General features: G+C 31.6%; 2 protein-coding genes across 2 annotated transcripts; one reads left to right on the forward strand and one right to left on the reverse strand.

The window, feature by feature from the left end:
- Positions 1 to 13,785: 13,785 nt before the first annotated feature.
- Positions 13,786 to 50,897, reverse strand: LOC124369428 (alkaline phosphatase, tissue-nonspecific isozyme-like). Its single transcript, XM_046827434.1, has 5 exons — positions 50,685 to 50,897; positions 41,821 to 41,995; positions 40,850 to 41,028; positions 24,483 to 24,687; positions 13,786 to 13,877 (listed from the first exon to the last, which is right to left on the reverse strand). The coding sequence occupies exons 1-5, from the start codon at positions 50,811 to 50,813 to the stop codon at positions 13,786 to 13,788; spliced, it is 780 nt and encodes a 259-aa protein (XP_046683390.1). The 5' UTR covers positions 50,814 to 50,897.
- Positions 50,898 to 69,582: 18,685 nt separating this feature from the next.
- LOC124369430 (alkaline phosphatase, tissue-nonspecific isozyme-like) lies at positions 69,583 to 88,261 on the forward strand. Its single transcript, XM_046827435.1, has 7 exons — positions 69,583 to 69,615; positions 70,159 to 70,363; positions 75,929 to 76,069; positions 77,223 to 77,417; positions 78,184 to 78,456; positions 82,327 to 82,394; positions 86,091 to 88,261. The coding sequence occupies exons 1-7, from the start codon at positions 69,583 to 69,585 to the stop codon at positions 86,256 to 86,258; spliced, it is 1,083 nt and encodes a 360-aa protein (XP_046683391.1). The 3' UTR covers positions 86,259 to 88,261.
- The last annotated feature ends 55,918 nt before the right edge of the window (positions 88,262 to 144,179 follow it).

Raw genomic sequence — 144,179 nt, forward strand, 5'->3', positions numbered from 1 at the left:
TGTAAACACCTAACACATGCTTAATACAGATCCACTTACATTAACTAACAGCTACGATTGTATTAATTATTGATAGTATATTGTTGAGTTTCTAAATTTTATTAATGTTATAGCATTGGTCAACTATTTATTTATCGTTGCTGTTACTGTATTGTTATTATTCCTTGTTATTTATTGTTGTTTTTGTTATTCATATTTATAGTATATCACTCTGTTATTGCCTATGTTGTTCAAGTTAGAGCTTACATAAGACTGTGTATATTGATTATGATTTGTCATCTTGATTGCTAAGTACTTGATTTGTTGAATTACTTTTGTAAAAATGGTGGAACCGTTGAAATAAATAAATAAATAAGAAAGGGTATTATTGTGTTTCAGATGATTATTTTTAATATTACGGACAGAAAGTAGATGTTGAACACAATAGCCTACCGTGGTTTGTTTCTGCCGTGAAGATCATTATTTACTATTGGCCTCTGGCCAGTTTTATGTGGTAGGTCGGTAAGTGCAGAGTTATTATGAGCTGTATTCTATAGTTAGTTATAATTTGTGTTTTTTAATTATTAAGTACATGTTTTAGAATTAGTCTACATGGGGTTAACATACAACATGGTTGTTTTGATTCCAGACGTATGCGTGTCACAATGCTCTGGTATGATTTATTTATTGTAATTTTGATTGTAGTTAGGTGTTAGGTTAGTTATTCACCTGAAAAGAGATTAGACTGCAGGTGTTCCAACGTAGTGTTACTGATTTTTGGTATCACTGGACGATGGCAAATGTCCGGAAAATCCCGTTTTCTTCACAAAACACAATAGGGCAGGCAATTTTTTCCAAACCAAATATTTAGCTACGATCAGGAATTTTAATTCAAGTTAGTACCTCTTATTATGAAACTGATAAACTATAAATTACTGTTTTCACTTTTTTCAAATTCGTGTATTAAAAAGGAGTTTAGTTTTAGTAATATTTAGCTTTTCTCTTTCCAAATAATGTATTACCTAGCGAAAAAGTTAGAATTTCCTTAATATTAATGTAACAACTTAATTGGAATGTATAAGTGTAACTAATTTCAGTAGAAATAAGATTCATAGTCTTACGTACAAATTGAATGGTGTATAACTAAAAATCTTGAATCAAGTGAAAGTTAAAAAAATATATTGTTTGGTACAAATTTTAGAAAGAAGAGAGCATATTGAACTACTAGAATGTGTTTCAAACAATTCATTTCCACTGGACACAAATAAGTTCGTTATTATTATATTTTTAGATGATGGATTCTCTACTCTAGTATACCTAGTAACTCAACAATCCACTTAGACCATCATAGTTATGACCTAATGAATATCCATTCCAATTTTAATTCAGTCTTTACATCCAATAGATTTTCTAGATCCTCCGCTCTCTTTGATAGCGCTCAATAACCACGCTAGTCTTACATAGATTTGATATACAGGGTGACAATTAAGTCTGGAACCTCAATTTTAATTTTTGAACCACAATAGAAAGAAATACAAAAGTTCACACGTGCTTACTGGTGATAGTAACGCACACATCTGCCCAATTACCGACCGGATAATCCCTTTGGGGGACGGTCCACAAGGAGTCAGACAAAATTCTTAAATAGCAGCATAGGTCAAGTTTGGTATCAAATTAAAGGTTTTACTTAGCAGAGTACAATGCCGCAAACCGGACTCCAAAAGGTGGATTCATTCAGTAGTTATAGCTATTTGAATTTTAAAACAATTGAACAATGTAAATTATTAAGTATTACAAAGTAAACACCAATTTTTAAGTACCTGTGATCAAAGTAAGTGTTCAAAATGTTCCCCTCCCATCGTCTGGCAGTAGTTATGCCAGACGATGGGAGGGGAACATTTTGAACACTTTGATCACAGGTACTTAAAAATTGGTGTTTACTTGTAATACTTAATAATTTACATTGTTCAATTGTTTTAAAATTCAAATAGCTATAACTACTGAATGAATCCACCTTTTGAAGTCCGGTTTGTGGCATTGTACTTTGCTAAGTAAAACCTTTAATTTGATACCAAACTTGACCTATGCTGCTATTTAAGAATTTTGTCTGACTCCTTGTGGACCGTCCCCCAAAGGGATTATCCGGTCGGTAATTGGGCAGATGTGTGCGTTACTATCACCAGTAAGCACGTGTGAACTTTGGTATTTCTTTCTATTGTGGTTCAAAAATTAAAAAAGAGGTTCCAGTCTTAATTGTCACCCTGTATAACATCTAAAGGACAACTAGAGCTAAACTTGAGTAGCCGCGAGACATCAAGATCACGAAGTTGAAAACGCATTCCTTTCGGATCGTACTCAATCACTTTGAAAGGATTCAATAACCGTTCTAAACTGTGCCTCAAATATTGTCCATGCGAATATTTCTTTCTAAAATCTGTATTAATAAACTTCCCTCAGAGGTGTGTTCAAAATTGTCCATTTTCTAGGGCTTCACCTCACTCAATTTAAGAAATAATGAAGTTGTTAAATTAGTTATAATGTATTCACCCATACGATTATCTTTCGAGTTGTTTTGATTTTGGAATTTTCAAAAACTGTTCTTTAAAGGGACGAAATACTTAATGTGACGTATTATTTGACCCCGATAATGTACGTGCAAAGACTTGTCACAGCGCATCCTTTAAGATGAAGCACACCAGCTGAGTATTAAATAATGACTTGGAGATCTTACCACCTTAGCTCTGATATATATCAATATCCTGTGTTGACTATTTTAACGATGCATTTATCATTAAAATACGGCTAAAACCTGAAAATAACCATATCACATCCAGACTTTTCCATTCATCGCTAGCACCATAGCTAACGCGTATTTCACAGACTTTACCACAAGCTTTCTATGTAATTGTCTATAGAACATTACTGTGTGATTTATAGATAAACAACACTAGATTATTTGTTTGTTTAGAATAAAACAATAATTTGTGTAATTAAAACGTGTTTTTATACCAAACTACATACACTAATTTTCAGATAAAACAGATAGAAGTGAATGTGTTATTTGTTTTAATATTGTATAAATAAACCTACTGGATAAAATGATCTTAATTAACACTCTGTAAACTGTCAAATTTACATAAAAGTGTCTTTCAAGACAGAAAACAACTCATGCTTGTGCACAGTAAATCTGACTATTCAGGCTTTCTCCTCCAGCCCATATTTTTTCGGTATTATAATGCAAGTTTCATCATTAAGTTAAATTTTAAAATAGCTAATGTTCATTAATGTTATCATTATGGTTTAACACTATACTTACAAAATTCGTAAAAGATATATAGTTTATTGCAATTAATTTATAATACACTCTTTGTGGAGAATCGAATATATTTGTCCGGTATTTTTGAAGTGCTATATGAACGAGTTTAAAATAAAAAACTAGCATTCGTTTCATAATTGATGTCATGTGTAATAAAAATTAAGGTAAATATACCTTTTGCAAACCACAACATGTCTATTACTTCTTCACAATATTTGTACACGGTGTACATATTGACAATGATAAAAATGATTACTATTGTCAAAATGCTGACCATGGAAAAATTTCTGAGGCCAATATTACACTAATATAGTTGTATGACATAGTTCTACTATCATATGGATCTGTGTCTCGTTAGGACAACATAATAATGACCATAGACAAATAATAACTAATTAACCATAGTTTAAGATTGGTAGTTACACAGTAATATTTTATACCGACGACATATTATAATATATTATCGAATACTTTGGTAATAATAAATGTTATATGAAATAAGTCACATACTAAAAGGAGAGCAATCAACTAAGGTAAATAAATGTCACTTAATATAGTATACATATTGGTACAATCTGACAGGAATTATTGTACAGAATATGGATATATCTATAGCACAATTGTTTTAACATTTTTTAGAAAATGTTTTGAGCTGGATAGGTATATCCTATGCCAAGGCAGCCCTTTATAGAGTTACAGAGGTGAGTAGTGCATGCCCTTTTCAAGAAGTGGCTATCTATGGATTGGGCAGAAAATGTTACTCTAATGGCGGGTATCGTACGGGTGATTAAAGATATTTCTGCAATAATATGGGAATTATTTGTAGAGAAAGTTAAAATTTTAATTATTTAGATACTTGGAAGAGTGAGGAGATTGAGTTGCAGAAAAATGGCTCACAATGAGCAGGATGACCAGATCCTGATAAGACTCTAACAATCCTCTTTTAGAGTCTAAATACTCTTAAAATTCACTAGAATAACCTCATAATCATAGTACATTTATAAAATTTATTTTTGTGTGTTATTTTTTTACCAAATACAGGCATAATACTCGCAAAACGGACGTAATTGAAGAAAGCTTTTTATTATAAACTTGCTAAACTATGGAATTATGGTTAGAAAATAGTTATTTTAGTTTTCCTTTGTTGTGAAAAGAAGACCATTTGAAAAGATATGTATTAAAGCCAACATATGAATGATTAATGATTATACTTTGTAAACATTACTACAAGAAGATAAGAGCCAGGGAGGGGCATCCACGGCCGGGCGGGCCGGAAAGTATTGACTTTTGACTATTGGCTATACTATACAGTTTTGACCTGGCATATTTTAGGATAAACCATGTAAACTTTTTGATTTTGGGTTTAGCTAACCATTTACAGCACGTTAAAACATTTAGACAGAAAAAGCATTATTTTGTATAAAAATTTCAGTCAATGCTATAGTGCCAACTGACCAAACTTTCAGGCTGTTAATTTAGTACATTAGAAACAACTACTGTACAATAGTACACAAATGGGGTCAGAGTTATAAGTTGGTCAAACACAAATAGCTAGTTTAATAAACGCCTAAAGACTCATTTTAGGGCAAATGTTTTAAAAAATTCAAGGGGATGACCCGCAGTCCCCAAAGTCACCTGGGGGGTATTCCATACCTCCCCCCCCGTCAATAGGGCTCTACCAGTCAATAGAGCTCCGCAAAGTCTGAATCCGCCACTGAACAGAGCAGCTGTATCATCTTCATAACAAACAATGTCTGAATTCACATTGAAAAGGAGGTTACCCGTATATAAAAATTAAGTAGCCCAAGTATGGGTCTCAACCAACTCCCTTGAAATTTTCCTTTATTTCTTAAATAAACTGCCTGCCTCCTTTCAGAGAGGCATGTAGAACAAAGTGTCAGAGTTCCACCGTTCAAGCCATATCTTTCAAGTTTACACAAAAGAACGAAATGTTTAACACAATCGAAAACCTTGTGATAAATCACACAGTATATCGCACCGACACTCTGCAACCCATCAAAATCTCCAAAAAAGTCTTCCATGATAATAGACAGCGCTAGAAGTTAAATGTCCCGTTCAAGAAAACAGAGTCAAAGAATTGTTAATTTCTTAACGGAATGATCATTTAAAACACTTTAGAAAATAAATAAAGCAGAACAATTAGTCTGTATCTGGAGATCCAATTTTTTTGGTCTTTTTTGTTTGGGTACGAAAAATAACTTTAAGTTTTCTGGTAAACGTCTTCAAATACAATCCTTTTATTATGAGTACCAAAGAAAAAGCTATGAGATTTGTACACTTCTTAAACTTCATCAGAAGTAATACATCACTTCACCGTACTACATCAGTACTATGTCGTCCTCTTGACTTTGAGTTTTTTAGTTTTGAAATTGAGTCTGAAAAACTTAAATCCTCAGTTACTGTAGTTAGCTTAATCAAATAAGCAAAAGGTTTATTTTGTTATTGAAGAGCTGGGATACTCTTAATATAGTCAGGAGCTGCATGAAAAGAAGCCAGTTGTGATATTTTTGTTTCCAAATGAACACTCGTCAAACTTTCTTTGAACATAGTTACGTTATGTTTTTATATTACAGTAAATAACATTTCAACACAGCTACTGTTTTTTTTTTAACTGATGAAGTGGATCGTGAAGTGGATAAGGAAAATATACCAATTACAAAAACGTTCTGTGTTCACAATTAAAGAAATAAAGGCATGAGTTTTGTTGGCAGCTTTCGACTTAAAGTGAAGTTTTACACAATGCACCTGTACAAAATAAAGTGCAGGAAAGATATGTTTTAAGTAAGCCTTACAAGATTGGTCAACGCGGCACATCAGTAACACTAGAATACAAACATATTCGTATACTAATAGTATCTCCTGCTTGACGTTACTATTTTTACGTCACCGACATTGTGCATTAACAGGATACATGTTACCAACATTAATCAGTGAACGTGGTACACATTACTGATAGTGTTTAGTGCCAAGATCATTAATACCGACTGACGGTGGAATGTTCGGTCCACTGTCAGTATTCATACAACACGCCCCGTCACGTAGTGTGAATACTGTCACTATACCACTGTCCGGCCTGTGGAAATTGTTTACCATTTTTGTTATTTAATCTATATTGCTATAATTTTGTATTATGTAAATTCGGTCTTTATAAGGCAATATAGCCAATGCGACAGTACTTCATGTACAAGCAATTAAAGTAATATTTAGCGCAATGAGAAAGGTAATAAAGCGGAAATGTTATTCTTTATATACTTAGACGTAAGTATACACCTTTCTCATAATTCCCAAAACACTAGTTTAGCTTTATATTATAAATATATGTAGTACGAAATAAAATACTCAACTATGAGTGTTATATACTACTTTATAAAGTACACTAGTCTTTGCAAGAACATAGAAGTGTCAAATGGCTAGGCATAATATTATTTTTTTTTGTCTAATAAGCTATCACAAAGTAGCCTACTAGTTTACTTCATTCAAACAGTACTCGCATAGTAATAAACATAGTTAATTTAGTTTTTTTTTTATAATTTTTATCGTGTGTAAAAGTTTTAATATTCACCAAGGTCTCAAACACATCGGTTAACTTTAACATAGATAGTTCAATAAAAAAATAAAAATATTTTATTTTTATTTTAAGTCTCAACATTTCTCCAAAGAGCCCAATTTTCAACATATTCAAACGGGTTTAGAGGACACGGTCTAAAATCATTTTAAAATTGTAGTTTTTGTTCTGGGATTCAAGCAATGTCTGTGGTAAAAAAGCTATTTCTAACCACTACGGCCAGGAAGCTATCATTGGTGGAGAAAAGTTAGAAAGGGAACTCAAAATTAAGCAAACAGCCAGAGACGTATGGCCACAAAACATTGCTCACCTCAGCACTTCCTTTTCTAAAGAGAGATGGAATTTTCTAAATTCATCTCAGCCCATGGAGAAGCACTTCAAAACGTTTAATGATAAACAAAATGTTTACATTAACACCTGCTGTCCTACAAAACCAATCAGTGATTGCAAAAATAAATTCCAAAACAATTAGATCACAACAGGTTTCTGGTATCTAGAGAAAAACTAAACATTTTCTCGGCAATTTACAGAATCAATTCAAATACAAATTTATAGAAAAGTTATCCAAGCTGCAAAAGTTTATTATTTCACCAAATCAATTCTCTCTTCCAAAATCATTAAACTACGTAAAGCATCATTAACAATAAAACAAAAGTTAACAAACAAATCAAAATTAAGATTGGTGATACGCTTGTGGATGATGGAACTTATATTGCTAAATAGTTTAACCAGTTCTAAGCAATCGTTGCTGGTCGGCAGATTTCTCGGCCATCCGTTCCTCAAGTATGCCCCACGACAGGACCCGGCAGCATCAATGGTCTTGACGTCAGGTGTTGAAAATGTGATGATCTGAAACGAATTATTCAGGAGCTCCCTGGCAAAAATACAACGATTTAAATTTTATGCCAATATGGCCCAAAAAGCTGCTTCAAGCGCTAATTGAGTCAATTTAAGTAATTAATAAATACTTAAATCCAAACAGAAGTTTTCTCTCTCTCCTGAAAGTTGTAAAAGTCATTCCGATTTTCAAAAAGACGACCTATTGTCAATCAACAGTTACCGACGTGTCTCATTTTGCCCGTCATTGTAAAATAGTAAAAATAGTAAAATCTTTGAAAAACCTTTTGTTATAAGAGTGCTTTACTTTTTGGACAGACAAATAAGCTCACAAATAAATAGTTAGGGTTCAGAAAGGGCAAATCAAGATCTGACACAGAAGTTATTCTTGGTATTATTGTAGAGGTGGTGGAAAATAGGAATCCCACAATGAGTGTGTTTCTAGAATTGTCCAAAGCATTTGACTGCGTTAACCACAAGACACTGCTCGACAAACTTGAGGCGTGCCCCTTGAATGGCTTAGCTCATTTTTAAACCACAGATCTTAAGTTGTGAAAATTTCAAATCAATTGTCCAAACCAGTAAAACTGACTTACGGTGTCCCTCTGGGATCCATAATCAGTCCTGTGCTTTTCTTGCTTTATGTCAATGACGTAGGATCATCACTTCTGTACGGGAAAATTGTACAGTATGCTGATGATTCGACTCTCTGTTTCAGCGAAAGATCAAGCGAAGTTTTAGAACAGCCGGCTTTTGTTAACATCAAAAATGTGTCCAATACTTCAACAGTCTCAATCTCATAGCAAACCGATCAAAGTCCAATGTTTTGAATTTTTATTTTCGTGCTTTTTTGAGAAGACTCCACACAAGAAGAAGTCTGCTCTTCTAAATTAATTAGAATACACCTTGGTCGAGGTTTGACTTGGAATGAGCACATTTATCCCGTTTGCGGCAAACCTTCCTCACGAATCTCTGAACTCTTAAGCAAAATACTGCCCGAGTCAGGTACTGATAATGGCGTATTACGGTTTGATTTATCCCGATCTGTCCTACGGTTTGGTGCTCATCGTAAAAGTCAATTTTAGAGAGTCTTGCAGGCTAGCTTTCAAGGAATTGTAGCTGTTGACTCTGCCTTGTCTCTAAATTTTGTAAATAACTTTGTTTTGTATGTTCAAATGCGCCTTTTTCAGAGGCCAAGACATACACATGCACGAGATACGATGCAGAGATAACTACCGGTCGGGACGACACACAACGGTAGTTTATGAACACTTGCCCTCGCAGGCAGGTGTTAATTTTCTCAACAGACTGCCCAACTCATAAAAAACCCTAACGCCGAAGGCGTTAAAACTTGACTTCAACACATTTTGGTGTCACAGGCATTTTATAATGCTGACGAGTTTTTGGAATTAGATTGGAAGACCGCCCAATTGAAATGACCGACTCCACTGTTTATAAAGTGGGTTACATTGGCAAGTAATTAAAGAAGTGTGTTTGTAAAACTGTATGTCTGAATGAAAATTATGCGGTTTCAATGTGTATGATTTTAGAATATAATAAATTGACGTTTACTATTCGATTACAAAATATTGATATGATTACTATTATATTGGAAGGAGAAAGAAACTATCAAGTTTAATTAATTACAATACAATCAGGTGCAATGATTATTCTCTTATTAAGTCTGGTTTTAGTAAACGAATGGTAGTTTAATACATATTTTAAACATATTCCTATGGGTTTTAATACATATATCACCTTAAATAACGCAAAACGAAAATATATATCAAAGCATTTTGTTACCCAACTCAAAAACAGTGCGGATCAAATGCTTTTGTAATATTAACAATGTATAATATTACGAAAGCATACTTTTAATTTTTTTAATTAATAGACTTTATTCCTTTTTTGAAACTGCAGCTGTTATAATGGTTCTAAATGATATTGTAAGCACTGAATCTTTTTTAATGATTATTGTTTACCGCTGCATCCTGAAACTTAGAGTATTTTATCAGAATGCCCGGAAGTACCAACAACGGAAATAAATCCTCGTCCATTAAAAGCCATTCAATCGGAAAGTTCTCCCTCCGTAGCTTCGGAACAGCGGAATATATCGGAGATTTATTGGACGCTGCTGGGAGGCAAAATATCGCAATGGTAATCACGTCACTTCCGTATCATTCGCGCATTTATTTTAGCCGAGGTGTTGTTGACCCATCATCAGACCAACCAAATAATAGACACAATTATTCCAGTATCGTGTACATCGAATCATTTAAATAATAGTCTTTACCATCTGTTAATTTCACAATTTATGTTATTGTTTTAAGCTGTGCGAATATTCTTAAAGAATTTATCTCTAGCAAAGTAGAAGCCTCTGAATATACTAAAGTGCTATAGAAATCATTCCTTGAACTCTAGGTAGATATATGTTTATAATCTGAACTAATTGGGATGAATTTAGAGATACAGTATCGTAATTTCGTATTTCCCATTATAAGTTTTCAAGGAAAAGCAAAAGTCGACCACACAGTTTCGAGATCTACAATCTGATCTCTTCTTCAGGTAAATAACTACCCTAACACATAATTACAAACTAGGCTAAAATAAACAAATCATACCAGAGCGTTGGGACACGCCTAAGTCAGGAATCACAACCACCATGTTGTGTGCCAACTTCACTAACTCCACTAAACTAACTTTTGTTTCACTGAACGATGGAAAATGTCTGGAAAATCCTGTTTCCTACACAATGCTTCCATCGTCAAAAATAAACTTCAAACAAAGAATTGACTACATAGAAAGGTATAATGATAGAAAAATTGTTAGAATTGAGCTGGAAACCAGTTACATATTTGCATGTAAATGAACAGTGTTTAGAATTTTAAAATTAGTCTTCTATTATTTAAATGACGTGCTTTCTCTTGTTGTCTTCTACCTGTACGCAGATTACAACTTATTCGAAAATATTAACTGGTATATGTGGAGAAGACGTGGGCTAGCTTACCAAAACAAATCATTTTACCGGAATTTCTAAAAATCATTAGCATTTAAATCATAATCTACATAACAATAATTAGAGAAAGCTAAGAAAATAATAAAATATTAGGAGAATATTCAACACTGTTGAAGTATAGCGTAGTCAGATACCACTACTATATCTGCAGTTAATACAGAAGTTATATTGCTTGGATTAAACGTTATGATAGAGGATAGGAAACGGTAAGTGAAAGTTTACCCAATGTTAATTGAACTAAAACACAGACAGCTCTATAGTATTAATAATTGATCACAAAGTGTATAAACGCCTGCGTTAAATAGTCTCTCATTACACTGGGAGATAACTCGTCATAGTGGCTTACTCTGTATTTTGATTAGAATTTTGAACTAAATAATATCTTCTTCTATTCCTTTCCAATGACTTAGTTGGTGAACTAAATTAACGATTTGAGAAAGAATGACTAAAGACATCTAAGGCCTTAATAAATCAAAGAAAATGAACACCAGTCAGACATGGTTGCACGATATTAGACAGTTTGTACAAAGTCTCATGTGGATTCGGGTGAAATTAAGACTTAAATGATTTAGTTTACGTTTTTAGATATAGTTTATGGGCTTCAAAATGTCCTTGATGTTATTTTACAGACCATATAAATTAAAAAATTCCAGTACTCATTACATTCTACTAACTCCTTATGAGTTGTTCCTTTGAAAACAAAATGAGTCACATGAATTTATCGTCCAACGCTCAACGTTATATTATAACGGTACAATCTTGTGTAATTCTTCAAGAACGACGCCTTATTTCTTGTGTCTTATTAGAATTATGAAATGTATATATCGAATTTTACCATCATCAGCAGTAAAAGAAACAGAAGGATAGCGTTAATAATCAGATTTAAGTAGGCTATGATTCATTATTTGGTTAAAACACCAAATCCGGGTATTTACTTCACTGGTTTATAGCATTTAAAAATCTTATAACATTATTTTAATATCAAACGAATTACAAACAAATAATGTTATCTTAAATGCGGGTTTCCTTAAGAGATTGAACATATTATTGAATGAAAGCGTAATAGTGTTTAATGGTTTATAGTAGACTTATTTAGATCAATAGTGTTTTATCATTTTCTTAAAGGTAATTCTGCTTCCAAACTCTGTAAATAGTAATGCAATTGTCTTTGGTAGAAAATATTCACTATAATCGATGCTGAGTAAAATTAATAATAAGATAGGGAAGTCTTCATCGCATTCGGGGGAGAGGGGAAATAATAAGTTCCGTAGGAAGTGGCTTTGGCAGCTAGTCATATATTAAAACTAATTCTTTACGAGTCATTATATTTCGTTCATTTATTGAGTACAATAACAAAATTATTTTCATAATGTAACATACTAAATTATACAGCAATTTATTGAGCTGTTTAAAACTCGTGTTCTGTTTTTTACGATTTATGTTTGCTTTATTAAACAAACTGTAGCTAATCAATAATCTTTAATAGTATAGTAGATTAGCTTGTTTATAAAATACACCAGTTTTTCGTATTGGGTGAGCACTAGCGAACTCTATCACTGGCGGAGGTGAGTAAGTTGAATTTCTGTGTTGTCTGCCTATCTGTTTGTCTGTACGATATCTCCAGAAGTAATCTATAGACGAAATTTTGCAGAAAGCTTAATTTCCTTATATGCAACGTAGCGTTCGATGATGGTGCATTCCCCTCCAGGGGATTTGGCTGATTTTTACATTGGTCTTAACCATGATGCGATGATAAAATCGTAGAATAAGTAATCAATAAATAACATTTCTAAACAAACTGATTATAATAATTTAACATTCTAACATGTGCAATAGTGACAAATAGATTGGAAAATTTAGTACGCCCTCAACCGAGCCTGATACGAGGCGTGGGATACTCTTACTTTGTATATTATATGATAACAACAATAAATTATACAACTCAAGGGATTTACTGAAACCCCCCCCCCACCCCCCCCCCCCCCCACCCCCCCCCCCCCCCACCCCCCCCCCCCCCCACCCCCCCCCCCCCCCACCCCCCCCCCCCCCCACCCCCCCCCATTTCCGTCTTTCACCGATTTGGCCTGGCTTCACCTTGGCGCTCGCCTATGTCCAGTCTATTCCTTTCCTTGGTCTGTGGTCACGATGATAAGTAGAATATGTCAGTATGATCAGTTGAGGGGAATATATTACATGATGTTAAAAGATCATTTCAGTTTTAACAATTTTATAAACTATAGTAGTTTTGATACTTAGCGTAAACGACAGTAATCATAATAGCAAATTGTAGAATGTCGCCTTTTTATTTTTTATTTTTTACCATATAAGATTAATATAACCTAGTCCTGGATTAGTTAAACCAGATGAAGTATTTCTTGAATATCATATGAAACAATTTATAACCAAGGTAGAAACGTTATTAAAGTATTAATGTAAGTATAGAGAACATTAATACAAAATTATTTAAGCTATTTGATTGTTTACTTTAAGTATTTACACTTACAGCAGTAACAATAAAAGGCAATACAATAAATGTACGCATATTTTGTACAATTTAATGTTCTCATTATGCATCTAATCTTCATGCCCTGCAAAGAGTACATAATGGGTTACATATTTTGGCTTCGGATCGGCCTTTCTTAATGAAAAGTGATAGTCATTGCAATGGAAAACGAGTATATATACTAGCCTCCAGAAGAAAGTGTTTGATGTGTTTCATCTTGTATAGGCTTATTGACGGAGTGATTGGTTGTGCACAGCGTCTTCGGAGGGTTCTGTTTCATGGTGCCTGTGGAGACTAGACCGAGAAAGATGGACAAGGCAGTTGGATAGACAGACAACTTCCCAATTTTAATAAGAACCTGCCGTGTCCTTAGTAATAGCCAACCACTAGAGGCCCAAGAACCTCACTTATGGAACTTGTCCCATAGTGACTTCAGAATCTCTTTTGACATCCTTATTAACACTCGATTCTTGGAATAGGCTGTAATTTATAAAATTAGAGGCATATTGTATTTGGTATATTATATCTCGAAATCACGCGGCCTTTCGTCACTCTAATGTTACTGGGTCTACCTTAGCTTCAATGCCTTGTACCTTGCTAGCACCCAGCAGCCTACGAGCATACATACGTAAACTGGCAACTGTGGCAAATGCAACGTAAGAGTAAATTGTTCAACTATACATCACCTAAAGTAACTGCAGGGGGGGGAGATGAATATGACAAATTATAATAGTTCACAATACATTGTAACGTAATTCGCTTTGACAGATGCTCTATGCGAATTAGTTAGTAAAATTACCACGAATATTTATTGCCCAATTTGTAGCTAGTACTAATAAATAAAACCTTTACCTACTATCATTGATAGCATGTTCAGTTTAATATAGTCCATATTCGGCGTTATAAACTTTTGGAAGTCTACTGATATTGTTGATCGAATAATTAACGTTTCGCAAATGGAATAAACTTATTAAATATTATTTAAACTTGTTAAATAAAAAATTCTACCATCATAGTTTCTAAAAGCTATTAAATATATCTAATGAAATTCAGTTGTGATTTCTTGCTTGCTCTCAAACTTAGTATAAATTGTATTTTTTATTAAAAATGTATTTGCATTTTTGTATTTTTTTTATTTTATTTTTTCAAATACATAGTATATTAATTTAGTAAAATATACCAATACAATAATTTATAAAATGCTATAATTTATTTCCAGATCAAGTTTTTTCAAATGGTTATCCTATATAATGTATTTACTTATTTTAAACCCCTTCTACTTTAGCTAAGATATGATTTATAATTATTATGCATGGGTAAGCACGTTATGTATCCGTACACGATCCTTTGGCTTGAAAATATATAGTTTATGATATAATTTTTGAATATTTAATCCAGTGTCTATTTATTGTGCGTGAAGTAAAGTGGTATTTCTGTGGGATTTTAAAACAGGATATAACAAGAGTTGGATCGCCAAATATTGTTATACATTTAAAACATCGACACCGCTGTAATACAAAATCAAAGCTTGACAAGTTGCTATACGCGTAACTGTGATTGAACTGTAATAGTCGTGCCATACATAAATGTATGGCAGAAAACAAAATACATTTAATCCTTATTTGCTTTTGTTTACATCAAAACTTATAGTTTTGCACATGTTATGAGATTTAAAAATGCAATTAATCTGCAATCTGGGATGTCACCGTACAATGAAGAGCATTTTTTTAAATTCTTTAATGTTGTTATTCGAAGTCCATAAGTTTCTTCTTATGTGAGCGTAAATAATAGCCTAAAATAAAATTCCATTCAATTTTGAAAACGATTATAATTACCATTAGAGGTGTTATTGCTACGAATAGTCTATATATTTTAAATGCATGTATTTTAAGATCATTACATTAGCCCTGTATGTTTAAACATGCGAGATTTGGTTATGGTTAGATTAAGCTATTCTTTTATTAAAAGATGGCAATATTCATGATTATATTTATTTCAGAATACTCTATAACGTATGGTAACAATAGCAATAACCTTCAGGCAGCGTTTATACACTATGGTTGTTTCAAGCCGTGGTAGATTGCACTAAGGCATATATTCAAATGTTCGCCGAGGGAAAAGTGCTTTGTTTATGTCTTTACAACTGACTCGGTGAAAAGAAAATTAAATTTCCCTATATATAAATTATGGAGTATTACTTTAACCAGGTATATAGAACGTATGCAATTTATTTTATAAATACCGTACCTGTTTCGTGAAAAATGAAACTGATAACTGTGATACTATTTGTTGAAGATTACATACAACAATTGAAATGTATACTAGAATATCTCTATACTAGGTAAAGGAAACAGGATTTTTCCGGACATTTGCCATCGTTCAGTGAAACAAGAAATTATTAACACTACGTTTCGAGATCTGCAATCTGATCTCTTCTTCAGGTAAAGAAATAACTTAATACATAATTACAATCTACGTTAAAATAAAACAAATCATACTAAAGCGTTGTGGCACGCCTGTCTGGAATTACAACCACCGTGTTGTTTTTCAACTTCACTAACTCTAAAAACATGCACTTATAACGTTTAATCGGGTCAGGGATAGTTTAAAATACTATTTAGCCCTAAGAAACCGGATAGAAAAGTCGATAGGGGTAAAATCCAGGGTTCGAAAGAGAAAGGTAGTTTCCAAGTTCATCTCAGACCAGAATTAATGTAAAACCAAAAGCCAAAGCAAATACAGCACCGATGATCAACGGATCTACAGGCTTTGATCATCGCCGACTTGAAAACGAAAGGAAATAAAGGTAGGGCCTCAGCATTTGCTTTAGGATGACTGTTATCCTACCTAAACTTTCCCCTAACACTAGTTCAACTCAAGCTCTAAAATAAGGAAACGCTGGTGCCAACGAACGCCAAGCAAACCAGCGGCCTCGAAAAGATACGATAAACTAAAAGAAAACTAAATTCAAACCCCCCGTTGATAGTAATAAAATTTAGTCCTATTCGTACTAATTTTAATTTCTTGCTATATTTTATATCTAAAATAATATTCTATTAGCAGCTAAAGTACGTAATCTCATATAACTTATAGTATCGATAGTGACTACGCAAGTGCAGGCAAGAAACGTGTTTTGGCAGGTAAAATAAGTATCTACTACGGCTAAGACTTACTTGCACCTTATCACTTCGTATGTGGGGGCGGTGAACTAACACTCGATGACGACTCCGACTCGACGACTCCGACCGAGAGACTCCGAACGAGAGAGCGAGTCAGCCAAGCACAGCATACTTACTGTAGTACCTGAGCCGTTCGCTGTAAGGCGCTTCAGCCCTTGAATCGAACTCCGGCGGATTTAATCCTGAAACTCCGTGTCTTACCCGGACGAGCCGGACCCCGCCAGCTGACATCTCCTGCGTTGAGTTTGCGTAATTGTAATTGGAAGAAATAAAGATCTTAACATGTCATTAAAAACTGAAATTATTATCCTCTCAAAAAATTTAAATACGCCTTATTTTAAGCCCCTGTAAAAAAAATGACATGTTACACACTTAATAAAAAAACTATACACAACACTAATCATTTAAACTGAACAGGTCACAATACGTCTGCATTCGTCTACCTCTCAGTCGTAGGTGGTTAGTAATATGGTGGTTGTGTTTCCTGACTTAGGCGTGCCACAACGCAACCTAGTTTATGTATTAATTATGTATTAAGTTATTTCTTTACCTGAAGAAGAGATCAGGTTGCAGATCTCGAAACGTAGTGTTACTGATTTCTTGTTTCACTGAACGATGGCAAATGTCCGGATAAATCCTGTTTCCTTCACAATCCTTCCATCGTCAAAAAATAACCTTCAAACAAAGAATATATATATATATATATATATATATATATATATATATATATATATATATATAATGAAAATAATTGAAAAATTATAGTATATTACAATAATGTTATATGCGGCATCTTGGAGTACGAAAGATAGTATCTGGAGTTTTTTGCTGAAATGAATGTACCTCATCCACTTTTCAAGACCGTCATCAATATCTTCCAGGCATGCGATACATAGATTGTGCGTATTACGAACTACCTTTATAGATTTTAAGATTTCAATTATATTTGGATATTTTAAAAGAAGTAATTTATTTCTAGTTCCTCTAGTTCGTTGAGTTCCTGAACTACATTTTTTTCAAGAAGTAGCCAAACTGTCCTGGATATTTAATTCAGAGAAGATTTGAAAAGATATTTCATTCACTTATGTTCACTAAAATAAACTACCTTGTATTGTAGACTCTTGGAGCAATTGGAAAAATTCTTAAAATATTACTAAATGTTAATTAAAACACTACTTTTTTCCAAATTGTTTATTTTCTGGACGAGGCCTTTCGAACCAAAGGTTTCATCTTCAGGCACCTCCACGAATAAATATTTACACATTCTTTGTTACAATTAATAAATAACATATGGTGTAAAAATGTAAATAAAAACATTTTGGAAATATTTCAGCCAGTATGAAAAATTAGATTTAACTAGAGTTCAATTTTTGAATAAATTGAGAAGAAAGAAAATTGGAATTTTTCATTGTTCATTAGTTTTTCTTTATTTCTGTTTATGTATAGTGTTTCCCAAGCATTTAAGTTCATTGGTTTTGTTATTTCTTTTATTAAATTTAGATTTTTAATTGATGTTCTGTGTCCTGATTCAATGCAGTGCTTGGCTACAGCAGATTTGTCAAACTCTGCCATATTTTGTGTGTGATAAATGCTCTTTAAATCGTGTTTTTATTGTTCTTTTGTTTGTCCAATATACATTTTGTCACAGTCATCGCATCCAATTTCATAAATTCCCTATTTACTATCATTTGAAATTTTGTCCTTAGGGTTTCCTAAAATTTGGGTTAGTTTCCATCAGTTTGCGTGTAGTAAGATTCTCTATATTGAAATGTGCTCTGATTCATGGCACGGCTATGGGAAATCCTCTCTCATGTTTTATTGCCAATATTTTTTATGAACTATTTTGAAACTACAGCCAAATCTAAAGTTCCTGTTACACGTTTGGCTTAAAGACCACATGTATTTCTCTATCTTAAATTCCATCAAGTTCCTAGAGGGAGAAAAGAATCCTACTTAGAAACCCAGTATACAGCATGGCAAAAATGCGGGCAGGGGAGGGGTTTTGAAGATGGCTTCAGGAAAGACATACAAAAGAATATTGACTAAAATTACCATCGTTATCAAATCCATGAATTTCTTTTAGCATGGGATAATAAATATTTAGATATGAGTTGACCCTAAAACGTTATAACAATGGTTACAAATTAATTGATACTTGGGTGCCATAGCTTTATATTACATTAAAAATAAACAAGTAGTCATCGTTCAAATAGAGAAATAATATGAACGCGAGCACTTGATTGTATTTCTAAGAAAGAAGAATTAAACTACCTATTAGAAGGTAACCATAGTTTTCTCTAGATTTGCGAAATTGACATGTTTGTTTCTAAACATTCGAAAATACACGTTGAATTTAAATGCCTACAGAACATCGAAAAACGCCGCTGGATACTGAGTGTTTATATCGTATTTGATGCTTTGTAAATTATATCTTCATATACGAATAATTCATAAACAGAAATAAAATGAGTATTTGAATTCTTTAATATACTAATTGAAACCATAGTGTTCACGACTAAACTCTACTACCAACTGTACTATTGTAAAACGTCATGAAACCTTCCGGTTCGTGAATTGAAACAATTTGGGTTAATACAATAACATGAATGTCAGTTGAACAATATTATTCGGTGATGTCTTGTTCTATAAATACCAATTTTAACTTCTTAATACAACTTGTGATACTGTAGTTCACTTTAAGTAGCGAACACGTGTCTAGTTTATACTATTTGTGAACGTTTGTTATCTGGATCAGCCTTTATTGCATCAACAAAAGAATTGTACTCGTAAAAGTTGTAGCGCCATTTCTGGTTCTAATTAACTATATACATAACGTAACAGCCGAAATCTGCCTTGTCATCCCGATCAAGAAAACACACATCTTGGATCAAACTGGTCCCGGAAACTTACTTCGGTCAAAAAGCGTATATTTCCAGTCCTTGTCATATATTTCAGATCTAAGATATTTCCAGTACCATAGTAGAGTTTGCGTTGTCGTTTTTGTCGAAGAAAAAAGTATATAGTTATGTAGGACCACCGAGAAGCCTACTATGGTTTAAAAAGTGCCTAGTTCAGATCGTTTAAATTCATTTACTATGTCACATTTCAGCTTGCAGTATTTCCTCGATCAAATTATAGATACGTTCGATTATGCAGTTCTCGGAAATCTACATTGGTCATAATCGTCTACTATCGGCTTCTGTAGTCTATTTTCAGTTTCAAAATATTTCCAGGGACATAGTTGTTTGTTTTGTTGTCATGATGAAGAAAATATACATATACGTAGGACCGATTACGGCCAAGGGGAAGTAGTACCTAGTTCCTACGTACTTCAAAGCCACTGTTAACATGCCATATCACAATGTCAAGGAAGCCCACCAGCTTATAATAAATTATGTGAAAACATTCATAACTTTGTTCATAACGGTTGGTTACATTATAGTGTTTAAATTATATTTAAAATGCATTACATGATTTAAATTCGTCACTGTCGCAATCTGGAGTAAAATTTATATATTATTTGTTCTATTTACTATATGCATTACACTATTGATCAAGCACTTTTTAATTAATATTTAATCAATTTTTAATATAAACAGATGTTTCAGCAATTTCTCGAACTATAGCTGAAGGTGTTAACAGCAGTTTAGTGCCAGTTTAATTTGAAATTATTAAACGTAAAAACTAAAATTTTTTCTGAATTCCAAAATATTCCAGGTAACTTTTCCTAACTTTTTCTTCATACGCATCCTTCCACAGATTTCAATGAGCATTTTACCAAAAGAATTAACCGAATTGGTCCAGCCGTTCTGGAGATTTGCGCGTTAACAACACATTTTGCGATTCATTTTTATTTATAAGATATAATGAAAACAAGTGAACAGCTCAAACTAAACATACATGCAAGAAGTGAAACATATATTTGTCCTGAGCAATCCTCATGCATATGGAAACTGTTCAGAGAACAATTGATAGATGTTACTTTGGAATGGAAAATTCGTCGTTACTGCAGGATTTGTAAACACAATCCCTCGTTCGTTCTTCATATATTTTAGTTTATTTTTATTCTCATTACTAGAAAAGTTAGGAAAAAGAAGGACGAATTGCATTTGGTTAAGAAAAGAGTTTCTATATTTAATTTTTCAATTCCACAATGTCATATTATCATCATTTAAATCGTGTTTGAATTATTATATAAGATATTTTTCTCCTTTTAAAATTTACGATTGAGGATAGATAATTTGATAAGATAAAAGGATTTCGAACTTTTAGCATCGTTTTATATATATATATGTGTGTGTGTGTGTGTGTGTGTGTGTTTCTCTCTTGGATATAATTAGTTTATTACTAGTTAGTATTATTCAAAACACTTGAATATATTTTCTTGTGTTATGATTAGCAAAAAACATATTTACAAATGGATTTTTTTTCATAAATATATATAAAATATATTATATATATATGTATATATATATATATATATATATATATATATATATATATATGTATGTATATATTAATGTTTATATCATTCTTACACTCAATAATTTCAAAAAGCAATGCAAATCTATCTGCAAACTGCAATCTTACATCTAAACTAATAGAAAAATATTTACTTTCAGGATAGATTTCAATAGGAGTACTACTGAAGACAAAAATATTATTTCGATTTAGTGATATATGGCGATTTTCCAAAAGCTTTACATTATATTAATGTATGAATAATAACAACTGTAAATGTTTATTTATTTCAAAAAAATGTATCTTTAACTACTGAAAAAAGATATAATATTGCAAACTATAAAGGCGATGATAACATAGTCTTAGGACAACTATTCTGCTACAGTTTTTATTTCTTTGTTCATATTTCTCTAAAATATTTCAAAATTTTTGCATACAAAACATGATCAGATTTAAGAACAACGCATTTGAAAATAAAGACCGTGCCCAACTATACCACGATAATAGCAATAGTTAATAATAATATAAGACCAATCTAAAAAAAACAACTATTAGTAATGTTTTTATTAGAATATTCTTTAATTTTACAAGCCGATATTTTTTGTAAGATTCATTCCAAAAACACCATGTATTTACTACTACCTTAAGGAACACGGATCCCTTCCTTTCACTCTTCTAAACCCATCCACTTTAGAAGAAAACAACACAGTAAGTAAACAGCGATTGGAACACGTTGGAGTAAGGTAGACACAAGGGAGATTAAATACTTTTGTAAGGGATTTGTACGAGGCATGTGTCCATGAACAAATCCAGTAACCCCCTCACCCGGCTTTATTACAATTTAATGAGTTCACCCTTGGCAGTAAGAATTCTGTTTGAAATAACATGAACATTAAAGTTGTATATTTCTTGTAAAATCAACGACATGCCCACCACCGAGAAATATCATACCTCCATAAATTAGATCATCAACTTACATTTTTTAACTATCACACTATATAGCATATTATAACATTATATATATATATATATATATATATATATATATATATATATATATATATATATCAAACTTTATTTATTAAAAATTACCATGTACAGTACGTCCACGTACTGAGTTTTGGGGAAGTAATCCAGTGTTGATAATAATGTTGGGAAATCAATCAAATTCGGAAATTGGGAAGAAAAGTATTCTTAGTATATGCTCTTGTGATTGAATTCTGTTAAAACCTTACATTATATCAAATCCTTAATTTCTATTTACTTTTATGATGTGAAATTCTGGAAATATTTTGATTCTATACAAGAGAAAGGAAGTTCAATAAAACATAGTCCAAAATCAGTTTTAGAAACATTGTTATACATCCTGTAAATACGATTGATACAAGAAACACGACGTTTAAAACAGCCTATGTTTACAATGAAATTGGTCAAAAGCCGACCCCAAAAACCAAAATATTATCATTGCAACAGGGTTGAAAATAATTTCCCTGGATAATTTTTTTACTCAAAAATGTGGGGTTATGTTGGAACATTGAATTTCAATTCGTATATAGTTTCATTTATTGATATAATATTACTGGACCCGTGATTTTGTCAGCTGGGTACGTTGATGTGGTGGTAATATGTTTACATTTAAAATTTATACTAGTAACTGTCTTATGGTATAAACATTATATAATGCATTAAATATAACAGCAAGAACATAGACAATTAAGTACACAAAATTAAAAAGTCTATAATCAGTTATAGAACATCTGCATTTTTAATCTGCTAGAGCTGTGGACTAACATTTGAAACCTCATCCTTCCTTCCCCACTCTAAAGTTCCCTGTTCTAGCGATCTTCAAGATCAAAGAAAATCTGTCAAAAATGCATGTTTATAGCCATTGTACACGTACATGCAATTTCTTCCAAACTGTTCTAACACTTAGGCTTTAAGTTCTACCAGAGATATTTATTTTAATGACAAATACAAATCATAACTCAGCGCCTTCAAACAGTGTTTGGCTATTTAATATACGTAACTGACTCTTAATTGCAGTTTATAATGTGCAGGCGCTTTAAAAACTTTAATCTTTTGCAGCGCCACCTGGTGGCTAGTTACGTCAAAGGGGAAAGCATATAATCCTTCTCCGTGCAAAAATACAAATACATACAAATTGTCATAACGATCGGTCAAATATTTTTACGATTCTATAAAGGACATACAGACAAAGATTCATATACATATACTGAATATATATATATATATATGTATATATATATATGTATATGTGTGTGTGTATGTATATATATATATATATGTATTATATATACTATTAGTTAATAACACTGTTTAAAAGTACACTCTGACGGACAAAACGCAATAAAATATAGGACTTGCAATCTGTTTTAAAAATACTCTAAGATCAATCTTGTAACAAATAGTTTAAAACGCTTTGAAATAATGTCTTATTAATTAGCTGATAGAAATGCGGCTTCAATTTATAAAAGAACTCACTTCATTTCTATAAAAAAAGCCACTTAACGTTCTTATTCATTTGTCGAGGCACCGTTGGATTTGATTTACATCATTAACACGGTGCGTTTATTTCAACGTGTTGATTAATGTTTGTCAAATATTTGATTTATGTCCACTCTGTTTTTAAACTCTTAAATATAGTCATCATGTTCTTTCTAATGTTGTTGGAATTTAGTACCAAACGTTTCAAACACTGCAGGCATTATTTAAAAAGGAATTTTTTATGTTACTTAATAAATACTATGTAAATAGTGCAAGAAATTGAATACTATTATTGATTTCAGTATATACTAACGTAATTAATATAAATCTTAATGATTATTATGATTATTAGAATACTATATGGTAGGTATATATGGATAGATACAGATATGAAAACTTGAAATAAATAAATATAAATTTATCATTTATTCGAAAAAATCTTAATTAGTTAAGAAAGCACTAGCAAGAGAAAACAAGGAACTAAATAAAAAATATCTGTTCTTCGAAACAATTTTTTTAACATTTTTAGAATAAATATCTATTTCGATTTTCAAGGCTCATAATATCAAAATTCATCATACCGAAAATGAAATAACAATGAATACTAAAAAACTAGGATGGAAATAAAATTATGAAATTACGGTTATTTTTCAAATAAATAAAGTGTTAAATGGATATTATTCAATTTTTTCGTTGTACGTTAAAATATACAATTTTGACTGTAGAGTTAAAATTTAAATAACCTATATATTTAAATAAAAGATAATAACATTTATTATTTAAGCAGTTTTGAAATATACCTCTTAGAATCTGCCAACCAATGAATTATCACAGTATTGTTCATTTATAAATTGTAAGAATATATCCTAAGATCACTCTTTGTCTATACACTAAAATCACTTTGTCAAAAAAGCTGATTATCAAATGAACAGTAAAATTATATTACTTTGATATTATAGATGAGTAAATAAGTTAAATGGTTCTATGGAAACACTGAAATATGTAAAACATCTGTTACTTGTTTACTATTAACATTCAATGGAATATTTTTAACGTGAGAATGGTTACAGTATCTTTATAGCAAATGATAAGCGTGTTACCTAGGAGATGATCGATGTCACTAGAAATATTATCCAGCTGCTGCTTGTTCCAGACGAACTCAGCCTTCACCCCTCTTTTCTTCTTATCTCTGAGCCAGTCTTCTACCAGGTTTCGACCGTCCAAACGTCTGCCTTCGTCCGTTACTTGCTCCAAGTCCCTCGTAACTTTAGGTAGCCAATGACGCCGACCACCTCCCAGGATAACCTGTTGGATAACCCAAAGAGCAATTACATTTTTAACCAAGTGATTTAACAATCGCAAATCTTACATTGTGCCATATTTCAGCAATAAGAATTTAATTTAAGGTCAAAACTAAAATCGTGAGGGAATTCACTATATAATTAATGTGTGTAAGCGATTAATAAAGTTTAAAATATTCTCCTCTAAGCAAAGCGTATTGTTTCTAGGTATGTGTATATTGTTTATTGTAATAGTTTAATAAACACTGAACTATTGAGAATTGCCTAAAAATTAGTAAGCTAAAATAAAATAAAATTCTAGAATTATCGTCGTGGGGGTATTCCAGGCTACTTGTACCTTAACTTTCTAACTCCTAATTCTGTACAGCCTGAGACAGTTGTTAATTATCGATAGCTGATATCTGCAGCACACTTTTTTCCTGAAGGTATTAGGAAAAAAAACAGAGAACTAAAACCAGATCAATTTGTTTCTTACTGTTCTTTACGCTAGAGCACATGATCGATGTATGTAACAAGTGGTTAAATAAACAGTAAATTTATTTTCTGACTGTTCTGCTGCGACTCATCAATTCCAGGTGCATTGTCGTGCCAAACAGTGTACTCGATTGATTGTTATCTTTTCCTTGAGTACAGTATTTGTATCACCTTTCACTGGTCTGAAATTATCTTGCAGTTTAATACTTTACATTACATTACTTTCGTATACTTTAATATATAATGTTGGAAAGTATTTACGTGTATATATGCTTAATTCGTGTGTTTCCTCCTCATTATCAGAAAATAGGGTGATGATGTGAATGTTTTGATCAAATTTAGAATTCAAAATTATGATTTTAAATAATGTCCTTTCTCTATATTTGATTTGAGATTTTTTTATCAGTTTACCAAATCTAGTTTTATTATTATTTAAACCAGAAATTCGTGTGGAATAAGAATTCAATAATACTTATTTAGTAAAGATGTTGAACTGCCACACACGTCTCCGTGATTCCCCTCTCACAAATACGTATTTACATTTACTATAGTGAATTACATTTTTAAGGTTTTTTGTTTAGATTAAGGTTGTGAAATATTAAAATATATTAAGAGGAAGGGCTGTTGTGAGAGGATTTAAATAGTAGGTTCGATTGGCAATACAATAAACTCAAATGAACCAACACATACTTTGTTTATAGTAGCATCTCATTATATTGAATTAAATTTTAAATAACAATGGATATCATTAACAGTCATATTGAACACAAACGTTAATACCAATCATGCATTATGTTTAATATTGAATTATTTATTACAATTTATGTTTAATTGCCTTTTTCTATAACATGTATTAGTAAATTTTGTAGTGTTGCAATAATTATGTATTCATGAATTAAACGTGAGAAAACTTTCATTTATAATATCTAAATATTTACATAAAATTACATGATTAAAACAAATGGGTGACTTTACCTGACTGTGATATGTTAAAAAAATAACATATGGCAAGTTTTTACCTGCAGTTTTGTTAAAAAGATGCAGCCAAAAGATTTAAATAAAGATACATTGTTGTGATATTATTAATAGGTTTTCCATATTTTTGTTTATAAAAATATTTGAGTTTTTAAAATGGCAGCTTGTTAAACATTTTTATTTTCATAGATTTTATTTTTAAAAAAAAAACCTAAACCCTGCAACAGATACGGATATTATGACCACATTTTACCAATTTAATGTTATAATCAGCTGGTTGCAGCAGCTAAAATTAAAGCAGATAGGTGAAGTTGCTCAAAACACTGCTGTCCCATAATAATAGTAGATATTATTTAGTACTCGTTTTTAAGATTTCCCTTATTTAACAACCAATTTTTATTATACTTGGTATTGATGAATTTTATATCAAATTTTCTAACTGAAATATAATAACTGTGACTTTTTTATCATATGTAGTATTTTAGATATTTGCACTTAAAAAATTTAAGAAGCTATGTTGAAATTAAATCCTCTGAAAAATTTAAATTTCTTCCGTTATTATGCCTTTAGGATATAAAGGTATACGGCAAGTTTCAACTTATTACAACAAGCCATTCTCAAATTAAACGTAGTTAAAAGAAAAAAAAAACAAAATGGAGGCTATTCGCGTAATTATTAATTTTTCGAAAGTTTTTATATCATATTTTGGTTTGTCTTTGATCCAGAAATAATACCTTATAATATTATTAGAGAGTTCTGGGACACCCTGTAATAACCAAAAATTTTTTATTTGATCGATAATCTGATTTAAAAATAAAGCGTTTTTTACCCGTCTTCCTTTTAAATGTCGAATTTTAAATTCATACAAAATATAAGCATTTTAACACTCATCTAAGATGTATAACATAAAAAAATTCATTTTTTATTACAAACCCTAACACAAAGTTGCAAATTATTCAATATTCAGCTATTCAAGCTCAGAATAAATGTTTTAACCATAAAGTAACTACTGCTTAAAGTTATTTTTGTTTTCTACTTAAAGGTTTAAACCCATATTTAAGGGTTGGTTTCCGATAACAAAAATTTTAATAATCTGTACACTGGAATAGCAAAAACGTTATCTGTGAAACAAGAAGTGTGCACTGGAACTCTGAGAAATTACTTTGATACTGTGACGCTGTGACTGAGTAGCACTCCGCAGCAGAAAACTAGTTCTCCACTGCTCAATGGGCTGGCATAGCAGACAAGAGTAATTTGTAACATTTATATACTCTAACACTTTTATGAAAATCAGGGCATTATCCATGAAATACACTATTCTCGTTCCAGACAAGCAAGGGATTACATTTTTACACACAAGAAAAACGTAATACTTAACATAAAACCAATAACTTACTCCTTATATAAGAGTGACACAATGCTGTTATCTACTAGATGTTATGACATATTCTGCTATCATTTAGTTATCACTTGGGTGTCTGATTCCGTGGCAGATAGTACTCATGACTGCAAACAAAAAATGCCCTACAACTTTATTTATCAACAAACAGCTGACGCCTCTCAACTGTCACATATTTGTTGCTCCCGGCTTGTGCAAGCGTATCTGCAAGTGGTCGTGCGCCCTTACGCGTTGACGGATTCCGTTGAAAAATTTACCGTTGGAATTGTAATAAAAATTTTAAAATACATGAATATGGTAAGCTTTTTATAATTGTACGTGGGTTTGTGTAATTTGACATTAAAAAAGTTTAAGACGCCAATTTTTTTATATTTAAGTTTTTCTTTTATAAGTAATAACCTATTCAATGATCGTTATTCTGTAGCTTAACTAGTTCTAGACATGTACATGTTTTCTAAAAACACTTGTTGGTTGCTAAAGACTAAACAACATATTTCCTGACCTATCTTTATAGGACAATTTTTTTTAGAATTAAAAGTAATATCAACCACATAGGTTTATGACACCCTTTTGTAAACATCTTGTGAATAATTTCAGTAGGGATGGAAACACAATAAGTAATTGCTCCGCCGAAACCAACATATATATATATATATATATATATATATATATATATATATATATATATATATATATATATATATATACTAATACAGTATGATGTTTATGTAACTCAGTTTACCTTCATTTTATTTTAAATATTTTAAAAACAACCATCATTTTGAAACCAGTGAATATATATATATATATATATATATATATTCACTGGTTTCAAAATGATGGTTGTTTTAAAATATTTAAAATCAAATGAAGGTAAACTGAGTTACATAAACATCATACTGTATTAGTATACAATTGTATTTGTTGCGAAATTATGAAATAAATTCACGAGTAAAATATTATACAACCATAATTTTGTTAAATTTTAAGGCTTATGCCTGTTGTTGCTATTTTTCATTTTATATAAGTAGGTATCGTTTTAGCATGATCAATGTTAAATCAAGTTTATACGCGAGTCCAAAGATCAAGGAGATTTGGGCATTATATAAATAATCTGTGGACCCTTAATTGAAGAATAATCTATTAATAAAACGTTTATAATACAATTTATAAATATTGTTTTAAATACAATTACCAAATACTTTTATATGAGCCAATAAATATGGTACCATCAATTATACACATAAATACACAGAAATATTAATTCTCACCAAATATTCTGATCCACAGCCATATACAGACTTCGTGTTCAGTTACCGTTACATGAACAAGTTGCAAATGGTACACTCAAATGTTTAATTAGAGGCTGAGCCTCCTGCAAAACGCCACGCTGTGATGAATCCCCGAAACTACGAAGTTACGGTAGTTTGCTACCATAATGTAAGGTGTTTAAACTCGAGTACTTATTGTCCTCATTAGTGTCATAAAACAAAGACATTCATAAAATAATTAGTAGCAATCGTAAACAAATTGATTGCGTAAATTATTGCATACATATCGTATATTCTAATTTAAGCTTGAAAACTTTGTCACTGTTCATACAAATATAAAATTTTGTATAGTAAAATTAAATAGAATAAGGTTGCAATATACCGGTCTTTTAAGTATACGTTTCCTAATTTCATTTAATATATAATCAAAATGTATATATTTTTAATGACATTAAATGGTTTAATTAATTAGCTCTTGCATGATTGCATGTTAATAAAGTAACGGAAATTCCTGCAGTCTCTTGCGGCTTGGTCTATAAAGCATTTAATAGCAATAGATGTTCACGTCATCATAATTTAATTTTAAAGAATAAAGTTTAGTTGGAAAGTTGTGTGACAGATGGTTTGTGATTTATTGACGAAGATGTAATTGATCTCACATCTGTCCTTTTATGCGGAGGTTCGTTCAACAATCGCCACATTTTGTGAGGTCTCTGACGAAAGGTTTATCCCACATGATAGTAACGTGATGGGAGAAGTGAACAACTTGTACAAAACATATAATGAGCTACAAATGAGGTGAGGGATGTTCAGCAGAAACCCGTTACAAGGACCCAAATAAAATTCGTACTCTGGTGTATGACTTTGATGTCTTTAGAGTGACTAAGACATGGCTTCAGTCCGGCACCCCCTCGAACAGCTACAGGTTACAGCATGCTTCGCTGTGATCACCTTGCCAGTTCTATTTTGACTGAAGATTATTTTGATAAAGGTGGAGGTGTATCTTTATCTGAAGAAGTGGCAACTGGTAACGAAGCACTGTGTTGTACTGAGGGTGAAGAGGTAGAGACTTGGTTTGTGTGTGGCTTACAGGCTGCCCGATGTCAGGTACACCTGTCTTGCTACTTTGTTTCACTCACTGTTTGTTAATCTGGCGGTTAAAGTCAATTATTTGACGTGCTTAGGTGACACAATATTGATCTTACGTCAAAAACATGTAGTCCGTTCAATTACCTTCACCGACTCTTGCGAGAAACTAACAAAATTGACTTAAGAACCAACAAGAGTGACAGCAACCTCAGCCACTTTGGTTTTGAAGAAGGACAAATTAAACCCAAAAATGATTTTTTATAGAGATTTTTTCAGATTCAACATTGATCACGTGGTAAAAAAACTATTCAACATTGATTGGAAAAACTATTACTCAAATTAAAGATGTGGATGAAACTACAGAGATAATAATGTATAATATAATAAGATTGTATGGAACCAAGGATTCAAAAGTATGCAATCAAGTAACAAAAAGAAAATCCCCCTGGAAATTAAAACAAACAAATTTACTCTAAATAAAAATTAACTCATAAACAAATATTAGAGGTCAAGACATGACTGAGACTGTGAGATGCACAAGACGACATGAAACACGTCAAACGCAGATTTTTGGCAATTTATTCTCTGAAAAAGATCTGTCAACAACAAATAGTAAAGAGTTTTGGAATTGTTTGAAACACTGTGATGTACGCAAGAACTGTGGAGATCAGGTCAAACACGATTTTAATATTGACGATGTCAATAGATTCTTTGCAGAAATAGGAACTGGGTAATGAAGTAAATATAGACATCTTTGGTTTTACTAAAAATAAAGAAAATGAAAATATAATTGATTTCAAAATGCAATGCTGTCGCTGAAGAAACAATAAAACAAATAATGAATAAGATTAAGTACAAATCAGTAGGAAGTGATCAAATGTCAATAGACATTATTACAATGATTGATAATCCATTTGTCATGAAGATATAACTTATCTGATCAATAAATCACTAACTCAAGGGGTATTTCCACAAGCTTGGAAGAAAAGCATTGATTGTCCAATACCGAAAAATAACTAATCCAACTAGTGTGGTCCAGTTGAGACTTATAACCATACTTCCGGTTGTGTTCAAGATCCTAAAGAAAAAATATTAATTCAAAAATCACATAAATGAACATACATTACTCCCAAAACTGCAATATGTATTCAGAAAGAATCGAAATACAAGTTCTGCCTTGAAAAATTAGTTTAGTGACATTATTGATGCCAAAAACAAGAGAAAGATATACCTATCGTATAACGCTTAACTACTCTAAAGCTTTTGATTATATGGATCACAGTATGCTGATTGCTAATACGCATAATTATGGAGTTGATGGTGATGTTACTTTATCATTAACATCGTACCCTGGAGACAGGCTGCAGATTACCACACTTAGGAGTGAAGTATCCATGCCCCTTACAAAGCTGCGTGGCATTCCTCAGGTCAGTTGCCTGGGGCCGCTGTACAAAGCAAACTTTCCTAGCCCTGTGCAAAACTGTCTTTTGCATGTAGATGATTCACAGTTGCACTTGTCATATGAGCCAAGCCACATGACAGAAGCTTTTTGTCAGATTAATGGATAACCTAGAAGATTGGTCCAAAATTAATGGTCTAAAACTCAACTCAGACAAGTGGACAGTTTAGCAAACTGCCATATAAGACCTAGTACAGATCCTTAAAAAGAGTGAGGTGAGTGTCTCACTTGAAGGCAGGAGGAGGCTAAGACTCTCGGGGTCGTGATGGACTTTACCTCCACTGAACGTGTCACACATGCCTCCCAGCGTTCGTTGGGGAGACTGACAGAACTGTAAAGGCTTAGAAGGTTGATTCTAGAGACTGCTAAACTTCATTTAGTGAAGTCACATTATTACTGCTTCCCTGCATATGGCAAAAGTATTTCTAGGAAGTACATGGATCGTATCTAGAGACCTCAAACACAGCTATTCGCTTTATGTTTGTCTTGAGAAGGTTCGACCATATATCTCCGTACCGGGAAACAGTTAATATGCTAGACGCTGTATGCATGATGTTAACTTGCTGCATGACACACAGTGTTGTTACAATCAGCAAGCCTGACTACCTTACACTAGAGCCTCTCTTCCCGTGACGAGGTGTCTCAGCGCAGGTCTGGCCATGGTGGGAAGTTGCACTTTCCTAAGATAAGCTTAGAATTGGGGAGGAAGGGTCATTCATACTTAGGCCCCAAACTTTACATCGAGCTCCCCGAATACCCCAAAAAATTGTACCTTTACATTTAATATTAATGCATTCAAAATCCAATTATTTTAATATAATTAAGAGTTAAGAATATATGAGAATAGTTGGTCTGAAAACAAATTTATTAGAGCAACGTCAGAAAATAAAGGAATATTGATTTAATTTGATTTAAAAGCGTGTTAGGCCGTAAACTCTTGCCAGGAGGGCTACAAAACACTGTTAATGGAACATGAATTGAGATACAATTTGTAGTTTATAAGTACATAGTCCAATTTTTCGTAAAATAAAAATACAATAGTTTCTACTATATGACAATTTTCCTAGCAATCTTATTTTTGGTTGGAATAGAATTTACAGTAGCAAGAGGATTACCGATACCAAATTAAATGCTTTGTTTCTAAACAGACGTTTTTAAATTGGCACACTATTGCCTATACTGAAAAAAGTGACTTTCTATACTTCCCATTGGCTGACAATGCTATGACTGGCCCCATGGTTGGTTTTAGGGGTGTCTCAAAGTAAAACACGAGCGTGTGGAAGATTAGCAGTAAATGAACAAATTCTGTTAGTCGCCTTCTAAATAACAGCGTATTTCCACATACCTTTCTGCATATTGTTTTTATAAATACGATAAATAGATAATGATTTACCAATGTCAGATTCTATACCTCGTTGGCAGAAGCTGAAATAACTGTTATTTACGAAATTTACGGCTACTTTGAAGTCAAAACGAAAAAATTTATCTTGTAAAAAAACCTTTTCGTTTAGATTCTTAAGTCTCTCTCATAGGTTATGTTCATGTATAATGCAAACTGCTGTTCACCTCCTGGCCTATTGCTGTATCCCAGATTCATTCTAGGAGCCATTCTCTCTTCCTGATCTCTTACTTTAACGGTAACCACAACAGTTGTAGGTTTTACTGTAACTTTTATTTCGTTTATTATTTTAATATTTAGCATAAGATGTGCAATCTTATTTAATTTATCCTTGGCTGACTCTAATCTAAAGTATCTAGTCTAAACTATTGTATTTGTTGTTCATCTTTATTCTTACTTAACTTACCTATCCCAAACTACTTAACCTTTTAAAACGCACATAAGCAGATTTAACTAATATAAACCACATCTCGTTCTAACATAACCAAAAAACGTTCCTTAATTATAAGCAGGAAAAGCCTCAGACATCTTACAAAATGCATAACAATACCCATGTATTTTATAAAATACCAGTAAATTCTGTAAATGTCCGAGATCTAAGAAGAACTAGGCTTTTAGTAAAGTCGTTTATTCTAAACCTTGTATGTAACGTACAATTCTAAAAATAATGAGTATAATAAAATTCCAAATATAATATATATGTAGTACAAAAACAACGTACGTTATTTTCATAGTAATATGTGCATTTTTCATAAAAGTGTATTCATTTTTTGAACTATAATCCTCACCAAATGATATATATATATATATATATATATATATATATATATATATATATATATATATCTTATTAATTAACATAAAAATGGAAATTATAGATACATGTTATTATGTTTTAACATCTTTTTTTTTATTTTTGGTTACATTTAACAATACAATATTATAAGTACGTTAGTGGGTAAATGCAACTCTTAAATTTTACATAACAGACTAAGTAACAGGCAAACCATATTCCCTCCATATTATTCGGTTTTACGCAGGTTTTAGACTCACGAAACCACATGTCTGTCATGGCTCATCCTTTGGGTCTCGAGCTGCAAAACATTGCTTTACTAAATCCTTCTATAATTAAATACGCCAGATCGAAGCACTGCTGGAGTTAGCTGGAGAGCTACATCTTGTTAGCTTATTATTTGTTGATATTGGGTAAGTAATAGCGAACCAAGTTACCCATATCTTTACCTCAAGCAATTTATATCAGAAATAGAAGGTTCCTATTGCTATGTAACTTATCACACAATATTATTAAAACAATGATCTTATAGATAATGTTTTCTGATTGTTTAAAGGGGTGAAACCGTATGAATAGAATTTATACAAGGGAAGGTTTAATTTGCATTAATATCTAAGACCGACTCGCCCACGGTTACTTCTGGTTTCCACTATTATGAGCATCGTTCTTGAGCTCGAAGGTAAGAGAACTCTTTGACCAGGATTTCCTCACTTTAGGCTTTCGTACGTAAAATCTTCTGACTCTATCTATCCAGGAAATATTTTTGTAACTTAGCTTGAGTATTTCACATTGTGAACTTGAAAACTAATTTCATCGAATTATAAAATGTCAAACTTAATCTTTTTTAAACCTGTTAACAATTAAAAATAGTTGGGGAATTGCATGCTTAAAACACAACAAAAGCATTAATATACATAACGTAAAAACGAAAACCAACTACAATTACGTATGATTTGCAATTCAATAGTGAATTAAATTATTTGTAGACTACAATATTGCACTGTTTTACTTAGTGTCAATATTAATTGTATTTCCCATTTATAGTATTGATAAAACAATATTTATTGATTACAAAGTGTTTGTAATCTATGATACTTGATGATAAAATTAGGTTTAGTACACAAAAAATACATCTTCAATTTTCTTCAGTTCCAAAACATTTACGAAATGTCAACTGTTTGACACCCTTTTATAAACACCATATATAACATCTCATTTCTAAGTGGTAACCGATAGTAGATAATGGCATGATGGCTAGTAGATAACGGAAGGTATTTCAGAATAATGTATTGGATTCATATTGACTATCACGTTTTTATTTTGAGAGGATTTTTTTTCTTATTGCATGGAACGAGAATAATGTGTTTCATGGATAATGTCCTGGTTTCTACAAAAGTGTTAGGTTATGTTACAAACTATTCATGTTTGCTACTGTATACCAGCCCATTGAACAGTGACAAACTAGTTTTCTGCAGCGGAGTGCTACTCAGTCACAGCGTTGCAGTATTAAAATAAGGACTCAGAGTTCCGGTGCACACTCTCTCTTTTAGAAATATATTTTCCCTATTCCAAGACAACAGATTTTAAACACTTATTTTACTCGCAACCACTCCTTAAATAAGGCTTTAAGTCTTTCATTATCAAGCAACGATACCTTTAAGCTGTAATTGCATTATACAGGTACTTAGAAAGGATACAAAATTATCCTGCGTTTTTGAATAATTTGTGTAAGGGTTTTTGATAAAACGCTCTGAATCAAACTTCAAACATGAGAGTAGGAATATTTCCTCTGATGGTATGAAGGAACATCTATACGTACGCATAGTACTACATAAGGGCATATTTCTAGACAACAATTAGATAAATGTTACTACATCATTTTTACATAGCGTTTTAAAAGCAATTGTTTTAATATAAGCTTTACAAATAAACTGTTGTTACTTAGAAATGAAATATCATTTTCAACTTCCACAAGAGTATGGTCTCTTATTATAGTATAAGCCTTATTCTTCCCTTCTTTATGTGGCACTGACCTGTACGAGGAGCTTATCAAACAGAATAAAGATCTATAACTAGTTTAAAAAATATAGTAACATTATAAGTACTGATTGTGATTTTTATTCATCTTAAATGGATGTAACATTTTTATATAATGAATTACAAATTTGACATAAAACAGTAAGGGCGCTGCACACATTTTTATAGTAAGGCCATATTAGTGATTAAATTATAAAGTTCTGGTGATTATATTTTATTTAATAACTTTAATTTTGATATAATACTTATACTTTATGCACAATATCACGTTTAAAAGGAAAATTATTGTTTAAAGTTTATTATTTATAACAATGTTAATAGTTTTCAAACAGTTAGCGGAAAAATACTGATTACACACACACACACACACACACACACACACACACACACACACACACACACACACACACACACACACACACACACACACACACACACACACACACACACACACACATTATGTATTGTAAAGTGATATTTGAGACAGCTTTTAAACATATTTCTTGGTTGTATTCCGGCTTTATCTAAGTTAATGGGTTTGGGTCTTCACTTCTTCCACAGTATAGGGGATAAAACACAAAAATTTCCAGTTCCATCTCTTGCTTATCAAACATTTAAATTTACTACATACTTGATTTCAAACTTATGAAAACTATGGCTGTGGCCCTTAATTTCCTCATTCCGGAATAAGACCAAAGATACTATCATCGTCATTTGCTACTTATTTATTTTTAAAATTGGAATTTACGTGGTTTTTTAACAAATAAATTTCCATTTCACCTCATTTACACCTAAGCATTTTAGTTGCGACCAATCATCACAGAATTTTGTTTTTGATATTTCTAAAGTAATGCATTTGTTACTACTTAATTATACCTACAATATTTTACAGTTTAAAAGACTATAAATCAATTTTTGTTTAATCTTTCATATTTTAAATTATATAACTTTTTTATGATAATAGAGATTCGTAGAATGACAAATATAAGGTTTTGTGCTCCAAATTAATATTTTATTACTTAAACCTGCATATTTAGATATTGGACGGTTAAAAAGGTGTAGTGTACATCTGTCCCTAGTTTAATAATACAAGTATTTTGAATTTGTGCGGGTTTTAATATACTAAAGCTACCAGAGCTGCCAAAATATTTTATAGTTTCGTTGTCACCAAAGAAGGGACTAAGCTCTAATATTTAGATTAACCAGACAAGCTTACAGTATATGTATTATTATTCCCAATCAACCAGTGATTCTCAATTTTCTGTACGTTTTATCCGATTACCATTGCAATATACTATCTGATTAGTTTATAAAATTATTACTTGACATAAATATTTTTACTAGGAGCCTGTATTGTTTACTTTGAAGTATTACATATTCAGCTATTTTATGACATCACACTATTTTAGTTTTTGCTGTCACAATTATTATACTTTAGATTATTAAAGTTATACTTGTTTACCAGGCATTAAACCATTTTAACCATAAATAATATTCATGAGTAAAGTTTAGAACATGATTTAAATATGATATCAGCCGTAGAACGACTAATTAGGACTAATTAGCTTGCTTTACGCTGAGATTAGGTCGGGTTCGCTTACTTCAAAACCAAAACTCAGCTTGCAGGCTGCAGGCGTTTAGCAACTTGGAACATGAGATTATGACGTCAACGTTTATATGTATCATTTATGGTTCATATTAACCATCAGCATTATCATTCGTATAACTGAAAATTAACATTTTATGTTTTATGAACTTAATAAATATACATCTGAATCATGTTAACACTTAATTATTCACTGTATATGAAGCAATATGAATATTCGCTGGTTGATTCATCATAATTGTACCATAATTAACAGTCATGTAGTTCAGCCTACTGCCGTACTTATGTTCAGAGCTCTTCGACTATTTATAAATGTAATAAAATTCACTTAAGAGAGGATACCCGAAGTTTATATAGATATAGCTGAAGACCACAGCGTATACTATTTTAAATTTGAAAATGTATCTTAAATTTGATAGCTATATAATCCGATCAGCTTATGACAGTAATAGTATTAAACAGAGAGTGTATATAAACGCACTTACGGACGATAATCCAGTATTTTGTTACAATAAAATATTGTTGGATTTAAATCAATTGTTAAATCTGGTTTATTTCTGGTAATCTATTTTGCATATACTCAGGAGGGATAACATGTATTATATCTAATTAGGGTTTAAATGAATTGAAGATTCCTGCAAAGACACCTACATTATTCAGAAAATCAAGAAAAGGTTTTTTTTTGTTCCCTTAGGACAAGAATCTTATAAATTGCACTTAGTCCTGTAAGAACCTTTGCGCTGCTTTCGGAGTAACAGGATATTCAGGATGGGTAAGGTTAGAGAGTAAGGGCCGCCTCTTATTGAGATCCATGAGGAAGAATTAGGGCACTACATCTCTAAGTCATGTCTCCAAGGAAGAATGGGAGGCCAGCTCTGAATCAGCCTGTCCAGTAAAAGTAAGCAGGGGGTGGCACACCCTTGTTGAGGCTAGCAAGAAGCTCTGAGATTAGGTTACAGGTAAGAAAAGGTTTCATTAGTTACAAGTTTTGTGTTGTTTGATATATTTTGCATTTCATATCACAACTTAGGATCTGAAAAAAATAATATTTATAGCAATTCCGAATGCTTTCATTCTTAAAACATATAAATTAAGTACGTAAATATGAATATATTTGTTCATAAGGGGTAGTAAAATCTGCAGTATTTCTGGTATTTATAATATTTTAACTAAGCGGGAACATCTTGCTACAGAGTGCAACTATAATAAAGTGAAGCTGTTCTTGTTTTGATTAATTTCACTATTCACGCAATGCATGAGGAATAATGTTTATGGTCAAAAAATGAATTTTCCTATCATTTCCAATAGGTTTATACCTTTTTGGGACCAGTCAAAGAAAACCATGTATGGGCTAGCCTATCTGAAAAGACCAACCGCATTAACTGGTTTTGGTTTAATTTAGATTTAATGCATGATACCTGAATCTACTAGTTACTTTTACTACTAATACAAAAAAAAATACTTTGGTAACAACAATAAAAATTACGTGGATTTAAAAAACATTCTTACAACAGGTACGTAACAGGTGGTAAATGAAATCCAGTGCAGTTCTTAAAAAGGTATAAAAGTTGTAATCTTATTATATATTTTATAGTCTCTACTGTAAAACGTATCATGTGGGTTCTTTATTATTTCAATATCCTACAAGGGAGCATATATTTATGTAAGTTGGTTGTCAAATTCATGTTTCACTTTATATTTGATGTCGTCATTAAACTATTTGGGCTGTTCACTATGTATAGAGATTACAATTCTGTTATTAAATAGTAAACATATAAACAATAGCTTAAAAATAATATAATAGTGTGCATAAATTTATTAAATAAATATTAAAACTAATATTAATAGATACCATAATATTACAAATTCAAAATATTTGATTTGTATTAATAATTTTGTTATTAAATATTGCACAGAAAGCATTGCTTCAAAAATTCTATAATAATGTTTATGAATTGATTAAATAAATACTCAAATTAGTATTATTAGACAACATTATATTACAAATTCGAAATATTTTACTATTTATTTTATTTCTTGGACGTAAAAAGTCTTTTGAGTTTTTTTATGTAAAAATTAAAAAAAAACTGTTAAAAATATCATAGTATTAAGTAGCCATTGTTTATAACACATCAGCAGTTTGGAATCTAATAAGACCCTTTTAATGAGATCGACTTCCGCAACAACATATGTCACGTCGTTTAGGCGCCGCATGTATGATTGTGTTCAATATGTTTGTATAACATGATCTTTTGTAATGCCTCCCAACCATCAGCTCTTTACTTTGTCTTCGAGATTATTCTTCTGTATTTCGTATAGTTAAGTTCTAAAAATATTCAATTTAATTCATTATTGTAAAACATAACTGTGTAAGCATTAGAAAATATCAAATCATAGTCCTTAAGGGTTGTGTCGTTTTCAGGGTTTTATTGGCTGTACTATTCATTTTTACTCAGGTATCTTTGTGTTCTTAGTGTGTTCTTTACATGCAGTGCAGTGTCTTCCATCAGCAGTGATTTTGCATGTTAAAGGTTCTTTTTTGGCAGGACAAAAGTCGCACTTTGCTCTTACACCTTTTCTGCGACTGTTGGTACTGGTGCTACTCCATTTATTTTCCGGAATTTATTCTCGCAATGCAACAGAAAGTGTTGGGATGGAGGCTCTCTTCTCATTGAGTGCAGATAAACAAGGTTTTTTAAACATACTCTGCTTATTAAAAATGCATATTTACCGTGGAATAAAACAGTGTACAGTAACAACTGTTTAGTGTTTGTTAGGTTTACAGCAATTCAATATCGTTATAATTCTTCAGCTTTCAATAAAAACGAAGCCAAAACTCTACGGCTAACTATAATAAGCAAAGCGCAGATTTCTTGAGTTAGAACTCACCATTTAGTGTCTCGTTATCAACTATCTACTATAAGGGCCTGGTGTTTCTGGGTGATGTTAAATAAGACCAAATCTCTCACTAAAGAGTAATAAATTGTCCTCCTACTTAAAACTATTAAACGAGACATTTTAATAGCCATTAGGTAAGAGTTCACAACAACGTTAACAAGTAATCCACTTCAACAGATTTTAAGGAAACCTGATTTTAATGGCCTGTTATATCGTTATGAATAAGAATTGGAAACGTATGAATAAAAATCCCCTGTCATAATTCCAGTAACAGAGGTTTATGTTTTCAAAGTAAAACTCACATTAATACATCTTCCAGGCTCGTTCTCGTCCATCTTTGTACTTGGCCACCACTTAATCCGTCCGTCTCTTGGCACCTGGTGGCACCTTCCTTTCATTCTCGTACTGTAAACTTCTCACTACATTATGAATACGAAGTGATGTCCGAGTGGTAGTACATTGTGACTTCTGCCCGGCTCATTCTCGACCAGTTGTCGGGTAATGAATGTCCTTGCACACCTTCCTGGCACCCGGTGGCACTTTGATGTCATCCTCTTAGTAATGACTTGCCATATTAATAACAATAGGAAATAATATTCAAGTGATACTCACATTGATACTTCTGCCCGGCTCATTCTCGACCAGTTGTCGGATAATGAATGTCCTTGCACACCTTCCTGGCACCCGGTGGCACTTTGATGTCATCCTCTTAGTAATGACTTGCCATATTAATAACAATAGGAAATAATATTTAAGTGATACTCACATTGATACTTCTGCCCGGCTCATTCTCGACCAGTTGTCGGGTGATGTCCTTGCACACCTTCCTGGCACCCGGTGGCACTTTGCTGTCATCCTCCCAGTAACGGCTCGCCGAGTGAGCGAAGAGAGCAGCAGGAGTTGCGTGAGAGACTCGGGTATTAGTCACAATACCAGTCGCCTTTCCTAAACCAAAATCAAGAAATATGGACTTCTGAAGAAAAACTTGTACGTTACTTATTTAACTTAATTATATAGCTTCTTATTTAATCATTGGGCTACGTAGCGTTTTGTTGCTATTATATATCCTTCATGTAATGGATATTTAAAACTTTATTCATTTGTAAGATGTTGCGAATATTATAGATGTAATCTAAACTGTCTATGGACGCCCAGTCAATCCAATACCCTCCGACTCACACACTTGTCATTTATTGAATATTTTGAATGACAATGTCTTGTAAAATTAATTCATTCTATAAAACCGTTTGTGCTGTGTGGTGGTATAAGATGATGTACAATGTTTAAAGTTAACTCTATACACCGTATTCGATTATCTTTAGCGCGGTTCCAAATAGGTAAGTAAGTATTGATACTTAAAGAAGCCCATTTATTTAGAATCGGAGTGTTACCGCAGTTTTTCATATTTAAGGAAGGTGATAGTCCAGATCAATAAAGTCTATTAGAACATCTTCACAAAAAATGCATATTATAACAAAGGCACGTGATCAGGGATATTGGATATTATAAAGGACACATGATACCTCCAAAACCACAAGGTTCTTGGCCCAAAGGCTGAGGAATAAACGTCAAGAAACTGTTAAAAATATCTCTATTTGATACAATATTGAAGTATTTGTATTTAAATATATACTAAATTTTACACATTCTACACCACCAGTACCTATAGCATTTATTGAATAATCCCAAAAGTTAAAGTTCACGATTTTGTCTTTTACTAGTAAATATAATAAATACCTTCACGGTGTGCCCAATCCACCAAGGACTCTACTTTAGAGTTGACGCTGGACTTGCAATTTTCAAAGCGCCCTCTAGCATCCAACCCAACAGTCTCAAAGTTCGCCTTGACCCCACATAGAAGCGCTGTAGCGCAGGCACTGGACTCCCCTATTTGGGCATCCATGTTGTATGTCTGCGAAAGGGGATAAAACATTAAATAGGCTATATAAATTAACATTACAATTCAAGATAATGTGTGCGGTAATACTAAATCTTTTACAAGATTGATGTTATGTCTTAACTAACAAATTGTAATTCTTAACAGTTGTCTGTTTAAGCATCCACGGAATATGAAATCGGGTCATCCTGCAAGAATGATTTATCTACTCGACACAAGGGGGCCGTAAATATAGTAATTAAAACTGTGCACTGAATATTAATGTATTCCAACACTTGCCAGGCAAAAAGTTATGAATGTACAGTGCAGATAACACAGGTTTACTGTAATAGTTACTGTAGCACAAAGCTTATTCCACCAAAGCATTTATAGAATTTTTAATATAGATATTATAGTATTATAATATATTTAAATACAGTTTCACAAACTTTTGTTTAGAAATCGCTCGCTATTTAATGAATGGATATATTTTATTGCAAAACTTATGTTGGATAATCTGAGGTTACATTGCACTAAAGTCCTTTTAGTTACCCCTGATACCTTTCAGTTAACAATAACCTACTATTAAATTTTGCATTTATCGGTGTATTCCGAGACTGTGCCTTCTGTTTTTTAACCTTTACTCTTGTATTATTCAAATAGAGCTCTTCTTCCAAGTGCACTATTTATTATCATCTCATATTATAACTAGCAGCAATTAGATAAAGACTGATATATGTAACTGTCAAATGCCAAGTTTTCTTAAAACAGGTCAACTTAACTTTAACAGCAGTAACTCAAAATGTTTTAATATAAATTTTGTTTTAAATAAATACACAAACATACTCTAAACAAGATATACAAAAATTAGAACTAAAAAATATGAGCTCCAAGGATTTCTTTATTTTATTAATTATAGCCAGATAGAAACAAATTAATTAATAACTATAGTTGGATCTTGTGTCTTGAGTCACTGCATGTCTGCGACGTGTTGTGTGCACATACTGCCAATCCTCCAAGGCCACAGGTTTGTGCAATGATCTTATCAATGATCAATAAACTTTGTACATTTTGTACAATACGAAGTAAACCGTGCTAATAACAATTGTTACTGTCATAAGCCGGATTTGAACCTGTACAACATCTCAGTTAAACTCAAAGTTCGATGTTTCAGACCGTGCGGCCACCGGCTTTCCCAACTTGTTAGCAGTCTTGTTTGGCAAATTTCAGTTAAATATAACGTATTAAAATAAACTATTTTCTTCGTTGAAACCATTTCACTTGCATTCCCTAATGTAAATTGTTCATGGATGGACTTTCACTTACTGAAATATCCAATTTGTCTCATTACTTCAAGAGTGTGCTTACAAAGTCCTCAAAGTACTCCACTGCAATCCATACCTTCAGATTAGACAATGCCGATGTTAGGTTACTTTTCTTTGTTAAATGGAAGGTTCTGTCCTGTGTAATGATCGATCTCAAGAAGAAGCGCTAAGCCTCTGCGCATTTTCCCATGTCTTTCTGAAGCGGCCATCAGATATCATATATTTAGTTACTTATTCGTGGAGTATATGTAACGCGTACTGGTATTCAAATTCAAATTCGTTTATTAAGAATAATGCTTACATTACAGGTTTCCCCAATTACGATGGAGCATTACATTATATAATTAATTAAATAAAGAGAGAATGCTATATGCACATAAGTATACAAATATGCATAACAACGTAGTATAAGTTAAAAAGTAATAGTAATAATAACAAGAACAATATAATACTCTACATTCCTCAATTAAACACATTGGAAACATATGTCCACTGGATCAGGGGAACCTTACAACATGCGAGAAATCAGAGACACTAAACAGGACAGCAAAATAGTGACAGAAAAATAAACGTTGCCCATTTTCTCCATAAACTGATGAATTAAAGGCCGAGATGAACAAGAATATGGCAAAAATTATGATAAACTAGTTCTGGCTGGTGTATTCGAAGGTTTCATACAATATGTCTCGCCGACTCCTGATTCTAACACTTCTGAGAACTGAAAAGTGAGAACTCCTGGACGATTAACTTTGATGCTATGAAGACACAGCAGAGATAAGCAAAATAAAGAGAAAAGTTCGAGAGTAATACGGTCTAGTATTTTACTCCTAGAACGCCAAAGAAGCCTTCACATCTGAATCCACTCTTCATCTCTACTAGAGTAGGATTTGTTCGGATCTAACAAAGGAAAACGGGATAATGTTAAACGGCCAACTTGGGCACTGAGGGCCGAGCTCTCGATAGACTCGGATGGAGTGCTCGATAATTCCTTCTGTAAACATAAACATGGAATCTGTTCAATGCTGCATCTAAGCAGAATCTCCAAGAGAGAGGTAATGGTGAAAAGCTTGGTGTCATTGTGGCCCTATGTTTCTAATTTTTTTGGAAATAGAAAGACAGACCAGGTATAGGGCAGACAGTAAATAGAATAGCAAAATAATCCTTCGTGGACAAGCATCTCCTCTGGTCAGAATAATATAGCTTATTCAATATTCTCGTTCATTCTAGCGACGCTCAGAATGTGCAGAGTATTGTACTTCTTTTCCACACCCGCAAAGAAGCCTCTTGGAATTGTAACCGATTTCTCTGCAGGAATGAGTACAATACCCAATGACCCCACTCTGTAAGGCTATATTACTGAGAGTTCCAACTGTATTGAGCTATTGATATATATTTCATATGGCTTGACTAGGAATTAGGCATTTCGTAGATACCGAGTGAGTCTACTTCAGTTTATCTAACACTAAATAACACTTATAAATATAGTTTATAGTGAATAACGTTAAATTACCAAGAGGTTTTAGCTCTAATATTTTTTATTTTATACATAAAAAAAAATTATTAATCAATGTGTGTATTCATAAAACATAAAAATGTAAAGAACAAAATTACTCCCCAGAACATACAGCACCAGTTGTGTAATAAAGACCGGGCTTACTGAGAAGAGCCTTGCGCTTTTCATGAGCTATACATTAACCTGCTTGTATGGAATTTGTATGAATGGCAGTGATAGTGATTTGACATTGTCGTTCATATCACTCTCTTACATAAACTACGCCTACTAGAATTGGACCCAAGTAAATTTCCTGTAACTAAAGGTATGATCAATCTTAGCGCATGATAATTATTTCCAGAATTCTATTTCATTTATAGCTCCTCACTAAATTAACTAATAAGCTGCGACTCTACCTGCCCCATATATGAAACAAGCATGTACGTATGGATTGCAATCCTAGCTTGTTAGTAAAGTTAGTTTTTTTCACTCCTCACTTTTTTGTTTAATACTAAACTACTCACCGTTATATTGCATCCATGCGACATGGTTTTTGTTCATGTATTTTACATTTCGTGGAGTATTTGAAGCACTTTATGTTGCGGGTAATACACAACTATGAAAACATATACCTAATATTTCTTATTACCTAACTATATTTTCACAACTCAATCAATTTAATTTTTTCCCACCTAATCACAAAATAGTTTTTTAAAGATTATGAAATAAAACAGAGCTAAATGTCAACTTATATGTCTAATCACATCATAAATAACTTGTTTTCTTTTAGTATCTGAAATTTCACTTTTTAAAGCATAAACTTTTGTAGTTACTAGGACTTAAATATAGAAACACGTTCTATATTTTTGACGGAACCCATATGTTTTAAATAATAATTAAACGAAGCATTAATAATATTCTAGGTGAGATTAGGAGGGCCTTCGGTTAGAGGAAAATACATGTAATGCTTGCTTTACTAACGTTAACTATTGTGGGTTTTAAAGCTTAAAATAATATATTATATAAAGGGTCAGTCTTCTCTTAACATAATCTTCTCGCATGTTATATGAGGTGTTAGATGTTACTAAACATTTGCAATATAAAAAAGATCTCTAAAGTTTTATAACAATCTTATAGTTATCTCTGTTCGTAAATAGTTATAAAGGTATTATTATTTATTGTTGAATGTTTTAGATCCAGTATTTCTCTATAGATTCCCAAATAGATTGGATAAGCTGAAAATTTTTGTAGTTGATTGCACGCAGTTATCTATTATTTCTTAGATAGTATTTTAGGAATAACTAATAATATTTTTTAGTTTGGACCTATAACAGTTAAAATTGAGGCTTTGTAATTACTCTTGATTTACATATAACATAATATACAGAATTATAGAAATAAAGTATCCAATTGAGAATAGCCGCTGAGCAAAGTATTAAGGACTACAATCTGTGATAACCAGTCAGCAGCAGATTATATTTATGGGAAGCGCACGCTTTGTTACATCTGTATTAGATACTTGTGTTTGAGCGCTTAACTTACAATACAATATAGATCCAGAATATCAATTTGGACCAAGTTAGTCTACAATGTGCTTACTACTAGACTTTGAAGTGCCTTCATTTATTGACAAAGTAACGTACAAAATTATGGAACGAAAGAGGTTTAAAAAAAAAAAACAAGGTTTAACATAATATAATAACATTCCCTGTAAGATATCTTTCCTGAATGCAGAAAAAGTAAACAATTCATTACTTCGTGTCAAATTTGTGGGTATTTAAAGAAGGAAGTTTTTGCATTTTATATAGGGCTCAAACATTTCAACAGCACACACTCTTACAGGAAATATAGCATTATGGGATGATGTTTTTTTATGAAATAAGAAAAGCATAACTTAAAATAATTATTATCTTAAATTGTATTTCATTAAAAATATAATTTTCTACATTCAAAAATGAATAAAAACCATGTCACTCTCTTTATCTATAATTCGTGTATGCACTAAAAACATTCCACACTTTTATCTTCAGCTTCTTTTATTTGGACCTGATTACATATTTTAATTATCATATATTATAAGGTGTTGAGCTTTTTGTATATTACTAATTTTCGTTTATTTTTATGAATTACGAAACTTTATAAGTGACAGAAGAATATTTCGTAGCATGAAATAAATGTAAAACATTACCAAATTATTAATCACTACTGTTGTAGGTTTAAGAGTATATGTTGATAATCATTGAGTAATCACTACCCGGCTGAGAAGGTGGGATACCAAAATTTTACTTTTCCTTTATCAACTTCTTGAGTGTCCAGATCTCACTCTGTGGTCCACCGCCGTTGTACTTCCAATAAACTGACAGAAGCTACGGCACTACAAAAGTTTAACCGTTAATAGAGTTGTGACTTCGCTTCCTCACCTCCAAACTGATCTTTCTTGTAAGAAAAATTACTTTCTTCATTCACGTGTACATACTTTTTAAGTTTTCTTTGTAAAAATGGACAATCTATTGTGATAACTTTTAGAAGGTCACACTCAATTTCATTCACTCATCCAACAGCAACCATGCCATAAATATTGTATATAAAGAACTCCATTACAAGAAAGTTTGTACAAAATTATACTGAACACAACATTATACTATTGGATGAGACAGTATCTGGTGTTAGGAGTCATCAGAGCTTGAGACTGTATTGTAGAAAGAGTCAATTCAAGTACATATAATTTTTTATTGGTATATAAAAATTAAGTACTTATAAATTTTTATTTGACCTCCTCACATTATACCGTCCCGTCTCCTCACTTTTACAATACTGTGGCCTAGTTGCAGAGAGATTAGGTGTAAGATATTTAATTGTATATATGTATTTATTTATCTTAAATACGTAAATATACATGTTTGGAGGAACTAGCATCAATCTTTGTGATATTAATAAAAACTCGATATTATTACTAAATAATCAATGCTATAACTGAATGAATTAAGCCTATATGTGGTTACATTATGATAAAATTATTTAAGCTATTACTCTAATTTTCGAAGGAAAAATAATGTAATATGCGTAAGTAAGTCAGAAATAATTTTCGTATTTTTAGGACATTTCTCACAAACAATCCGGTATGATAATGTTTTAATGTAAATGACACCTTACTTTGAAACCGATACGAAGAAATTATTATTTAGTATAATTCACTAACCAAATTTAAAAAGAATTTGACATCACGCGAAAAAAATGTCATAGCTAATATAAATCGTATACCTTTCTCAGAAGGTATGCTTTAATCTCCTTACAGTAAACTGCTACAATTTACATTTGACTCTCACCTGGGAGATGGTTGACTATGCTCTTAGAATCAACTTAAATATCGGACGTATAAATTGTTACCCAAGATCTCCTTAGACAAATTTTCATTGTAGTAATGGTAGTACAGTACACTGTGCAGATTATACTTTATAAGATCTAAAATATTTAAATTAAAGTATGAGCTTTCCTTATTTAATTCGTAAATTTCACCATAAATGTAAAAACTAATAAATATAATTACATACTGTGATGCCTACTGACGAAAGCTAGCATGGTGAGATTGCAAAAATCTCAATTCATTTCACTCAAGACGATTGATTTTCAGCCTACTAGAGCTTCCTACCGGTTTTCCTGACCGTGTAACTAAAAATCAATTAAGCTTGGCAACTTACTCTACAAATGTATTACCAATTAATAACTGTAAACTGTGTTTCTTTAGTACTTTTCTGTTTAAATACATATTCATTTTACAGACGGTTAAGAGTATATAGCAACCCAGTATGGTAGAAAAACGGTAGATACCGATAAAACAGTAATAATAATAGAGTAGCATTTGCTACATAAGCAATTTAAAATTGATTTAATAAATATTAATAGGATAAAATATTAACTAATTTTAGCTTTCCATTACATAGATTATTATATTATTTTAGTACAAAAGGGAAAGAAAATTATTTGAACTCACTAAATAATGAACGTAAGTGTTCAAGAGAGTAAATGTCATTGCAGGTATTATTTAAAGTAAAGTCTTCAATTTTAATATTACTTGTAATAACCGTTTAGTATACTACAGTCAGAATAATTTTCATACGTCAAAACATAAAAGATTTATTAAAAATTTTTGGGTGATCATAGTAAAATTAAGACTTGAACTTTGGGTCCGTACCAACAGTAACAGGGTGTGACACACATGGTACGAAAACTGTTTAGAAGGTATTTAGTACTGTTTTAATTAGTCTCGTTTATATTAAAGAAAAGTGCATTTAATTTTATATTAAATTAGAAACTTTATTTATTTGAGATTTATAAGAAATTAAAATTTTTAGTCCATTGTTTTTGAAAAAATATTTGAATTCAATTTATTTTATTTTATTCAAAAGAAGAAAATCTTTCTTGAGAAAACTTTTAAAAAATTGTAGTGTAAGCGTTTTGGGATTGAATATAAACATCTATCAAGTACAAGAATTGTTCTTTTTATTTTAATTTAATTTTTAATTACTAAACTGCCAAATAATAAACCACATTTAAAGTGATTTGAGAAAGTATTCTCCTGTCTACTACCATAATATATATATATATATATATATATATATATATATATATATATATATATATATTATATATATATATATATACAATTAACTAGGTTTTAAACTCGATAATTAAGTGCTGTTAAACTATTCAAAAAATGATGTAAATGGATTTTGCGAAACCTGCTGATCCCTCTACAAATAGTACCATACAACTAGTACAATTTTAAACATAAGGCAGTAACATAATATTTAATAATAGATATAATGTTACAACGTGCCCACATCAGGAATGAAAAATACTACAGGAAGGTTATTCACACAGATATGACCACTATTTTAGATTAAACTTCCATAGAAATGCTTATTGTATAAACCATTCAATGTGAAATTTTAGTATGATAGTAATGTGAGACATATTCCTGAGTAATGTATTATAATGCATTGCTCATAAACAATAAAATGGATTAGATAATAAATAAACGATTTGAAGGAAGAATATTGTTACTGTTTTGTTAGGCTATTTCATCACTTAATATTTTTTTATTTTATTTTCTGTCAAATTAATGTAATTAAGCCCATAAAACAGCGCATCAGACGTCATATAGCCTGGTCACAGGATCATTGATGGTGTGTACTTTATAGCACTTTGCATTAAAATGAAATGTGCATCAAAGCTACTCTTTGCTCTAAATACAATAATCGTAAGATTCAAACCAAATACTTCAGTGTTTATCTAACACCTCCGTTTCTATTCAGTAACGAAATAAGAAGAGACTCTAGACCTGATCAAAGACGTTGGTCTTATCTCATGTGTTAATTAGACAGCAGCAATCTATTCCACCAATCAAGTAAGCTCCTCAAAGGCTTTGGCTATGTCTCCACAGATATACCGATCTGCGATTGATCCTATAAATAAATTCGTAATTGCATTTTATCCTTAGACAAACGAAAAAAGTTTACCAAATTACTCAAAAAGCCTTATGATATAAAATGTTGACGTCTTAGACACCCAGTTATCTTTAAAATCTTTTCCATCAATTAAATTGTATTTAATCTAATGCTTTGAAGATTACCGTCTGTACAGTATTTTTATATCGGTGTATATTTTGTTACATGTTATAGTTATACGAACATTATAACAAGTGTATTACATTACAAGAAACAAAACACTGAGAAAATAAAGGTTAACAAAGGATTCATGGTATTTACCAACATTAAGAGTAGTTTTATAATACATGTCGTAAAAGTGTTACTGTATTAAGTTAAAATAAAAGTTTAAAGTTGTATTGTGGACTATATAGTTTTAAGACTATGTACTTTTGACTAATTTATGATTATTTTCATCCTACCTTAGCCAATGCGACTGCTGGAAATCGGTCCCATGCCAACTCCGTGTCTTCACCCAACTTTCCTTGACGCTGACCACGGAACAGTCTGGCCGCCGTGAGGGTGGCTAGCCCCATGCCGTCCCCCACCATCAGTACCACGTTGCGAGCGTGAGGACGCCTGCCCTCCGGTAAACGTCGTAGTAATGCCTCTCGTGCTTCACCGTACCAGAAGTCGCGGTCTGTTAACATTTGGGACTTTCAGAAGTAAGTGACTTGCTGGCAAAATATTATCCCTAATTAATGAGGCAACATCGGTGTTACCTCATATAATCGTTGTATATTACTGCTTTCTTGACCTTCGTCAACAAAATTAAAAACCACAATTTTCAGTTAACCAATATAGTTTCAATTAATCAGAACACATGAATAGAGTGAAAAGGTTTTATAAAGTGATTTATTCTCTGTAGAAAACTTTAATTTCTTAAAATACTCTTATATTTAACAGAATTTTTATTACAGCACTATATTTTTAGTTGCAATTCATAAATATGCTTTTTAAAATGAGCTAAACTCAAACAAAAACAATAATTAATTGTAAATGTTAGATTAATAATCCTTATTAAGGACAACGTTAACATTAAATATTTCAAAATAAAGCACATTACTGCAAAGAAACTAGAAATTCATAATAATACTTAATTCTGTTACGAATAGGTTTAACTTTCATTCAACAAATATAACATTATCCCCCAATAACCACAAAACCGTCGCCACCACTGAGCTTGGGTAGATCAATAAGGATCAAAGTACAAAGACTGAAGCCACTGCTCCTAAAGTCAATTGTTAAGGCAATACTGGGAAAATAATACTGCCCAATTCATAAACAATTATTTGTGTGCTTTGTATTTTTCCAATACGGCACAATTTATGTGGCCGTGTTATTTAGCTTCATTAAATTTTACTGAAGACCTTATTTTGTATTTTTGTTTTTGCGTTCAATAGATAAGGAAATACGTGTTTTCTAATAAAAAAAATGTTAATACACTTCCATAGATTTATTTTAACTTCATGAAGGATGGAATTCACAAGAATTGAAGAGAACCCAATATGTGTGTGTGTGTGTGTGTGTGTGTGTGTGTGTGTGTGAGTGTGTGTGTGTGTGTGTGTGTGTGTGTGTGTGTGTGTGTGTGTGTGTGTGTGTGTGTGTGTGTGTGTGTGTGTGTGTGTGTGTGTGTGTGTGTGTGTGTGTGTGTGTGTGTGTGTGTGTGTAGTTAAAATGTTAGTATTAATCCGTTTATGGCTAAAGGCAGGAAGTAATACACTAAACGTAACACGGTAAACCAGAATGGACTATAACGTTTTTTGTTTGAAATTAAAATGGCCACGCATCAAAAAAATATTGCAAGTACATATTTGAATATAAAAAATCTTTTGTTGGAATTCAACAATGAGTGTTTTAATGATTTTGTGCTGTAAAGTATAATAATTTGTTTCGACAAAATAAAATAATTATATATTCATACAAAGTTATTAAAAGTCGAAATTACGCTTCCTTATTTTTACATCGACAACTCTTCCTACCACCACTGACAACATACCGCCAGGCTATAACAGTGCAGAAGCGATCATCACGCCACAAAAAGATGGTAGCAAACCAGGAATAAGGGTGGGCCCTTTTCTATGATTTGCTCCTTCCAGGTGAACTTCTCCACACCATACAATCACTCCACCTTGGATTACTATAAATCTCTAAACTATTCAATACTTTAGGTTTGTGACTTAGTTTATTTTTCAGAACTGATAACCAATCCTGTCTAATTTTGGAATAATGGTTGACTGATCGGTTGGGCCGCTAATTTGATGTATGAAGCCTTGATTAATTTCCTCTTAAAGATGTATTAATATGATCTTGAGACAAATAAGGATGTGCAACTTTCTTGTAGTAAATTTTGTACTAACCTCTTTCTTGTTTTCTTTATTTTCTTTTATCCTTACGTTTAATGTTCTTTTTGTCTCTCCTATGTAAATTTCCAATTACAACTTTGTAGCGTTTTTAAAGCTACATTGATTTTTTTTTAATTAAAACTTAAATTAAATACAAATTTTTGGAACGAAATATTGGGATTTAATTTTAGATTAGATTGTGAAAAGTCAGGGTAAAAACGAACATGTAATCCGTTGGCAAGTTAGTACTGGTAGTTTTAAATTGTTAGGAAGGCAGGTTGACTGCCTTTAATTGATTAGAACTTGTCTTGTTGCGAGTATTGTTCTCCTGGTTTGATACAGCTGGACCAATGAGAGAACACCGCGGATGTCCTGCAAAGTTGATTGGAAAGGGAAGTATTTAAGCGCCCGCTCATAATTTTTGCCCTTCTTTTGGTTATTTTCGTGATTAAGTTGATTACAGTGCGCCGTGTTTCTTAATTTTTTTTTCCGCGAGGGATTTTGAGGTAAGCACCAAATTTATTGTACGTTTTATTGAAATAGTCTTCCTGATTTGATATTAAATTAATTTTGTTGTCTTTTTAATAGGAAAAAATTAAATTCATAGAAACTACAGAGCAATCTGAATAACTTATTCTCAAGGAACAATAGAGCATAATAGAATCATACAAGTTACATTTGGTTCATGCTTGCAAGAAAAGTGAATTAAAATTGAACTTTGTTAATAACTTTAATTGAGATTTGGAAAAGTATTAATTTATAATATTTAACTGGAACTGTTTTATTGTGAATTATTAATTGGAAATTAATTGAACATTAATAATTGTTTGAGAGAGTTGTAATCTGAATTGCAGATACTTGAAAGTTAAGGTTCAACTAGTGTAAAGAGAAGTTTAAATTTTTATTTTTTTGAATTTTGAGTGAACTTAGAAGTGAACATTTTTATTTTAGTTATTTCTAAGTGGTATTTGATTTTTATTTTAAAACCTTATTATTTTATTTTAGAAGAGAGCTCTGATTTTTTAGTTTGATATATTTGATTAATATTTTTATTTCTTGCCAAAGGAATTTTTAAATTTACTAAAAGATTTGTCAATTCTTTGTGGAAAATAGAGTGATAAAAATTCTGAAACGTTGAACTTATTAATTTTCCAGTTTTAAAAATAAATCCATTGTTTTTATTTAGAACTGTGATTTATATTTTAGACAAACCAGATAATATTTAATAGTTAACAAATTTAGTAATAGATTGAACTTAATATTCACTAGGAGCTTACTAATCAAAAAAATATTTTATATCGTCTTGGATGTCTTATTGATAATTTAAATACTGATACTCTGGAATATTAATATCTACAATCCAAGTCGTTATAAACTTCATTTTTTACTGTAAACACATTGTTTGGAATTTTCTGTTCAATTGGTTGATTTAATTTTTTGCGAGAGCTTGTCTAAGAGTTTTGTTTTGTGTTTTAAATGTTGTTCTAATTTTTTTACTTTTTACCCACTTTTCTCCGACAATACCAGCACATAAGTCATTGGATATGATATACTGTATCTCATTCCGATGCTTTTGTTTCGTTTGCACTTGTTTATAACTGACCCAATGGAATCCATTCTATCGAATATCTTATTCAAATTTCTTAATTTCCAGAAACAATATTACCCGTAAATAAATATAAACCTAATAATAAATAACTTAAAAGTATAAACTAATTTAATATAACAAGATCAATAATATAATAAATATAACAAAGATGTATATAACAAATTAATTTAAACTAAGAAAATACAAAAACAACAATAATGTAACAACAATACATAACAGAGAAATCAGTAAAGCATTCCATAGACGATTGTAACAGATTGCGCTTAATCGCAGCTCCACCATTACTAAAATAAAATCCAGGTCAGCTGTGATGGCATTAACGTTCCAAACGTTAATTCCTGAGGATGGCACTATTTCTAGAGTAATTTGTTGTAGCAGCTGTTCTGGCAAAGAGGTCACGAGATTTCGTATCTCATGGAACCCGATGGAACCCTGAAAATGACGATTTGAAGGAGATGACACGTATAATTAAGCTCCGATTCTACAAGACGGCTTAGAAACAAAACACACTAAATGAAGCGTCTTGTCTCAAGAGATGATATGGTCAAGAAGTAATACACATCCGCAAGTAGAACAACCAGATGTCTGTACCCCGGGAAGTTCCCAGCCAGACAAAGTAAGTGACGATGAACTCTTTCAAATTCATCCTGTAAGTATGCCTGATGAGGTGACCAGAGGACAGCACAATACTCCAGATGGGGCCATACCAGAAAGCAGAAGAAGATCCTTAGAGCATGCGGACTGGTGATAATACTGGCAATGCGATGTATTAGGTCCAGGTTTTGAAGCGCTTGACTGATTGAACTTGTAAACCCCAATTTGACAATCTGGGTGAAAATAACTAAGAGGTCTTGGACTGCAGCTATTCGAGTAAGAACTGCACCATTAATCTGATAGTCTCGTCTCGTCAGATAGAATCTTTAGTTCGAAAGAAAGTGATAAAAGCAAATTTCTTAGCATTTAGTCCCATTTGGTTTCTATCATACTACTCCACAATCGCCCTCAGTCACTCCTAAAGAAGAGTGTGACCTCTCTCAGATAAACTTTTCTGGTATATTTTCAAGTCACCCGCATACAACAAGTACTTGCACTGGATATTGGTGGCGTTTGCTAACTGAAAGACATATGCAACTAGGTTTAGAAAAGATCCTATATTCAATACTACAGAACCAATAAATAAACGTGAGACTAAAATACTACTCCTGCACATCAGCTAAGTTAAAGACTAATAATTTGTATTTACCGGCACATGACCGTACTTTATTACAGAGTGAAAATTTAGTGCCTAGTGAAGAAACCACCATTATGTGTTCGTGTGCAGGGAAGAGGCGCAATAATTTAGTGGTTAGAATTTAAATAATATTTTTAAATTAAAGCCATCAACATTGGACATATATTACAGTTTTCCTAATAATATTTTGTGATAATTTGCGTACACCGCCCATATTAGTTATATACTTCTGTAAATTATTGGCAAATGTTTCGAAATTTTAAAGACTGATTACATTTTATTAATACTGTGTATCTCGTTTTAATTGTTATTTGGGTTATCTCAAAATCTTAGTATTTTAATAAAATTATTAATACAGACGCAAACTGACATGTAATATGTTTGTATATTCTGCACTGTGAAGCTATCTATTTTGTAAGATAGCTACCTATAGTGTAAGTGTTATACCATAGTTTCTTTGTTTTTCCGTTAATATCTAAACAAGATATTTAGAAATCTGCACATATAGCCTATAACTGATAAATAATAAAATGTATGGGGGGAAATGCCTTTTAGGTGAAGTTAAGTTAAAAAATGGTTTAGTACTTAAAAGATCAGTCTCCAATCCTGACTCAAAGTTCATTATCACCACATCCTGTGAAGGTTACCGGTAATTGCACTGTAGAACGCTGTAATTTTAAAAACGTTTTGTTTAACCTATAAGTCCCTACTGTTAAACTGGGCATTATAACCAAATGTGCTTTAACATACATAACGTATACCTTAATTACTGTCACCAACTTTATTATCTTAACGACCTTTTCCCCATTACTTGAATCAACACTGTGTTGATTCTTTCCAGCAAAATAGAATAAGCTTCAGATAGGATGTTACTATGAGATAAAAGTCCCCCCCCACCCCCCCCCCCCCCCACCCCCCCCCCCCCCCACCCCCCCCCCCCCCCACCCCCCCCCCCCCCCACCCCCCCCCCCCCCCACCCCCCCCCCCAAATGGGTTGGTCTTTTCAGATAGGCTAGCCCATACATGGTTTTCTTTGACTGGTCCCAAAAAGGTATAAACCTATTGAAATGATAGGAAAATTCATTTTTTGACCATAAACATTATTCCTCATGCATTGCGTGAATAGTGAAATTAATCAAAACAAGAACAGCTTCACTTTATTATAGTTGCACTCTGTAGCAAGATGTTCCCGCTTAGTTAAAATATTATAAATACCAGAAATACTGCAGATTTTACTACCCCTTATGAACAAATATATTCATATTTACGTACTTAATTTATATGTTTTAAGAATGAAAGCATTCGGAATTGCTATAAATATTATTTTTTTCAGATCCTAAGTTGTGATATGAAATGCAAAATATATCAAACAACACAAAACTTGTAACTAATGAAACCTTTTCTTACCTGTAACCTAATCTCAGAGCTTCTGGCTAGCCTCAACAAGGGTGTGCCACCCCCTGCTTACTTTTACTGGACAGGCTGATTCAGAGCTGGCCTCCCATTCTTCCTTGGAGACATGACTTAGAGATGTAGTGCCCTAATTCTTCCTCATGGATCTCAATAAGAGGCGGCCCTTACTCTCTAACCTTACCCATCCTGAATATCCTGTTACTCCGGAAGCAGCGCAAAGGTTCTTACAGGACTAAGTGCAATTTATAAGATTCTTGTCCTAAGGGAACAAAAAAAACCTTTTCTTGATTTTCTGAAAAATGTAGGTGTCTTTGCAGGAATCTTCAATTCATTTAAACCCTAATTAGATATAATACATGTTATCCCTCCTGAGTATATGCAAAATAGATTACCAGAAATAAACCAGATTTAACAATTGATTTAAATCCAACAATATTTTATTGTAACAAAATACTGGATTATCGTCCGTAAGTGCGTTTATATACACTCTCTGTTTAATACTATTACTGTCATAAGCTGATCGGATTATATAGCTATCAAATTTAAGATACATTTTCAAATTTAAAATAGTATACGCTGTGGTCTTCAGCTATATCTATATAAACTTCGGGTATCCTCTCTTAAGTGAATTTTATTACATTTATAAATAGTCGAAGAGCTCTGAACATAAGTACGGCAGTAGGCTGAACTACATGACTGTTAATTATGGTACAATTATGATGAATCAACCAGCGAATATTCATATTGCTTCATATACAGTGAATAATTAAGTGTTAACATGATTCAGATGTATATTTATTAAGTTCATAAAACATAAAATGTTAATTTTCAGTTATACGAATGATAATGCTGATGGTTAATATGAACCATAAATGATACATATAAACGTTGACGTCATAATCTCATGTTCCAAGTTGCTAAACGCCTGCAGCCTGCAAGCTGAGTTTTGGTTTTGAAGTAAGCGAACCCGACCTAATCTCAGCGTAAAGCAAGCTAATTAGTCCTAATTAGTCGTTCTACGGCTGATATCATATTTAAATCATGTTCTAAACTTTACTCATGAATATTATTTATGGTTAAAATGGTTTAATGCCTGGTAAACAAGTATAACTTTAATAATCTAAAGTATAATAATTGTGACAGCAAAAACTAAAATAGTGTGATGTCATAAAATAGCTGAATATGTAATACTTCAAAGTAAACAATACAGGCTCCTAGTAAAAATATTTATGTCAAGTAATAATTTTATAAACTAATCAGATAGTATATTGCAATGGTAATCGGATAAAAAGTACAGAAAATTGAGAATCACTGGTTGATTGGGAATAATAATACATATACTGTAAGCTTGTCTGGTTAATCTAAATATTAGAGCTTAGTCCCTTCTTTTGTGACAACGAAACTATAAAATATTTTGGCAGCTCTGGTAGCTTTAGTATATTAAAACCCGCACAAATTCAAAATACTTGTATTATTAAACTAGGGACAGATGTACACTACACCTTTTTAACCGTCCAATATCTAAATATGCAGGTTTAAGTAATAAAATATTAATTTGGAGCACAAAAACTTATATTTGTCATTCTACGAATCTCTATTATCATAAAAAAGTTATATAATTTAAAATATGAAAGATTAAACAAAAATTGATTTATAGTCTTTTAAACTGTAAAATATTGTAGGTATAATTAAGTAGTAACAAATGCATTACTTTAGAAATATCAAAAACAAAATTCTGTGATGATTGGTCGCAACTAAAATGCTTAGGTGTAAATGAGGTGAAATGGAAATTTATTTGTTAAAAAACCACGTAAATTCCAATTTTAAAAATAAATAAGTAGCAAATGACGATGATAGTATCTTTGGTCTTATTCCGGAATGAGGAAATTAAGGGCCACAGCCATAGTTTTCATAAGTTTGAAATCAAGTATGTAGTAAATTTAAATGTTTGATAAGCAAGAGATGGAACTGGAAATTTTTGTGTTTTATCCCCTATACTGTGGAAGAAGTGAAGACCCAAACCCATTAACTTAGATAAAGCCGGAATACAACCAAGAAATATGTTTAAAAGCTGTCTCAAATATCACTTTACAATACATAATGTGTGTGTGTGTGTGTGTGTGTGTGTGTGTGTGTGTGTGTGTGTGTGTGTGTGTGTGTGTGTGTGTGTGTGTGTGTGTGTGTGTGTGTGTGTGTGTGTGTGTGTGTGTGTGTGTGTGTGTGTAATCAGTATTTTTCCGCTAACTGTTTGAAAACTATTAACATTGTTATAAATAATAAACTTTAAACAATAATTTTCCTTTTAAACGTGATATTGTGCATAAAGTATAAGTATTATATCAAAATTAAAGTTATTAAATAAAATATAATCACCAGAACTTTATAATTTAATCACTAATATGGCCTTACTATCAAAATGTGTGCAGCGCCCTTACTGTTTTATGTCAAATTTGTAATTCATTATATAAAAATGTTACATCCATTTAAGATGAATAAAAATCACAATCAGTACTTATAATGTTACTATATTTTTTAAACTAGTTATAGATCTTTATTCTGTTTGATAAGCTCCTCGTACAGGTCAGTGCCACATAAAGAAGGGAAGAATAAGGCTTATACTATAATAAGAGACCATACTCTTGTGGAAGTTGAAAATGATATTTCATTTCTAAGTAACAACAGTTTATTTGTAAAGCTTATATTAAAACAATTGCTTTTAAAACGCTATGTAAAAATGATGTAGTAACATTTATCTAATTGTTGTCTAGAAATATGCCCTTATGTAGTACTATGCGTACGTATAGATGTTCCTTCATACCATCAGAGGAAATATTCCTACTCTCATGTTTGAAGTTTGATTCAGAGCGTTTTATCAAAAACCCTTACACAAATTATTCAAAAACGCAGGATAATTTTGTATCCTTTCTAAGTACCTGTATAATGCAATTACAGCTTAAAGGTATCGTTTGCTTGATAATGAAAGACTTAAAGCCTTATTTAAGGAGTGGTTGCGAGTAAAATAAGTGTTTAAAATCTGTTGTCTTGGAATAGGGAAAATATATTTCTAAAAGAGAGAGTGTGCACCGGAACTCTGAGTCCTTATTTTAATACTGCAACGCTGTGACTGAGTAGCACTCCGCTGCAGAAAACTAGTTTGTCACTGTTCAATGGGCTGGTATACAGTAGCAAACATGAATAGTTTGTAACATAACCTAACACTTTTGTAGAAACCAGGACATTATCCATGAAACACATTATTCTCGTTCCATGCAATAAGAAAAAAATCCTCTCAAAATAAAAACGTGATAGTCAATATGAATCCAATACATTATTCTGAAATACCTTCCGTTATCTACTAGCCATCATGCCATTATCTACTATCGGTTACCACTTAGAAATGAGATGTTATATATGGTGTTTATAAAAGGGTGTCAAACAGTTGACATTTCGTAAATGTTTTGGAACTGAAGAAAATTGAAGATGTATTTTTTGTGTACTAAACCTAATTTTATCATCAAGTATCATAGATTACAAACACTTTGTAATCAATAAATATTGTTTTATCAATACTATAAATGGGAAATACAATTAATATTGACACTAAGTAAAACAGTGCAATATTGTAGTCTACAAATAATTTAATTCACTATTGAATTGCAAATCATACGTAATTGTAGTTGGTTTTCGTTTTTACGTTATGTATATTAATGCTTTTGTTGTGTTTTAAGCATGCAATTCCCCAACTATTTTTAATTGTTAACAGGTTTAAAAAAGATTAAGTTTGACATTTTATAATTCGATGAAATTAGTTTTCAAGTTCACAATGTGAAATACTCAAGCTAAGTTACAAAAATATTTCCTGGATAGATAGAGTCAGAAGATTTTACGTACGAAAGCCTAAAGTGAGGAAATCCTGGTCAAAGAGTTCTCTTACCTTCGAGCTCAAGAACGATGCTCATAATAGTGGAAACCAGAAGTAACCGTGGGCGAGTCAGTCTTAGATATTAATGCAAATTAAACCTTCCCTTGTATAAATTCTATTCATACGGTTTCACCCCTTTAAACAATCAGAAAACATTATCTATAAGATCATTGTTTTAATAATATTGTGTGATAAGTTACATAGCAATAGGAACCTTCTATTTCTGATATAAATTGCTTGAGGTAAAGATATGGGTAACTTGGTTCGCTATTACTTACCCAATATCAACAAATAATAAGCTAACAAGATGTAGCTCTCCAGCTAACTCCAGCAGTGCTTCGATCTGGCGTATTTAATTATAGAAGGATTTAGTAAAGCAATGTTTTGCAGCTCGAGACCCAAAGGATGAGCCATGACAGACATGTGGTTTCGTGAGTCTAAAACCTGCGTAAAACCGAATAATATGGAGGGATATGGTTTGCCTGTTACTTAGTCTGTTATGTAAAATTTAAGAGTTGCATTTACCCACTAACGTACTTATAATATTGTATTGTTAAATGTAACCAAAAATAAAAAAAAAGATGTTAAAACATAATAACATGTATCTATAATTTCCATTTTTATGTTAATTAATAAGATATATATCATTTGGTGAGGATTATAGTTCAAAAAATGAATACACTTTTATGAAAAATGCACATATTACTATGAAAATAACGTACGTTGTTTTGTACTACATATATATTATATTTGGAATTTTATTATACTCATTATTTTTAGAATTGTACGTTACATACAAGGTTTAGAATAAACGACTTTACTAAAAGCCTAGTTCTTCTTAGATCTCGGACATTTACAGAATTTACTGGTATTTTATAAAATACATGGGTATTGTTATGCATTTTGTAAGATGTCTGAGGCTTTTCCTGCTTATAATTAAGGAACGTTTTTTGGTTATGTTAGAACGAGATGTGGTTTATATTAGTTAAATCTGCTTATGTGCGTTTTAAAAGGTTAAGTAGTTTGGGATAGGTAAGTTAAGTAAGAATAAAGATGAACAACAAATACAATAGTTTAGACTAGATACTTTAGATTAGAGTCAGCCAAGGATAAATTAAATAAGATTGCACATCTTATGCTAAATATTAAAATAATAAACGAAATAAAAGTTACAGTAAAACCTACAACTGTTGTGGTTACCGTTAAAGTAAGAGATCAGGAAGAGAGAATGGCTCCTAGAATGAATCTGGGATACAGCAATAGGCCAGGAGGTGAACAGCAGTTTGCATTATACATGAACATAACCTATGAGAGAGACTTAAGAATCTAAACGAAAAGGTTTTTTTACAAGATAAATTTTTTCGTTTTGACTTCAAAGTAGCCGTAAATTTCGTAAATAACAGTTATTTCAGCTTCTGCCAACGAGGTATAGAATCTGACATTGGTAAATCATTATCTATTTATCGTATTTATAAAAACAATATGCAGAAAGGTATGTGGAAATACGCTGTTATTTAGAAGGCGACTAACAGAATTTGTTCATTTACTGCTAATCTTCCACACGCTCGTGTTTTACTTTGAGACACCCCTAAAACCAACCGTGGGGCCAGTCATAGCATTGTCAGCCAATGGAAAGTATAGAAAGTCACTTTTTTCAGTATAGGCAATAGTGTGCCAATTTAAAAACGTCTGTTTAGAAACAAAGCATTTAATTTGGTATCGGTAATCCTCTTGCTACTGTAAATTCTATTCCAACCAAAAATAAGATTGCTAGGAAAATTGTCATATAGTAGAAACTATTGTATTTTTATTTTACGAAAAATTGGACTATGTACTTATAAACTACAAATTGTATCTCAATTCATGTTCCATTAACAGTGTTTTGTAGCCCTCCTGGCAAGAGTTTACGGCCTAACACGCTTTTAAATCAAATTAAATCAATATTCCTTTATTTTCTGACGTTGCTCTAATAAATTTGTTTTCAGACCAACTATTCTCATATATTCTTAACTCTTAATTATATTAAAATAATTGGATTTTGAATGCATTAATATTAAATGTAAAGGTACAATTTTTTGGGGTATTCGGGGAGCTCGATGTAAATTTGGGTATTTGGGGCCTAAGTATGAATGACCCTTCCTCCCCAATTCTAAGCTTATCTTAGGAAAGTGCAACTTCCCACCATGGCCAGACCTGCGCTGAGACACCTCGTCACGGGAAGAGAGGCTCTAGTGTAAGGTAGTCAGGCTTGCTGATTGTAACAACACTGTGTGTCATGCAGCAAGTTAACATCATGCATACAGCGTCTAGCATATTAACTGTTTCCCGGTACGGAGATATATGGTCGAACCTTCTCAAGACAAAAAAAAGCGAATAGCTGTGTTTGAGGTCTCTAGATACGATCCATGTACTTCCTAGAAATACTTTTGCCATATGCAGGGAAGCAGTAATAATGTGACTTCACTAAATGAAGTTTAGCAGTCTCTAGAATCAACCTTCTAAGCCTTTACAGTTCTGTCAGTCTCCCCAACGAACGCTGGGAGGCATGTGTGACACGTTCAGTGGTCCATCACGACCCCGAGAGTCTTAGCCTCCTCCTGCCTTCAAGTGAGACACTCACCTCACTCTTTTTAAGGATCTGTACTAGGTCTTATATGGCAGTTTGCTAAACTGTCCACTTGTCTGAGTTGAGTTTTAGACCATTAATTTTGGACCAATCTTCTAGGTTATCCATTAATCTGACAAAAAGCTTCTGTCATGTGGCTTGGCTCATATGACAAGTGCAACTGTGAATCATCTACATGCAAAAGACAGTTTTGCACAGGGCTAGGAAAGTTTGCTTTGTACAGCGCCCCAGGCAACTGACCTGAGGAATGCCACGCAGCTTTGTAAGGGGCATGGATACTTCACTCCTAAGTGTGGTAATCTGCAGCCTGTCTCCAGGGTACGATGTTAATGATAAAGTAACATCACCATCAACTCCATAATTATGCGTATTAGCAATCAGCATACTGTGATCCATATAATCAAAAGCTTTAGAGTAGTTAAGCGTTATACGATAGGTATATCTTTCTCTTGTTTTTGGCATCAATAATGTCACTAAACTAATTTTTCAAGGCAGAACTTGTATTTCGATTCTTTCTGAATACATATTGCAGTTTTGGGAGTAATGTATGTTCATTTATGTGATTTTTGAATTAATATTTTTTCTTTAGGATCTTGAACATACCGGAAGTATGGTTATAAGTCTCAACTGGACCACACTAGTTGGATTAGTTATTTTTCGGTATTGGACAATCAATGCTTTTCTTCCAAGCTTGTGGAAATACCCCTTGAGTTAGTGATTTATTGATCAGATAAGTTATATCTTCATGACAAATGGATTATCAATCATTGTAATAATGTCTATTGACATTTGATCACTTCCTACTGATTTGTACTTAATCTTATTCATTATTTGTTTTATTGTTTCTTCAGCGACAGCATTGCATTTTGAAATCAATTATATTTTCATTTTCTTTATTTTTAGTAAAACCAAAGATGTCTATATTTACTTCATTACCCAGTTCCTATTTCTGCAAAGAATCTATTGACATCGTCAATATTAAAATCGTGTTTGACCTGATCTCCACAGTTCTTGCGTACATCACAGTGTTTCAAACAATTCCAAAACTCTTTACTATTTGTTGTTGACAGATCTTTTTCAGAGAATAAATTGCCAAAAATCTGCGTTTGACGTGTTTCATGTCGTCTTGTGCATCTCACAGTCTCAGTCATGTCTTGACCTCTAATATTTGTTTATGAGTTAATTTTTATTTAGAGTAAATTTGTTTGTTTTAATTTCCAGGGGGATTTTCTTTTTGTTACTTGATTGCATACTTTTGAATCCTTGGTTCCATACAATCTTATTATATTATACATTATTATCTCTGTAGTTTCATCCACATCTTTAATTTGAGTAATAGTTTTCCAATCAATGTTGAATAGTTTTTTACCACGTGATCAATGTTGAATCTGAAAAAATCTCTATAAAAAATCATTTTTGGGTTTAATTTGTCCTTCTTCAAAACCAAAGTGGCTGAGGTTGCTGTCACTCTTGTTGGTTCTTAAGTCAATTTTGTTAGTTTCTCGCAAGAGTCGGTGAAGGTAATTGAACGGACTACATGTTTTTGACGTAAGATCAATATTGTGTCACCTAAGCACGTCAAATAATTGACTTTAACCGCCAGATTAACAAACAGTGAGTGAAACAAAGTAGCAAGACAGGTGTACCTGACATCGGGCAGCCTGTAAGCCACACACAACCAAGTCTCTACCTCTTCACCCTCAGTACAACACAGTGCTTCGTTACCAGTTGCCACTTCTTCAGATAAAGATACACCTCCACCTTTATCAAAATAATCTTCAGTCAAAATAGAACTGGCAAGGTGATCACAGCGAAGCATGCTGTAACCTGTAGCTGTTCGAGGGGGTGCCGGACTGAAGCCATGTCTTAGTCACTCTAAAGACATCAAAGTCATACACCAGAGTACGAATTTTATTTGGGTCCTTGTAACGGGTTTCTGCTGAACATCCCTCACCTCATTTGTAGCTCATTATATGTTTTGTACAAGTTGTTCACTTCTCCCATCACGTTACTATCATGTGGGATAAACCTTTCGTCAGAGACCTCACAAAATGTGGCGATTGTTGAACGAACCTCCGCATAAAAGGACAGATGTGAGATCAATTACATCTTCGTCAATAAATCACAAACCATCTGTCACACAACTTTCCAACTAAACTTTATTCTTTAAAATTAAATTATGATGACGTGAACATCTATTGCTATTAAATGCTTTATAGACCAATCCGCAAGAGACTGCAGGAATTTACGTTACTTTATTAACATGCAATCATGCAAGAGCTAATTAATTAAACCATTTAATGTCATTAAAAATATCTACATTTTGATTATATATTAAATGAAATTAGGAAACGTATACTTAAAAGACCGGTATATTGCAACCTTATTCTATTTAATTTTACTATACAACATTTTATATTTGTATGAACAGTGACAAAGTTTTCAAGCTTAAATTAGAATATACGATATGTATGCAATAATTTACGCAATCAATTTGTTTACGATTGCTACTAATTATTTTATGAATGTCTTTGTTTATGACACTAATGAGGACAATAAGTACTCGAGTTTAAACACCTTACATTATGGTAGCAAACTACCGTAACTTCGTAGTTTCGGGGATTCATCACAGCGTGGCGTTTTGCAGGAGGCTCAGCCTCTAATTAAACATTTGAGTGTACCATTTGCAACTTGTTCATGTAACGGTAACTGAACACGAAGTCTGTATATGGCTGTGGATCAGAATATTTGGTGAGAATTAATATTTCTGTGTATTTATGTGTATAATTGATGGTACCATATTTATTGGCTCATATAAAAGTATTTGGTAATTGTATTTAAAACAATATTTATAAATTGTATTATAAACGTTTTATTAATAGATTATTCTTCAATTAAGGGTCCACAGATTATTTATATAATGCCCAAATCTCCTTGATCTTTGGACTCGCGTATAAACTTGATTTAACATTGATCATGCTAAAACGATACCTACTTATATAAAATGGAAAATAGCAACAACAGGCATAAGCCTTAAAATTTAACAAAATTATGGTTGTATAATATTTTACTCGTGAATTTATTTCATAATTTCGCAACAAATACAATTGTATACTAATACAGTATGATGTTTATGTAACTCAGTTTACCTTCATTTGATTTTAAATATTTTAAAACAACCATCATTTTGAAACCAGTGAATATATATATATATATATATATATATATATATATATATATATATATATATATATATATATATGTTGGTTTCGGCGGAGCAATTACTTATTGTGTTTCCATCCCTACTGAAATTATTCACAAGATGTTTACAAAAGGGTGTCATAAACCTATGTGGTTGATATTACTTTTAATTCTAAAAAAAATTGTCCTATAAAGATAGGTCAGGAAATATGTTGTTTAGTCTTTAGCAACCAACAAGTGTTTTTAGAAAACATGTACATGTCTAGAACTAGTTAAGCTACAGAATAACGATCATTGAATAGGTTATTACTTATAAAAGAAAAACTTAAATATAAAAAAAATTGGCGTCTTAAACTTTTTTAATGTCAAATTACACAAACCCGCGTACAATTATAAAAAGCTTACCATATTCATGTATTTTAAAATTTTTATTACAATTCCAACGGTAAATTTTTCAACGGAATCCGTCAACGCGTAAGGGCGCACGACCACTTGCAGATACGCTTGCACAAGCCGGGAGCAACAAATACTGTATGTGACAGTTGAGAGGCGTCAGCTGTTTGTTGATAAATAAAGTTGTAGGGCATTTTTTGTTTGCAGTCATGAGTACTATCTGCCACGGAATCAGACACCCAAGTGATAACTAAATGATAGCAGAATATGTCATAACATCTAGTAGATAACAGCATTGTGTCACTCTTATATAAGGAGTAAGTTATTGGTTTTATGTTAAGTATTACGTTTTTCTTGTGTGTAAAAATGTAATCCCTTGCTTGTCTGGAACGAGAATAGTGTATTTCATGGATAATGTCCTGATTTTCATAAAAGTGTTAGAGTATATAAATGTTACAAATTACTCTTGTCTGCTATGCCAGCCCATTGAGCAGTGGAGAACTAGTTTTCTGCTGCGGAGTGCTACTCAGTCACAGCGTCACAGTATCAAAGTAATTTCTCAGAGTTCCAGTGCACACTTCTTATTTTACAGATAACGTTTTTGCTATTCCAGTGTACAGATTATTAAAAATTTTTGTTATCGGAAACCAACCCTTAAATATGGGTTTAAACCTTTAAGTAGAAAACAAAAATAACTTTAAGCAGTAGTTACTTTATGGTTAAAACATTTATTCTGAGCTTGAATAGCTGAATATTGAATAATTTGCAACTTTGTGTTAGGGTTTGTAATAAAAAATGAATTTTTTTATGTTATACATCTTAGATGAGTGTTAAAATGCTTATATTTTGTATGAATTTAAAATTCGACATTTAAAAGGAAGACGGCTAAAAAACGCTTTATTTTTAAATCAGATTATCGATCAAATAAAAAATTTTTTGGTTATTACAGGGTGTCCCAGAACTCTCTAATAATATTATAAGGTATTATTTCTGGATCAAAGACAAACCAAAATATGATATAAAAACTTTCGAAAAATTAATAATTACGCGAATAGCCTCCATTTTGTTTTTTTTCTTTTAACTACGTTTAATTTGAGAATGGCTTGTTGTAATAAGTTGAAACTTGCCGTATACCTTTATATCCTAAAGGCATAATAACGGAAGAAATTTAAATTTTTCAGAGGATTTAATTTCAACATAGCTTCTTAAATTTTTTAAGTGCAAATATCTAAAATACTACATATGATAAAAAAGTCACAGTTATTATATTTCAGTTAGAAAATTTGATATAAAATTCATCAATACCAAGTATAATAAAAATTGGTTGTTAAATAAGGGAAATCTTAAAAACGAATACTAAATAATATCTACTATTATTATGGGACAGCAGTGTTTTGAGCAACTTCACCTATCTGCTTTAATTTTAGCTGCTGCAACCAGCTGATTATAACATTAAATTGGTAAAATGTGGTCATAATATCCGTATCTGTTGCAGGGTTTAGGTTTTTTTTTTAAATAAAATTTATGAAAATAAAAATGTTTAACAAGCTGCCATTTTAAAAACTCAAATATTTTTATAAACAAAAATATGGAAAACCTATTAATAATATCACAACAATGTATCTTTATTTAAATCTTTTGGCTGCATCTTTTTAACAAAACTGCAGGTAAAAACTTGCCATATGTAATTTTTTTAACATATCACAGTCAGTTAAAGTCACCCATTTGTTTTAATCATGTAATTTTATGTAAATATTTAGATATTATAAATGAAAGTTTTCTCACGTTTAATTCATGAATACATAATTATTGCAACACTACAAAATTTACTAATACATGTTATAGAAAAAGGCAATTAAACATAAATTGTAATAAATAATTCAATATTAAACATAATGCATGATTGGTATTAACGTTTGTGTTCAATATGACTGTTAATGATATCCATTGTTATTTAAAATTTAATTCAATATAATGAGATGCTACTATAAACAAAGTATGTGTTGGTTCATTTGAGTTTATTGTATTGCCAATCGAACCTACTATTTAAATCCTCTCACAACAGCCCTTCCTCTTAATATATTTTAATATTTCACAACCTTAATCTAAACAAAAAACCTTAAAAATGTAATTCACTATAGTAAATGTAAATACGTATTTGTGAGAGGGAAATCACGGAGACGTGTGTGGCAGTTCAACATCTTTACTAAATAAGTATTATTGAATTCTTATTCCACACGAATTTCTGGTTTAAATAATAATAAAACTAGATTTGGTAAACTGATAAAAAAAATCTCAAATCAAATATAGAGAAAGGACATGATTTAAAATCATAATTTTGAATTCTAAATTTGATCAAAACATTCACATCATCACCCTATTTTCTGATAATGAGGAGGAAACACACGAATTAAGCATATATACACGTAAATACTTTCCAACATTATATATTAAAGTATACGAAAGTAATGTAATGTAAAGTATTAAACTGCAAGATAATTTCAGACCAGTGAAAGGTGATACAAATACTGTACTCAAGGAAAAGATAACAATCAATCGAGTACACTGTTTGGCACGACAATGCACCTGGAATTGATGAGTCGCAGCAGAACAGTCAGAAAATAAATTTACTGTTTATTTAACCACTTGTTACATACATCGATCATGTGCTCTAGCGTAAAGAACAGTAAGAAACAAATTGATCTGGTTTTAGTTCTCTGTTTTTTTCCTAATACCTTCAGGAAAAAAGTGTGCTGCAGATATCAGCTATCGATAATTAACAACTGTCTCAGGCTGTACAGAATTAGGAGTTAGAAAGTTAAGGTACAAGTAGCCTGGAATACCCCCACGACGATAATTCTAGAATTTTATTTTATTTTAGCTTACTAATTTTTAGGCAATTCTCAATAGTTCAGTGTTTATTAAACTATTACAATAAACAATATACACATACCTAGAAACAATACGCTTTGCTTTGAGGAGAATATTTTAAACTTTATTAATCGCTTACACACATTAATTATATAGTGAATTCCCTCACGATTTTAGTTTTGACCTTAAATTAAATTCTTATTGCTGAAATATGGCACAATGTAAGATTTGCGATTGTTAAATCACTTGGTTAAAAATGTAATTGCTCTTTGGGTTATCCAACAGGTTATCCTGGGAGGTGGTCGGCGTCATTGGCTACCTAAAGTTACGAGGGACTTGGAGCAAGTAACGGACGAAGGCAGACGTTTGGACGGTCGAAACCTGGTAGAAGACTGGCTCAGAGATAAGAAGAAAAGAGGGGTGAAGGCTGAGTTCGTCTGGAACAAGCAGCAGCTGGATAATATTTCTAGTGACATCGATCATCTCCTAGGTAACACGCTTATCATGTGCTATAAAGATACTGTAACCATTCTCACGTTAAAAATATTCCATTGAATGTTAATAGTAAACAAGTAACAGATGTTTTACATATTTCAGTGTTTCCCTAGAACCATTTAACTTATTTACTCATCTATAATATCAAAGTAATATAATTTTACTGTTCATTTGATAATCAGCTTTTTTGACAAAGTGATTTTAATGTATAGACAAAGAGTGATCTTAGGATATATTCTTACAATTTATAAATGAACAATACTGTGATAATTCATTGGTTGGCAGATTCTAAGAGGTATATTTCAAAACTGCTTAAATAATAAATGTTATTATCTTTTATTTAAATATATAGGTTATTTAAATTTTAACTCTACAGTCAAAATTGTATATTTTAACGTACAACGAAAAAATTGAATAATATCCATTTAACACTTTATTTATTTGAAAAATAACCGTAATTTCATAATTTTATTTCCATCCTAGTTTTTTAGTATTCATTGTTATTTCATTTTCGGTATGATGAATTTTGATATTATGAGCCTTGAAAATCGAAATAGATATTTATTCTAAAAATGTTAAAAAAATTGTTTTGAAGAACAGATATTTTTTATTTAGTTCCTTATTTTCTCTTGCTAGTGCTTTCTTAACTAATTAAGATTTTTTCGAATAAATGATAAATTTATATTTATTTATTTCAAGTTTTCATATCTGTATCTATCCATATACCTACCATATAGTATTCTAATAATCATACTATTAAGATTTATATTAATTACGTTAGTATATACTGAAATCAATAATAGTATTCAATTTCTTGCACTATTTACATATTTATTAAGTAACATAAAAAATTCCTTTTTAAATAATGCCTGCAGTGTTTGAAACGTTTGGTACTAAATTCCAACAACATTAGAAAGAACATGATGACTATATTTAAGAGTTTAAAAACAGAGTGGACATAAATCAAATATTTGACAAACATTAATCAACACGTTGAAATAAACGCACCGTGTTAATGATGTAAATCAAATCCAACGGTGCCTCGACAAATGAATAAGAACGTTAAGTGGCTTTTTTATAGAAATGAAGTGAGTTCTTTTATAAATTGAAGCCGCATTTCTATCAGCTAATTAATAAGACATTATTTCAAAGCGTTTTAAACTATTTGTTACAAGATTGATCTTAGAGTATTTTTTAAAACCGATTGCAAGTCCTATATTTTATTGCGTTTTGTCCGTCAGAGTGTACTTTTAAACAGTGATATTAACTAATAGTATATATAATACACACACACACACACACACACACACACACACACACACACACACACACACACACACACACACACACACACACACACACACACACACACACACACACACACACACACACACACACACACACACACACATATATACACATACATACATATATATATATATTCAGTATATGTATATGAATATATGTATATGAATCTTTGTCTGTATGTCCTTTATAGAATCGTAAAAATATTTGACCGATCGTTATGACAATTTGTATGTATTTGTATTTTTGCACGGAGAAGGATTATATGCTTTCCCCTTTGACGTAACTAGCCACCAGGTAGCGCTGCAAAAGATTAAAGTTTTTAAAGCGCCTGCACATTATAAACTGCAATTAAGAGTCAGTTACGTATGTTAAATAGCCAAACACTGTTTGAAGGCGCTGAGTTATGATTTGTATTTGTCATTAAAATAAATATCTCTGGTAGAACTTAAGGCCTAAGTGTTAGAACAGTTTCGAAGAAATTGCATGTACGTGTACAATGGCTATAAACATGCATTTTTGACAGATTTTCTTTGATCTTGAAGATCGCTAGAACAGGGAACTTTAGAGTGTGGAAGGAAGGATGAGGTTCCAAATGTTAGTCCACAGCTCTAGCAGATTAAAAATGGAGATGTTCTATAACTGATTATAGACTTTTTAATTTTGCGTACTTAATTGTCTATGTTCTTGCTGTTATATTTAATGCATTATATAATGTTTATACCATAAGACAGTTACTAGTATAAATTTTAAATGTAAACATATTACCACCACATCAACGTACCCAGCTGACAAAATCACGGGTCCAGTAATATTATATCAATAAATGAAACTCTATACGAATTGAAATTCAATGTTCCAACATAACCCCACATTTTTGAGTAAAAAAATTATCCAGGGAAATTATTTTCAACCCTGTTGCAATGATAATATTTTGGTTTTTGGGGTCGGCTTTTGACCAATTTCATTGTAAACATAGGCTGTTTTAAACGTCGTGTTTCTTGTATCAATCGTATTTACAGGATGTATAACAATGTTTCTAAAACTGATTTTGGACTATGTTTTATTGAACTTCCTTTCTCTTGTATAGAATCAAAATATTTCCAGAATTTCACATCATAAAAGTAAATATAAATTAAGGATTTGATATAATGTAAGGTTTTAACAGAATTCAATCACAAGAGCATATACTAAGAATACTTTTCTTCCCAATTTCCGAATTTTTTGATTTCCCAACATTATTATCAACACTGGATTACTTCCCCAAAACTCAATAATTTAATAATTTAACATTTAATTTAATTTAATTTAATTTAAAACATGGTAATTTATAATAAATAGTTTTATATATATAAAAGGTGATTTTTTTATTGGTGCGGTTTTTAAAAGTAAATAAAAAAATGAAAAACAACCTGCATTGACATGAAAATGCATTTATTTGAACTACAGTGTCATGACATTAACGTTTAAAAATGATTTCTGGCATATGGGCTCCATTTCGTTCGCGTAGAAAGCCCAATCGAGAAGTCCAATTTTCGAATACTCTTTCCAGCTGCTGTGGTTGAATTCCGCCAATAACTCGACGAATGTTAGCTTCCAAGTCATTTAAAGTTTGTGGCTTGTCAGCGTATACTTGAGACTTAACATATCCCCACAGAAAGTAGTCTGTTGGCGTGATATCACACGACCGTGGGGGCCAGTTGACACGACCTCTAAATGAGATGATACGTTCACCAAATGTTTCTGCCAAGAGGCCAATTGTGTCGTTTGCCGTGTGGCACGTCGCGCCGTCTTGTTGGAACCAGACATTTTCTAAATCCACTTCAAGTTCGTTTAGCTGAGGAAAAAAAAGTCCCGTAACATTGCCCGATAGCGTTGACCATTTACCGTAACAGTCTGGCCAGCATTGTCTTTAAAAAAAATAAGGGCCAATAACACCACCTGCCCAAATGGCGCACCAAACGGTAAGTTTTTGTGGATGAAGGGGCATACCAACAAATTCTTTTGGGTTTTCATCACTCCAAATCCGACAATTCTGTTTGTTGACAAAGCCGCATAACCAGAAATGAGCCTCATCACTGAAAAAAATCTTGCCTGCGAAAGCTGGGTCACGTGTTATCTTATGTTGAGCCCATTCAACGAAATCAAGACGTTTGCGATAGTCTAATCGTTTCAGTTCTTGCACCAACTGAATCTTGTATGGATATAGGCGTAGATCCTTCCGTAAAATATTCCATAGAGTTGAGTAGCAGATCGCTAATTGCTGCGCACGATGACGAATCGACACACTTGGATCCTCTTCAACACTATGAGCAACAGCATCAACAGCCTCTTCGGTCCTTACTGTGCGGCGTCTCTGCCGATGCTTGTCAACAAAAGTGTGGGTATTACGAAAACGATTAACTAAAGCTCGAATACCTGACTCTGATGGACGATTATGAGGTCCGTAAATCGGACGAAGAGCTCGGTAAGTTGCCCGAACTGAACTGCGGTTTTCAAAATAAATTTGCACTATTCGCAAACGCTCTTCTTTTGTAAGTCTGTTCATGGTTACTATACAATAATACGCACTAGACAATACAAATATCGAAATGACATAAGATAATAAACAAAGATCAGCTGTTTTATTCAAATTTAATTGTTGTGTTTAATAGTGGTGCCAACTTAAAAACCACACCAATAAAAAATCACCCTTTATAATGTTATAATATGCTATATAGTGTGATAGTTAAAAAATGTAAGTTGATGATCTAATTTATGGAGGTATGATATTTCTCGGTGGTGGGCATGTCGTTGATTTTACAAGAAATATACAACTTTAATGTTCATGTTATTTCAAACAGAATTCTTACTGCCAAGGGTGAACTCATTAAATTGTAATAAAGCCGGGTGTGGTGGTTACTGGATTTGTTCATGGACACATGCCTCGTACAAATCCCTTACAAAAGTATTTAATCTCCCTTGTGTCTACCTTACTCCAACGTGTTCCAATCCCTGTTTACTTACGGTGTTGTTTTCTTCTAAAGTGGATGGGTTTAGAAGAGTGAAAGGAAAGGATCCGTGTTCCTTAAGGTAGTAGTAAATACATGGTGTTTTTGGAATGAATCTTACAAAAAATATCGGCTTGTAAAATTAAAGAATATTCTAAAAAAAACATTACTAATAGTTATTTTTTTAGATTGGTCTTATATTATTATTAACTATTGCTTTTATCATGGTATAGTTGGGCACGGTCTTTATTTTAAAATGCGTTGTTCTTAAATCTGATCATGTTTTGTATGCAAAAATTTTGAAATATTTTAGAGAAATATGAACAAAGAAAAAAAACTGTAGCAGACTAGTTGTCCTAAGACTATGTTATCATCGCCTTTATAGTTTGCAATATTATATCTTTTTTCAGTAGTTAAAGATACATTTTTTTAAAATAAATAAACATTTACAGTTGTTATTATTCATACATTAATATAATGTAAAGCTTTTGGAAAATCGCCATATATCACTAAATCGAAACAATATTTTTGTCTTCAGTAGTACTCCTATTGAAATCTATCCTGAAAGTAAATATTTTTCTATTAGTTTAGATGTAAGATTGCAGTTTGCAGATAGATTTGCATTGCTTTTTGAAATTATTGAGTGTAAGAATGATATAAACATTAATATATATATATATATATATATATATATATATATATATATATATATATATATATATATACGATATATATATATATATTTTTGAAAAAAAAAATCCATTTGTAAATATGTTTTCTGCTAATCATAACACAAGAAAATGTATTGAAGTGTTTTGAATAATACTAACTAGTAATAAACTAATTATATCCAAGAGAGAAACACACACACACACACACACACACACACACACACATATATATATATATATATATATATAAAAATAGAGCACCACATGTATAAATAATAATTTCGTCCTACAAAATGTGCAAAAATAGTTCGACAGACAATGATAAATGTGATAAAGTTCTACTGGAAGCTTGCCAATAAAACTATGCAAATCTATAAACCCCATTTGTTTATTCCAGTTTCAAAGAGATCCATCAAAACGAATATTTTTCTAACATTCAAATGACACTGCTTAGACATAATAAATTAAACAAGCAACGATATTGTTTATTATTAGGGGAGTTCAATGTTTTTAAGATAACAAAAAAATACTTCAATAATAAATTGATAAAAAACATATAAGTTAAATACTTTAAACTTAAACTGTTGTTAACAGGACTATTTGCGTACTCACACATGGAGTTCGAAGCAGACAGAGACACGGGGCCCTCGGGCGATCCTTCTCTGGCTGATATGACCAACAAGGCTCTTAACGTGCTAGAAAGAAGCAACAAGGGCTATTTCTTGTTTGTAGAAAGTAAGTTATTTAAATACATCACTTTATGATTGGTTTTATTTTGTTTTGGTTGTATCTCGTTTTAATAAATTTTAAAGTTTAAGACATTAAACTGAGTTCAGAGTCAGAAGTAACAAACAGAAAGCGATAGCAGCACTTTGGCAATTCCAGCAACGTACTGAGCATACTTGCTAGTGTGTACGCTGTAAAACGTGGCCTGTATTTTAAGTAGACATTCGTACACAATTTACGTTTGTCAGAGTGATAGTTTTACTATACATGCAATTTGATTGTTTATTTGTGTATGTACAGCTGTTCATGTTTATCTAACCCTGATGGACCAATATGTGACATTTATTTTCACTATCTTTAATAGTAGTTCCATTTAAGAAAGCTTACAGAGAAGTTTGTCATTGTGTACTTTATTGGATGCACTCAGGAATGTGGCTTAGATATACCTCTTTATAACATTAACATTATTACATTATTATGTCGTTTATATTCCTAATGTTCAGTTAATGAAATAGTTTCATAGGCTATATTTACTAAATACGTGTAAAGAACAATTTTATAATTCTATGTTTTAGTGTCTTGAAAAATAAAAAAATAGTAAATTCCTAAAATATTAACTAATTATACTTGATCTAAACTTGAAACCCGATTTAAATTATCTTAAATGTTTTATAGTTGAAAATAATAATAGTATTAATAAAATAAATTAGGAAATAAACGCAGTTATTGAGCTCAGCCTTGTCTTAAGAATACGGTGTAGATGGTTAATATGTCAAGTAAAATAACAGTGAATGTATGATTTGACTTATAAGGAAAAATATACGGTTACTGTAACGCGTAGTTTCATTACTTTGTCTTTCTTTTGCAACGAAGGTCTTAGTTGTTACATAAAGCGATTAACACAAATTACATTTGTTACTTTAACTTATTTGGGACATCCAACTATAATAAATACTCCAATTTAATGTAGTATATTAAACAAGAGAAACGATTACATTATTACAGTCACATAGTAAGTACTACATTGAAAGCTGAAATTTTGTTTACAGCTGAACGTTTCAAAATTGTATTTTCTCTTAAATTTTTAGCTAATCCTTTTAAATATTACATGATCATTCTCATACCTTTCTGTTTCTTTGCTACCTTTCGTTTTTGCACATAGGTGGGAGAATAGACCATGCCCATCATTACAACAATGCATACCGCGCCTTGGACGAGACTCTGGCACTGGAAACCGCACTGGTCGAGGTGTTGGGGCGGGTGGATCTGGAGGAGACCCTGGTGGTGGTTACCACGGACCATTCTCACGTGCTCACTTTGGGTGGTCTGGCTACGCCGAGGGGTAACCCCGTATTAGGTGAGACATTTCTTCAAATTCAGCGCGAATATCAGAATTAGTATTCCAAGAGCACAATACAGTCTTAAACTTTGTTGGCTGGACTACCGTTTTTATATCAATTACTTTGTTATATTTCTTAGCAAGATATGACTACCAACATTGATATGATGAAGTAAAAATAAATAAGTAAAAATGCATTATTTTTGTTATATATGAATGTTACTTTCTCAGTGGTCCGATTTAAATAAAGGGGCTTATAAATGGAGGGTCTAAAATTTTACTCTTAAATGCTATAAATGATTCTTCTACTTCTTAAATACCTACAAATATCCGTAAAAATATCCTAAAATTAATTCTAGAAAAGCCCTACAACTCAAAACTCCTAAACGAATAATATGAAAAAACTTAAATATTGTCAATCCAGAACAAAATATGTGCAGTATAACGTTTTGGAATATTTGAAATTCAATCTAGATGTTTGATTTGTCAAAAAGCGAACTAAAATATAAATGTAGAATATACAGAGCTAGCAAATGTTTTACAACAAAGCGTGTAGTGTTGCTATCAAAATACAGATTTACACACTTTTGGAAAGGGGTTCTCTAAAGATAAACATAATATTGTTTAAATAAAACTCTATTTGTGACTTAGCTTTACATAATAGTGCCTTATTCATTTTCTTCTTTCCTTTAATAATGCCAATTGTAGGAATGAACAGTAGAAGAGAGTAAACTGTAGTGATAAAAATGTTGTCGACTTTAAGTAATTAGTGAAAGACATGCAGGTACCGACACGAAACCTTCTGATGTCGATGGGCAACCGTACTCGACACTCTTGTACGGCAGCGGCCCAGGCTACAGTGTGCCCCGCAGCGTGCCCAACAACGCCAGTTCTGCTGCCGAGGAGCGGAACGCTGTCCACGGCTCTGCGGTACCTCGTCAGTGGGGAACTCACGGCGGAGAGGACGTCCCCGTGTTTGCCGCTGGTCCGCTAGCTCGGGCACTGTTCAGTGGCATCGTAGACCAGAGCTACATCCCCCATGCCATCGCATTCATAGGTATAATTGTTTCTTTCATCAATCTAGCTACCAATTAGCAAATAGAAAAATAGATAAACCGTATAGTTTTATCCATGGTGGAAACCAACATAATATTTTACTAGTATGAAATACAACATAACATGTAAAAGATCAATACATATAAGACATATATATGTCTAATTTATATGTACAGCCTTCTAAATTATGAGGTATGCTAAAGATTTGTCAGAGACATAAACTGTACAAAAAAATCACATTAGAAGCTGCAGATTGTTTTATTACTGTTATTAATTTAATATTTGCTGACTAAAAAATTAATTTATATTTATGACTTATTTACGTTTTTGATCTCATGTTTTGAGGTTTGTTGCGGCGTTTTGAGTTTTTGTTGTCACTTTTTACGTTTTTGTTGACAAGTTTACGTCTATGTTTTCAAGCTATATGTTGATGTAATAAATTTTTATTTTTATTATTATTATTTATTGATAAATCATTAAAAATCATGTCTAAATATAAGGTAAAACATATTATATAACTTGGAAAATAGCTAAAAAATTTGACCACCTTGTAAAAAAAAGTATAACATAAAAACATTTAGATCGATACTACGAAAATGGAAATTTTAAGAATAACCAGGAAAATGAGGAAATTGATGACAACAAAAAAATCGGCAACACTTGATCACAAACGCATACAATTACGCAATGTTGATTTTTAAATAAAAAAAGAGGTAAAAATCTGTAGTATATAGCGAAAAAGGTTACATTATAATCGAAAATTTATAATTTTAATTAAATCTCTAAAATAATAACTCGTACATTTTGATAAATAGAAAACGCAATGAATTTATTATGAATTTAAAATAGGTTAATTAAATTAATATGCAAATAATACAAAATGCAGCCAAATTTTAAGCATTTGTTTTACACTAGACAAAGACGAGGAAGAAAAAATATTAAACATTGTTAAAAAGAAATCTAAACATATTTTTCTCATATATTTACAATTTCATCATTGTTTTTCGTACTATACATATGGTTTAACAGTGATTATAAAAATAAAATTAATCCAAAAAAGGTATCAAAATGTGTCGAACATCATAGTCAGTTATAATGTTTAATATTATTTAAAAAGATTACCAAACTTACTGATGATTTAAAGAGATAATATAAGATTTTATATAAAAATGTATTAGTTTAAAAATAGCATAGTAATTTCTTGCCTTTTTGAGAATTAGTTAAAAAATAAAAGTAAAACAAATATTTATTTAAGATTGAAGAAGGAATATTATTATATATAACATATATCAATATTTTGTTTTTAAAGCAAAAGATCATTTAAATGCTCCTTAAAAATGAAAAAATATTGTATTTATATCAACGAATATACATCATTTCCTCTAATAAAAAAAATGGTTGATAATGATGATACTATAATTTGATATAAATACGCTAGAGTCTACACCCTTTTAAATCATCATCCTTATACAGTTTTACTAATTAAACACGCCTTTATTATCTAAAATAAGGTCAAATAATAAGACGACGATTCTCAATATTTTAATAAAAATAATTGTGGGTCATTATAGTAAAACGAAAAAAATTTCAAGAAACCACTCTTTTTAATTATAATTCTGGTCTTTTTATACCAGAAAAGTTGGAAGACTATTCAATAATCTACTCAAATTAAATAACATAATTTCTTGACAATTTAAGATAAATAATATTTTGTTTATATATACATACATATTTGTACAATTTTAAAAATAATTCAAAGCAAACATTCTTAAATGTTGATGGTGAGGATAAACTCTTGTATTTAGACTTAAATAATAACAGTAATATTAGTACTACCCTTAAAAAATACCTAAAATCAATATTTTGTTATGAATTTATTCTTTATTCTTTAATTTTGGTATCAAGTAAAAAAGAAATAAATCTTTAAAAAAGTGTTTTACAAAAGGGGGTTTAACTTCGGTTAGAAAATTTGGTAGTCTTGAACAAAAAAAATGAATTCAAACAGTTAAAAGATGAAAAATAAAAACATTTAACCGTTGAAAATCATAATTTTAGAATGGAAACCCAAAGTTTGAAGATTGAATTTATGAAGATTTCGATGAAATAAAGCTATACAATTTTAAGAACAATTATATTTTTGGATATCTTCTTAGAACTTAGAAAATGAAATGAACATTGAAAATAGTCTAAATAAACTATAATAAAGTATTTTGAATTTAAAATTTTAGAAATAATTAAATATACTATACTCAATAAATCTGTATAAATTAGAATCGAAATTCATTTTGAAAGTAATTTGGAAGCTTTCGAACTCAAAAAAGCTAATATAATTGTAGAAAAAACTAAGTTTTTAATGCTAATTATTAAATTGAGAAATATGTTTAATTTCTTTACATCTCTTACATTATTTATCTTCTAAAGATATTTGTTACGTATTATCATATAATTCTCTATCATATTTAGGAAGGCAGTCCACACATCTATATTCTATAATCCATCTTTTTTAATTCTTTTTTAATGGATAATTTATTAGCAATTGATCGTATTTTTAGATCACTAAATAGATTCAGATTATCAGCTATAAAACGTTATTTAATTCTTATAAATTTTCCATAATATGTATATTTAATTTATTAATTTGATTTGATCTAACCAGGTTCATAAATAGTTTAACTCATTGTTATAAATATAAATTTTAAATCATACTTAACATTTTAAGATTTTTGACAAAATTTAACTAAAGTAGTGTGATTTACTTAAGATCGTTTATTTATTAAAAAATGTTTAGTCATTGTAACAACAGTTTTAATAGATTTTTCACATTTTTTTTATACATTCTTAGTAATTTTAAGTCAATTTTTATTCAGTATAAACAGAATTTATATTCAATTTCACCTTAATTATCATTATTTAAAACACAATTATTATTCAATTAAGTCAGTGTATTTATTATTTTAAAGGCTGGATTTATTTTTGTATGAAATGAGATTTTATATTTAAATGGTATATTATTTATGTTGTGTGTTACTGCTATAACGACTGTTATAATCTTCAATGCCATACGCATATGGTATATGTGGTATTCACTAATAAATTTCACATACCAAAAGATTTGGAAATTGAAATGAAGCAAACAGTTAAAGAAAAATTAAAGGAAAGCAAACTAATTTACTTAGTAAACATAATACTGAACACTAATTACTTTAAGCATTTAGTAAAAAAGTAATATTGATTGTATAGATTACAAGTTTCCAATATTTTACTACTCAATTCTATGAGAAGATACGATAAAATATTATTTTGTAATTCTCGTAGTTTATTCTTCTGCTTCTTTTTTCCCTCTTTATTTTATCGTATTTCTATATTTTGAATTTTACGAATTATGTAAAGATTGTCTGAGTGCTCGTAAGTTAAACAAAAAATTACTAGAATCATTATATTTACCATCTATTATTATAATTCGGGGAAAATAAAATTATTTTTTGGAAACAAAAATTTTAAATTTATTTTCTTATTATAAGCAAGGTACTAATGTATTATAACAAATATTATATGTTGTATTAAAACATCCATAAATTTATACTAATACATTCTAATACACGTTTATTCCAGTAAAACGTGAGGTGTGGGGTGTTTATTTATGCATAGTACTGTATAGTTTGTGTAAACTGATGTTGCTACGCGATTCCTCTTGATTAGTGAAAAGTGTTTGTTTCATATTTCACTGCAAGAAGACATAACTTCATTATTAGGTATTTAGTACTGGTAACACTGTTGGTAATAGTTAATGCTATATTAAACACGGTTGATACTTAATTTATACATTTCAGTGTGTCAAGTTCATATGTACATAATTTTTGTACTCTTCTAGCCTGCCTGGGTGAACATAGCAAGCGCTGTGTCAGCGGACCTGATAATTACACTGAGCCAAGACGTGAGGTACATACTTCAAAGTCGTATTTATATAACAATACTCTTACAATGTGTATTAAACTATTACATAGTTAATACTAATTATGGGAAAACGCCTAGTAACCTAATGCCTGCATAGAAATATTGAATGTTTTGGTAACATCGACTTCACTATTAGAGTGGTATTAGTATTCAGGAAGACACTCTATCTATAAAGGTAGGGAAGGGTCACATTTGCCTAATGAAAAGGTACGATAGTAAAAATATCTGTCTCGATGTTCTCTATTGGATTAAAGTGTATTTACATACTGATATATCTGAAGGGATTTATGTCGGTCTTATATTCAGTACATTTAAGTCAAAACTTTAATGTTTGCTTTGAAAAACATTACAGCATTGTAATAAAAAGTTTGATTCAAATATCATTGCAAGCCTTAAATATGAGTTTCATTCGATTCTGAAGTTGAGGTAACAATCGCATTCATTTTAAATAGTATCAAACTGAAAGAGGATTTACTATGAATAAAATAAAATGTATGTGGCTGAAGCACAGATCAGTTACAATAGTGACAACAAAAGAATAATATAATTTGTTATAAATCGATATATATATATATATATATATATATATATATATATATATATATATATATATATATATATATATAAACCAAATGCCATTGACTAAAGGACTAAGGACCATGGTATTATAGTCACTTAAGCATTTTGGCTACCAATTTTGTTGGATAGGATGGATTGGCGAGAAATTTTGACTGTAGCTAGGGAGTAGCCAAAAAAATTAGTTATGTAGTGCCGATGTGTGTTTTTACCCTAGGGGTCGATGGCACCCCTTTTAAGGATTGGATATTTTTTATAAAAATTCACCTCAACATTCGAAAGAGGGACAAATTGTAAGCAAGAAGTTTAATGTAAGAATTTTTTATAGAGTAAAAGTTTTGAGCTATTTGCGCTTAAAATTGGCAAAATGTATGTTTTTAGCGATTATTTTGCAAATATCTGTATTATTATAAACAAATTGTAAGAAGCAAAAATAAAGATAATTTACTTACAAAGAGAGAGATGTTTTATTTCTGTAGGTGGTATGTAATCCAAGTTATCGCTCTTTGGAATTGAACCTAAAATTTAAACTATCATGTGCGGAAAAAAATTAAAGGTTTTCTGATAAAAATCATGTTACATTTTTTTATCTACTTGAATAAATCTTCAAATTGACTATTCGTAAAAGTCATTAGTATGAAAATTAACAAAGTTACAATCACAATAAAATAATTTTCTTGACTTTTTAGAAAACATTCGTATTCTTTATTCATACGTAAAAAATAAGTTTTGAGAGTTTGGACGTGTTTAGAAGCTTATATTTAACAAAATTGTTTGACACATTTTTGAAAATTTTTTAACTAAAATTTAATTATTTGTGCAAAATAATAAAAAAAGTTTAACACAAAATTTGACTGAGTTATTTCTGGTAGAAGCTGAAAGCTAAGCACAACGGATACTTTTCAAACTTACAAATCCAAAAAAGTAAGAGCAAAAAAGTAAGTAAGCAATATAATGCTTATGGTGCTTCTAAGTCCCTAACATGACATTTTTATTGAAATCATTACTTAAGATAAAATATTATAGTAATAAACTAGTAATTGTTTTCGGTAAAATAATAAAAATAAATTCATGAAACTAAAAAAAAACTATATCATCATATAAAATAATTAATACGCAATTTTCTTTGAGTATAATTGTATCACTATTTTTACATCATAGCTAGTATTTCTATAAGAGTAAGGTATTCTATAGGGGTTTTTGAAAAAATTATAAAGATACAAAATAATCATACAACAATTGAAATCTTTTTAAAAGTCACAATATATCATATGTGTAATAGTAAAACATTTCAAACCATCAATAATCGTTTTATATTATAAAGGATGGTTTTTACAGATTGCACATTTTATGTGATAAGTTATCTGGTAAAAAAATGCATAACAAATTGTGAATGCACAAATAGTTCATTTTAAGCTACTAAAAGCCTTTTTTCATATTTTTTGGCATGAAGGGGTATTTTTAAGTATTTTATGGGTAAACAGGATTAGAATTTTATACATTATATTTAAAAAAAACCTTAAAGGCTCTTAGCCAACGTATTTGATCAAGAACTTATTCTTTAAAATTCGCAAACATGGACATTTCGAATGTTTTCATAAAAGGGTAGTTTTTACTCCAAAACTGCAAAAAGTTCACATCGAGACAATAACTTTTAAAGTTGAGGATTAGATGAGGTGGTATGAAAATTTTCAAGTGAATCCATGCAATCCGAAAAAAATGGGAGCTTTTACTCATTTTTACCTTCATTGACTTTACTATGGAACTTGATAAAGTTTTATTTATAGTTTTTAGATGGGATATGAATAAGAAAGAATTTTGTAAACATATATCCGTATATGTGTTAAATACTAACGTTAGTTGAAGTTGTGGATATTGCAATTTGACAAATCTGATAGGAGCGAATGGTTCATTATGTTAGATTAGTTTATAAATATCAACCATCCGAAAGAGTTGCAACCCCTAGAAGAACAACTGTATTTTAGTTTTTAAACTTCTCGATGTCCTACAACGATGAAATTTGACTCACATATGCCTCATGCTCTGAAACCTCTCAATTATTTTAAAATAGATCAGTATATTAGATTATCTTCCAGTGGCGATAAATCATTTTTAGGAACGTTTTTATGGAAAATATATTTCGATGACGTAGCCTACCTGTAGACAATTACGTGTATAGCCACGGATAACTACAAGTATATTTATGATTTCAGAATTATATGATTACTAGACCCTAATGGTAAGTAATTGGTTCTTAGCGAGACCACAAAAGATTTCCCAAATCAATTCCGTATTACACACTTTTGTATTCATACATTAATCCCTGAAATAATATTAAATTCCAATGGTACATTTTTCTTTATTCTTTGAATATGCACCTGGTGTATGAAGAAAATGAAGCATGAGAAATAATTCAATCTGTGTTGTAATTGAATAATCACATGACTTGTTTACACGAAACGAAAAATAATTATTAAGGAAAGTACGATAAGGTTCCAGTCAATATTGTATAACCATATTTTATATGTAAGGAATAGTTTGTTTAACACCCTTTCACAGTTTTAATTTTCTATAGAACAGTATGTTATAGTTCACAGGTTTTACAAAAGATGAGTTATTTTGTATTAGTAGGAATATATAATATGTGGAATGCCACAAATAGATTCTGCGGTTTATATGACATAATAGTACTTTTAAGACAATTGCATTTTAATAATTATTATTTATTTAATATAAACTATTTAAAATTACCGTAGTTTCGATATTACGTGATAAGTTTAATAATATTAACGATAAGTATATATTACTGAAGATATACGATCTGAGGGAAGTTAGGTAAGAGATGTTGTTGCTATAAGTGTTACACTAATACTCACGTGCGCTAAAATATTATTGGCGATTATATAAACTTGTTTAGATCTTTTTCAGTAGTCCTATTTTCAACCGTTTCTATAACTAAAATTAAACGATATGTATTAGATTAATTTCTCATACAATAATGCATTTACTTTAGCACAGAAAAGTTCGATTGGTATGAAAAGCTATTTAAAGTGCATGACGTCATCCCATAATCTGAGGAACAATACATGACTATTAATTTTGCAGAACTGTGGATCGCCACATGTCAGTACAGTGTACACCAGCCGGCGGCGCGGTGGCGTAGTGTTGGCAAGCAGTGTCATGAGTGAAGACACCCCTGCTTCCAGAGCTCAGTGTCTCGAATCCATCACCAGTTTTATCCTCCTGCTGGTAGCATTATTTCTGGCTACGTGATACAATTTCACGTCGCTGCTGTTTTGGTGTGAACAGTAAAAAAGGACAAAAAGTTTTGTGAATATTTTTGTTTTGATTTCATGAAACTACACAGTTCTATGGTGTCATCAAACATTGTGTGGCTCCAAGAGTAATTAATTCATACAGGATTTCTCAATTAATTAGCAATTAATCATTTAGTATATGGAATATATGTTTTTACTGTAATGCCTGAGAGACGGAAGAAATAAAATGTATAAAGCTTAGCTGTTTCAAGCCACAACCTTTCATACGCTCTTTTTTACTCGTTAGTTTTATATAAACCCAGGTAATGTAAGTTTATGTTTTTATTTATGTAAAAAGTTACAAGATATATTGCAAAGCATATAAATACAATTTGAAAAATATCCATTCAGTCTTACGATTGATAGCTTTATTTAATCTTGATTACACACATTAGTAAATACATTAGGTTGAATCCAAGACAGGACCTAATGTTCCTATTTCGACTGATAAAGTAAAGAACGTATTCGTTCAATCGTAAAGCTTGTAAAAATACCTACTTCGTTTTGAGATCCTATTGATTCTTAATTTAAATTTAACAGCAACAAGTTATCATTAGAATTTCTTAGCTGAGTAAAAATCGAGTACTGAAATGTTAATACTAAAAATCAATTTAATTAAACCTGATTTAACAAAAATAAATAATTCAAGCACGAGTCTATATTATGTACCTCCAATAGGTAATGTCTCTTAAAATATGTTATTTGGTATTTAGGTTGTGTTTATTGTTCATAAATATTTAATTTAAATTAAACGTTTACCTTAATTATAATTAAACCCATTATAATCCATGAAGAATGATAATTCCTTGTATTTATGGGTGCTAAAATAGCCTTGCATCAATATAGCATTCTTATAACTGATTTACATGTTTAGGCCTTTAGTAAAAGATGAAATTTAATATGTTGAAGCAGTTTGGTGTGAATTGTTTAAGGTAACCTTCTGTGCAAGGCAGGATTGTGTGTTGTTAATCATTTTCATATTTACGATGTAACAATGACTGCTGAAAAACTCTGTTACGAGTAGATATCATGTTTCGATTGAAATAGATTTATTAAATTGGGTATAGTAATATAAAATACAAACAAAATTGCATGCTTGTGTGTACCTGTTGTGTATTGCATAGTTTGTGTTGTTGGCTGTGTATATGTTGAGGTTATGTGTACACCAAGAATACACACAACATGCCACAAAGGTCTCCTTGTTCCAAAAAACAGTAATTTAAACAAAAATGTAACAACTAATGTGAACTAAAATAGGAATGAACCACAGTTGGAATATTAATTTATTTTTACAATAATTTCAGTTTCCTGACAAACTATAGGAAACAGACTGATCATTATACTTACATATATATTTCACTCATATGGATGACCGAATATATTAAACTAATTAAATGTCAAGTATATTTGTTACGTAGATTTAACCAACAAATAAGCTAACTTAATGATCTCAAATGCATCGTCGAACCACCATCCGAAACGTGCCAATTAATGTCAATATTCATCGTTTGAACTGACTCGGATGTTGAGGGTATGTTGATTGCAGAACTATTCACTTTGTTCACTCAACACGTTATTACATTTGCTTTGTCGTACTCAAATAAATAGTTCTACGTACTTTGTTTCAAACAAGTGCAATATCATATCTCCCATTACAGTAGCAATATATTGGTTTGCAATACCGCTTCTACAATATTTGAAACCAATGACACATTTAAACACTTCAATAAGGAACCTTCTGGATGAGTTAATTTGAGTTACCCCAAAATAGTAAAAAAATACAATAAAGCAAACTACTATGAAGAATGACTTAAACATGTATATTCATGTAGTATACGCTACATTAGTAAATTTGAATGTAAGATAAAAAATCCATATCAGATGGTTTGTTCTGTATGTGAAAAGTGCTGTATTAATGTTTATATTTTGTACAAATTAATAAATATTGTATTCAGCGTTCATAATATTTTTATTCACCACCCCCTGCCTATTGAATGAAATTAAATATACCAGAATGGCTGAAATGTGTGCACAACACTACGTCTCGTCATTATATGGAAATTCTATTTACCACAAACCACGGTACAGTAATATTCTAAGCTGGATTAACTTTGACAGAATGATCACCTAGGAAGCTTGATGATGGGTTCTTCATGCATTAATCAGTTCTATATTTTACCGGGTCTATCAGACAGTTCTACGCACCTGAAAGGTTCACATAGTAAAAATATTGTTACGGGTTTGCTTGAATAAAGCAACTGGTGCATATTGAATTCATAATTAATTATTTATTAATCTTAGAAATACATATAACCATAACATCTACCTAAAACTAGGCTACCTTTAAATAAACTACTTGTTTACAAAACTCACTAATTGTCACTAGTGTATTCTGTCACAATCCACTATTAACTAAACGGAATATCTAGTTACACATGAGTCTGACACAATCAATAATAATTATTATTAACAGAAATACAGTTGTCAGGAGCATTGTTACTAGTTATATCACTTCACAAGTTAACTTCTGGTGCGCACATTGACTCACTACGTCTCTACAGCTCCTTATAATTCCACTAGCGCTTCCAGAGCATTCAAGTGGAGAAGTCCAGAACCCACTAGGCGAGTGGAGAAGGGTCACAGTGCCCACCCACCGTTCAGACATTAAGTAGGGGTGCGTGGCTGTATCAAATAAACCGACCCAACCCACTGACCACTCTCCTTCCAACGGCGCTATTCACCTATATCTTTTGGTATCGGAGGTTGGCCCGTTTATCTGGAACATTCTCCTACATTATCTTAACACTACTCCCTTCTCAAGACTATTCTGCCCCAGAATATTATCGTCAGGGTTCAAAGGAGACGGCACGTTACTTTCCTCTGGATCACGTAGCCATGTTTTTTCCAGGGAGAGAAAATACAAATGATGATATCGCTTCGAGTCTTCAAAGACCTTTTCCAACATCGATCCGACAATTTTCCAGTCTAGACCATAGTAGCAACAATCTAATTTAGGGATACCGAGCCTAAGTACTGCACACCTAAGTACTGCAGGTGGGCACGCACATTAACTATACTTCTACACAAGGCCTGACAGGTAGATTCTTGACAAGGTTTCTCTTGGTCACGAAGTAGAAGAGATGCCGATCTCGACGTCGCAGGTGCATCATTTTCCCAGTAACTGGTCTCTGAAGCTCAAGTTTCTCAATCGCTCCCAAACTTCATCCAGAAGACCGTGGCGATCCCTCGTGAAGCTGCTACATCCTCTGATACGCGATGAAAAAGGGAAAACTAGTTTGGAAGAGCAAACAGATCTTTCCAAATCACTGTGGTCATCTTTAGCCGTTTCTAGGTTCGCCATAGTTTCATCACCATTGGTGTCGATTAACTGGAGACCTCTTTATTCCCGGCTTTTTTTCTCTTCCGTTTGCCATGATACGGAGAGAGGAGGTTAAAGTGGACAGTTCTAGTATTACCTTTTGGTGGCTTCTTAATCTGACAAATTACTTAATTTATTCTTATCACCAACTCAAACGGCCCCTCACAAGATGTTTATAGTTTAGGGAAAAATCCACGGATTCTTCGAGAGTTATATAACCAAACAAGTTTTCCTTTACGATAGTCTTCCTTATTAGCTCGAACGTCATATCGGCACTTCATCCAGTCACTCGCTTCATGAGTATTAACCGCACTCTCTCATGAGTTTCATCCAGCCCCTTCCGGAGCTAGGTAATATAATCCTCTGCGGATAAGTCTTCTCCTGGTTTGCAGCCAATCTGTAAGTTGCACAGTAATCGCAGTTCTGGACAAAACAGATGCTTTCCGATTTTTGTTTCGTACTTTCGCTAACAGAGCTGTAGTACGCCATCAGCAAGTGGTGTAGGTCCTGGTCCCAATCTCTCTGATGTTCAGACACTAAATCATTTCCACCATTCAATCAGATTGCAGATGAAGAGCTGTCGTCCTTGTCTTAAGGATACCCCGTACTGCACACATCTGGGAGAGCTCTGCAGACTCAAAAGTTTTTCCTTGTTTGGAATGTAGTTCCATCGGGACCACAAAATGGCTGATAAACTTACTAACACGACGGTTACAATCACGGCCTCTTGATTTGACAATGCATAAGCTTCGACCCATTTGCTAAAATAGTCCACCGATTTTACATGTTTTCATTCTCGGTCTCAAGAAAAGGCCTAGTTATATCGGTAGCTACGTGTTCGAAAGGGGTCCAACGTTGTACAAATTCTGTACCAATTCTTGACTTCAATCGTCATATTTGGCCAATAAAACCTTTCTCGTGTCTTCTCCAGGGTCTTCTTTACTCCCACATGGAACCCCACCTGGAATACTAATTAGTCTGAAATCTTAACAATATGTGGAACTGAGGTTTTTTTCAAGTGGCGGACAGTAGCAGACTTCAAAGTGAAGCAAATACCGTGTCTGAACTAGTGCCTGTTTATTGTATAGCTCTAAAATGGTGGTGTTAAATGGTTGAACCATGCGATTTACAGATTGCAATGTCTGTTGATTCTGCCATGGGCTTGAATAAACTACATACATAAAACAAGCTTCGTCCACCGACTTTGACCTTGATAAAATAGTACAAAAGGTCGTGTTGTGAAACCGCTGTAATTCGAAGCTGCCCTATATGCTCTTCAGAGCGGTCAGTAACAACTAGAAGGTCCAGAAGGGTGTCTGATTGGGCAATATGATGTGTTGGGCCAAGTGGCAGTATCATCATGTTACTGCATTCGAACATTATTATCAGTTGCCTAGTATTACAATCTGTCCTTTTTAGTAAGTTTATGTTAAAGTTACCCACGATAAAGATTGGTCTGTAGCCCGGCAAGTGGTGTAAGAGAGCATTTTTAAAGTCTGTCAGATGACACACCGAGCAATAGGACCTTCAATAAAGATAAACCAATTTCAATTAACATGAGCTCAGGCCTAGCCGAGTATTCAGACATAGATATATAAATATATTGAGAAAGAGTTAATCTGTAGGCTTATTATAAATGTTTCATGAAATTCTTTCTACATAGACGAGAACGAGTTCTATGATATTACACGACGAACCATGACATTTGGCTGAGCGTCGTTAAAGCCCATTACTCAGCAGGCTGACGCAATTTCTCATTTGTTTTTGATTAAAAATGTCTTTGCCATATGATTGTCTCTCATTCTATCTGCCAATAATGAAACGAGTTGTAGACTTGAAATTTTACATTGAAGCTCAACGTAGCATATAAAAAGAAAGCTGGTTTAAGGTGAACTGCTTTATGGTTTAAAACAGCTACTTTCAAAAAGAGACAGGGGTAGAGTTACAAAGATGTGTACAAATCAAATATAAATATCTCATCGACGTAAAACGTTTTTTTATACTCTTTGGCTATAAATGGTAACTATAAAAATGTTAAAAAGTTACTTGTCAGAGTGTATATTATTTAAACAAAAGTGTAAATGAAGATCGCTCAAAACTTGTCTATATTCCTCACATACAAGGATTACTTTATAAAATAGGAAGGGTAGCAAACACGTATTCAAGCCGGCTCGAAAATTACAGAACTGTTAGCGTGAAGGAGACCATTCTACCGTGTACGCGTTTGATACATAGACGTGTGATTGAACATATTAGATATGGAAATATCTAGATAGGAAAAAACGACCATAACAGAACGCAGTTTCAAAATTAAACATACAATAACATTCGAGTAAACAAAAGTATTTTAAAAAATGCACACTACTACCCAGTGTACCCAGTGATAATAAGAGAAAATAACTTCCATAGGAAAGGTAGCGTAAATTTGTAGAAAATAAAACACCCTGTGAAGATGTCTTATTGGTTATTGTAAGTTTTTGAATGGTTAAGTTTCAACCAATCACGATAAACCTTTGCCAAAATATCAGTTAGTAGGGCCAAAATATCAGTAAAATATAATAGTGTAAGCGATGCGGTGTGGATTGGGAAACTTAGATGTTGATTAGATCCAACGAGTTTCCTTTTATAAAAATAATAATTTATTAAGAAATTAAATTACTTGATAAATTATGAAGTTTTTAAAGGATTAGTTATACTATTTTATTATTCCAGGTGTCCCAACATTTCCTATCTTCCCGTTATATTTTGAAGATATAAACCAATATGAATTTGGCAGGGGGGTCGTTATAAGGCTGATAGTTTTTTTTAATATATGAGGATTAAAACCCTAAATGGAGGATTGGGAAAGGAAGTTAAACGTTTATAATAAAACCACCCATAAAGCGACTCAGTTGAAAGACTCTTGAAAAATAAAAGCAACGCAGAGGGAGACTTTTGGGACGCCTAGAATTTGAAAGTACATTTAATAATATATACCTTTATTACAAGACCTTTAAACCGTTATAATTAAATATTTCAATATTTTAAAATTTTATTTAATTGATTTTACAATTTTCTAACTCATTCAAAGGAGTTTAATCTTGTATAACTTATTGAATCGTTCTTACGCCACATTCTATGAATATAGATAGTGAAAAGGCCAATTTCATATTTTCCAAGCTTGATTTTCAAATACAAACCTAATAAACCACTAAACCAATATGAACTGTAAACAACTATTTATGTAATGTTATTGATTTTGTAATTCTTTTGCAGATGATACCAGAACTACGTATTCACTGCTATATCCTATGTTCATTAAAATACCCTCTAGACTTTAATAATAAGTCATGGAAACAGCATTAAAATTTAAACTGTATCGCATTTAATGAGATTTTGAACCTCTTCGGAATGCAGACATTCACATCAGTATTTTACCTGTGCACACCAGAAATAATACAAAGTTTAAGCTACACCATGTCAAGAGGATTTAGCCGAGCTGTGAAGTTTTGTATTACATTGCTAATTTTGTAAAATAATTTCCATAAGAAATAATATCTTATGGTTTCAAATGGTTAAGGACTCCTAAGACTGTATCCTGGTATAATTGTGCAGTTATATGCATAAAGAGATGTTCAGCAAAACATTTAATAATAGAGGGTTTAGAACACAAATGAATTAAAAAATAATCAAGTACCAATGCCTATGTAGATATTATCAACATTTTAAAACAGTATCAGTCCAAATTTCTTTCCAAACTTGGAAACACTAATAAGAAACACCAAGTGTAGATGTAAATCACTGCCACTCTGTAATGCAAATAATTTTATAAATTGGCTTCCCTCAAGTTAGAATTTCACATTCTACCAAAAAACCCTGGTTTCTGGAATTAGCGATAACATATTTTTCATGAATATATATTTTAGTAATGTATAGAAATATTTAGTTACAATTTTTTTAAATGTGACTCCTGAACAATGTAAATTTAATCCTTTAAGTGCCGAGATTAAACGGTGCTGGTATAGGTCACTACAGGGTTTATTTGCCACGTACAGGACTTTCCAGAGTCAGTGCAAAACAACTATGATCAACTTTACCAAACTTCCGCCAGAATATCCCGATTCGTAAAACATCGACGTAGAACTGTACCATGTGTTTTTGTGATAGTTCCTTAGTTTACCGTCATAATGTTCTAGGAATTAAACAACACATCTGTGGATTTGTAATAATTCAAAGAAACACAAGTAGAGGCCAATGTGTTATCATCTAACACCTATCAGACATCGTGTAGCGAAGCAGTTCTTTGGAACGTGACAATACGGTCGTAGCAGTTGAACTCAAAGTAGAATCGACCCTGTTAACACTGGTGTGGAAATCAAGAGGAACTGAAAGGTTGTGGACTTACATGGATTTCTGAAAAGCAGATGAAGACAGAGTCTAAGAGCGAGTCACGATATTGGGATGGGACTCTCATCTTGTAGCAGAGCGAGTAATTATTGTGCTTCCACCACTACAGTCAGTGTTAATCTTAAACACTATTGGCTGATTCAAGACTGTCGGCTGGGATTTTAGTCTAGTGGAAAATCGAGTAATAATGGTATTTCCCTCCCGTACAGTCTATGTTAATCTTAAGACGTGGAGGCAAGGTTGTGTTTTAACCTCATTATTTTTTTTTGATTACGGAGAATGCCAATCGCTTGCCATTGCATCGAATATATCTGTATTCTTCTGGTGCTATAATGTTAAACTTCAGTTGTTGTACAATAAAATGAGAGTGGATTTAATATAGCGCATTCAGAACGAAAAAAAACATTAACGTGGCAACATATGCGCGGAGCTGGGGTCGACTTAGAACTACGGAAAAAGACAAGGCAAGATTCAAGAATAACACAAACTACTTCTTGAATATCTAAGTAGAAACCAAGCTGACGAATTAACAAATTTATAAACAATTAATTATAAGAAATATAGTTTATACTAACTCATTACTATCATTTGATGCGTATGTCGACACAAATTCTACCCTTTTTGCACACCTAAGGATGGATTGTTGGTCAACTAAAATAAACTAACGCATTTTTTAATTTAGCATTGGCGTAATTTAGGAAATACGGAGCGATGGAATCTTTAGGCACAGAGTGGGTTTGAAGATAGAAAATTGACCTTCTAAACACAGAAATAATAACAAAAAACAAAATGAACACACTGAAACTTACCGTATAGCAAGATCTTACAGCTTATTATCCTCAGGAAAGTGGTAGTTCACTTAGTGTGAAGGTAAAAAGTTAATAGTGGGCATTTACCATAGTTCAGTTATAGAAAAAATCATACTACATTTAGAAATCTGCAATCTCTTCTTTTCCTCAATAACCACCTGACATACTAACTAAACGTAAGACATAACTGCAATACAGGTTTAAACGTGCAAATCATACGAAATACAAAAGCTACCAACAAGTAACGATTCCTGAGCTATGCGTATCGACGCTGTGTTAAGTTAGTTATCCAGCGACTCAGGTTGCAGATATCGTAACAGTGTTGCTGATTGTTTGTAAAATTAAACGATAGCGAATGTTTGAAAAATCCATTAATCTTTGCATATATATTGTACTGTGCATCTGTAGCTTAGATAAATAGAGTGTAATAATTACGAGATGAAATGTAAAAGATGAGTTGGACTACCGCATAATGATACACCGTTACACAGAGTCGACCCAGGCTGGGACGATATAAACTTTATTTATCACCAGTTTAGTGCTGACATTTTACACAGTTACTGGTGTAGGGTCTCAGATAAGTGATATACTGTGTCACATTACTGCAAAGTTTAAACATAGCTGGTGAAAATGTTAAACCGGGTCACTTCCTAATTAGATTCGGGTTTTATGATACGTTTTACACTGGTACATATGTAAACAATATTAAAGTCCAGCTCTCATTCAGTGTAACTTTGGGTTAAATTAATTATGTAGCCTTTTATTGCACAAACATTTTGAACTGCACTTGTACATATATTAACAGCTATTAAAGTTTTGCAATAAAAATTATGGAACAGTAGGGCAATTAATCATATTTGAAAACTGCATTTCTAGGAACTGAGAACAAATTCTAGATAGGCATCAACACTTAAAGAATGCCATTAAAATTACTGATAAATTATATCTCGACTAGGATGCTTAGAGCATTTATGTTCAGAAGAAAGATACAGTCAATTGTCTTATAAATCTCAACAGGCATTAAAGCCAAAATCGTTGTCATAACGTGATATAAGTTAATTTAGCTTATACTTTGTCTATCCATAAATAACTTGGCTATTTGCATTTTTGCGGTTTTACTCGATAAAATTTGTTTGGATACAAAGACTATATATCTTCCAAGGGAAAATGTGTTGTTACTGCAGATGGAAAACATGGAAAAATCATGTCAATGAATTTTAACCACATAGTATAAAAAACATAACCGTATTTGTAACAATTCATTACTATTAAGACGTTAAAATCTAAGTTCAGAAAAATGCATGAATCTGAGAGGAGTTCCTATTTATAACGTAGTTTTGACCTTTTGGCCTTGTTAGAAGGGGAGCCTCAGATGCGCAGCTAACAGTTAACTAGCGTGCCCTCACAGAATGAAGTACTTATGAGTACGATAAAGTTTAAACTTGTCTAGAAAAAACTGCGAATATAGTCGGAACTTTTACTTTGGCCGTTGGTTATAGAGAGAGCTTGGGCTCTAGGAGGAAAGTATAAATAATTTCTCAACTGAACTTCAATTGTTATTTTTTATATTTTTGTTTATGTTTTTAATGATCTATTCGTCTTTATTCGACATATATTTTATTATTTTTCCATATGCAGACACCCTCAGTTCAGCTCTTCTAAAATACGATAATGGAGCGCGGTTGCGCAGAATCTGCCTACTGCTGTTCCGTAAACTCTTTGATTTGTATTGGTTTGACGTGAAAATCGAGACGTAACGATAGAATTGGATTTGGCACAACGAAAAAAGCTGAGAAGTGGAGAATACGCGCAGTTGTACGACGCCTGACAGAAATTATAATGAGTTAACACCACATATCTGTTTGTTTTAACTGCAGATTCTTAGAAGGAGCCTTTATCTTTCAAACGCACTGAGGAATAATTATATAGTATCCATCTTCTCCACAGCTTAATATCAGAAAATTCTGCTGAGCTTCACAGGAACTTATTTGTACCTCTGTATCCCCTCAGCTATAGATCAGCTCAACATCTCTGTTCTCAACATCGAGACCAATATTGATAATCACCATTTTTACTACTTTATAAGGAGCCTGTATACCATTAATAACAATAAATTTCTCCTACATGCTATCACAATATCTTAAAATATATTGTAAGAATACATTATTCGTGTAAAATAAACAGAATATTTTACTTTGGGTTTGTGAATTAAAAAAGATATGACCTAAACATTCAAATAAGTTAAATAGTAAACTTATGTTTGGAAAGTTAAAATCAGGAAGCATGAACGAATTCCAAAGACCTAAACACCAACACTTTAACTTTAACACAATAATTTCTTACATTTGTGAGTAAAATTTCTTATATCGAATAAGTTATAAAATAAAATAAAGAAATACATTTTCAGTTAACAACAGTTAACATAACAATAAGACTTCTGAAATAGGCTCAGAATCTTTGAATCAGACAACTAAACCTGTTCAAATTAATAAAAAATTCATGTTTCATAAATCTGCTACAGTAAAATGTCCAATATTGCCAAAGAAACGCCACTGAAATCTCCTAAAAGTTGGAGAAAACAGCTACAATGTTTAATTTTATTACAAATACCAATTTTATGGATATCAAATTGATAATATTTTACATTTAAATTTGAACTAACGTAGCAAAATCCAAATATCTTAGATGTATTTTTAAAATCACTATATTGCACAATATTAAAACATAGGACACAGTTTAAAGGGTGGGGTTAAGTTATAACATCTCAATTTGGTATGTACTTAATATAATTTTTAAATATAAAGTAAATTATTATATTGCTTTTTAATACGACATGTTTTAATATTATAAAGTATTAATACATATTACGTACATATATGTACCAAGTAAATATATATTCAAAATGAGCTCATGGAATGTATACTAATACAGAGGAACTGCAACCGATATGTCGTTATTTATAAATATCGAATGTTTATGTCAAATTATCTCATACTTACATAGACCATTAAGAGCAAGTTAGATCAAAACGCTATTGTACTTTCAGGAATTTATCACACATTGATTTAAGAATGTTACGAAAGGACTACAAACTTGGTTGACACTTACATAAAATGACTGTAAACGCTCTCGCCGCGCGCCCTGGACACTGCCTTTGATGTGTTCGCCAGGTGAATACTTGATAAGGGTAAAAACATAGTGGAGCGGCAAGGCTTAGAGTGTAGCGGAGAAGGGAGCTGAGAGGGTTGAAAAAGAATACATGCAGTTAGATGCGCTGAATCATAGTGGAGCGGAGAGGGGCGCTGGTTCAAGTCTCGACACGCTAGCACTCTCCTCTCAGATATTGATACCCGATTTCTTTGCTCGAGGGTTCAGTCGAGCCTCGTTGGTCAAATCGACAATAAGTGCAGCTGTTATGGATACTGAAACATTTATTTTATCAGTGCGTGAACGCAGTGCTGTCTGGGACCAACAACAATCCAGCCACCATAATAGATTCATTCTCGATCGTATGTGGAAGGAAATAGCCCAAGAAAACAACTGTACAGGTACGAGAAATTCATTTATTAGAACACAAAAAAAACATTAAAATTATTGCTCATTGTCTTTCTTAAATTTGATGGGTTTTCCTGGAAATATGCCTTGAATGTATCACGTAAAAGCATTGCTGCAGTTAGGTGTCGGCCCCTTCGTCTTGGAACAGGTTCGGTATCGCCTCGAGTCTTTTCACCAGGTATTACCTCGCTCAAATGTCTTTCAAATCCTTCTCTGTCAATTATTGTATTTTGAAGAACACAAACAGCTTTAACTATGTGATCGGCAGTCTCATGTTTAGCTTCAATACACTTTGCGAGTATTCTCCATTTTGAATACAATATTCCGAATGTACACTCAATTGTTTTTCCTCGCCCTTGAGTGCCGAAAGTTGTATGCAGTTTTTTCTATCGTTAGGTTGTCAGTTGGATAAGGTGTTAATAATCGAAGGGACAGAGGATAAGCTTCATCGCCTAGAAAAACCATAGATGTTTTGACGTATGTCTCTGGTAAATAACTATCCATCTGGAATATTTAGCTGATTATTTTTAATTTGTAAGTACATATCTGAAGCTGCTAGTGTTGCTCCATCGTTCTGTTTACCGAATCCTTCAACATCGATCATAGAAAATCTGTACTGAGCGTCACAAACACCTTGTAAAGCTATTGAATAAAACTTTTTGTAATTGTAGAACATCGTTCCAGAATGTGGAGGGAAATAATTCTAACGTGTTTGACATCTATGCATCCAATACAATTTGGGAAATTCCAAATATTGTAGAACTCTTGGCTGGTGCGAAGAAACGTATCTGACGTAGGTACAGGTATGTGTATTGGTTGCAAAACATTCCATAGTTGTTTCACAGTTTCGCTAACTATTTTGCTTACTGTTGAAGCTCCAATTCTAAATGTGAATGATAGGCTTCTAAAGGATGCGCCGGTAGCCAGATATCTGAAATTAAAAAAAAATATAACAGTTAAGGTTTTATCTAAAGTTTTACTAAATAACAGAAAGTAACAACCCTATTCCTCGCTACATTCACCAAGTGTGTCTGCAGAGATTTTTCCCAGAGGGGGCAAAGCCTACCGGGGGGTTTGGGAGGTACAGTATAGATTACATCCTTCAAGAAAGCGGGGTCTAAGGGCCTCTCTTTACATTAGAGTTCTATTTAAAATTAGTAAACACACTGAATTATTAATTCATTATTTTATTTCAGTGAAAGAAGCACAAAAGAAGTGGAAGGGACTTCGTGATTACTACAGAAGTGAGTTCCGAAAAACGCAAAAAGAGAGATCAGGCCAGGGGAGCAGATACTGTTTACAAACCAAATTGGCCTTACTTTATGAGTTTGGATTTTTTGAGAGAACAATTTCAGGTAAGACCCTCCAGTGGAAATATAACATTGAGTGAACACCGCTCTGAAAAGAGGAAAGCAGTTCAAACCGAAATAACAGAGGTGAGTGATAATAATCCTGATTCGCCATCTGATAATGAGGAAGACGAGCACAATGTAACTGATGATACACTGATGAATGACAATACCCCATCAGTAGCAACCACTACTGTTAACAATGAAACCCAAACGTTTACTCATACTAATGACTTTCGAAAAAAGAACGGGGTAGGCAAGATCACATACAACAGTTAGTGCAGCTTGAAGAAAAAAAACTTTCAATGCTACAAGAAAAAAAAGAAAACAAGAACTGGACAAGGAACAAAAAAAGGATGACGAAGACTTCGAGTTTTTCGAAAGTCTAAGCCCCCATCTTAAGTTGATTACTGGAGTGAATAAATTAATGTTTCATAATGATGTTCAAAATTTAGTCATGAAATACGCATACGGTAGTGGGTATGTCGACTCTTCATCACGTTCTACCCCTTTGTCTAGTCATGGTTCTGTGACTGGCCCTTGTACACCAATCTCGATCGATGAGGACTAGTACACTTTGCTTAACATTGAAAATATGCCTGGTGCTGAGTCTAGTGTTCATATGTGGAGTGGCAATCCAAACTAATTATTTGTTTGTCTTTTAAAACTTCATTGTCAATTAATTGCAGTTAATAAATTGATTCGTTTTGATCTGTTTTTATTTAACTATAATATTACTGTACCTACCAACATGAATGGTCTAATAAATATGCAATTATTCTATTCTCAATAACTTCCTAATATTAACGATTAGTATAAATTACCAGACATTTGTTAACCAGTACCCTTACACAGAATACGATTATACATATAAAGGTGAAAAGTATTGTAATTTATTTCTATTTTAATACTGTAAATCAATATTTTATTACTTTAACGTATTTCATTTAAATATATAATATATATATATATATTTAAATATTACGTTTACCTTTAATGTGGAGTTTGTATCGTTAAGATTTTTGAAAAAACACCCTGATTAGCAAATGCATAATAAATTTGCATAATAAAACTTACTACCTGAGTGTAATAAGTAGCTTCTCGTCACATTCAATCGGCTGCTTTACAAATTTTGTATATTTTGAACCTCCATATGAGGAGAAATTAAGTTCAATATATATTCAAAGGTACTGTAATCCATTTCTGGTGTACTGGAAAAATCTATCTGGATATTTCTTCTACTGGGGAAACAGATGGTGGTACTCTCCAAATTCCTTTACGCTGCCTATTTACAGGGTGCACTGCACAACTTCTATTACCTAAAACAATCATTTTCAGTGCACTATTCTCATACAACACAAAATCGTCATCACTGTCTGAAGACATATTGAAAAGTGAACAACTGAAGCCTCTTGATTCACCGCGTTGATCGCCGCCGTACTATGTGCATGTGAAGCACCGCTAGCATCGGGGATCAAAACCCTGTCAGCTACCTTCTCCGCTACACCCTAGCCTCGCCGCCCCACTATGTTTTTACCCTAACTGTCGGTTCCTTAGATCCTCACTCACTGCCTTCCTAATGGTTGTTACTTCGCTGCCCTCCAGGGCCAAACATTTGGTAAATTGAAGTTCACATTCCTGGATATTCATTCGGTAAGCATTTCTTATAAATCTGAGTAAAACTTTGTTTAATGACACCTACCCTCTTACTTCAGTCCTAATCGAAAATTCAGTTAAAAATGTTACTATGGGTATTTTGACATTTAAACTCTATTTTAACATCAAAAGTAAATTATTTTGAAAGTGAACCCGCTTTCATGTGGTTTGTATAAGAATGGTGTTTTAAACTATCCATGCTTTTTATTCATACTTTAGTTCATAGGTGGAAAGTTCAAGCACTAATAAAAAAATACACTATTAAATACAGGCTCTAATAGCAAATAAATAATCACACCAAACACGCCGAAGAAACAACGATATTGATCTTGAAATCGTACTGCATAGAAACAACCGACCATAACGTAGGTTATCTCCATATGTAGCCACTTTTACACTAAGTTAACTACTCGATACCATAACTTAATTTTCATCACTAGGATGTAAATTACATATATATATATATATATATATATATATATATATATATATATATATATATATATATATATCCCCGCTTCTGTTGTAGAACATATCAGGTCAGTGACGGCTTTAGTCAGAGTGAAATACTTGCCCCTGTACCACTGTCCAGAAAACAATGATAAAAATTTAAATCAGTTTTTATCAACGAGTTGAATTATATAGAACCTTGTTACATTTGTGCTAATTGTAACGCTTGTAAGAAAATAAAAACAATGCTATAAAACATCAATAATATAGATTTAGTAGACCATTCAGTTGTAAATTAAAAGCATGACCTACAACACGAATAATCGCAGTAATTTTCAGAAGCCTGTACATTTTTTCATATTGGTTATATCTGTGCTCGTTTTCTGTATAATCTATGTTTCGTATATTTTCTAACTAGCAATAAATTTTAAAACCAATTTTTACCAAAATAAAAATTATTTTTTTTTTAAATTTTTTGATCTAGTTCTAGTTCTTAACGTAGCTATGGTAGGAAGCATTGATTAAATGTGAATGTTGCGTTTAGCTTGTGTTTACTATCCTATTGTTGCAACGACTGGTTTCTGACTTAAGACTTAACTCCTGGAATCTGGAGTCAGGTTCGACCGAAGAAATCCAAAAAAGTCAGAGACGAATACGCTCAAACGAACATTTACATCATTTTGAAACAAGAGAGACCTGGACTGCAAAATACAATAATTTAGTGTAATCTATGTGAAGCGGCAGAATCGTTGTCTCTAATTTGTGTTTTCACACTAGTTTTATATAGCAGACAACATTCAAACATATCCTTATTTAAAATTTTGCTAGTAACAAACAAATGTTTATGTTAATGTTATGTTGTAGTTTTTTTTATTTCGCAATTTTGCTGTTTGAAAGGAAAATATAATTTTGGACGTTTGCCGTCATTATGTGTTACAAAATGTATTAATTTTGAGGATTTAACACTTTCAGCTCTGACCGTATTTATTATCATTATTGTCGGCCATGTTCCCAGCCCCACGTGTATCATATTGACTCACACAACTACACTACCAATTTTTGCCTGTGAATCAGAATAGCTCACAGTTCCATTTGAAATACATATGGCTCTAAATTGTGTGGGGTTGGAGGCCTGTGGAGCACAAGTGGGTCGAAAATCCTCCGACAGGTGGCAGCACTGTACTCAAAATAAATCAGCTGTTATGAGGCTGGCGTGAAATTCACTTACTTCGTGTTTTGTTGTCATAATCATGGATTCTGATGATATTATTGGTGAACTTAATCGTGAATTAAGTGACTTATATAGTATTGAAAGTGAACTGAGTATTTTTATAAATCTTAGTGATTTTGAATACCTTTCAGTACATCTTTCTGGATTGGACTATGGAAGTGACAGTAAAGGTGAGGAACCTAACCTCAATAATATAGATATGGAAGTTGATGATCCTCTCCCTAGGCCTAGGCCTAATGAAAATAACAGTGTTCTAGCAAATCAAGAGCAAAATGGTGATGAAATAATAGTTACTAAAGATGATAATGTAATTATTTGGCGTAATGTTGAAGGAGATTTAAATGAATTTGAGTTCAGACCAGTTAAAAATCCAGGGGTAAGTGAATGTGCAAGCCAAAAATTAGTTGACAACACTCCTTTTGAATTTTTTTCCTTCTTTATAGATGATGAAATTTTGGACATGTTACTTAGTGAAACTAACCGTTATGCTAACAGCGCATTATTATAGGAATATCAAAGGAAGTGTGCCGGTTTTTTTTGCAAAAGTGGCACAACACAACCAAAGATGAAATATTAACCCTTTCTGGTTTAGTATTGTGGATGGGGCTAGACAAGAAACCTAAACTACGTAATTACTGGTCTACAAATCAAATGTACAAAAGTGATGAGCCGTGGTAGGTTTGAGGCTATCCTTAGTTGCCTACGTGTAGCCAATAATGAAACTGCAGCAATAGATGATCGTTTGGCGAAACTTAGACCGCTTATAGAAGCACTTACAAGCAAGTTCCAAAGTACAATGCATCCTCATGAAGAGGTATGCATAGATGAGTCGATGATTCCCTTTCGTGGAAGAGTAAATTTGCGACAGTACATCCCTAGCAAACGTCACAGGTATGGCATTAAAATCTTTAAGCTATGCTTGAAGGGAGGTTATACATGGAATATGAAGGTTTATGCAGGAAAGCAACATATTCCTCGAGGCCAATCTGTCTCTTCTTCAACAGTTATGGAATTGATGAGCCCCTTATTGGATAAAGGACATACATTGTATACTGACAACTTTTATACAAATGTACAACTTGCCCACTTATTGAATGCCAGAGAAACTCACCTTGTTGGGACACTTCGGAAGAGTAGAAAAATGAATTCGAAAACAGTTGAGAAGATGAATCTCGAAAAAGGCCAGATGGTGAAAAAAGAAAGTAACAGTGGTGTCATAATGGGTAAATGGAAGGACAAAAGGGGTGTGATGTACTTTACCACAAAATCAATCCCTGAAATGATTGAGACCCGCAAGAAGACAGCTACTGTAAATAAGCAATCGACAATACTTGACTAAAACGGGGTTAAATCCTACATTGACGTGTAAGATCAGCTGGCATCTTATGGTGCAGGCGTAAGAAGAGGGCTGAAATGGTACCGTAAAGTTTTATTTGAGCTGCTAACCAATACAGCTGTAGTAAATGCTCATGCCGTTTACAGATCAACAGGTTTGTCCCCAAAGGATATTGTTGCCTTTATATAAGACTTGATCACTCATTTGTTACTCGATCGTCGAACATCTGCCGAGGAACCGCAGTCAGGAACCACAGCCGCACGAGGTAGGATCACCCACAAGCTATCTGATGTACCTACTCGGGGAAGATGCACACTGTGTTACCAGTTTTTGGCTGCAAATGTGGGTCGTAAAGAAGCAGCAAAGAAATGTCGACAGGTCAAGTCCAGATGCCATGGATGTCCGGAACCAAAGTTTATGTGCATAGATTTTTATTTCAAGAAACACCGATGTGAACTGAAGAAAAAATGTACGTTGATTTGTGAGTTCTTTTTTCAATTACTAATTATATTTGAGCAAAATGTAATATGTCATAGCTATTTGTGTTTTGTTTGCTGAAAATATATTTTTGTTGTGATAGGCCGACATATTCTTTAAAAAAAACCTGGGTTCCTCAATTTTACTAAGATCATTTCAGTCAAGACTACATGCAGTCATGTAATATTTTGCTCTGAAGAGAAGCCATTCCTTTGTTGCCAATTATCAGCTGATTGCTTAATTTTTTGGTCGTGTATCATTTTGACTCACTCACTAATTTCTCGAATAAAAACAGAAAAATCCATAAGTTATGTGTTTAGGCATCATTTCAAATCGTCAAAGTCCATTTACAACCTAGCTTATTGTTTGGGCTATTCTGATGAAATGCAAAATTGGCCTTAGGCTAAGTTGTGTATCAATATTATACACATGGGGCTGAGCGACAAAGACTGTGTGAGTTGAAATTACTCACATGGGGCTGAAAGTGTTAAATCTATCCTCTTCACTAGGTGAAAAGAACCTTCAGTGCATATTCACGTACATAAAAGCTATAACGTACGAAAATGTACTGCCACTAAAAAAGAGAGAAAACAGTGAAAGAAAAAATGTACATACCCAATAACTGCTTTGATTCTAGACAGGAGAAATGAATCCAAGCGTTGTCACTGCACAGAATCTAAGTCACGAGCATAAGCACGAGTAAGTAGCGTAAGTCAGAAGCATAAGTCACGAGCATAAGTCACGAGCGTAAGTCAGAAGCATAAGTCACGAGCATAAGAAGTCAAATACACTAACACACGTCACACGAAAGCTCATTATTCTTTCTTTTTTACTGGCAGTCCATTGCTACACGTTGTCGCTTTTAAGTACATTTATATGAACTAATTGTCTTCTCATGTGACGAAGAGGATAGATTTCAACCTTGAGGTAGTGTTATACATTTTGTAACATATAACGATGGAGAATGTATCCTATTATTCTAAAATTATTTATTATCTGTTTACCTATTCATTAAAATATATACTATCATACGTTGCATCGAAAAGCAAATAACAGTGTAATGTGCTAAGGTAGTATAATAAATGAATGCACAAAGTTTACAGTTTTTCAAAGATTGCGTCTTAAAACTCATAGTCAGATATTTTTTCTTACAATATTTTAGAAATATTTTAAAATAATTTTAACCTTTGTTACGAAAACTTTCTTGCATAACTAAACTTGTAATAATGACACTATAATATATTATATAATATAACTCCACATATAAGTGATTCCACGAATGAATATTCCGTTCACAGTGTTATTATTAACAACTACTAGCTACTAACATGTCTTAGATTCATCTATTTTTGATAGGAATGTAGTTTACTTCTTCGTATATTTTTAATTACTTATATAAAAGATATATATATATATATATATATATATATATATATATATATATATATATATATATATATATATATATGTAAATATAAATGTAAATCGATCGGAATTAACAGGACAGAGGTTATGAAGGAAATAGGGGATGATTGTGATACTACTGCAGCTATTTTTAATTAATTACATTTTTACAAGTGCGATAGATTTAAGAGGTAAGTAAATTACTGATCACGTGCAGGATTTGACTTTAAATAATTCTCAGCACACTTATGATACTGCATCTAGCCTTTAGATTCAATCATCATGCCATTAGGCTAACATTGTTGAGATATGTCTTAATTTAATATACATAATAAGTTAATATAGTGTTCCCTCTGAAATATTAGGGATTACAAACGTTTTCCAAAACCTTATACTATTGATTAATGTTAAACGTTCATAAAAACTGTATAGGTGTTTTGTTGTTTGTTTCCTTATATTACGATTTAAATTTTTAAGTTTAAAAATTAAAACGTAATACGTAATTGCATTAAATGTTGATTCTATATTGCTTAAGCCTGTTTTATATTTTTGAATAAATAGTTATTTAAACAGAAATACTTTCCATCAGAGAATAAGGCAGAATCGGTTTTGCGTTTTCAAAAATTATTTGAGGTAATTAAATTAGTTGTGACAACATTACGTCGCCATGTAAAGTTTGTAAAGGCAACCTCAAGCTACGTCACGCTAACAAGTTGAGTACCGAGCAAAAGCCACAGGGAGGACAAGTTTAGCCTCAAGTTAAAACTGTTTCATCAAAGTTTTACATAAACTTTAAGGTAGCACTACTGATATTATTGAGAGCAGTATAAACTGGACAAAGATATGTTTATAAAAACCTTTGAGCGTTATATTTGGAGGCATGTTTCAGACAGTCTTCTTCACAATTACCTTAACATTTACTGAAATTCTTCAATTAGTTTCTGATCTCAATCTTAGCTCTACAGTTTATTTCTTTAATCCTTAGGCCTAACGAAAAGTCATAAATTAATAATATTAACTTTTATTTCCGTATGTATAATAGGGCCATATAGAACCATTACCTAGAATATTTATTTACAGTCTTACATTAAATAACTAAAAAACATACTACAGTAAATGATTATATACTTTTAGTAAATATTTGTACTTCTATCGTGTACGTCTGTTATAAATCTGTACCATTTTAATGAACGTGTTTTTGTTCAATGTTGACTTCATTTCTGTATGCTGTGTAGAAACAAATATTTTTGACTGCTAAGTTAGTGTTTGGAATTTGAATGACTTTAAATTAATAATTTAATATCTGATGGCATACTTGTGTGACATTACTATTTAATAATTTGTAACGACGTGTTTGTTATCCCCAAGTATTGTGGAGGGGGGGGGAGAACAATACATGATAGGAAAGGGCGATAGAAATAGTATAGTACAGTTAAATGGGATTAGAGAAAGTTTTAAATTAACAAGTAAAACTCTGCCCTACTGCTTGCCAACCCCCTTACCATGCCAGACATTCCGTCCGATCCACCTCTTTACTAGATGAGCTTCTGGCATGGGGCTGGCAAGAGAGTCGGGCCCTAGCGTCCTGACTAGTCTGACGGGTGTATTGAGCCCCAGAAACCCTCCCCCCCACGGGTGTGTTGAGCCACCGATGTCATCAGTAAGAGATGTGGTTGGATAGGAATGAGCCCCCCATCCCTCCACATGTTATCAGACACATATAAATAGATTTTATGTGTTTCGGGTGAATTCTGGTGCAGGATCGCTTCCTGATCAGAAGTTCTCGTAGGATTTTGGATGTGATGGTCTGCCAGCAGTTTGTCCTTGAAGCGACACTCAGCATACAATAGGCCAGCTGTAAGTGTCTTATCCCATACTCAATTTTATGATCTGTATAATTATTGTATATTTGTTTCGTTGTATTTGTTATACAAAAATCATTCTTGTGATCAGTTAATTTTCACCTTCTTTATCGTTATTAATTATTTTCCTTATTAAAATAATGAAAGATTCTCGCAATATAGACAAACCTATTTATCATTCTATATTTGACTTACGATGAACATATAACATTTTTTATTGAACTTATTATTGTGTGGTTAGTTGTTTACTATTATATCCAAACGTATACACTTGTATTTTTATATAATATGGATAAAAAAGTTAATGTTGAGTTTTAAATGGGCAATGTTATCAGTTTTCATGTTGAGATTACAATATTATAACGTTGGATATAATTCTTAAAATTCATACGTACTCTTGGTGATTCTCTCATTCCTAACTATACCTAAACGGTAATGGTGCCATACATAGGATAGTAAATACAACGTACACAAAATAAATTAATAATCACAAGAAGAATATTGATATAAAGCTGTGTTCACATCAGGATGGATAACAAATTGAAGTTCCATTTCTATTGCGGAGTGCATTTATTTTTATCATTAACTTAAAATATGAAAAAAATATGCTCAAACCAGAAAACTACTGTTGAACATCAAGCAGATGAAACTATGATATAAATCTGTTTAAAATTTTTATAACTAATCAGTTTAGTTTTTCCAATAAAATAAAATAGTCTTGGCTAGCTAAGTTTATACAATATTTTACAATACAGCAATTATTTTAGTATCCACTATACCCATAATTAGTTATGTATCATACAATAATGCCCTCCTTCCCTTTAATTATACCAATGGAATAACTGTAAACCTACAAAAATAAAATCCTAAAACATAAAAATGATTCGAACATCTACTGATATTAATCGTGATGTATAGTAAAGTTTGTGAGACAGGATATCACAATAAACATTAATGTGATAAACAGAATGGGAACGAGAAGGGAGTTGGAGATTCATTATACCACAAAAGCACTAAGAAATCACATATGAAATCTCTAGAGAATTTAGTTCGAGTAAAGGGAAACCTGTATTTAATTTTTATTATTGTCATTTGTTGGTGTAGTATACCATAATATTCCTTTATCATCTATTTTAATAAATCCTACATCCACTATCAACCTTTGCAATAGGTTCGTTTTTAATGAAACCAATTTGTTAATGAAACCAATTTGTTTTAAAATTATATATATATATATATATGTATATATATATATATATATATATATATTTATTTATTTATTTATTTATTTCATAAATAGTGAACAGTCATTTTATAGTATACCAGACAATTGAGCATTTCTAATCTTAATGAAAATCACTCATTTGAAATTTATAGAAAAACAACGCAAACAGATCTTCGAATATCATCATCCTCTTACCATCCATGGACACATAAAGAAGAATTACATAATTATGTATCTAAATTATAACAAAGATCTTCACAAAATGTTAAATAGCAATCTAAAAAATAAGAAAAACCCAATCTTTGAAAAAATTAAAATATTAAATAGAGAGTACTAATCAAAATTACAACTATGTCATATAATTTTAACATCTGTTTAAATGGTCCACATGTTTATATTAATTGTTTATTGTTTATTATTTTTTAGAGGTTAATGTTCACATTGATGATGGTTTAATACCGAAACACGTGTAAGGAAATAAAAAAAAAAAAAAAAGATTTTTAGTTGAGCATTAATTATTTTAATTTAAAGATAACACTGTAATGTGGAGTTAACAACATAAGAAGGAGGTATAAAAATAAAATCCATTTGAAATTCTTTTCTTCCCGGGAAACCGCCATATTAATAATTACATTGTATAGAACATTTTACTATTTAAGATATTATGCCCACCTACAATTTACTGGACCAACTTTGTAGTTTTAATTTTTTCTGCCAATTCAATATTTAAGTTTTACAATATAAATATAACAAGATTAACCACATATACTCTTTATTAAATTCATCATATCTTTAAAATACCTCTTTCAATTTAGGTTAAGTTGAACACGTTGTGAACCGAAGACCTTAAGTGGTATATTGTTGAAAAAAATCCAATACACTCCAAAAACTAAATTGTAGAAGGAATTAAGCCATACTTTTAATTAAAATGGTTTCTGTTTCATGCAATCCTGGTAAGGAGGGGATTTCAATTTTCTTGTCCTCAATTTACTGGAAGGAGAGTGACATATGTCACGTTCGTGGGTACTAGTGTTGTCAGTTGTTTCTCCTATAGAACACCTCTAAAGACAATAACAATCCCACTTCATATCATTTTAGAGGGCTGAAATTTTACTAACAAATTATGTCAACTAACTAAATGCTGACAACGCTAACACTTTTACATTTGGAAGTGGAAGCTCTAAGAACAGCTTTTTTTATTGAAGATGTAGCGTTGAAATTTTTCTAATTATTTGGAATTTGAATAAAATTGTAAGATGTTTGCTTCTTGAAACCATAAGATCAGGATAATCAACTAGGTAGAAGGAGCCTATGATTTATAAATGCCATAAAAATGTGTTAGGATGTCTACAATGATTTAAAAACTCCAGTACTTTACTTACAGAAGCATCATTTGTTGTTAACCAGGCAGTGAAAGAGATGTCCCAGCGAATGTCAAAAGTATTACTATAAAAGAAAGCTGGTCGTAAAGTAATGAAATTATTAATAATTACTTATCAATTATTAATAATTACAATAATAAATACTCTATTCTTATTAATAAAACCATGGTTATTATTTAACCATCAAACTAAAGTTATAGAGAGTATTTTGTATTTTTTATGAACAATAACAATTTATCATTTAAATTCCGTAGAAATTTTGTCTGAAACATATGGTACCTGAAACAAGATACGTTAAATTATACCAGAACGATGAAATTCCCCGATTACCGGTGTTATTAAAATCCTACTGAGGAAGTGATTAAAGCACATTTTCAACAAAGGTTAGATGGAGTTAATTATTGTGATTCTGAGCATGGCTCCGAGTGTCGCTATGAACGATACGCTCGAGTTACTTTCATTTAATTCTTTCATCTCTTTTAACTGCAACTCGTTATTTAAACTTCTGTAAAAGGATTTGCCTGTAATTATGACTATACATAAATCTAAAGTTACCTTAGGAGAACTTTTGTTTGAATGTCGTCAACAGTCTTGTTTGAAATATAGAGTATTTCTTTACATGTGCACCTAACACAGGGTATTGTTTGAAACTTAGTGCGATACGGTTCCCTTAGTTCTATTTCACTTTGAAATTTTGTTGGAAATACATTTTTATCTTTTGTATTTTTAGTATAAAAATATCTATATTATAAGTAGCTTCTTTAATTTCATGTGGTTGATACCATAATATTGAAATTGTTGTACTTATTTAAAAAAAGCACAATTTTAATTTACCGTTCTATATTTATCTAACCATAAAATTAACTCCTAGTCCAATAGACACTGAAGGCATTCTTCAATAGAAATATTGAAGCATTCTCAAAATAAAAATTATAAGTTTATTTAAACAGTATATGTCCACAAATAACATTTCGGCAATAGTGCACTGTATTGGGTAGAATAACCTTTTTGATATAACATTTGTTTTTGACTCGTATCTATACTTAAAATAAATATTTATTTTATTCATACAAAAACGATTTTAATATGTATTTATGAGACCACTTAAGGCCATTTAAAGCAATTACCTCAATGTCTATTTGTTATGACCATTCTAGAGAGGAGTTTCCACTGAAAATCTTCAAGGCAATGTCTGAATACATGTGATCCCTTCTATAGACAGACATAGCATTCTGAAAATGGTTTCCTGTTAGAATTCGCTACATAAACATCTTTAAATTGAAACCGATTACATTTTAACAAAGAAAAGATCACTTTTTTGAAATATATTTTCGAATATATTTTAATGGACTGAGAAATTGATAATGTGAAGATAAATAAATTAAAAATTATTTATGCTGTTATGTACAATAAGCGATATATTTTACCAAATAATGCTAAAATAACAATGCAAAATGCTCTTTATTGACGATTTAATTTGACTTGATTAAGTGAACTTAAAATATTTTTGCTATCGTTATAAATTACAAAATCTGAAACACTAGGTTTTGCAAGAATGATATATGGTTGATAATATAACTTAAATTTATAATATAATAAAATGAAGGAACCAACAACTGAAAATTGCATGTCAAACACTGAAGTATCTGAGGTTGAACATCAAAGTTGGTAAAAGCACAAACAAAGTAGCACCACTCAAATCATGCACTAAGCTTTGCACATGATACACATGCTACGCTGTGTGACTGAAAACTGTTACAATAAATAATTCTATTAAGCCTAATAAAACACTGATAGAAAGGAAAACTTGTTATCCTGTCTATGACCAAAGTGCTTATATAATCACCTGTAAGATAATAGTGTGTCTAAGTGTCAATTGTAGTAACCAATCATCTCAGTGTCACTAGTTCGACTTTAAAAACCATGTTTATAGTATTGCGATGTCCGGGAAACATACTTTGATGTAAAAGAATATTAGATCTGTGACCAAAGTGCTTATTTTATCACATATATGGGAATAGTGTGTCTGAGGGTCAATTGCAGTGGCCATGAAACAAACATTGGTAAAAGGAAATATCTGTATAGATGTGCAGCACACGTTCTACTTTGACAGTATGGTACATTATTTTTATTTGGAGTTGAAATAAATGTAAAAAATGATGTTTAAAAACGATGGTATTAAATTCGTGTCCTGCATTAACAACTCAATTTACGGAAAGAGATTACCTAATTATGCAACACTGAAAATAACTACAATATAAAGACACCAGTTCGGTAATACTAGGTTATGTTTGTATTGTAATTCAGACGTCTGAATTCTTATTAAGAACGAATGTTTTTATTGTAATCACTCAAAACAATGATGGTTTTTTATCCGTCATTAAAACCTCAATAAAACACAGTTTATATTGAACTCAGAATAATGAAATACGTAAAAAAACTAAGAAAATTTCTCTAATTGCAGTTTCGTGTTTCAAAGAGAATACACTCTTGCCAGTTTATCTCTTACAACATTATCTACAACTTCAGTTGGCACATTCACAAATTAAACTTAAAAGAAAGCACATTCTCTTGACTGGAATCATGCGCTGGAATCCACGGAGTTTACTTTCCACATAGATGAATATTTGAATTATATTTTTATAAGTTGGTTACTCCAGTATTGGAATAATTGTATTGTTATACTCCTGCTTACGTATTGTAATGTTAAAAATTAAATTTTATTTGTATGTTTAATTCAAACACAATTGTAACACTGACCGTTAACACTAATACATAAACATAAACCTGAATATACGGTATATGGACACGACAGACGTGGCGACATGACCGGGTTGTAACGGTGACTGATCAATGAGGTCGGTTGTACATTCCAATGGTCAGTGTAACGTGTATGATGCGCTGGTTCAATATACACATTAATTCAAACACAATAGTAACACCGACCGCTAGCATTACTGTTACTAATTAATACATATCACGTAAACACAACCTGAGTATACGGTATATGGACACGACAGACGCGGCGGCATGACGGGGTTGTGACGGTGACTGATCAATGAGCTCGGTTGTACCATTTCAATGGTCAGTGTAACGTGTATGATGCACTTAGTTCAATGTACACATTACTTCAAACACAATTGTAACACTGACCGTTAACATTAATACATAAACATAACTGAATATACGGTATATGGACGCGACAGACGTGGCGACATGACCGGGTTGTAACGGTGACTGATCAATGAGCTCGGTTGTACATTCCAATGGTCAGTGTAACGTGTATGATGCACTTAGTTCAATGTACACATTACTTCAAACACAATAGTAACACCGCCCGCTAGCATTACTGTTACTAATTAGTACATACCACGTAAACACAACCTGAGTATACGGTATATGGACACGACAGACGCGGCGGCATGACGGGGTTGTGACGGTGACTGATCAATGAGGTCGGTTGTACATTCCAATGGTCAGTGTAACGTGTATGATGCACTTAGTTCAATATACACATTAATTCAAACACAATAGTAACACCGACCGCTAGCATTACTGTTACTAATTAGTACATATCACGTAAACACAACCTGAGTATACGGTATATGGACACGACAGACGCGGCGGCATGACGGGGTTGTGACGGTGACTGATCAATGAGGCCGATTGTGCTTCGTATAAGATGCTTTGGTATTTTATGATTCCAGTTTTATTTGCCAAGCATCATCGATTGATTTATCCACCTCATATCCAAAAACTTTATATGTTACTAAGTAATTGTATTAAATTTTCTTAAATATACGTATGCATTTTGAGACACTCTTATTAAACTTTACCAATAAGAGGTTCGAATTTGGTGAGGTTAATACCTGTGTAACTTATAATAAATCAATGGTTTGACGTATTTTTGAGTGGCATTTATATCTCATTACCGTTTTAATTGGATATAAAATACACTAAAGCAGTTATTTGGACTTCTTAGAAAACGCAGCTTCATCTACTTAGTTAAAATGTAGTAAAAGAAATATAAAAACCAAGCCTAATAATAAACATTCTGTATAAAATATCAATCCTCAAAATGTTAAAGACACTTTTTTAGTATAATACACTAAATTATTGGTACATAATCGTATTACTAGTGTTGATTGTTCATTGACAGTTGTATACTAGTTGAATATTGCAAAGTGATTGATATGTGGTGGCTTCAAATCTAAAACTAAGCGCCAGTATTGAATAAAAGCGATATTACATAACAGAACTAAACTAAATTTCAAACTCTGTTCATTCAAGTGAACTTAACTAGCAATATAACGCTTTTTTGAAATTGTTATAATATTGCAACAGATAATAAGCTATAATTTACTAATATTTCGTATAAGTTACATTATGTATTGTAATGTAGTTATCGCTAATACAGGGCTTACACTCTGATGCTAAGTCACTAAAACTCACATACACACTTATTGTAAAATTTTCCACAGGACAAGCAAACATTTAAATTCGACTTTCTTTTGCTCACAGGCAGACATACTGACAAATTAATTTCTTCTGCCTAACGGGATTAGCTGCATATTTAGTTCAAAATATATTCCAATAACTGGGTCTGGAGGTTATGTTAAGTGATGGAACCATACAATCTGGCAATCCCTCTCAAGGCCTTAGCCTATTTATACTCACCATTGATATAGTGTTTCCTTAACGATTTCTTGTATTGAGTGGCTGCCTTACGAAAACTACGCTGAGGTGGTGAAAAACCTCAAGAACTTCAGTAGACATTGCTAGCGAGTCACTCTGTGCTAATGCTGAAACTTGGACTTCACCTTTACCGGGTATTGCAGACAAACTACTTCGTATGGACTTCAAAACGACTGTGCTCTAGTGCCTATAGGTAAGAATTTGGAACATTAAATATAGATTTTGAAACATTCATTCAATATTCACAGAACAACACAAACATAAACAAATTCTAAATTAATTTGATGAATTGAGATTCGTTCATATAAACCTGCAATATTCCATCTACTAGCGGGATGAACTGACTCTCAGTTTTGATGAGCTTCACCCACATAATTTAGTCATATAATATTTTTTTTAAATCCAAAAACCTATGATCTTTAAAAATGAAAATCTAAAATTCTCCGATTACTTTATCCGAACAAAACTACCTGCAGGTGGTGGTCTGGCTTATTTTGTAAAATGATATAAAATGGGAGCCATTTAGGTCAGGTATTACACAGCGGTGGATTTGAAAACACATTCGGACTAAACACATTCTAAAACTAGGTACTTTCAGTATAATTGGGATGTAAGGATCACCAAATGGCCGCAGTGACACTTTTTATTTAAACCTGAGTCTCCTATAATTAATTTTGAATAAACATTAATGCGATGGACAATAGTGACCCCTTACCCAATGGTTACGCGGGTCACTTACCTATTTGTATTTATCTTAGTCTGTAAACACTAGAGTTACTGATTGGTTTATCCCAGCTATCAACATAGTTATCACCAACTTGCCAAACACTTTGTTTTCTATACTGAACTTTGCCGTCTCTGACCATTTTGCGAAGCAGGTGGTGGTTACAAGTTTGCGAGCATATAAAAAAACCACTATTTCAGAATTTAGAAGGGTTCTTTGACCCCGAAATGTTGCCTGGTTTATTTGAATTACGGACTGAGTTTTGAATCTTGAAATTTCTTAGTTGGTTTTGTGTGCTTGGATTTAATGTTTTGCACATTTAACTATCCTTTAAGGTTCTATTACACGTCTCTTACACTTCTAAAAAAGTAAATTAAATAAAAGTGCCTGGATTAAGCGTAAAATACTCACCTCAACAGGAAAACCCAAATCCTATAAAACAATCTATATAAATACTGTGAATCAATATGTTTTACTCTGATTTAATTACCTGTTAATTGAGTATATACCACTTGCAATGTTTAATTGCCTTATTCTATACACATTACGTGATTATATATGCTACTTTTCGAAAATTTAAGTCCAAATATTGTTTGATACAAGTAAAAAGCTGTATTTTACAGAGTGAAAACAAAGTTGTAAAAATAGTTCCATATGGTATACACTTATACAATGTAAAACTAATGAACGATTGTACTATATTATATCGGTAAGTTCTTCTTCCAGGCTTACATTTACAAAACATAGCGAGTACAAATATGCAGCAGAAATGCAATCCAAATCAACTTAACAAGCCTTACATAGCTTAAATTTATAATAGATGAACAGTCTAGTCTTGCCTTAATTAGCGCTTTATGAAGTGGCTTTAATTACAATTTGTACAAACACATAGCAAGTACCAATATGCAGCAGAAATAAATGCATGTTAAATCAATTTAACACAAGCTTGACATATACTGACATTGAAATGGGTGTGAGCTTTTGTCTGGCCTTAATTAGAAGTTTTAAAGTGATTTTAAAATTTTACGCTCCAAGTGAGCGTCGTAAATAGAGTTTGCTCTTATATTTATCTTTGAATGACATCTTTTTTCGATCAGTATCTCAATTACCGACTTTACGAATTAAACCAGGTACAACTCTCAGGCATAATTAGGATCTTAACTTTTTAATTAAATTCTAAAATATATGTAGTGACAACTTAATATTACTACTAACTTCTGACAGTTCTCGTTCACTTAGTATCTTCTACAGTAAACGATTTAGTCCGTAAATATTTCAGGAGTAGTAATTTTACTCTTGTGTATGAAGTGGTAAATACACAAAACCATCTTGAGAATTTTCGTTTATTATGTAATAAATAACAATTATAATCATATTTTCCTAATACAAGGAAACAAAATTACATAAATTTATCTGTATTCAATATTATTATCTAGCAGTTTCTTGTGTTCCTAACTAATCAGCTATCGCCGAAATCTCCTCTTTACATCTAGAGAATGTTATGCATTGACTAAATGATAGTCTGACTCTTATACTGAGCATTTATTACCTCACTCTCCTCCATCATACTTAAATAATGCAGCTTTAAACAATTCAACATTATACACAAATGTTCAAGATAAAAAATCTTTAGGCCCATACCAGTAACTCTGTCACTCAAGAGAAGGCACTAAAATAGTCAGTCTGAATACAGTAAAATATAGAATTCTTTTCTCCAAAACATTATTTTAATTAACTCAAATGATCTCTTATAATAAAACAACTAGTACAATATTTGTTTACTGTCACAGCAACGTCATTAACTAACAGAGATAGTGTTTCTATATACTGTAAAACTATATTTATTTCTTTATTTCTTAAAGTACGTTATATGACAGTTTTTAATAAGCATGGACAATCTTTTACTAATTGGAAATTTCTCATTTATTGCTAATAATTATTACATATTTGACTGGTAGCAATCACATTGAATGTCCCAGTCATAATCCTCTTGGGTATGACTAGTGATAGGCGTAAAACATGGTAAGCAATCATCGTTATTATATTGATGCAATCGCAAATTAGTATTGGAAACAGTTTGAGTGAAACAAGTGATTCGCTCAATTGCTCTAAACACTCGATCCGCTCAATAATGTGTCACCAATGGTTCATAAAAGATTTACTCGCTGCTCCCGATATTCCATTCATCACTTCTTATTCATCTCCTTCACTCGTCACATTTCAGTCAGTTATTTCGCTCATTAAATACCTTGTGATTGATTCACCCACTGCTTCGGGATTTTACTCATTATTTGATACTCAGATTCGTCCCTAATAACTTGTTACCCAAGTCATTCTTATTGTTCAATTGTATTATTTGTTGGTCTCTACCACTGGACTCGTAAATCATTTATTACTTCCCTTATCATGTTATTCAGTTAAATTGTGTTAACACCATTAATTAGAACACAACACGCATACACATAGAATGCCAAGAAAACTTAACTGCATTATGTTTTATATGGTATAACTCCGGGTAAATTTGGTGTGCAGAAATTAGCGTTATTTTGTTCTACTAAGTGAATCTGTGTATACTTAATTGGTTCCTAACGAGTCTAATTCATTAAATAACTATTCAGGGGAAGGTGCGTAATGGAGATTGTGTAAGCCTTTCATTTGTATCTCTTCTGCGTCAGTAACGAATCAAGTATTTGTTGGCGTGAGGCTCAGAAAGCCTCTAAGCACTTTTTGGTGATTAAAAAGCAAATGTTTAATCAATTTGTAAAATCATAAAAAAGGCCCACTGTATTGTAATGTGAACTATGCTTCTGAGAAAGCTATGTTTACAATACGTTTCAAATTTGTCTGTCAGATAGTATGTATAACCAATCAAGTACAACTACATAGATTTAACGGAATAAAGTGAAAGTTATTGATTACAATAGTTAGTGAATGATTTGCAATGAACAATACAATCATTTAAAATACTATATTATTGATCTGAGAAATAATATTTTTAACAGTTTATTAATATTCTTCTATTAATGAAAGCTTGGACAGACATACGATGGTCTAGAATATTAATCATGCATCATGTTTAGTTGTGAAGTTCACGTGTTTGATTGATTAAACAATTTGTTAACTACATCTGAGGGTTATTCCAACATCTGAATGTTAACTACCGTGTTTTCGTCCATATTTATTGTATCTACCGATATTCCTCTATTTTGGCCATTTATATATTTAATTATTACTTTTGAATTCATAATCATGGAAATGAACTGTACTATTACAATTATCCTTACACTTTGAGTCATTTGTAATAATTATCCTAACACTTAATCACTTATGTTAAATTTAAGAATCAAGACGCTTTGAATTTAATTTTGTAACAGTACTTAGAACAGTAAAAATGTATAGTGAAATAAATCCACAGCAAAAATCTGTATAATGAAGGATTTCAGTTTCAAACAAATAACTAGGGGTTAGCTTTAGTTACTTTATTTAGATCTGGTGGATATTTTTACAACTTTAAAACTAAATATCATATGTTGTATCTGATCATATGGTTTTTAGTGATGGAAAGCTCGGAGTAATGAAAAGTCTGTTCCGCCGAAAAACTTGACTCAATTTTACTTGTAGGTTCAACAAAGAACCAAATATTAGGCCATTTGTTACCATAATTTTAGACACATCCTATATATGTGTTTTATAGTTAGGAACGGTTCCTTTTGCAGTTTATTTTCCAATAAAGTATTACTATCTGTATAGTTATCGGTAAATACCTAAAACAACTTCATGTTAAAAACACACACGTTCATAAAAAGTTTAAGCCTACCAAGTGTTTTTCGTGTGTTGTTTATCCAATTATTTTTCAGTAATTGGGAATGTATATCTTTAAATAATTCTGGTTTAATATTGTCTTTGGTTGTCTTTGTCGTGGTTTATAATTTATCTGAGTATACTACAAATCACATTAATTTGATTATAAATGTAATGAGGTAATTTTTGAAGCCCAGAGTGAATAAAACTTTATTTTGAGGTAGACGACAGTGAGGTATTTCTTTGAGAACAGACACTTAATGAAAGGGTGATCAGTTTGAATAGTACAAGACATGACAAATTTATGTGAGAAACGAATTATTGTTTTATATTTGTTTTAAACTATTTGCATACGTTCCCAATTTCATACCATCCCATTTTGATATCCCCCAAAACTAGCGTGACTAACAATCAATCAAAAGAATCTTAGAAAACATCGATTTCAAGAAAAACCATGTTGCTTGATTATACTGATGGTTTTACCCGGGCTCATAGTTTAAACCTTATGATTATTTCCGACTAATTTCATTTTTGAAATGCTACAAGAGAAAAATGCAAAGTACTGCTGGACTTTTAAGTTTGTTTTCAATGGTCAGATGTTATTAATATCAAGGATGTTTGTTTTTCTACTTAAGTATTAATTAGTTTAACAACATGACGTTTTCTTCAACCTTATTATTTTCAGTTTATTTCTTAAAGGCTATTTTGTGGTAAGGTTTCTATCTTTGTTAAGTAAATGAATTGGCTTACAATATTTTTTGTTACCTGATGTTTGTTTTCCTCCTGATTTCGCACGAAGGAAGAAATATTAAGATTCGCTGGAAAGAGATTAATATGTCATAGGAGAGAATGATTATACAATAGCTGGTGGTCCAACCCTTAAAAAGGCTCTTCAAAGTGACTGTACCTAAGTGACTTCATTTCATATATATTTAAGTCTTTCACATAAATGTGAATGAGAAATTATTGCAGCTGACAGTCCATCCGAGTGTGAAACCATTCAAAAGTTAGGAGTTGATTATACGAGTACAAATAATATGAGACCACACAATTGGTTCTCGTACATGTAAAAGATTGGACGAGGGGCTGCAAGTGAAATGCTTTGGTGACTTACTATTCTGGTATCATCTAATTTAATTCATGTACTGCGTCCTTTCTGTTCAACAAAATTACATGCCTTATTTGTTCGCAATTTGTTTTGTTATTGTTATGATATTTATAAAGAACTCTAACACGTACGATTAGTTCTTTCAGTTGTACTGATAAGGATTTTTTTAAAATTAATGTTTGGTAAACTCTTTTTAAAGTGATGATTACTTAGATGTAATATGAAAGAGTACTTTTTAAAATTATATTTAAATACTTAACAATAACTGGCAAAACAATATTGCTAACGAAATAGGTATAAAGTAAAAAGTTTTGAATTTTTCTCGTATTTTTCATGACTGCAAATGATTCGACTTTAAAATTAAAAGCACTTTAATAAAAAAAGCTACAGGATTCAAACATTCACGAGTAATCTAAACTCGTTTAAATTCTTAATCTTTTGAAACATTCTCAAATCCTCAGCAACAGTAAGACTGTACTATCCCATACGTTATAAAAAATGTATTAATATATTTAAAATTTGTTGATTTTACGAGGTACTATTTTAGAGCTTTGCGGCACATTAGATTGAACATCCAATTCATTTTAAAAGAATGCTTTATAATTGACAAAAGTCTTTGTTTATAAATATAATTAGAAACATTTATTAACATCATCGTGTGTAAAACATAAAAGTTTGATATTATGATATGTATATGATATCACTATGATATTAGCTCCCCACAAGTATGGAGTAGCGACCGATTGTTACTGTACACGAAATACTACTCGTATTACCTGATAATTTACCAGATCTTATATTTGAGGTGGTAATGCTATACTGTAAGGTCATCACTGTGATATTAGCTCCTCCCGAGTGTGGAGCGGTGACCGATTGTCACTGCACACGACATACTACTCGTATTACCTGATAATTTACCAGATATTATATTTGAGGTGTTAATGCTATACTGTAAGTTCATCACTATGATATTAGCTCCTCCCGAGTGTGGAGCGGTGACCGATTGTCACTGTACACGACAAACTACTCGTATTACCTGATAGTTTACTAGATCTTATATTTGAGGTGTTAATGCTAAAACTGTAAGTTCATCACTATGATATTAGCTCCTCCACAAGTGTGGAGCGGTGACCGATTGTCACTGCACACGACAAACTACTCGTATTACCTGATAGTTTACCAGATCTTATATTTGAGGTGATAATACAGTACTATAAGTTCATCACTATGATATTAGATCCCCACAAGTGTGGAGCGGCGCCCAATTGTCACTGTACACGACATATTACTCATATTACATGATGAGTAGAATGTAGTCTGAGATAACATATATACAAATTATATCTTACTGCATGCTTGCTACGTGAAAGTTATTGTGAATTTATTTGATATTTTAATACATATTTGTTTTGTTCTTTAGCTACCAGGAATGTTATTAAATAACTTATACATTCTTATATGTTAGTAATCAGGTATTGTTGTTTTTATCTCTTGTAAATAATGCATTGTTATATGATGGGTTTTATTAGTTATCTTAAAATAACGAACATACTCAAGTTACTTATTGATGTTATATTATTATCTGAATAATTATGTTTTGCCCTTAAGTGTGATAAATGCATTGTCAGATTTAATGTTTTAAACATATTTGTTACATTTTGATACAAATTTGTAAATGGCACTTTGAATTTATGGAAGTGACGTGTGTTTTCGAATGTTTTGGAATAAACATTCTTATTCCAGACATTAAATCTAGAATTTTTTATTTTTTAATTAAATCTAGGCATTTTATATTAGAATTTCTTATATATATATATATATATATATATATATATATATATATATATATATATATATTTATACCTTTATGAATAAGGAATAAGATTTTTAAAGGTAATAGAATCTATAATGCTGAATAGTTTGAACCCTACAATAAAAATATTTCAAATATCTACAAGGTAAAGTTCTGATTAGGCAAAGGAAAGAACTTTAGAATAAAGAACGAATCAACGTGAAACAAATGTATATCATACTGTAATTCTATAATACAAGGCATATGTGCTAAGCTACTTACAATACCGGGTAAAACTTATCCCTAGCCACAGCTAACAGCTGGCACAACATGAATGTTTAACAGCTGTGAGGCTCAGTTTCTCTTAAGCCTCTATGTTGTGTATGGATGTGCTCTCGTTGTGAGATATAACGAGATTTTCTGGTAGAAATATCCAAAATGTTGACGTGATATTTAATTTCACAGTGACCAGTGTTAATATGCCCTTTTTGTAACTGTAGGTTATTGGTTTGTAATTTTACTAAACCAAACATGACGAAAATCGTATTTTTAAAATTAAGTTTTTCGTTTGAAAGCAGTTTATTAAGTGTGTTATTTAGATTAGAAAACAGAGATTGGCATTTATTTATACTACTCAACGATAAATAAGAACGCAGCTCCTGAATCTCCTCCAACCATTAATATTTCTGTTATTTTAATACGGCCTCTAAGATAGCCAGAAAGGGACATATGAAAAAATGCAAGTGTAAGGAAATGCGGTGTAGAAAGAGATGTGGAAATATATACAAGATGAACAGAAGGAACATGCTTGCCGGTAGACGTACACATCAAAACATGGTAACTCGGCTAGAGGTTTATTTGCACATTAGAATGCAGTTCTAAAAATAATTTTATCGATGAAATTTTTTTAATCGGTTTGAAGTGTGATTTATATGTAAAAATTAAATAATTACTTGTGGAAATATTTAATAAATACACAATAGAAAGTTGCCGTAAAAGACTGAGTTAAAAATGGCCAAATATCGACATACGATTTTCTTTTCTAACATTAAAATAGTAAAGTGTTTGACATAAGTTTGATCTGATTTGAATAAGGAAATCAGCAACTAATAGTACATTGAACTTACTTGATATACCTTTTTATTGATCTTAGACTGTGTGCAACTTAAAATATGTATGTAAAGTTATTCATTTTTTACTATTATAATTCCTAAAACACAGTTACAATAATGAAATATAATTTATTAGAGTTGAAAGTATACCTAAGTATTTCATTAAGTAAGACATACATGCCATACAAATGTGGTTAGTTTTCTTTGCTCTTAACTTTTATCATGTTAATTTGTCGTTTTAGGAGTAAGATAATACATTATAAAAGTGTATAAGAAATACAAAAGACTCATCTATCTATTTTTCACACAGTTCTTCTCCTCAAATTCAAAAATATAACAACAGTTTTAACTAAATATTATTTTTTACAGAATTCAAATTTATGGAATAAAAAAGACACGAATGAAAAGTGTTGTTACAAAACGAGCATTAATTTGGTCACAGTAATAAATATGCAACTATACAGCCAAAATTTCCCCTGTGGCACATTTTAGGGCAGTGGATGTTCATATGGGAAAACTTAAATTTGAGTCTCGCTGTACGGATATAGTAATAAAATTTAATATTAGTTATATGATTCTGCACCCTATTTTTAGTAATTTATATTTAAATTAATGTATGTTTAATATTTATGTACGTGACTTTTATACTATCAAGATGCCAGTTGTTTTGGTATAAAATGCATGGATACTAACCATTTTTACATAACTTTATTGTATAAGTTAAAATACACTACCAATCTCTAATGCTACTTGTTTATCAGTTTTGTTTTCTTCTTTTCCTGATTCTCTCATTATTGGAATCGTCTGTTGTATTTCAGTCTCCTATCCCCTGTCTGAGACCATCTTGTCTGATGCTGTCAATAGTGCAGTCTAGCATCTCGCGATAACCGAATCAAGCAAATAGCTACGTCAAGTGTGGCTGCTGATTGGATGGGTGACCGCTAAGAGATCTTGTCCTTGCAACCAGTCCACTTACCCAGCCACTGGATAAGTGTTCTTCATTTGAGAAAAATATTCCATTCTAATAGGAAAAATATGAACTGAAATGGACTAAAATAATTAGCACATTAAACTGTGAGGTACTAAAATGTACAGTGTATTTTTTTTATTATCTTGGGTCGTTTTTTATTATTCAAGATTTATTGTGGGATTAGTTTTCCCGTCAACAATGATTAACGGGATCGAGATAAAACAAGTTCGCCTCAGCTATCGTGCCACGACATGTTCGCCGCTTGACGGGTTGCGGCATGAACGATAAGTCGCGCATGCGCTCCAACGCGAACTCGTCAGACGGACCGGCCAGCAGAGGAGCGAGAGGTCAGTCTACATATGCCGATCACCACGTAAAGACCCACGGTGCGCTGAGATCTTAACCTCACTCCTGCCGACTTGTTCGTGAGATACGGACGTATCGAATACTTCTTGCTATTGGTAATATATTACTTCAATTACTATATTTATCGTAATTAACCTTTCGTTCATATTCTGTATCGTTTTTTATATGTTATGCCACACGAAATTTACTTATAAAGTATTATTCTTAGTATTCGTTTACTTTACTTACTTTCTTACTTAATCTATGATCGTGCAATACGGACCTAATCTTTAAATTGTGTACTATTAGTTTCTTTTACTTTACTCTTACTATCTTACTTAATCTATGTTCGTGCAATACGGACCTAACCATTAACATTAGTATTAGTAGTTTGTTTACTTTACTTGCTATCTTACTTACTCTATGTTCGTGCAATACGGACCTAACCTTTAAATTGGTTATTGGTATTATTGGTTCTTTACTTTACTTACTATCTTACTTACTCTATGTTCGTGCAATACGGACCTAACCATTAACATTAGTATTAGTATTCTTTACTTTACTTGCTATCTTACTTACTCTATGTTCGTGCAATACGGACCTAACCTTTAAATTTGTTATTGGTATTATTGGTTCTTTACTTTACTTACTATCTTACTTACTCTATATTCGTGCAATACGGACCTAACCTTAAAATTGGTTATTGGTATTATTGGTTCTTTACTTTACTTACTATCTTACTTACTCTATGTTCGTGCAATAAACGGACCTAACCTTTAAATTGGTTATTGGTATTATTGGTTCTTTACTTTTACTTACTATCTTACTTACTCTATATTCGTGCAATACGGACCTAACCTTAAAATTGGTTATTGGTATTATTGGTTCTTTACTTTACTTACTATCTTACTTACTCTATGTTCGTGCAATACGGACCTAAACTTTAAATTGTGTACTATTAGTTTCTTTTACTTTACTCTTACTATCTTACTTACTCTATATTCGTGCAATACGGACCTAACCTTTAAAAATTGGTTATTGGTATTATTTGGTTCTTTACATTACTTACTATCTTACTTAATCTATGTTCGTGCAAATACGGACCTAACCTTTAAATTGGTTATTGGTTCTTTACTTTACTTACTATCTTACTTAACCTATGTTTCGTGCAATACGGACCTAACCTTTAAATTGTTTATCGGTATTATTGGTTCTTTACTTTACTTATTGTCTTACTTAATCTATGGTTCGTGCAATACGGACCTAACAAATAGATTATTGCTCTGGGTCTATTATTATTTCTCTTACACTTTTTCTTACTTAATATTTGTAAATACGATACTGACCAAACATTATATGTTGTTTCTTAGGGTTGATATTACTTTTGCTCATACTATTTTTACATAGCATACAGTGTGTTGCGATTTGAGGTAGCTTTGATTTAGATAGAGATCTAGGTAGTTACACTTTTGTGTTTTCTTTAATTGATGATAGTAAATATCTTATTTATCGACATCATTTTAGTTTAAATTCTTAATTTTTTCAAGGCCAGTTGGGTAAATGATGATTTACTAAATATGCTTCAAAGTTACCACCACCTATAGGTGATAGCAAATATATTCTGAACCCAAACTGCCATACATAATCCAAAAGAATAAAATTTAGACCCCAGGATCGAATCCCCGCTTGATTGGGCTCATCTAGGGTATGCGATACGTGTCATTCTTAACAGTAAATGGTTGTGTTGAGAAAAGACACGTCACAAAACAATATAAATTATCTTTCCTAATACACATTTTTTGATAGACAATACAACTACCATAAATTGAAAACACTTCCTAGTCTTTTGTGCGCATTATAATAAACGTGCAGGCAACTTGAGAGTAGGATATACGATGTTTAACCTGAGTAGAATATATAAGTAGCTAAAGTACACCTAAGTCCGGCTTAATTTATAAGCCGTAAGTCGAGCAATTCATTCTGTATATTTAAGTGTTCAAGGGTAATATGTATCAGTGTATTTACAAAGAAAGTATCGTAATTTTCTATACAAATTTATGGAAAATTGCATTTGTGTACACGCCTGCAGCATTCTTTGATTAAGTTGGATAGCAAAAGTAAACATTATTTTAATTTAATTAAAAAATAAAATACTAAATATATATGAAGAAGACTTACATAATCGTATAAAATTGACATAAATCATTTGAAAAAAAATCCAGAAGGTTGGAAAAGGAAAATCGTAATTTTTGTAAATAAATAGCTTTTAGTCTTAAAGGTAGAATATTGTCTTAAATTTTAAATGAAAATTGATTTAAAATTTTCCCTAATATTTTTACTCATGGTGGATTTAATTGTGTAATATTTGAGTTATTTACATCAGGAGAACCATGAAATGATCTGTTCCTATACAATTTTAAGCCTTTCCATCCTACGATAGTTATCTTGGTACGTGGAGTCTATTGAAAGCATGTTTTCAAGGTGTTTTGATATCATTCTGTTGGTGGGTTTCTAGTAGGATGTACTGATCCGTATAATTTAGTGTCTTTAAAGTGTGCAATACTTAATCATCGTGTTTTTCTTGTTCACCGTGTACAAAATTAAATGCTTAAGATATAATGTGTTAAAAAATTTCATGTAATCGATGTTATTTACGAAATACAAAGGACTGCTCTAACAGAACACCCGACTGTGTGAATCAGGTGAAAACTAAACGCTGGTGAGATATTATTTAACCAAACCTTTTAATAGTTCTTGCGGGAACCATTTAACATAAATTTGTAAAGGTATTAGCGCAGTCATGATACTACTGCATAATAATATTGTAACCCACCGTATGGTAAAATCAGCTTGAAACAAAAGCGTGCTGAAATATGTAACCAAAACGTCTGGTTAGTGTTTTGCGGAAACCATTCCACATACTCTTTCTGATTAGCAGTTATTAGAATTGCGAATATTAGGTAATTTGAAGTATAGTTGTGTTTAGTTTGGAAAGAGAGCGAGGATATTGAAGGTTTTTATTATTGAAGGTGGCGGTCGGTTCCTACGTGAGATGGCATCATTAGCTGACAATACAGTAGTGTTATGTCAGATAGTCTCGAATTGTTTTGTCTATCTCTCACTGAGTTTACTGTAATGTAGTGCTCCATGGCTCTGTTCATTTAAGCATAAAGCAATAACCGTTTATACGTCCTCCTCTCTGATCTGAAAGTGAAGAAAACTAGTAAAATGTGGATTAAAATTACTGTTACTAATTAAACTAGAGTATTAAAGATACAAATCAGCATACTACGATGGTAGTGTAAGATTGCAAACAAATATGTAAAGAAAAGCTCATAAACACATATAAAACTTTGCTATAAAGGATATATTTTCCCAGAAAAGCGTAATAATAATATGCAATGATAATATTTCCGTTATTTAGGGTGTAAAAATGTCCCGCACAGGCTTGATAATTCCTAAAGATTACATGTAAAAAGCAACAACTCCTGATACATCACTACTGCACCTATAAATCTACCTTTTTAAAGTAAATACAATTGTTTGTAATTCCAAGGGGATGGCCCGCATGGAGTCAGAAGAAAATCTTAAATAAGAGTATATGTCGAGTAGTACACTCAAATAAAGGTCTTCATAAAGGTAATGTACCAAGTTTTATTGCTTTACCTGTAATCATTCGGGAGTTACCAAGCCAGTGCGAGAAATTTTTACACTCTGTATATATTTTAAAGTACCTAAAATGATTAACTTCTCTGGAGTATTACCAAAGCAATAATTAATGCTAAAAGTTGTTATAGATAATATGATATGAAGGATATGATATTTTTATGAAATCTTACATTACAAATCAATAATTATAAACACTGTAAATATGTGGTATAAACATACATGATGATTTGTGTACGAAATGAGGTTTAGCAAGTTTATATCACAAGAAATCACGAAAAAGATTTTCTTTGACTAAAGTATAAGGTGGTGTGACTGTAATCAATAAATCTTCTAGGGATAAATGAAAAATATTCACGCTTGATTTTGGAATGTTAAGAGACATTACAGTTCTTGCAATCGTATATTCTGGAAACTACATTGTTTGGTTTTATATTAGAGAACAGTCACTAAAAATAATATTTTCGAAGAGCTATAAGCTAAGTGATTAAAACTTTTAGCATATATTGTAAAAATTGTTTAAATGAGTGTTAAAATGAGTGCCAAGTGACGTGGGTGGGTAGGTTTGTAGGATTTTTTCACATTTTCATCTTTAAAAGTATGTAGAGATATCCCTAATGTACTGTATGTTTTAGCAATATTATAAATTTATTGGTAATCTTCATAATTGTTTTAATTTTAATGAAAAAGAATTTTATCGCAAGACTATGCTCTTCATTTATCCTCAGGTATTTAAGGATTAAAACAACATTTGATAGTTTGAGCCTTATATTTTCAATACATGAATACCTGAAGTATACGGATGTTTACCATATATTTATAATGGATTAAAGACAATATATCTCTTTCAGCATTTAGAGGTTAAATGTTTACCCCTTATCTTGTGAAAAGGAAATTCCTCTCTTAGATGGTCTGAAAGTTTTCTGAGCTGGTTCAAGTATATTTTCTCTAAATCCAATATTGTCACGGAACCTATCTATCAGGAGAAAATATAGCCAAGATAAGCTTTTTGTATGAGATATTTATTTCTCTACTGTGGAGTTCCGATTTTTTACATTTTTCGGCATAACAAATACTACTGAAATTAGATTTATCTAAAACATCTGTTTCGGGCTTTTATAGCTGTAGTAAATAACTAGGTATGATAATTATATCTACAATGAAAGATTTGGACGGTGAAGTGTATATTATTCCTGTAGTGCTTCGACCCCAGTAATACTTGTGATTTGATTTTTCGAGACTCCCTCCAGTCGTGTGCCATTATCATCGGAGAGGTTGGTTGGGGGTTATGGATGGGTAAGTTTCAGGGGCGTGTAGAGCCTCAAGGAACTGTTTACAAGTATCACGCTATCATTTAGTGCATTACAATCTCATACCTCTCGTCATCTCATAATGCCAATAATTATTTAAGACTACTCCTTGATTAGTCCGGAGTAGATGGATAAATATTTTTGCCCTCGTCTAGGTCAACTAAACTCAACATAATGTAGCTGGTAGAATATATAACAACACAAAGCAGTTAGAGGTAACACATAAAGCCAGCTTTAAAAAGGATGGAAACAATCTTAAAACGCTACATAGACATATCATAAAACTCCATGGACAAGTGTAGATTGTTCACGATTGAAGGTATGAAACAGTCGACCTCTCATGAGCAACTTAAGAGTTTTAAGAAGAGATCACGAGGATGAGTGAATCTTCTGGATGTAGAGATAAATTTGCTTGTGTGTAAAGAAATGAAACCATACCGAATGTTAAATAGAAGATTTTTAATAAATGTGCTACAAGATAAGTTAAAACGAATTATATTATGGTTAGTGGGTGATCACGGCAATAACACATCTGAAGTATAAATTTATTTGTAAGCTTTCTCTGTCTTACACAGAAACACATTTTCCCGTCCTAGCAGATAGATTCAACAGCCTTAAAATTGCGATGAGTTTTAAAAACCAAGGGTTGATTCTGAAATAATATAAATGTTATAAATTTGCCTGATCACGTCAATTGCTTCCTAAGAGATTTAACTAGGGTAACCACACATTATATGTTAAAATAAAACTATTGGGAGCTATTGTTTTTCTCAAATGTAATTTCTCAAGGGTACGTAAAAAACTAAACTTATCTGTTAGTATATATTCTTGTAAAAAACTATTTACAACAATTAAAAATTAAATGAAATGTGTTAAACCACTATTCAGTGAAATGCTAAAGAGAACCGGATACAAGTATCAAGCGACAGTAGCAGCAATGATTTGCTTCTTGCTATGATGGAACTTTAGCCATTACAGTACAGTTTTTGGACAATGACAACCTTTCATTGTTTGTACCATGTAATCTATCCTATATTTGTTTTCTGTTTGAAAGTTGTCTTCCAGTATTATAATAAAACATTGCTTAACTCTCCCCCCGTGGTTCTATAAACCGTCATTAAACTAAGGGTATAAGATTTCAGTAAGAAATACAATGTTTACCATCATCCGTGAAGCATTTATGAAGTATACTGCCTTCGTACTTTATAATTAAATAGTCATAAGATATATACTCATATAATCTTTCTTTCGCAGCTAAATCACCACAAATAGTAAAAGCGTTTAACTAATTACATGGGTGATAAAAATTATCTATATAACATTATTAATATAGATACCTATTTTTTACATCGATGACTGTGAATTTTTACGGTAGAAGTAATTTAATGATTCGTAGATGTGAACTAAGAAACTGAACATCAGTATGAATACTTAAAACAGTATACTCTGTATTAACTAAACAGTATTGAGTGTAATATAGCATATTTGGGACTAGTAAAGTTACTTCACACACAACGATATCGTTCCTTCACATTGATAGTTTAAATAAAGCCAAGCAACATGGAGTATAAGATCAGTAAAAGGGTTATTGTCCGTAAGTGTTTTGGGAAAACACGTGATACTTAGTTCTTGAAATTGTGTTTATGGCTCAATTTCGATATTATTTTCATCACTTAAACACACATTTAATACACACTACTAATACATTGTTACAATCAAATAAAAACCCCTTAAAAGCTACACATGTATTCTTTGCGTTTAAAGTACAAACTGGATATATATTTAAAATATTCATAGATTCTGTGAAAAACTCATAATATAAATGCACATGTGTAATACTAATGAGAAATGTCTCATTTGATAAAATAAAAATTAAAGCAATATATTGTGAAACCAAATTAAGAAACAAAGTTCTTATTTAAGTGTTTTACATTATTTACTCGCAATAAGACACAGCAATTTACCTAGAATCTATAGGCTATATTCCTGAAGCTCAGAATAGGGCTTAACTTTTGCCTTCATGATCTGGTTTTTAAATTAAAATTTGGGATTTAAACATTTGAAAAGGAATGAATTGGTAAAATTAGGCCAAAACAAAACTAAGATAATGTTTGTACTTACAATGATTTTTCTTCATATTGAGCAAGAGGTGACATATATTGGTTGGTTTTGTATAATAATTATTGTATTTGAGGAAAAAAAAATTAAATTTTTTTCAGTGAGTGACGAAAAAAACCGCCTAGAACAGCGTTATAATTACAACATAAGTAATTTATTAGACATCCAACAATCCATATAATAGTTTATGCTTCCTAATTCTATTTTATCAATATAGCTGTTCAATACAACCAATTTTGCTCTAAGTTCTTAGTGGAGGGATGGTAGAGTTTAAATCTATAAGTTAAAGTTGACAGAGGTGAACAATGGAGTGGGATTAAATTGTCATAAAATAATTTAAAACACTTATCGATTGATAACTGGGAAGTTTCATACCGAAAGGCGTTAGGCCAGTGTAGCTTAAGAAAGATGATAAAGTATGTTACGCTGCGATCACATTATAATGCTCAGCTACAGTGCTCAAAATTTAAAGGTGTAAATAAGCAAAAAGAGAACACCTGAGAACAAATTGTTTGCTACAATTACTAATGATCAGACATGTCCGTATCAGAATTTTTTTTACTACTAACCTTATAGCTTAAATAAATTGCTGTCTGTGTTTCTTTTCCTTAGTATGAAGAAACACTATTCTGATTAAAAATGCCAAAGAAAATTTCAGCGTTCCTCTACTAACGCAGGAATGCCAGAAATCAGGTGATTGGTAGTTTTCTCCTAATCTAAACATAATCTAAAGAATGCATAGTCCTTAAAAATATCGATTCTATGGAAATATTTTAGTAAGTTTTCATAATCTTCAATCATGTTACAAAACTTCAGATGAGAGGAATCTGGTCAAAGAGAGAAGGTCAGATGCTACACTAAGAAAATGTGTCTTCGCAACCAACCTATTTAAATCCTTAAACTCGACTCCTTCATCTGTTTATTTACCTACACACCTGAAAACATTTATATAAGACAATAAGACACCTAGGTCTCTACCAGCAATTTTAAACCAGCCATCAATACCCGAGTGTCAGTGTAGTAAAAAGCTTCTTCGATGTTTGTAAACAATCACTCATGGCTAAATCTTGTGCTTTCTGGGCATTTTCTACCCTGCACACAACTAGATGCTACATAAAACAAATACATTATTTCCCTAGCCTGTCACGATATTCAACAGATTTCCATACAATACATGCACATACACACACACACACACACACACACACACACACACTCACACACACACACACACACACACACAAACGCGCGCGCGCGTGTGTGTTTGTGTGTCTGGAGTATGAAGCCATGCTAGTCTGAAGATATCAAAAAGGTCAACGACAATTGAGTGCACTACGATGTTACTGACACAATATCTAAACACGGTGGAGAAACGGAGTTTTTACACACAACGTATCCATGGTGGACACGATTGAATGAATGTGAATGTTACGTTTAGCTGATATTCAAAGAAAGCTAATTTTGACAAAAAATTTCCCACATGAAAATCATAATTGCACGATAAAAGAGCTACTTACACAAAATCCCGCGCATACTTGTACAGGAATAACTTTTAGTTTAGTAAAACACAAACGATTAAACCGCAAAATAATACTCAAAAAGACGCCGAGATGCGCGTTTATGCGCGAGATGAGGTTTTTATACCAACTTATTCCCCTAATCAGCTAAATATCACCCTGCGCCTTGATTTGTTCTCCAACTATCCAATCACAACGCCACAGACATTCATTTTTAACTGAATGTCACCCCTATAGTAATCCCGTTATCAAAGTTGACTACCAGAAAAACCAGCTGTCTTTCTGTACCATTCTTACATCCGCGGGCCCTTTCTTGAGAAACTACATTATTTATATCTTACCTATATTTTGACATCACTAAATACTAAAATATTTTCGTATATATTTTCTCCCAAATACATTTGGTAAATAAATTTTAAATTGCCTATGTAGCAAATGCTACAGTAATTCATTAAATGACAAGGACATGTCCTATTTGGGGCACAGTTAAAAAGTTGTACGGTTATTTTATTTTATTTGTTTTCATTTTATTCCAACTAACATTCCCAATTTTGCTTACTTACATAGCTGGCTTAAGTTATTTCAACAGTAATGCGCGATAAAAACATTAAAAAAAGTTAGCAATCAAATAGACGTAGTGACAGAGTAACAATATATTAAAATATTGAATGAATAACAAGCAGTGTAACGAGTAGCAATGATAAAATATAAAGAGAGTAACAAGGAATATTACACAGTAACAATATGATAAACTACAAAGAGAAAAACAAGCAATAGTGGTTGACAACAATGCAACAATTACACAAAAGCAGCAACAATGCGCAAAAATTACAAGACAATAATATTGATAGTAAATAACAAACAATTTAGACAAAGAAATACCCTATGAAAGGAAAAATTGCACCAAACAAACCAATACGTATGTTTTATATCGGCTGATATATCGCAGATTTCATAAATGTTTAATTTTATACTGGCTTAAAACTTTTATATTACTTAAAATAGTTGAAGTAAACGATTTAAGTGTATATTTTTAAATTAAGGCAAATAATATAGTTATGTGCTTGCGCATGAGCAGAGCATTTAAACATTTTACCATTAAATGTTTCAGAATGCGATATGACTTTGAAAAAAAGAAGTACTCTTTTTAGGTTAATTTTGACCTAATTTCACGTCCGAGAAATTGTATGAACTTTATAAACCAGGATTGTTATTTAATGATACACAGAGTTCATTAGCTCTCGAGGCCAATAGCATATTGTTATGCAAAATCACGAAGAACTGACTCATGTGCTATATTCTTTGGCCTCTGTTAAGTTCACTATACACATAAAACTGCATTATATAAAACACACACGAAATAACCCTTTAAATTATCGTTACATGGAGTATTACAAAAGCAAATTAATAATGTACTTTAATTAACTCCTTATAACATAACTAAATGGATATTGGTGTTGTGCAACATATTTTTTGTTAGAATGTTTAACGTAATATCTGTAAATCGAGAGATATTTTTGTTATTTAATAACAACTAATATAGTAATAAAATATCTCCTAAAGGGAGCCTCCATTATATTTCAGACATCAAAGATTTGCGGAAATTGTAAAAACTTACGCTCAACGAGACATCATAAATACATATTTCTTAGTACACAGTAGCTGAGGGCGATAACCTCGTAGTGAATAAACCACTTCAACCCTTATAAATATAAAATGTGTGTAACTTGTTCGTTGGTTCAAAGCTCGATGATCTGCCAGTACTCTTTTTCTGCCCACATATTCATATACATATAGAGGTGCTACACGGTAGCATAAGTATTAACTTCATAGAAAGAAATGACAAAAATGTGCTTAGGTGTTATGAAGATGATCTTGTGAAAATTTTGTAACACTGTAAGATGTAAAATAGTAGATCCGTACGTTAGTAGTCAAAATTTCAAGTTGAAACTTTTTTAAATTCTGCAAAGCTTTTAAATGTTGATAAAATTCACTGTGGAAAACATTTAAAATCATACATGTTTATGTACAATATTTTTCACTCGGCTGAGTAGAAAATTTAATTATTTATTGTTTTATAAAATATAAATAGTAATAACTAATAATATTGAAACTGTTTAAGCTTAATAATAATTGATAATAAAATAATTGTATTAAAAATAATTTGGGAATATATTTTTGAGAGTTATTTTGCGAAGCTCATTGAAAATAAACCTTGAATTATTACTTTAACTTGCGTGGTGTAATTTCCTTATAATAAAGAAAAAGATAGGCTTTTTTACTTGAGAAGTAGGTTAATTGATTTCTTTAACTTAGATGAACAGGAGAAGAAAATAAAAAGAAACAAGAAGCTGTCAAACCGAGCTTTAATTTTTAATCTCGGGCACTAACTTTGGCTTTTCAACTTTATAGTTAACTTTACAGCTTCTACTTCTTGTGAAGGATTTCTATCCATCGATAAAAGACATAAGTCTTTAGTGTGTATGGATAACTCTAACTAGATTTCATATATAGCTCTGCTTACATTTAAAACATTTGATATTAATTATGTTAGTAACCAAATTATGGTCTAAAAATGTGATTTGAAACAAGTACTTATTGCAAAATACAGCAATATAGAGAAATAATCAAATATCATGGTTTTAAAGCGACATTTGAAGGGTTTGTTTGTGTATACTATATTACTATATGTTTGCCTTTGGTATACACAGTAGTTCATGATATTTGATTAAACATCAAACACCAATGCAATATCAGTCACATTCCAAGATTGTCTTTTAATATGATATCAATAGATTCGTTTGCCATTATTAACACAAGTGTTTTATGGCACATGTGTCTGACAACACATACATTTTCTCTTTTATGAACAAAGTAATCTCTATATAACCAATGCCAACACAAATAATAATAGAAATCAAGCGTTTCGTATTCAATATTCATGGAAATGTGCCTGAGTCCAATCTAAATATCTAATATGTTATATCTAAGTGTTACACGATTGCTTCTAGCTATTAATATTGTTACTTATAACAATATAATGATGTCTGGTTGGAAAAGTATCATTAACACGTATAGACAGCTGTGTTGACGTTTATTGAAAAAGTTACAAGTCTGGATTTGTTTTTGAGTATGCGTAATATCTAAAGACCTGTAAACTAACATGTAAAACCATAAATATATAAAAACGATTATCCAAATATTTCATATAAGAAATGAAGAAATTAAAAAAAAACGAGGAGTATGATTTGAAGGTTTGGAAAATTTATTATAGTTAAAAAAGTATAATTTATAGTATTAAAGGTATTCATAAATTGCACAAATCGTACTTATAATTTTTATACACGAACAACGGCATCGGGCTAAAACTTATTTAGTTGTTTGAAAAAATGTATGGAGCAGTATACAAACTGTTTACAAAGTTATTTGGTCTTTTTCTCGGATTAATGTTCGCCTCCCAGTCTAGACTCAGGCAATAACCATAACATGTAACTACCGATGAGTACCGTTACTAATAAATATTGGTTTGTATTTGTTACTGGCCACAGTAGTACCTTTAGTATTGGTCAAACTGTTCTTTCTATTTCCTACTTATACAATAAACACAATTGCTTTAACTGTCATATTTTTAGTATCCTCAGAAATGTAGAATAATAGGTTTGATTTCATTTCAATTGGTAATAATCAATAATTGTTTGTTGAAATAACGCATTTTTAAAGCTTAGTTACCTATTTATATAATAATTAAAAAATCCTGTGAAAAGGAATTAAAATCATGTTAAAATGCCCTAATTTATCCTAAATAGTCAAAATAATAATCTAATGTCAACAACCCTCTTTTTTAATTACATAAGTTTCGGTTTTCAACGTTGTGATTACACGAGATCCTATCCGCAATGATTTAACTGTCCATTCTACAAAATGTCCAGGGGTTCATTAAGATTTAAAACTAAAGTGGTACTCCCACATTAACATGCTAGTTAAATGCCCTAATTATGCAACTTTTGCCCAGAGGCGCGTTTCTCAATTTGTTGTCAAGAAAAATTACAGCTTGGATAATAGTGGCTTATCGAATAAAAGGTTATCTACGGTATTATATTCTGAGGTTTCTTCAGTGCTAACTCATTCAGTAGGACTTTTTGCATCCAAAAAGAACATTCAAGGTTGTCTGGGTTCTGGAGTTCTTCCAATCAAGTGGTACTCTCACCTCGGCATACTTCCTCATTTATCACACAGTGCAGTTTTTGTGTTTAAAATCAAACATAGTTTTTCGACCGCGTCATAATTATAACATTAGACAAATGGAAAGTCATGGTTAAACCGATTATATCTTTCTTTGCCTCAAAATAATAATAAAAAAAAATAATTTCCTTACAAATTGTTTTAAAAAATCCTGAAAGTTTAAAAACTTAAAACAAACTTCATTGGGTAGTTTTAACTTGTTATTATACTTGTAGAATAATTTAATATAAATTACAGTGTGGGTTTTTTTAATTTTTACTTATTAGTTCTAATGTAAAATGTTCATTAAATTTGTGCGTTAATGTTTTCTTTTCATATATACCTGTAGTTATTTAAAATTTTGATTGATAAGAACATAATATAAAAATATTTCTTAAATCTCTTAATATTTTATACTAATTATTTCTAATGGTTATTGAGTAACGGAAAATAAGATATCCTACAATTTTAAAAATTAAAATACTACTATGCAAACACAACATAAGTTTTAATTAAAAAAACATACAGAACTGTTTATTGAATTACAGAGTTCAATCTTGAAATCCTTTCTTTATAAAACTTTTCCTTCCTTCCTTCCTTCCATTTTTCCTTCACAATACTTTGCAGCAAATTGATTTTTTTTATCAATAAGTTTCATTAAAAAAGTCTATAACTAATGACGAAGAAATAGATTGTCTAAATGTATTTATATTATTTAACATATTTATACTTTTCTGAGCTTCTGTGACTTTTTTGTTTAATTCGTGTTTTAATGAAATATTATGTAGGCTTCATTTGCATATATCTAAGAAAATATTATGCTGTCTATTTGGTGTGAGATAACGAAGAACGTATGGTTATTAGATAGGAGCATATGAGTAATACTGTAGTACAATATCGTTGCGTAATCTTATATAGTAAACTCTTTAGTAATGGAATGGGACCGGTTTTTATCTACAGTACTTACCGGTTTTTATACCTATACTTTAGCACATACATTAAGCAACTGAAAATCATATGTGTAATTATTTAAGATAATATGTACTACTCACAATCACGGAAGCAAATTAGGTGAAGTCAATGCTTGATTATATCAAAATAGAGATAGCATATAAAGAGTCAATGTTCAATTCATATTTTTTCTCAAACAGCTTAAAAATTGGCTATTAATCTATAAAAGATATTGAACAGGAACTTTTTAAAATTAATATTTAAAATGAAATTGTTAAATGTAATCTGTTTTCCAATAATTATAATAATGCCATCAATTTAAATAGTGCCTCTTACAAGATGTTCTTCATATTTATTTGTCTAATTTTTTTGCATGTAGGCTAAGTTGATCATCTTATATATAGATAAGATGTTTGTATTAATTTAGTAGGGTTTTCACGAACTCCACTCAGATTTAAAATAAATATTTTGCTAAAAATATTACTTTATTGTTTGTAATGCTGCTAGTTTTTCTGTTATTTTATGATACTTATCACTCCAAACAGGCTTTGCCTTGGAGTTTTTTTTCTTTATTTCTCATAGTGATATATAGTGTAATAGTTGTAGTATGTAGTTGTAGTTGCATATTTATGTATTGTTTATGTGTAAGTACATGTTTATGTTTTTGGTCAGTCTGTGCAGTAATACAAATTGTATTTGTGAGAAATAAAGTTTCTTTCTTTATTTCTTTAGATACCTAACGTCAGTTTGAGAGTGAAGCATTGATTCCTTTCCCTTCAAGAACTATGAAGCAGCACATTTCCGTCTCACTGGCCATTTTACAAACTCACCATTACTGATAGCAGTCAATTTTAATGGTTGTCAGCTATTTACAATATGAGTTTTACATGTATTATAAGGATGTAAGTAGAACAGAGAATGAACAGCACATGTAACCCTAATAACATATTTTATGGTTAAACAATGCATGAACGATAACTATTTTTAACAACATAACTGTGTGCAACATAAAATTTGATGCAAAGTCAGTTCTCCTGCTATACCCATGAAACTGCGCGCGTATAATTTGCAGCGTTTACATTTTTCACAATGAAATGATTCTAAAATGGATGTTTACATACATCTTACCTCACATTAACCGCGCTTGCAGAGACCATTACTAACAATTATAACTCATCTGGATACGTGATACTGCAGTTGTATGAACCATTGTTCTTAATCTTTTAAACACACCTTGGGCTATAAATTAGTTTTAAAATCAAATATTTTTATGTTCTCAATATTATAGAAAAAAATAAATACCACAAACTTGAATAGTATTTGTTAGTCAGCTAATTACAAGTTTTTGTAAGAAAAGTAAAATGAAATTTTAATAACCAAGATAAAATGATAAAAGATTTAAATTAAGGAATGCATTAGTAAATGTAATTTTTTATTTATAAATAGTATTAAAACTGATATGATTACAAATATTTACATTTTCCTGTCTCTTACACAGTGTAAAAGGTTCGAAGTACTTAAAAAAGTTAAAAACATTTCTAATCTTGTTTTAATGATAGCAGGAAGTTCTGAACATTTTTATATTTGCACCTGAATTGGTACTGAATCAATTTTAGTTATTTAAATTTACTTGGAACATTTCACAAACCTCTGAGACATTTTTGGACTTTGATATTTTCATTCAATCAGGATTTATATAAACCAAAATTAATATCAAAGAAACTAACGCCATGAGCTACTAAATTATAGCAGTTGCCACCCTATTCACATCCGAAATCAATACCAAAACGCTTTATCAATTAGATCTAAGCTATTATGTTACTAATAGTTTCTGACGTTCATCGATATATTAATAAATTAAACAAAGCCTTAACTGATAGTAAAATAACCTGCCAAAATTGTAAATGATCAAATATATAAGTAAAAAACTAGAAATAACATAAACATAAATATTAATTATTAGGATGATCCACAGTTTATTACACGTTAGTTTCTTGACTTGTAAAAAAGTAACAATGGTTTTAAAACAGCTTACAATGGCTTAGAATAATCAATACTGGCTCAAAATTTCGTTTTCAAGGCCCCTTGAATAATTTTTAGTATAGCACCTAATTTAAGGAATCTTGTGGTACTGCCTAAATTATTACCCGACACATTAACATTCATAAAGCAGTAAAAAATATTTACATTATCATTCTTGTCAAGATAAATGTTTTGATACATGCAAAATTTTAAATCCTTCAAACAGTTTCACAAGTACCACAACCAAGAAAACTATAAAATTCGTAATAACATCAACTGCAAATCTAAATATATATATTTATCAATTGTGTTGTACATTGTTTCAAAAGACTATATTGGTTTGACTAGAAATCCCTTACACAAAAAATAAATAATCATCGGTATTCTACCAATAGTCAGGATGATAAATTAGATTATCAACATATATTCCTCGCCCATATCAAAGATTTTAATCAAAGCTTTTCTTTAAGAGGGATTTGAAAGGTACAAGAATATGACTCCAAAATCGAAATGGATCATTTAGAACGAGCACACCAGTTGGGGATAAAATCATATATATAATTATTTTATAGTTAATATTATTGAAAAATCTAAAACAATACAAATTCGTTAAAATCTTTTGCGAAATAAAAATATTTTAAAATTCAACAATGCGTAATTTAGTTCGGCTGTTTAAGGAATTGTTTGGTCTTTTAAAGATCCCAGAAGTAGCCTTGATACTGTTTACAACCTCCTTGCAAAGGTATAAAATTCTTGTAAATCAGTAATATCTGTTTCGTCCACCTTTGCTTGTAATTGAGTGGTACGTATGATTAACTAAAGATGCATTAACTTTTGAAATTACAATATTAGAATTGACTTTAGCGATACAATGTTTTAAATTGCTTACAGAAATAAAGAATTATAATAATTATAATTACTATTACAGACTTTAGTTGATCCTCATAAAACGCATGCTTCTCCTTTGCTGAACATAGCCACCTATAAAAATAATTTCTATTGTAATGCAATAAATAGTACCAGTGAATGCCAATCAAAACTAAATTTAAAATAATAGTTACAACACGTCGTAGCCTTGAATTGAAACAATTTTTAATACTATCATTATGGAAATAATTAATAATTTGTATTAATATCTAGAAAACAGCTGTTAATGATGAAAGACCAATAAATATCAAACATTAGACTTTTACTTAAAAAATATACTTTCTACACGTGAGAAAACATGAACACTCACTGATTAAATTGGTGTAGTTATTTTATTTCTCAACATATTAAAAAAAATTGTTATTGTACTAAATTTATTGTACTACTTTTCATCCACAGCAGAAATGTTTGATTACTTTCGCCATGACAACAAATAAACTTCCCTCTTGCCAGAACATCTGAAGTCGGACGGATTAAATCTACCAGTTTATTAACAGTGTATAACATTAAGAAACTTTCGCATATGAGACATATTTATTTGTGTATAATGCCTGTAAATACATCTTAGTTGTATTGTTAATGTTTTTACTTTTGTCTGCAGTTAAAATAATTTCAGATCATGTTTTTATTAAATGATCTCGTAAATAAAATAATAAATAAACCATATCGATTTAATTTAACACTTATAAAAGTCCTTCCGCATAATAGTCGACCTTTGAATGACTATATAATTTTTGGGAGTGTTTGTTTTCTTCTGTTAATCCAGAAATCCACCCCTACAGACTGCTATTCACAGAAAAATAAACTATTGTTTTATTCAAAATCCCGGAGATAACGTATTGGGAAGATAAAACGATGTTCCAGATGTCTAGTATGACAACACTTAACCATTTTGATGAATGCCATAGGTTCGGAAATCTTTGATGGCTGTAAAATACAGTCATGTCAACTGTCAAATGTTGCATCAGTGTAAACGAGGACAAGTTCTGCTCATGCCTTGATTTAAACCGAGTATCTGGAGAAACTCAGTAGGAGAATGTTAGTGATGTGATTGAAACTATGAATCTTCAATTTGAAGATTGACAAGTCGAGCTAATGAGCAGCTAAAATTCTCATAGAGATATCTAAATTAGTGTGAGTTTATTTAATCTATATTCATGCTTTATTTAATCAATTATTAAAAGTTAATAATCGGAGGTTAGATGCAGGAAAGCTAAGGTTTCTATTCAGAGGTGGTCGTAATTGTGAGTTTATGGTGATGGGCTTTAATGATTATAGGGCCAGGGACTGAATGTCCTGGAAGACCCAATATGTTGAGATATTTTCATGCTTGGATTAATTATTTAGTATTTATTGCTCAGCGTAAAAAGAAATGATGAATTATAAATCTTTTTTATCCCATATATTAATACTTCCCCCCCAAATACAATAAACTACAATGGTAACTGAACTGATGATATAGCAGGTACCTTTTGTTTGATGTTACAATATACTATTTACTTACGTGATATAGAAGTGTTCTCTTGAACATGTCTCAGTTGCGTAGGTGGAGGTAACTAATATTATTTCTCTTGCAATATTATTTATTTCATTCAGTTTAACCTTAATATCTTCGTCGCGTATGTCATAACTTCATGAGATATATCGTCTTTAATTTAAATGACTTTATGGTTTTATTTATGAATTGGATGTAGTGCACCTTCTCGCTATAACTAGTTTTGATTCGAAGCCTAAAACGTTTTTCATGTAAGGATATTTGAATATGGTACAGTCCATTAAACTCAGGATGTCCTAGACCACATCGATACGGGTAAAAGCCAAGTCAACGTCTATGAAAACCCTACACTTAATTAAAAGTACTTGTTTTCATAGATTTATCTTTAATAAAGACGTTACAAGCAGGTAAAATATTACAATTTCTTACTTATAGATTAATGTTCTTCAGTATGTAATCAAACTGTAAAGACTCACACCACTACATGAGTGTGACGTTATTTATCTCTTCCTTATATAAGGTATCAAATGCCATTGCGCTTGTTTCTAGTTTAGATGATCTGAAACATATTTATTTGGTAATTAAAATCTGTAGTTTACCTA

Source organism: Homalodisca vitripennis, chromosome X (assembly GCF_021130785.1).
Source record: "Homalodisca vitripennis isolate AUS2020 chromosome X, UT_GWSS_2.1, whole genome shotgun sequence".
NCBI classification, from domain to species: Eukaryota; Metazoa; Arthropoda; class Insecta; order Hemiptera; family Cicadellidae; genus Homalodisca; species Homalodisca vitripennis.

Bases quoted from the DNA above. Each gene is read 5' to 3' on its own strand.
- LOC124369428 (XM_046827434.1), bottom strand. From the start codon at position 50,813: ATGGTGGGGGACGGCATGGGGCTAGCCACCCTCACGGCGGCCAGACTG. The intron at 41,996-50,684 runs GTAGGATGAAAA...CCCCTTTCGCAG, and splicing joins CAGCAGTCGCATTGGCTAAG to ACATACAACATGGATGCCCA. The intron at 41,029-41,820 runs GTATTTATTATA...ATTTTGGTTTAG, and splicing joins GGATTGGGCACACCGTGAAG to GAAAGGCGACTGGTATTGTG.
- LOC124369430 (XM_046827435.1), top strand. From the start codon at position 69,583: ATGCACCTGGAATTGATGAGTCGCAGCAGAACA. The intron at 70,364-75,928 runs GTAACACGCTTA...TGTTGTTAACAG, and splicing joins TGACATCGATCATCTCCTAG to GACTATTTGCGTACTCACAC. The intron at 82,395-86,090 runs GTACATACTTCA...TTAATTTTGCAG, and splicing joins ACACTGAGCCAAGACGTGAG to AACTGTGGATCGCCACATGT.